The 144,179-nt window shown below is 38.4% G+C and overlaps 2 protein-coding genes across 2 annotated transcripts; one reads left to right on the forward strand and one right to left on the reverse strand.

Annotated features, from left to right (window-relative positions):
• Positions 1–439: 439 nt before the first annotated feature.
• On the forward strand, positions 440–45,074 carry mybbp1a (MYB binding protein (P160) 1a). Its single transcript, XM_039756890.1, has 27 exons — positions 440–689; positions 2,363–2,458; positions 2,702–2,785; positions 2,908–2,982; positions 3,185–3,292; positions 4,145–4,335; positions 9,352–9,519; positions 10,656–10,773; positions 11,955–12,244; positions 12,760–12,870; positions 15,126–15,251; positions 15,362–15,568; positions 15,862–15,970; positions 16,106–16,187; positions 16,280–16,437; positions 21,456–21,575; positions 21,660–21,800; positions 21,903–22,076; positions 24,149–24,306; positions 26,570–26,704; positions 30,871–30,994; positions 31,258–31,389; positions 32,006–32,074; positions 40,049–40,162; positions 40,281–40,382; positions 40,981–41,105; positions 42,824–45,074. The coding sequence occupies exons 1-27, from the start codon at positions 480–482 to the stop codon at positions 43,152–43,154; spliced, it is 3,858 nt and encodes a 1,285-aa protein (XP_039612824.1). The 5' UTR covers positions 440–479; the 3' UTR covers positions 43,155–45,074.
• A 6,999-nt stretch (positions 45,075–52,073) lies between these two features.
• Positions 52,074–116,364, reverse strand: LOC120531458 (protein spinster homolog 2-like). The gene is made up of 13 exons (XM_039756891.1): positions 115,913–116,364; positions 101,125–101,190; positions 79,329–79,465; positions 72,588–72,739; positions 69,246–69,312; positions 60,047–60,189; positions 59,685–59,837; positions 58,843–59,032; positions 57,843–57,908; positions 57,237–57,335; positions 56,644–56,807; positions 54,324–54,370; positions 52,074–53,356 (listed from the first exon to the last, which is right to left on the reverse strand). Exons 1-12 carry the CDS (start codon positions 116,142–116,144, stop codon positions 54,328–54,330), a joined length of 1,512 nt encoding a protein of 503 aa, XP_039612825.1. The 5' UTR covers positions 116,145–116,364; the 3' UTR covers positions 52,074–53,356; positions 54,324–54,327.
• Between the last annotated feature and the right edge of the window lie 27,815 nt (positions 116,365–144,179).

Genomic DNA, 144,179 nt, shown 5'->3' on the forward strand with positions numbered 1-144,179 from the left:
ACAAGTAACATTTATAGTCCTGCCTGTCAACATAAAAACTCCTGGAACCAAGCAACTGACCTTGTAGACGTTTTTGGTGGTTCTTGGTGTTAGTTGGAAAGTGGTATTAGTTTCTACTCTACTTTGTACTGAAAAAGTTAGGGTGCATAAAATGATTTGATCTTTGTTAAATGTGTTTATACATGGAGCGCTGACAATAAATTAATAAGTTACATGAAATTACCCTTAGATATCTTGGTATATACATCGTGTCACATTTAAAAACCGCTACTCTCCAACCAAAGGAGTTTCTTTTTTTCTTGACACTGGTAGGAAGCGCTGCATTCGCCCACGGACATCCCGAGAAGGATCTGTCACCTGAATCTCAGTAGTTGTCTAACCTGGGTTGCATGCTCCTAAAAACTTAATTTACGTATCGTTTCTCCGTGGCGCTATACGTCACACGTGACCCGGAAGAGGTGGGGTTTCGAGGGAGCAGCATGGTGCGTGCGAACAGCATGGCAAAAGTGAATTCTGATATGGGAGAGATGGAAACTAAACCGACTCGAAGAGAGCCGAGCGACACTAAGGGCATTCTGAAGCAGAACCGCGAATTCCTCGACTTCTTTTGGGATATTGCAAAACCAGATCAGGATACCAGAGTGACCGCAATCGAGAATCTTGTCCGTTACCTGCGGGAAAGCAAAAAGGTTTGTTGCTATTTGGAATCTCGAGTGTGCCCCTGATATTCAACGATCGGGAGGTTCTGAGTTATGTAGCAGTCGGCGAGCTTTTATTGCATCTGATTTTTTGGAAGTGCTAAGAGTCTGTTGCAGTTAATGCTTCTGTAGTTTATAAAAAGACAAACGGTGCTATCACTGTCACGCTTAATCTTTTATATAACACATTTTATGTCGACGGCTCCCCGTGTAGAAATATACAAGATAGTTAAATGTCACACGTCTTAATAAAGAAACATAGCTTTCCAAAAGTACGAGAGAGGATTTTTATCATGGAATGGGCTCAGCATCGTGACAAGGTGATCAGTATTGTTGGCACCTCAGATCCTGATCAGACTGTGTTAGGACCCCAGTTAAATTAAGTAAATTATTCTTATACCAACAAACTCAAACCCCCTTTATTAGTTTACATGAGTGGTTCTCAGGCGTGATCGTGTGCATCTTGAAAGTACATTACACCTGGCAAATAACCTGATTTTGCCCCATTGGACTCATTTTTGTTGTGATGGATGTACCTCCTTATGACTTCAGTTTTAGTTCATATTATTCTAAGTGGTCCTACAATTATTTTCTGATGAACAGTATATAATGATTTCGATTAACATGATGTTAAAAGGCAAGTGAGTTAATGATGCAATAAAACTGAGCTGAGTAAATGCTGTAATTTCAAAAACGTTAATCTGAATTGATATTTTTAAGAATGCAGGAATTCACCTTAACAGGGTCATTTCAATTTAAGAATAGTTACTCTTAGGTGAACTAGAAGTTCCATCACATGCTACAAGGTGCTACAACTTGGCAAACTGGCTGGACTTGCGTTTACATGTCTTGAACTTAAACTTTTGTTTTGTTAACTTTTCAATTTGGAAGTGTACATTGTTATATTTAGTCTGTGAAATTTACTGTTCATGGTCTTTTCCTTTCTAACTTGAATGTGCTGGCTCAGTGTTTATAACTGCTCGCCCCATTACTGTAGGTATTTGTGTGCTGCACTCAAATATCTTGTAATTTGTACACTGCATCTACTGTACATTTATTTGATAGGTATAAACTGTTATGACTGTCATTTAAGAATCTGTTAAAATACCAGGCATGGTACCTGTTGAAGACAGGTAATAGCAAATATTTGTTAATTATTCTATTGCTTGCCCTACATGTACCCTCTTGAATGTGTTTCTTTAAGGCCTGCTTCTCAGATTCTGTCATTATTTTCAAGGCACCTTTCTACCCTCCTGTCCGGTTTTATACTCGCTGTTTTTGAAGGTGACTCTGTCTGCATGCCTCATTTGCCTTTACACCTCATCGTGCATCTCAACCCAGCAGTTCCTCTTTCTTCATGTCACCAATGCCAAACTGACCAGTCAGATTGCTCAGAGGGACTGGACACACAGACCTTAGTGTTTTATTATATAGTGGGTAGATCATTCACATACAAATGCAGCTTACGGTGGTAAGTAAGATAGCAACAAGTAGTACAAAAGTTGTAGGTTTAAAGTAGAGAGATAACTAGTTGCAAATATTTAATGTCAATCTCAGAATTCTACTTGTCGTGAGGCTGTGTTAGATGGCTGGATGTCTATCTTCATTTAATTTCATTAAAAGGTTGATGAGCTTATGTTTTCTATCTGTATACTATTTTTCAGGATGATGAGCTGAAATATACTTTGAAACGACTGGTGGAAGGACTAGCTGCAACCCGAGAGGCTTCTCGTCCTGGATTCAGCCTAGCTTTGTCACAGGTTGGTCTTTATGTGTGCGGCTGAAAATGAACACTCCCTTCATATTTTGAACTTGTTTATTGGAGTTCAGGGTCATGTTGCAGGCTAATGGAATGGGGTTGGAGCAAAACCTCTACTGGCAACGTTTGGCACACAGTAGAATCATGTCTTAGATAGTGAATAAATATTTACTAATTTTAGAATCTTTTTTCTGTGTTTTAGCAAAAGCACAGAGGCTAACTATTTCCTGCTTATAATGTGCAGGTCCTGCAAACATTTGAAGAGATTCCGCTTCAGACAGTGCTAGACCAGATAAAGGAAAGGCACAATCTACAGAAAGCAAGTAAGGTAAGAGTTATAGTTGAGCAGTGTATCACCCCCATCCACTCCGATAATTCTTTCGTTTTGCTTTTCTATCATTGTTAGACTATTTTCTTGATTTTTACTGAATTTGATTTTCAATCAAATAGAAACAGAAAAGAAATGCTGCATTTGGAAATCTGTTTGGAGTGTTGGCGTTGTCTCAATCTGGACGTCTTTCAAAGGTACAAAAATCGCAGTGCAAATCATGTATGAATATTTTAAAGCCTTTAGGCATACTGTGCAAAAATTATAGTACTTCAGTTTGCAATGCTTTCTTGTGTATTTAAGCATAGCTTAAACACATTACTCTCCTTTGTTGGAAGTTTGTGATCCTGTTTGAAAGACATCAGATATTGTCCTTGACCTCTTTGTGTTTTGTTACAGGAGCCCAGGGTGATTTTGGAGGCAGTTCAGCTTCTGCAGGCTCTTACTGCTTTCAGGATGCATGTCAAAGATTTGCCCCAGAAAACAATAGTGGACATTTTAACAGAGGTTAGTGACTGATCTGGGGATGCCTAGGGACTGAAGATTTATATTAAAAAAAAAAAAAAACAAAACTACAAGGTCAGAAAGTCCACTGCTGTCATGAAGTTAAGGTCAAATTCCTGTGCAAAATGGTAATGCTGCTGTGTACTATTGAGGACATTATTTAGTATGATCTGTGTGTATAAACAAAACTGTATATTACATAATTTTTCCAGTAATTAAAATTCTCCGAGGGCTAGCATACAATTGACATAGTTTATGGCTATATTTTTCCATAGACTGTTGATTATGTAAATATTTTTTTTCCTGTCACATTTATTTATTTAGTGTAGGTTTGTCATTCATGTATTCATAGGTTTTATGGCTTCTGCTAAAGGCTGGTCTTTTCTGAGGATGCAAATGAGACCTCTTTTTAAGGCAGTCACCGGTATTTCAACTATCACACTTGCATTTAGGTTAGGTTTTGAGCGTATCAAAAAAGATAAGTAGATTTCATTCATTCTAAGTGTTCACTCTTGAGATACCAACATCTAATTTTGAATGGGACTGCGTTCTTGGGGGTACATCTGTACAACAGAGTTCAGGTAAAAAAAGAAAAACTAAAGAGAACTTTGCAATTGTTTGAAAAGGGATTCCAGTACACATCATGTATAAACAGATAACCTACCACGTTCCAAATGTAAAATTTAACAGTGCCCATGATTCTAGTGAGATGTTAGAATAGGGCCTGCAGTAAAGTTTCTAATGGGTGGATAGGATTGAGTGTTGACATGGTTCACTTGGTTAAAGAAGGTTTTCAGGGATGTTTTGGCTGTTTACTGTGGTAAGTAGATTTCACACTAGCATATTAACTTGCAGACTCCTGAAGCTGTTTTTGAAGAAGTGCTATTTGATGCTCTGCAAAATGACTTGACGTCTGCATTCAGCACCCCAGAACAGCTACACCTCCTCCTAGTGGCCATGCAGAAATTTCCTGCAGTCTTGAAGTCAAAGAAGGTGAAGAAACTGCTGGGATCCTCCAAAGTGGTTACCAAGGAAAATTTATCCAAGTAAGTCCTACAAAAATGGCATGTTTCTTAATATGTAGGATAGTATATATTAAGCACTCTGACCTTTTAAAGACATACTGCATGTTTGTAAAAATAGCATATTGTTAGAGGTGGCAAATAAAATATGTAAAATCTGTATGTGACAGATTTCCTCTTATTTCGGGTTTGGGGAGAGTAGTGATCTGATGCGCTCTCTGCCTTGGTTATTTTTTTTGGCCCGAGTGCTATGGTTTTTCTTTTTTTATCCCAAAGTGGTGAGTCTGGATGCACAAGATGAATTTGGATTTGTGCACGAGATGCCTGCAATGGATTCGTTCCAGTCCAAGAACAACTGTACCTTGCGGCCAATATTGACAATATAGGCATTGAGCCTTGTGAACCTATCCTGCCTGAAGTAATTAAATTGTTTCTGAAAAAGAATGAGAAAATGGGTGGACAGTTGAGATAAAAATAATTATCTCCATTGGTGAATATCACTCTATTTAGGTAGGAGGTTTTCTCAACAGCAATAGGCACAGGATAGGAACCACAACACAAGAGGACACCAGTGCATTCTAAACCCCAGTCTGTGTCTAATGGATGTTATAATAAAAAATTGAGTAGCCAGAGAAAAATGTATGCAGACACGTACAAGAATGTGTAAACTCAATGGTGACCATGTTTGAGTGGGGTTTGAGACAGCAGTGCTAACCACCATGCCACAGTGCCATCTTTCTTATATAAATGGGAGAGAGCATGCATAATTAAGGTGTAGGTAAAGGCTATTTGGCACAGTGTAATATGGCACTTCGATTTCGACTGATTCATAGAAAATTATCATTGAATTAAAGTCTTAATGTGTTGAGCTGCTACTTTCAGATACACTACTTGATTATTTGCTACATACATCCACATCTATCTATATTACCTTTTCTATAAGGAGAAATACTTCCCAACGTTTTGGAAAGTTCATCCTTTATTTGTGCCCTTGTACTCTTTAGACAAAGAGTTAATCTGTTCTGAAAGCTGATACGAGTTAACCCTTTTTGTTTGTATTCATTCTGTTAATAAACATAAGCACTATATTTCTCCATTTGGTTCAACTGAAAATATTATCATTTATCAGTCTTTCTTCTGTTAACACACTTAGCCCTGGAATAAGTTTGATACCTCTTCTTTCATCTTTCTTGAACACTGTATTGTTATTTGTTAAGTGTAGAAATCACAGTTGAACATAGTAGTCAAAAATGTCTCAAAAGTTACACAGCATAATTATGAAACCCCTTAAATTGTACTTCACACTTGGCTTTGTACAAGTTGACAGCCTGTTTGCATGTTTATATTAATTGTTTTTTAAATCCTTCCTGGTCACTATCTATTATTTTAAATCTGAAAAGACAATAATTAGACATCCTGAGCAGTCTCCTGATGGCAGTTCTAAAAAAAAAAAAAAAAGTACCACATTTTTAAAATGCTACTGTACCAGAATTATGCAAAATTTGGTAATCTGACTCCTTGAAAAGGTGACTCAAATTGCTTTACTCTGCCTTTATTGAAAAGTAAGTGATGCATCTTTAAAAAATAAGCACAGAGAACATAAAGAAGCCAGTCAGTGATATGGAAATACTTTGCTTATAAGGCAAATGAAAAAGTTGAACCTGAAGATATTATAGTGACTGCTTGCAATTGAAAGCAATTCTGCTGAAATTATGTATATAGAGTAAAGGAAGAAATCTGACAACCTCGTGTTTGACACCTTTATTAACTGTAAATCTTGGAGAGGTACCATGTGGTAAAGAAGCTTAAATGTTTGTGGTGTTACAATACTTGTCCTGCCAAATAAAGCAACACATTGAATTTTCCCTGAATGCATCCCTTGCTCATACCAATACCTTCCTGAAGCACCGAACTCAAAAGGCGTGAAATGGTATTTACACTAAAAAATAAGAAAAGTTAAGATTAATTTGTTTCAATTAGTTAACAAGTGCAGAATTTTCACAAGGAATAATTTTGCAAGCTTGTTTGATGAACAGAAACAACCACAATCTAGTTGAAGCCTAACTGCCGTGATTCTCTAGTGTGATGCAAAACATAGTGCTAAATAGCATTAATCCACAATGGTATCTGTGTATTGCACACACTTTTTTAATTAATATGTATTTCACTAATAATATTGTAGTGTCCCTGGGTCTGGACCAGAGATGGCACATTCACCAGGAAACTGTGAAATGCAGAGAAGGTTGCAGATCCAGTACTGTTAGAAGCACTTTATTACTCATCTCCCTGTTGCTGAGGCCTATGAGCTTAGGATGGATTCTGGCTTTGGGTCAGTTTGTGGAACTGAGAGATAGTATGGTAGCTGGGTTGGCCCTGATCCTGGGTGAATGGAGTGCGGCAGAGCCAGTTAGCATGCATGTGTACAGAGATGGGAGGATTAAAGCGGCTTAGAACCGTGTATTTGGGAAGGTGTTTGGCGAAAGTCATCGGTTATTTTTTGGCATCGTTTTGGTACCAGTCAAAATGCTCGTATCTCAAATCCATTTTCCCCATTGAAATTAATTGAAATGAGATGAATTTGTGCCTGCCCCGAAAAAACCACCCCAATTTTTTGTTAAATGTTTTCAACATAAGAAAAATGTATTTATAATGAACAAATATTGTATACAAACAAAATAAAACATAATACATAAAAGAGAATCTAAAGAAATAAACAGATGTTGGCGGAGACGATTAGCATATTGTAATGTTTTTTTCTTTCACTTCACTTTTGCTTAACTTAATTCTCTTCTTCACAAGTTTTTTTTTTTTTTTCTTTTTTGCCACGCTTTCGTCACTTTCATTCTCAGGGCGTTTCAATAGAAACCTGGCCAAGGAGCTTTGTTTAGTCCTCCACTTTAGAATGTTTCTGAAATGAGTTAGGCAAGTGTCATTAAATAGCGCCGCTGCACGACCAGTTGCAACTTTTTCAGGGTTTCTTTTCAGTAAAGTCAAGTTCTGGCAAGTGTCATTAAATCGCACTGCTGCATGATCAGTTGCAACTTTTTCCGGGTTTCATTTCAATACAGTCAAGTGTTAGGCAAGTGTCATTAAATAGCGCTGCTGCACGACCAGTTATAACTTTTTCAGGGTGTTTTCTTTTCTTTAAAGTTCAAAACTTTTTCCCACATTGCACTTCCCACTTCCTTTATCTCACTTGAAGAGATAACCTCCTCTGCGATACCGATCTCCTGCAGAATCTTTGTATGTTGCTGCGTCTTTAGTTCCGTCAACTCCTCCGTCGTCAGTTCCTTGGAATGTGCAGCGACAAGCTCTTTAATGGCTCATATTTCGAATTTTGGCTCGTAACTCAAGGCAAAAAATCGATTTAGTGACGGCTCGTATCTCAAAAAACTCGTATGTTGGGGCATTCTTATCTCCAGGTACCACTGTATTGGTATTGAAGTCAATATTTTAGTATTAATCCAAAATTTTATATATACATAATGAATATCCCTCTCCTGCTTGCTAAAAACTCTTGATTTGTGCTTTTGTTCACAGTTTTGTCTAGGAGAATGTCTCCTTTAGTACTTTGGTTTGAGTGCAAATGAATACATTTATCTTGTATCCTTTTTAAATATCTTAACAGTTTTCTGCTTGTATGTGCTGTTACTACTTTGAGCTTAAGTGACAATTACCAAAGATGAATTATGTTAAATTTTTACCAGCTCTTTACTTTCCCCCTCTTCTGTAAGAGCAACAACAACATTTCTATAACATGTTTTCAGACACAGGATGTACCTTTCAGAGAAGTTTATAAAATATTGAAGAAGCAGTTACAAGAAAAGAAAACTTAAATATGGTAAAAAATAATTAAGAAAGATTAACTGAAAATAAAGCAGCACTGGCTTAAGTAATATACCTTCCCCTCACAATTATTAGCACCCCTGGTAAAGATAAGTAAAAGAGTTTACAAAAAATCACCTTTTAGTGAATTACCTTAATCTTGCCCTGAAAAAATGAAAGAAATCCAACCTTTAATTCAATTTATTCTGTGAAAAAAATGATCTCTCATCAAGAAATAATTATTTTTAACAAAATCCCTAGAATGTCTTAAGAACAAAGTGTAACTTGAAGTATTTTTTCCATTTGTATTTGACTTTTGTAAGTTAATCAGAATATTTGGGAAGTTTCATACGGTAATCCATGACTTTCTTTCCCTTGGGGTGTCAATATGAGGTGACACAAAGGCCAAATTTCCTTATTCATTCATTGGCATGGGTAAGGTAAGAGATCACAGAATTCAAAATACAGATAAAGGAATTCACCTTCATAAGTAAGGGAATGGCTATACAAAAAATTGCTGCTTGCCTGAAAATGCACATATATACAGTTATGGCAATAATTAAGAGGTTCAGATCAACTAGAAGTGTTACTAACTTGCCTAGAAGAGGACCCAAGTTTATTTTGCCCCATGCACAATGAGCAGGATGGTAATAAAGGTAAAAAAACAGAGAATTAATTTTTCTCTGAATAAATTAATTGTTAAATGTCTCTCATTTTTTAGGTATGAGATTAAAGTAATTCATCAAAAGGTGATTTTTTTTTTTGTAACCTCTTTTACTCGTCTTTAGCAGTGGTACCAATAATTGTAAATATAAAATTAGTAGAAAAATAGAGTCCTTAAATATAATATTGCATTTTAAAGTCTGTAAAGATGATGATAAGGTCAGATGTCTACAGCACTCTCTTTCATTCATGCATTTGTCAAAATGATACCAGTATCAAAGTTGCTCAGAGAGCATGTCTGACTAATTCAATGTCCATGACTGCATGCTATATTTATATACTAAGTAGTAGCCACATGATTAGTTGTTTAATGGTGCAGTCTATTTGTATGAAATGGCCACTAATTGTGTGTGTGTTTATGTACAGTATATAAATAGGTTTGCTTGAAAATAATTACAGCGGAGTATACATTTGTTAGGAGTAACTTGGCAGCAAAAAAAAATACGTGAGTCTTATTTGCTTATCCCATGTTGTCACTGTTAATGTCTGTAGGCTGACTGAAATATTGAAGACTGCTGCAAAGTCTATGAAAAAGGACAATATGCTGCCTCCAGTGGCCCGTGATTTAATGCGGGTGGCTATCCAAGAAGAATCCTTTGAAATATTCTGGGATGAAGTGGTGATCAATAAACTTCTGAAGGATCAGGCAGCATCATGCAGGTAATGGTGGTTGAAGGAAGATAATTAAAATTTAAATAAAAAAAATCCATATTTGTTCTATTCTGTTTTGTTAAGTATAGTCTTTTATTATATTTTGCAGACTACATTATGTTTACATAAATATTTTTGGAGGGCAGTGAGGTGAAGATGAGGATTGAATGTCCAGCTCTGTACTTTAAAATCTTAACACTCTAAGTACTATAGAACACAACTTACATATACCATGGATTGTAAGCAGTGATATATTCAAGAGTCGGAGCTTCCTGCTTATTTATTAAGCAGATGGGCTTGAAATGTTGAAAGGAAATTCCCCAACCCTGCACCACTAGCACATTTTGTTTGTGATAGCAGTGTCATCTGTGTCCATTGTCTGTGAAAGATGTTATACAGGGAGGGCCAGCCCCACCATTAAGGTGAATTAGACTTACACCTAGGGGTCAGATGACAAGGGGTGGGGGTGTCACTCAGCCACATGAGTTAGTCCACTGAAGCATGGCGTATGGCACAAAATAACCTAACACTTGCACTGTGTACAGGAATACTCTTTCTAAGTGTCCTCACCAGACTGAAATTCTGATACCCTTAATGTAAGACTATGTTTATGTGGGGAACTCTACAGTAGTATACATGTTGCATGTTTGTTTAGCTTGTTCATATGTACAGTTTCAGTTGCTAAACTTTCTGGACTTTTTCACTATTAGGGACAGTAGGATAGCAGTGGTGGTGTTTGTGGTTATTATAATGTGTTATTTTTCTTCATATTATTTCTACCACCATTTTCTGCAGCTCATCTGTCTTGTTTATGAGATCCTTTATGCCTCATAATTTGATGTGATATGCCTTGAGAGAAGTGTATTCTAACAATTTATTGTAGTAGGTATACTTGATCACAGAACTACAAATTCTTGTTCACATTGCAGTTTCACTGTAGGAGGAAGTCACCTAGTCAGTTTATTCTTTGGTGTTCTATCAAAATGTATCCATAAAATAATTTTTAAGTTTTTAGGCAGGCAGTCACTATAAAAGACGATATGTACAGAAAAAATATTTTGTTGTCAGTTTTCTGGGACTTGCACTCCAGGTGATGGTTGTTATATTTTGACCCATGACTTATAATTGTTCTCTTCCCTCCTCAGTTTCCTGTGCTACCGTCTCCTTGGTAGTGCCCTGCCCCTCCTGTCACTCGGGCAGATAGGCTATGTTCTTAGAGGCGACGTCTTAAAGCACTATGGGGCACATGTTGTATCAGCACAGGTGAGAAAAAAACTGCTGGTTATATTTTTTGTTCTTGTCCAAGTCTAGTTATTTGTAAATTTTCTGAATTCTTAACTGTTAGATTTCATGTTTGCAGGCAAAACTTGTGTTCAAGATAATTGATAAATATACATAACACACTACAAATGATCAGCTTTCACTGACTATGCTAAGATCATTATGACCTGCATAGAAAAGATATTTGATTGTGAATTAAGAAAGACTGATGTGTATTAGTAGATTTTATTTAGATTAGTAATACTTGGAAACAGGGTTGCCAGACATCCCGATTTGAGCGGGACTGTTCTGAGTTCAATAGACAAATCCCGAGTCCTGCATTGCCTTTGAAAATCCAGATTGAACAAAAATTGTATGTAGAAGAAAAATCTTAATTCAATTTTTATATTAAATATCTGGTTAAAAATCCTCACTAAATTTTTGTAGACAGCCTGGCGTACCACCTTTTTTGAATAAAATATGTAACTGTCAGCTGAATCTGAGTGTTTGAATCATATGTGTTCGTGTATGTGGTGTGCTTGTGTTTCCCATCATGGCAACTCATTCTTGTGTGTAATTTATTTTGAAAGTGAAGTTATACTCATAAAGACTTTTCAACTCACAAGGTACGTCATATCTATATATCTGTATTCTGTTTACATATATCATGTCATATTATATGAGACATAAAACATGTTACAAGTTATATCAAGTATACCCATACTAAATTTTTGAATGAAAAGAAATAAGTAAGGTTATATACAAAACTGCACAAAATGTTTACTGCATATTCGTATTTATATTAGTTTAGCATGCATTGAAATATTGCATTACTACTCGTACTAAGTGCTTGTGCAGTTAAAATAAGCAAAAATCAAGATTTTATAATGTTATTATGATAAGCAATTTTTCATTTCATATAAAAGTTATCTAAAATTTGATTTTAAAAAATATAATATTTGTACATGTAAAAACATTTCATCCTTTCTGTGACCACTTTATATGTTCTATTCTATATATGTAGTTATTTACATATACTTATGTTTATGTATCTATAATTGCAGTTTAAAATGATCTTTTTGGTTGCTTGAAATGGTGGCAGTCCCAATTTGTGATTTTTTGGAAGTCTACCATCCCTGCTTGGAAATCTGTCATACATGATTTTAATGTGTTTATTCAATCAGGTCCCAGCTAGGTTCAAATTTGCTCCAGAGATGCAGCAATATGTTTCCTCTTTCCTTGAGACCTGCTGTGATCCAGACAAGCAGTTTGCAGTCATCACAGGCTTCACTTGCCTGACTAACCATGGAAATCCAGTAGTGCCAAGTATGTGGACTGTGGTTCAAAACCTACAACCATCAGTTGTATTACGCTATGTAGACTGGCTCAAGGATATGTTCTGCTGCCCCAAGATGGATCAGTGTCTAGATTTTAGTACTAAACGACAGCAGGAGAATTTTGATGGCAAGAACTGGTAAGTAACATATAAATGCAGTGATTCAGGAACCCTGTTGATGATCTCTGTGGCATAAATTAATGTGAGATTTATAGAATTCAGATAGAAACAGCCAAGGTGAAATTTACTATAATGGATGAATGTGCACATGCTATTTGTGTGGCTGCTTTTTGTTCCATGTTTACACTGAGGGCATAATTATGCAGGTGAACGTGTTTACATTTTTTTTGTTAATTTTCCTATCTACATGTAAGTAGGTTTAAATTTTTTTAATCTCTGGACTATTTCATTTTATTAAGGAAATATACTGGCTCTAGCTCTTCAACAGTTTATGGCACTTATTGCCTGAGTCAACTGAATTGAAATCTCATAATCTCTATCTAATTACTGCATTAGGTCTAGACTGCTGTCTCCATATTCAGTTTATTGGTAAAAAACAGCTGGTGGTCTCATGAGGACTTTTTTTTCAAGTTTATGAGTTACAAGCTGATGAGAACATTTTTTTTTTACCCTGACATGAATTTTATATGTAGGAGTAAGAATTGTGTTCAACGTCTGCGCCAGTGGATCATTGCACGCCTTGCATCTATAGCTGAAAATCCTCAGGTGAAGAAGGAGGAGGATCTAGTTATGGGCATTGCCAGGTAGGGTTCAGAAAGCAGAGTCAAATATTTGTCATTGTATTGAACTTTGATCATGATCAGGAGATCATTGAAAACTGTTTTACTTGAATTGAATAATTGCTCTGGGAAGAAGAAACACAATACTAACAAAATATACCATAATAGTTGCTAGTGTTTCCAATAACAGTACCTATATATATATATATATATATATATATATATATATATATATATATATATATATATATATATATATATATATATATATATATATATATATATATATATATATATATATATATATATATATACACAGTGGTGTGAAAAACTATTGGCCCATTCCTGATTTCTTATTCTTTTGCATGTTTGTCACACAAAATGTTTCTGATCATCAAACACATTTAACCATTAGTCAAATATAACACAAGTAAACACAAAATGCAGTTTTTAAATGATGGTTTTTATTATTTAGGGAGAAAAAAATCCAAACCTACATGGCCCTGTGTGAAAAGTAATTGCCCCTTGTTAAAAATAACCTAACTGTGGTGTATCACACCTGAGTTCAATTTCCGTAGCCACCCCAGGCCTGATTACTGCCACACCTGTTTCAATCAAGAAATCACTTAAATAGGAGCTGCCTGACACAGAGAAGTAGACCAGAAGCACCTCAAAAGCTAGACATCATGCCAAGATCCAAAGAAATTCAGGAACAAATGAGAACAGAAGTAATTGAGATCTATCAGTCTGGTAAATGTTATAAAGCCATTTCTAAAGCTTTGGGACTCCAGCGAACCACAGTGAGAGCCATTTTCCACAAATGGCAAAAACATGGAACAGTGGTGAACCTTCCCAAGAGTGGCGGCCGACCAAAATTACCCCAAGGCGCAGAGGCGACTCATCCGAGAGGTCACAAAGACCCCAGGACAACGTCTAAAGAACTGCAGGCCTCACTTGCCTCAATTAAGGTCAGTGTTCACGACTCCACCATAAGAAAGAGACTGGGCAAAACGGCCTGCATGGCAGATTTCCAAGATGCAAACCACTGTTAAGCAAAAAGAACATTAGGGCTCGTCTCAATTTTGCTAAGAAACATCTCAATGATTGCCAAGACTTTTGGGAAAATACCTTGTGGACTGATGAGACAAAAGTTGAACTTTTGGAAGGCAAATGTCCGTTACATCTGGTGTAAAAGGAACACAGCATTTCAGAAAAAGAACATCATACCAAGAGTAAAATATGGTGGTGGTAGTGTGATGGTCTGGGGTTGTTTTGCTGCTTCAGGACCTGGAAGGCTTGCTGTGATAGATGGAACCATGAATTCTACTGTCTACCAAAAAATCCTGAAGGAGAATGTCCGGCCATCTGTTCGTCAACTCAAGCTGAAGCGATCTTGGTTGCTGCAACAGGACAATGACCCAAAACACACCAGCAAATCCACCTCTGAATGGCTGAAGAAAAACAAAATGAAGTCTTTGGAGTGGCCTAGTCAAAGTCCTGACCTAAATCCAATTGAGATGCTATGGCATGACCTTAAAAAGGTGGTTCATGCTAGAAAACCCTCAAATAAAGCTGAATTACAACAATTCTGCAAAGATGAGTGGGCCAAAATTCCTCCAGAGCGCTGTAAAAGACTCATTGCAAAATCTCACAGCACGCTTGATTGCAGTTATTGCTGCTAAGGGTGGCCCAACCAGTTATTAGGTTCAGGGGCAATTACTTTTTCACACAGGGCCATGTAGGTTTGGATTTTTTCTCCCTAAATAATAAAAACCATCATTTAAAAACTGCATTTTGTGTTTACTTGTGTTATATTTGATTAATGGTTAAATGTGTTTGATGATCAGAAACATTTTGTGTGACAAACATGCAAAAGAATAAGAAATCAGGAAGGGGGCAAATAGTTTTTCACACCACTGTATATATACCTACACAGATTTTTTTTCTATAAAATAGATTCTTAGTGAATGCATTTGTCAATGCAAAACTTCTGAATATGGAATTACTATATGGAATTACTATTTACAGTGGAAGTGTACCCTGCTTTATTCTTCTTTTAAGCAGACCCAGGCCCCTTTTATAGCATTGTTTTCAATCCAGTACTTTTTTTAATACAATGTTAAATAGGCCAGTACAATACTATGTAGACACTCTATATAATATTGTGGCCCACTTATACAACAGCAATCATGCTAACAACATTGTGTTGCCTATGTACTGTATGCTTCCTATGTTTTCCTAAACATGTTCCCACTTTGAATCTTTTATTTCTTTTCAAGGTTTATTTTTTTTCATTCATTCTTTGATACCAAGAAACCTACCAGCAAGATTCCAGAGACACAGTCTCAACTGTCAGTGCCACTAGATGATTCCACGCGGAATGTGATTGGCAGCTCTTTCTTTGGGTGAGTGTTTTGTCTGGCTGTTTGCATAGACACCTGAAGTATGTAGTCTAAAATGACCTGGGAGTTTCTGTCGTGTGTATTTTCAGTTGTTCTTTTCTGCTCTCTGATAGACATCTACTGCAGCTCAGTCATCTACCTGTAATAGGTGAATCCCCTGAGGCAGCCAGCATGAATGAGAGACATATCCATGGTATCACCTCTAATGGCTCCTTGTGGATTTCTTGCCTTGTCCAGTATGCTAATAGTTTACTGAATGCAAGTGTGCAAGTCCATCAAGTCCGGCCTTTCACTGAGGAACAGAGAAGTGCTTGGAATAGGTGAGATAACAAGGATGGCTGTCCCAGCACTCCATACTGAATAGTGCTGGGTGGGAAGTTTTAAACAGAGTAACCAACATATGGGCAGTTTATCAAGTGTCACCATTTTCATGTCTGCTACAACATTTTCTGTGCAACCTTTCAGTAAATTGTGCGCGTCCTTCGTTGTTTCTTTTTCTTATATATATTTTTTTTGAAATGTTGTGTTTTTTATTTCTAGCATGATGTTCTTGCATTTTTTTCTGTCAAGAGTGTCCAACATTGATTTCAGACAGCTTGTGTATAATTAATAGGGTACTGGAATCTGTAGAAGATCTTCGTAAGAAGGGAAACAAGACTCACAGTGCAGAGACAATGGCATTCCAACAACTTTTCTTGCTATTAGGCATAAATTTGTTCAAGGTAATGATTATTTTCTTCCTCTTTTGTTACATTGTACAAATATGATGCTTGAGTTATGTGCTCTAGCAAGAAACTTGTGAGATGTCTTTTTCTGAGTTGAAATCTAGATAATGATGGAAGTGTTTCATTGCTTAGGCCCCAGAAGAGAGCCTGGACTTGTTGGAGGATCTCCACAACTGCCTGGCTAAGTCACAACAGAAAAAACAGAAGAAGTCAGGTAATAAGCAGATATAAATATTTGGCAGGTGAGATGGGAGGTTCTTACACTTGAGGAAACCATCACCCTTACTATTTTGACTTTGATTCTAGCGAAAGAGGACTCTGAGCCACAGTGGGTTGATGTTTTGGTGGATATCCTACTGTCTCTGTTGTCTCAGCCCAGTCGACTTATGAGAAATGTTGCCAATGTGGTCTTTAAGCATATTTGTCCACATGTTACGCAGAGGTCTTTGAACTCAATCCTACAAGTAAGTAAGAATGTTTAGGATACCTAGAACCAGAACTGTTTAAAGAGATTCTATTTTCATTGTTTGTTTTGTCCAGTGGTCCTTGACATCTTTGAAAAGAATCAGTTTTTGAATATAGATCTGACACTTGTGTATTAACCTATACCAGCTCCATTTAGAGTGAAGCTAATTTTTATGTAGTTAAAATGGGTAAGTCAGAGTTTGCTTGTAGAGGTTTGCATGCAAGTATTGTTGATATTTGTACTGCACAGAGATGCAGATTGCGACATTTAGTCATTTAGACATTTTTGGACATGGCTGTCACATGGCAATGTATTTATTCTTTTGGGTCAGGTGGCTTCAGTGCTGCATTCTGGCTGTGATACCTAAATATTACAGTTTCAAATAACTTTATTATATTGCTTTGGGATGTGTGGTTTATGGCAGCTATTTTGAATGGTTCTGAATGTTTAAGAATGCAAACCAAACTCCATCAATTTTACATTCTTAGCTTACATCTGCTTCCTCACATTAATATTCATTCTGAAACAATAACATGAATTCATCTAGCAGATAACAATGGGCTTTTCAAATATGTAATCAGATATTATAAATGATATTTAGAGGACATTTAAATGCTTCATGTATACAAAAAACAAGTATTATTTGGGACATTTACGCAGCCATAGACTTAGAGGTAGCTGTTGTTCCTCAGTTCCTAGGAGGCAAAGCGATCATGCATTGTGTAAGAAAGGAGACAAAAACATTAAAAAAGGTTTGGGGATCCACCCCATTTATTGAAACTGAGGTTTATCACAACAATGAACAGCACCAGAGTAGTCACATATGACTGAGTCCAAAATGGGACTAAAGGAAAGGTGAGGTGGTTGGACTTTTATAGGCAGTGGGCAGGAAGATGCGGGTCCATGAGAGAACTGACAGAAGTGAGGTCTGTAGGGGATGCAGAAGCTGATTGAGGTTTAGCTGGGTTTCCCTTCTGATGATCTGTAGAAAAAGGAGCAAAGACATTAGTGCACTTCATCAACCCCCGACTTGGTGTCTTACCCTCAGTTAAGCCCTTTAACTGTCTCCTATGCACATGTGTGTTACAGTTGTTTCTCAAAGGTTGTGTTTAAGGATAAATGTGTTAGGATTTTTGTTTACTGTACAGTTTTAGTTTTGTCATATTTCCAACCAAAGATTGAGAAATTGACAGATACATATGTGTCCTTTTATAATGTCATTTAAATCACGCATTATTCACAAACTTGGATAGAAACTGTTTTGAAATTGTCAGGTTCACCTGTATATTCTACTTTTGTTGCACAAATGATGGTATGCAGTCTATGTAGCTGGTGCTGTCGTGGCATATTTGCAGGGTACTGAAGAAAGTGCAGAGTTAGAATGAAAAAATCTCTGTGGGATCTGTAATCTAAAAGCCAAATACCACTGACTAACTCATCATGGCTTGGGACTTGAAATTTGAAATGTAGGTTACCCTTGGTCCATAGGTGCTCGCTAAGAGACGGTTTTAAAAATTTCGTGGTCCAAGTGTGTTCTGTCCGCTTTTCATGAGAGAATTACTTAACGGTTTTAAATCTGGTTGTTTTCTATAGTTTGCTTGAACTTTTAGGTTGATTTTGCAACTTCTGTCGTCGCGGTAAGTACCATAGTTTGCTTGTGGTACCAATGTATTTATGCAAATCCAAGAGAGTGGTGGTGGGTCAAGAGCAGGGGGGCAGGGCCTTCCTCATTCACTCGCCAACCTCTGTTCGAGTCAGTCTACCTCTCTCTCGCCACGTATTGCAGTGCACCTTGCCTCCACTTAGCTAACGATACCTGTTTGTTCAACAGACATTATCATCTACAGATTGTTAAGGAGTAACGTTTGACATTTTTGAGAGAGAGAGATCAGAGCTCCATGTGTTTTACAGGGTAGCTGCTGATTGCCAGAGATATCACAGCCATGTGCTTTTCTCCCCACACGGGGAACGCTCTCCAGTCAGAGCTGAACACGATCAGATATAGTGCCAACGTCTATTGATTTTTGAAGTTTTTTCTGTTTCATTACTATGTGGGCATAGCCACAGGTTACAGCTAGTTTTGTTTAAATACAGAATGGAAAAGATTGAAGATATTTGAAGACAGAACTAATATTTAATTTTTCAATAGCACATCTCCATAGGTGTAGCTTGTACCTCTTCATGAACATTCTAGTGAAAGTCCTACGGAGTGCTTTGTTATGGAAATACAACTAATCAAAAATGAAACCCACAAAGTTTTTGATTTTGTCTGTAATTTGATTTCAACAATGAAGTCATAGCATCTAGGAACAGTGCATTATCACTTTTAGAACTCCATTTGGTATAAAATGCAATGAAGATTAAAATTAAAAAACTGCAGCAATAAACAGAATAACAACACAGCTTTCACAGGCCAGACAGCCACGACTCATTTTCCCAAATCAATTGTTGAACATTCAGAATCAAACTAAATCTTTGCTTATAAATGAGACAAATTGTGGGATGTCACTGAAATAACATTAACATCAATCCAAAAATTCTTTTGCTGCTAAGCTAATGTCACATTAAGCTACTTCTTTTCGCTGGGTATGTCAGATGGTTGACTGTTGTCTTTGATCTTGTTGCCTACATGACTAAAATTTGTTGGACATGTCACCTGCCCGTTTTCCAGCACAGTCGTGCTCACCCTTTTTGCGACAGCCAATAATGTGCTGCCTAATGGACCTGGTGTTGTGTGAAAGAATAACAGCTATGCTGAGGTCATCTGCAGTCTCTTACTTTTTTTTCCTTTTTTTCATTCTCTCATGGCATGTAAAACATGAGATATCAGACAGACAAGATTCTGTTCTGTTAATTTAGGTACAAAACACCAAGTTCCTTATTCCTTGTTGCTGCATTATATGAACTGTACTTCTGGATGAGTATTCATTGGTTGTCAGCTCTTACGCACACAAGCCCAACCCTGCAACAAAAGATTAAATCATACCTGTTTGATTTTGTCTGAGCGAGTTGTGGACCAGTTGGAGTGAGTTAGTGGCCATGTCATATTATCTAACTGACATCATGGGAGCATGCTGCCGTCTGCCTGTGACTCGTTAAGATTATCTAAATAAAGATTATAACTGAAAATCGATGGAAAAATTGTCAAATTTGGCCTTTAACTGAAATGCTTTCATTTCCACTTCTGGAGAAGCAGGATTTTCAAAAACTAAAGTGTTTTTATTTTACTGCAGTGATCTTCCAACACAAAAGTTATAAGATTACATTTTTTCTTTATTGAAGACATTGCCTACATTTATTATTATAATAATTTCAAAGCTATTTTACTACTCTTTATTCGTAAAAGTGACTTATAATTGGAAAAGCAATTAAGACCTATGATAGTCCAATAATTGTCTGAAGACAAGCTTATTATTGTTTCATATATAATGTGCACTCTGTATCTAACTGCATGTCATCAGCTGTCAGCTCTACTGTCATTATTTATGTGTAAGAAACATGAAACAGTTCAACTGTAGCTGCTAATGGAGACAAAATTCGTAATTATAAAAATTCAGTTATGTTGTATTATTTACACAGTAAAATCTGATCCTGAAAAAGGAATAACCGTAACATAAACCATCACTAATTTTACATAACAATGAAAGTATTAATCAGCTAGTGAGCCTGAATATTAAACCAACACAATCTTTAACAAATCTGCTTGTAAAGTAACTTAAAAGTACAGTGGCAGGATCAAACCATAAGGTTAAATGTCTGAGTGATTTTATTATGCCAGTTTAATTAAGTGCTCACCTAAAATAGCAGAACAATTATAAAGCATTATTTTGGTGTAAAAAAAAAAAAAAGAAGGAGTTCAGCTTTATTGTCAGTAATGCCACTTTATCACCAACAGCCGGAACTGTGCTTTTTTTGTACTACAAAGAGCAGCCACAGCTCCATCACTACTGGAGTTATAGAGTGTGTTTTTCACTTTTCATGGCTGAACAAAGAGCTGGTAGCAGCCATTGTCTCCTTGCTTATGTTTTATATTTGCTTTACTAACAGATTAAGACAACCTTCCTGTCTGTTTGATTTGTTTAGTCAGGGGTTTTTCTTGTGCCACAAGAATATCAAAGTGCACATACTGTGAATGTTTTTCACTATATTCAGCTTCGTCCAGATGTGATGATAATAATTTTCAATAGAAGTATATCAAGCCATCAGATTCAGGATATTTTGAACATCTTAAAACATGTGTTATACAGAAGGAAAATTCTGTGTATATCTGATGTTGTGTTTTTAATTTGTTACTGCAATCACTGAATGCACTTCTCCATTACAAAGCTGGAATTCCAGTAAATTGATTTAGTGGTGGAAGTTAACTGTTACAAACTCAGGAACCAGAAATGTTAAACATGTAAGAATAAAACATTCTGGCAAACTCTAATAAACAGTACAAATCAAAATTCAAAGTGGGAAACCCACAGTTATTTGTTTTATTTATCGAGGAAAGTATTTTATTTGTCTTTGACAGTAACCAAGCAAATATAAAGCACTAATACCAGGAAAAGTGACATCATAAAATTTTAATGGAATGAACAAGAAAAATAAATATCAAAACAGAAAATAATCATTCTTAATAATTACAGAATATGGGGGCCATGGAAAATTTATAAAAACACACCAAACACCGGTAGAACCTGACTGTTATCAGCCAGTATCGGTGCTAAGGCTGATATATTATGGATCTTTATTGAAAATGTTCTGAAATGAATCCAGCTTGGGGAAAGAAATTGCATATAGTACTAGTTGCATGTGATAATTGCCAAGTTTGAAAGCAAATTCTTCAAATATAGTTTTCTGGCAATAGGATAAAAAAAACAAAAGCCACATAAAATAATGATATTTTCCACTTTTTTATTTGGTGCAAGCAGATTGGAAAAAATATTAAGGGAGGTATCCTTCCTGGAGATACCAGAGTGACAACAACAAATACGTTAATTGAAGCACTCAATCAAAATGTGTTGATTTCAGTTGCTGCAGCCTGAAAACATTAATGATGATGAGGAGGAGAGTGCTGTGGTTGTGGTGGATGAGAAACATTCAATAAAGAAGAAGTCTGCTAAGCATAAAGGGGAAGAAGAGGATGAGCATGTAAGTTACAAGGTTATTTTTATGTTTTTTTTTTAATTATTATTTTTATGTCTTTTTCCACTGACTGTTTCCTGTTTTTGACAGAGTGAAAATAAAAGCACCTCTTCAGAAGATGACTCTGACAGTGATGAGGATGAAGACGATGCTCTGTCTGAAGAGGAGGGTGAGGTGGACGAGAATTTGCGCTTGGAACTGATGAATGTCCTCATGGGTCAAAGTGCTCTGGTCAGTTTATGATCCCCACTGTTTCTTCATGTCGCACACAAGAGTTACCAGTTCCTTCTCACTGTTTGTTTAATATAATAATTACTGATTATTTTACTGTAGGCAACAGAAGAGGACAAGAGCGACGAGGAGGAGGTCAGTGATGAAGCTATGATGCAACTGGATGAAAGAATCTCAGCCTTGTTTTCTGAACAGAAGAAGCGTCTGCAGGCTAAAAAAGATGAGAAAGAAAGGATGCGCAAGGAAAACACTTTGGTCAGAGACTTCAAAATTAAGGTAATAGCAAAGATCAATGAACTGTTGGCACTAGATGTTTCAGTTTATCATTGTCTTTCTCTTTAGTGTATTGTATGCTCTTTATGTATGTTATTTAATATTTGATTTGTAACTAACCCTACTCAACCACTACAGACAGGCTTGTTTGTTGATGCACCATATTATCATGGGGGCTGTCAAAGTTAACACATGCAATTCATTTTCATTGGTATAACGTGTTATTTTTCCTTAATAGTGTTAATCAACACCCCTTGCTTTCTAAGCCAATGATTTTCACATTGGGGACTATGGTCCCAGGAGGGTTGGCACTATTTAAAAAAAAAAAAAATCAATTCCAATTTTTAAAAGTTGTGTTTTCATTGCCTATGTTTTAAATAAACATACAGGTAAACACTTGAAGCACAGATTACTTGTATATTAACCAGTAGTTGATGTATACATCCACTTTTCAACAAGCTTGCCTGCTTCAGTACAGGGTTCTCCAAGGTGGCCAAAATAACCCCAACCCCACTGGTCTCTGAAACATGCAATGATATACAGAAACTATTTCAAACATCCTAATGTCTTTCTCCACAGAAATTGTATGTAGTATACAAAGCATTGCATTATGTTTGTAGAGGGAGGATGAAGAAGCCAAGCCCTCGTCTCCACACTCGGCTGTGCCTCAGTCTCATGGTGCTTCTGCTGTAAGCCTGGCAGAGTTAGGCAGAATAGAATTAAGTGAAAAATAAGGATGACTTTTAACAATTATTAATAATAAAATACATGTGTCAAGAATTAAATTTTAAAATTATTAATAATAATGTTCCTTTCCAAATAAATACAGGAATAGGTTGAAGTTAGAAGCTGAATTGTGCTTAATGTTATCAGAACTGGAACCCTTCATTAACTGTAAGGACTGTATAAAACAAAGATACACAATCTTCATAACTGACTTTGAACGGTTTTCCTGTTTTTTTGGTCTGGATGTATATGTAATTGGAGTTATTTTTCTGTTGTAGTTATTGATTTTTTTAAAACTCTGAATTCATATGTAACTATATAATTTTTGTTAATTAAAAATACGGAACATTTAGCATTTCTGATTTTTATTACTTATCAAACTATGCTACTGTTCTTACATTAAAAACAACTACTGTAATTAAAAAAAATATTTGATGTGCATAAGAAAAACTAAGAGAAATATACAACCATATGAAACACTTTCTGTAACCTCATTAAAATCTCCAAATGCAATATTAGGGGTGGGTGGGAGTTAAGAATTCTCACTTTTAGTTAAGCCTAGTTAGCACTGCACCAAGAAAAAAGGTTGAAAATGCCTGGCCTGGAGATACTGTGTGACATTTATTCCCATATGTGTCAAAAGCCTGCATTTACTTTGTTAATACCGCTAATATTCCACAAAATCATTTAGTGTCACTACTGTTAGCAGTAACTGAGATCCAGGATCGCTCTCTACTTAGCCACCTTGGCATTATATTAGTGGGCACCCTGACTACATGGTATAACATTTTATGGGGCCTTGACCTAAAGTTTGGGAGTCCCTGATCTAATCTGTTCTTTTAGTAATGGCTGAGAATAATAATATTTTTAATGATTGCTTTTAATTTGTAAGTTTAAACAACAAAACTATCAATACCTGTAATCTTTGTGCAGACAAACTTACATATCACAGAAGTACAAAAGAAGAGCAAAACATGCATGATGCTGCTGTTTAAAAACTTAGGCAGCAAAATCTACAGCAGACTGCATTTCTTAAATGTACAACTTGACCTATGTCCATGAATGAAACTAAATATAAAACATTAAATACCACTATTTTTTTGGAAAACCGATTTCATCAAACTTCAGACCTCTAAACATAATTGAAGATGCAGAGCTTAGAGACATTATTCAGTGAGGTCTGACAATCTTACACACCGTCTTCACGTATCAATGATTTTTATATGAAAGACGATTAAGTGTGTGCCATTTTGCTATTCATCATACTTAAAAACCTTAATCGTTAGACAATCCTAATTATTATGAATGTTGGTTTCCTCTTCATAGTTCTTATTTGGTCTATCTGACAGGTGCTGGATCTCATTGAAATCTTTTTGATGAAGCAGCAGGAAAGTCCATTAGTGTTTGGTATTATTGAGCCTTTGCTGAGTGTTATTGAATACAGCATGAACTCAGAGTCAGGCAAGCAGGAACAGGATTTTCTCCGCAAGACTGCAGACATTTTCAGGTTTGTTTTTACTTTGTCTGTGTTGTTGGATTTTTCAGGGAAAAAGGGACGTGGATTATATGCAGTTTACAGTACAGAGGTCCCTTCTTTCTACAACCCCAATTTTGCAACCTTTCTCACTTACAAGCTCCAAAAAATAGGAACATTAAAATTCCAAAACTTTTGATTTATAAAACCTAGTGTACACACATTTCTATATACTTTACCTTTATAAATCACAATCATCTTGTAAATGTGTGTATGTGAATGTGCCTTGAACTTTGCCTGGTTGCCACCCTGAAGCAACCATTCATAACTTCATTGGCTAGCAGAGCAGCCTCCCTCAAGACTATGCAACCTACATTCAAGAGTACCTGGCTGCACTCCGCAACTGACCATGCATGGTCATGTGTGGTCTTGTATTTCCTCTCTTCTGCATTCTGGTTTCAAGGAAAGGTGTAAGGCACCAGCATCTACAGTAGGTGCGTAGCTGCTATTACCTGGCACATGTAATAACATGTTAGCTGTTACATTGAATAGTACAGGCCATATGCACTAAAAAGTGCCTCTAGGGGTCTTTTCTGCTCACTGCTATCAGGTATTTCGGTGCTTCCTCCTAGGGCACTCGTTAAGTTTATTTTGAAATATAATTTTGAAATATCTGAACAATATACATTTATTTATTTGTTAATTTTTACATATCAATTGATTGGCTATATTATTTGTCCTGAGTCTGTATCCTTGTTCTTATGTTTCTGCTGCTGTATGCTTGTGAACTGGGATTAATAAACGATTATCTAATCTTATCCAATATGAAAGACAAGCCGGCCATCACATACGGTACCATCATGGCAGCCAAAGCTGCTTTGCCACAAAATAAATGAATCACGGTTTGACCCATGCCACTGAGTCATGTTTTTTGTCAGTCACATTTTAGCATCACAGATGGCTTGTGTTTAATGGAATGTAACTGCTTACAGTTAACAAAAGCAGCTTCATTCTCACTATGGGTGTAGTAAAGTGCTCCGTTTATGTTAGGAGATCCATATACTCCTGATAATTGCCTTTGTAATGTTGGCAAAAATATGTTAGATGTTTACATATTATACATGTACACCAGCAACACTCAGAAATTGGATATAGTGCCTCACTGGTTGGTTAATTACTTCCAGCACGGCAAGCATAAGGAAGTGAAGCTTGTCTAAGATAATTCTGACCAGTTGACCAGTTCCCTGAGAAGTGACAACAGGTAGGCTATGTAATCTGATGGAAAACCAAAAATGTACTTCAGTCCAAATACGCAGCACTGACCCTTTTGAAAGGGAACCAAAATATAATCTGTACATCATAATTAGCACTTCTGAGGTGTAGTATGTTTGCCACGTCAACTCACATTATAATAATGGCTTGGTAACTTCCACTATAAAACACATAACTCATCATTTACCTGATTTGGGTGCATTTCCTTGTTTAATCATCAAGGGAGTTATTTCCCAGTTTCACTGAAATGCTGTATATGAATGGGTTAGAGTTGCCATAAATATACAGATGTTCTTCTGTCAAGTTTTCTTTTATAAACCATGATGTTTGTGTGGAAAGCTGCATATGCACATTTCAAGCCCCTTTTTGTGCTTATGCAAGTTTTATACATCTGACACCAGGGCTGAAAGAAGGCTTATCATGGATTTAAGTCCAGCAGATCGAGCTGGTCAATGCACTGAGATTTTTAAATATAAGATATTTTGTGTGTGGTTTATTGGGTGTCTTCCTACTTCAAGTAGCACATGGAGTAATGATCTACTGCAGATGCATTCCCAGTCTGTCAGTTTTGAATATTTCGGAATCTCTGTATAAAGAATTCTCTTTCCTCAGTTGTAGTAGAAAATGAAACACGTATCTGGGCTTGCACCTGGGTAAAAGAAGACAATTGGCACTATGGATGGAGTGAATTGTAATGAGAAGCAAGTCTCATGATATGACATTTATGCTGCTCCAAATCTCGGATGCTAGATGGCACTGTTATTCAAATTCAGTTGGGCTGAAATAGAATATACTAAATTATGGTCATTTTGAGTTATTGTGTGTACTGGTTTTCATTGAGGCTAAGCTCTTTGGCACATCTTCCATAATACTGGTAATCATTTGACATTTGATACATAGCGGCCATCCCTTAACTTACTTGTATATTAGTTTTGACTTATGTTTTCTGCAAAAAGAGCTCCTAAAGCAGTGAGTTTTAACTTTATACATACATCTATTTATTTCTCTTTCAATTTCTTCTCAGGAAAAAACTGTGTAGAGCCAAACGATATTGCAAAAATGTGTCTGCCATGAAAGAGGAGCTACATGGCCTCATGGAAAGGCTTCTGACCAGGGCTCAGAAGCTCAAGGAATCTTTTGTTGCTGCTTATTATTTCAGGTTTGAACTTGGTTCATGTTGTTATATTTGGGGTTGGTTTGATAGTGAAATTCAATCCTAGCTTATTTTGTCCTATTGGGTTGGTTTAAGTCTTACAATAACTATTCTCCAGAAGTTAATTTGGTACTTTTAGAATGTTATAAATAATTAGCCATTCTCTGTTTGGTCACAGTTCTACTTACCCCTTACCTATTAGCCAGAGAATTTCAACAAAAACTTAACTTGCATTCATACTGCTTGTTAAAACCGTGTATTTCTATAGTCTGTTTTTTTCCAATAGAAATTTGAGTTTGCACTGTCTACCAAGATGGGTTACAAAAATGACACTGCAGTATGGTGTTCTTCAGGATGATTTGTTTTATTTAAAAGGGTGTAATACCTTGAGATTGTTCAAGAGATATTTGGTTTTAATGAGTCAGTGACAATTTTTCTGTGTTATTATTTTCTGTTATTGTCTCACTATTTGTTTTTTAAACTTTATGTATATGCAATTAATTCTATGACCAGATTTATTAGAAGTAATTTAATAAAATGCATTATTTTCAAAATTTCTGTACTTTTCATATGCTGTACATAGTACATCTGAGTTTGTGTTATCAATAAATTGGTCAACAGCATCAGCTTCAAATTTGAATTCATGCTGATTAATATGATCAAATACAGCTTGAATATTGTGCCTGTGAAAATTTTTACCATATCACTTATTTCCAGGCACTTAGTGTGTTTTGAAATGTTTACAGCAAAATGTTGTCAAAGATATCAAGCCCATCGAAGGCCACTTTAGAATTTTTCCAATGTTTTGTTCCTAGCCATTCTTGGGTGCTTTAGCTTTGTGTTTTGAATCATTATCTTGTTGGAGGGTCCATGACCTGCAGCTGAAACAGAGCTTTCTGACATTGGGCATTATGTTTTGTTCCAGAATGTATTGATAGTCTTGTGATTTCATTGTTCCCTGCACAGACTCGAGGCATCTTGTGCCAGACGCAGCAAAAAAGGCTGGACAGACCCAGTCGCTAATTATATTCACTGCCATGGCTCAAAGACATGGTTTTAGGGGTGAGAGAGAAGATTATTTGGAAATGTTCAGGAAGAGCTTCAATGACTTGAGAGTAATAATCTTGCTTGTATTTCATAAGAAATAGTAGCTAAGTTTTGCTAAACTGGAAGTTCAAGGAAAAAGACATCTTCAGGCAGGAATAACTGAGTGAAAGAATAAAGTTCTTGATCGTGATATCTGTGCATTAACTGCAAGGAAAAGATGGCAAGAAACTATGGATAACTTGACTGCATGTCGCGCTATGTCTGGAGCAGGAACTTTAATCGTGAACAGTTCATTCAGGACTTCTTAGTGAAGGATATTATTGTCAGTACACAGTGCATACACCTAACGTTCTGCTTAAAATACACTTGCTGCTGAAATGATTCAAGGAACGCATTATTGTGCAAGGTCCATTTTACAGGTGTGATATAGATCCACCGATTCCCTCAGAGGACAAGACAAATACCAAAAATGGCAAAACAATTTTAGTGATAATGTTCATCCTGTGGTAAAGCATTACAAAACCATTCAGGATGACAGTGACCCTGTCTACTTTATATTGCATACATGGTCATTGAATCAATGGTTTGATAAGCATGATAACAAAATAAATATTTGGCCCTGATCTTAGTTGCTAGACCTCAACTCATTTGAGCACTGATGTAGGATTCTTCAATGTGCTAACATTTTCTACCAACATCATCTATAGTAGTAGGTGTTGTGCCGTGCTAGCCATTATGGATGTAATGAGAAGTCAAACAAAATGACACCTTTTATTGGCTAACTAATAAGATTACAATATGCAAGCTTTTGAGACAACTCAGTCCTGAAGAAGTGGCCCAAGTTGCCTTGGAAGCTTGCCTAATTGTAATCTTGTTACTTAGCCAATAAAAGGTGTCATTTAGCTTGACTTCTCATTATCACCATCATCAGAATAGTAATTGGGTGAATGTCCCAGTCAGCAAATGGGAATATCATATCCTAACCATACAACTTAAGACACTTATAGAATCTGTGTTATGAAATTTTGAAATTGTTATTTAATGGACCAATGCTGTTAAAAAAAAAATGATGTAGGTGTTTCTGGCATGGTAGGTTAATTGGTGATTGTAAGTTGTCTCAGGGTAATTGAATGTTTATGTGCTTTGTGCCTGGCTTTTAAAACCCTAAGTCTGGAATATGCAGATTCTAAAAATACATGTATGAATATTGTTCAGGTCTTTTACTTTTCTATTCTCACTTTTACTTATAATATTAAAAATTACATTAAGTACTCGGAACACAATGACACAAGACCGTAGTATACACATAAGACAGGTGAACATGTTCTGCCTACTTCTCATACATGTCCAGTAGAATTCCAAAACTCTTTTCTTGGAATTACCTGCTTCAGAACACATTGGTGAAGCCCAATGGAAAACACTGACATTTAATTGTTTCATGGATTTTCTTAAGCACCCTGAGTCTTTGATAGGACATCTCTGTATGCAACGTAAGATTAAGAGCCTGGCTTTATTTAAGTCTTTATAAGTCCTTACTGTCACTCCCGGATGTTTCTGTCACTCTTGTGGTGTGGCCAGAAATGCTTGAGAAAATGCTTGTGAGCCCTTTAGAGTGATCTACAAACCTGATAAAGCTATAAAGGCGCATAAACAATGTACTGTACTTTGTTATATCTTCATTTAACACATTGTTCCAACAGTCACTGACTTTGTTGCTGAAAATATGTATACCCTCAAGAGTCTGTTCATTAGGGATGTGACTTTAGCAAAATGTTTCTTAACCTGTGCCACACATTTGCTTGCTGATGTTTTAACTCATTACACTTTTCAAAGCCATTTGATATTTCTGGTTCGACTTTCATGAACTGTTTTTCAGCCATTGCAGAACTTTACATTGTGGTTAATGTCAGAATTTAGATTCCTTGATTCCAAAAGTCTGTGGTGGGTTGGCGTCCTGCCCGGGGTTTGTTTCCTGCCTTGCACCCTGTGTTGGCTGGGATTGGCACCAGCAGACCCCCGTGACCCTGTAGTTAGGATATAGCGGGTTAGATAATAAATGGATGGATGGATTACAAAAGTTAACTTCTTTTTTCTGCTTTGGCCTTTCTGATTTACCTGTGTGTTGTGACTTGTGACACACACTTAATTTAATCACCAGGTCACAAATGAAGACAATGTAGAAGTTTGTACAATGAAGAATTACTTTCAGGTCATGAGACTGCAAAATAACCACAAACCATTATGATTGCACTGCCATGTTTAATGGTTGTGTGAGGCATTTGTGTTGAAAATTAATTTTTTCCCCCAAATGGAATTTTTAAGTTTATGGCTGAATTTTCCAATTCAGCTTAATCAAGCAAAACAACATTTTTGCTGTTGATGTCTGAAACGCTTCTGGGCTGGCCAACCTGAAACAATCTCTTGTTGGATATACTTCTGTGCATTTGTGTTAAACTCATAAACACTGACAGAAGCCAATAAAAGTAAGGTCCCAAAAACCATAGCTGTTAGACTGGGGTTCTTTGTAACTGCAAGAAATGTTGTCCAGTCTTTCACAATGAGTGTTGTTGGATACATCCTCTATTGAACCATTGTAATGATGCAGATTTTTTTTTTCCTTCCATTTGTACATTGTCCTTGACTGTTGATTGCTGAGGCCCACAATTTCAAAAACTGGTTTCTTTAGCTTTTCTAACTGCATAAAATGATTAATAAATCATTTTAAGAAATTCTTCGAAATCTCTCTTGGTTCCCCAAACATCTTGTTAACAATAGTCTGATGGTGTCCACTACTTTTGTATTTTTTTTTCATTAATATATTTTGTCAAATTAATGTTGGAATTACAGATGATTTAGAAGAGTTTACCAGTATTTGTTCCTTATTTTATTATTCAACTAGAAAAACTGAATCAATTAGGTCACCACAATATACATAATGACTTACAGTGGGACATTTTGATCATAGATTTTCTTGAGACTCAGTTAAGCAGTGCCTTTTGAAGGGATATCTGCTTTTGTTTTTTTTTTCTTTCTTGTGTATTACTTTTTCAGTCAACTCTAAGTATAGGTGTCCAATTTTTAAGAAAATAGGATTATACCCTCTCCTCTTTCTCTCTCGGCCGCAGTGCTGTGCTATATCTGGTGCGTGTGCTAAAAGGAGGGCTTTGTGAAGATTCTGCCACGCCTGCTGTTGGGAAATGCAAGAAGAAGCATACAGAGGTTAAAGTGGAAGTAACACCATCAAAGCAGGTATTAAAAAGATTTCTTTCTGTTACCTTTACCCCATACAATTAACACCCTGATTTTAGGAATTTCCAGTGTAAGAAAGAAACTCCAGCTCTCTTCAGACTGTTCATTTGCATTGCCATAACAGCATACCTCCTCTCTTAGATCCAGAGCTCTATGACTGGTAATGTATTGATGGCATTGATTAGTCCATCTGATGCATGTAACAGAGACTATTGTGAATTGATGAAATGTCATTTTAAGTGTTTGTACTTTGTGTTTTTTAGGCCAAGGATCTTGGCTGCCTGGACCTCACGCGAGTTTTGACTTTGTTTAGTGATGCACTGAAACACTTCATGACTAAGAGGAAAAGCGTCTTCACTGGCAACATGTTCATGGACCTCTTTATCCGCTTTCCAGTGAGTGCTAGAGTATGGTACTTCTCTCTGGCTCCTGTTTCACATTAGCTCCATGTGACTGTTTATTTACAAGTGAGATAAAGGAATCTTTATGACCACATCTAAATGACTGATGTGCAGGTGCAAGGGAGACTACGGTCATTACGCTACTACAGTAAATAAATATAGCAACTCTAGAGGTTTTTCAGAATAGAATAATCAAGTGCATAACTAGACTATGGAGCATTTTCTGCTCTGACAAACATATCCTCTTTAGTATTGAGCAGTTAAATATGCATGGGTACCACACTCAGATCTTCAAAATTCAATAATGCATAAAAAACAGATTTCTCAGGTATTATTACTAATAAATATCTTTAATACACTTAAATAGAAATTCTTACACTTGGGGTGCATAACTGCACATAAGACTGAAGCTAGGAAGTAGTTCTTCCTGCAGAAGGTTGTGAGGATTTCCTATTAATTACAAAGTAATGCAATTGATGCAGAAATCTTGACTTATTTTGAAAAATACCTGATTGTAAAATTGGGACAACTAAGCAATTAACTAATCAGATGAGCTTTTTTTTGCAGTTTTGTATACTGAACCATAACCCATTTCTGCTAATTTGTACAGATTATCAGTGGTGCTCTACTAGATACAACTATGAAGTATATCACAGAAGGGGTACGGTCACACCAGCAGGTAAAGAACCTTTATACATCTGTTTTGGGTGATTTTTGGATAAGCACCTTATTGCAGCCTTTCATAAGCCTAAGGACAAATCTGCCATTTGAGTCACTATGTATTTTACAGACCGGTCCAATGGACTCCAAAGAGTTTTTATTTTCCCTTTTATTCCATTAAGTGTTTTTTTTGTCTTTATCACATCAGTAGTTGTCAAGCTTGTCTCATTTGGGCTTTGATTTTAAAAGCTATTTTTGTTCTGATTGTTTAAAGATAATGGTCATGCCGTTGCTTATGTTTCAAGTTCTTGGATGCTTGATGGCATCATTGCATCTTGGATTATAAGGAACTACATGTAAAAAATTATATTTAATTTATATTTATAAATTTTGCATGGTCCCATGTTAGTCTAATTTCTTTAATGTAATGTTACTTTTTTCACCTCCAATTCGAAAAGTGACTGGGGAATTTTAACAAAGCTATGTAATATTATTTAGCATACAAGACAAATTGTAGTACTCATGTAGTCTAAAGTACCACTGAGAACCTCTAGGAGTCAGTGTTTGCATAAGTAATGTCAGATGTTCTCTTTAAATGAAGGTCTCTCCCAAGAAATTTTTACAGATACACACTGTTCATTTTAAGATAGTGAAAATGAGTTTCTAATAGTGGTAACTTAAACTAGAATCATGCAAGCAATTTATACTGTGTGCAGACATTTATGATAGTCAGATATACACACAAACCACCTAGAATGCTCTTGAATCTAAACTGTAAAGTAAAATAAGTGAATTTTAGGATCAAAAAACAATCATGTGTGTTCCAACTAGTAATATATAACTTTTTACTAGTTATAAGTTATAGTATATTTAATTTAATTCAACCTAAAACAGAATTATTAAACGTTTGTGCTATATGTTTCACAGCTAACAGTTAAAAAAGAAAATATTATATCTGAAATTGTTTTTAAGACTCAATTCCAATGATTTATTAATTATTTTCTAAATGTAATGGTTAATGCTTTAATTTACTGGTCAGTCTAAACCTCATCCTCAACTAAGGTTACGAACACTAGACAGTGAGTGAAATCAGGAAATTACAGGGTTAGGATTAGTATAGTTGGGAAGGCATTGCCTCTCCAGATCAAGGGGGCCAGTTAGTTACCCATTGATATTTCTGTTGTTAGCAATGACATATAGCATGAAACGATTTGATATGAATACCAGACCTTATACTGTGGCACAGCTTTAATACTTAGTATGTGAGTGAAATTGTTTTAAATTCAAATGAAAATTAAAGCTAAATGCTCAAATATGTGAAAATATGACAAACACAATATCGAGCTCAATATGTAATTTATTGTACTTCTAAAATTCAGAGGTTAGAAGAAGAAAAGTAAAAGAAATGATGAATCACTAACACACAAAGGGAATGGGGCACCAGTACTTTCATTGCATGGGCTCCCAGTATACTGTATGGAAAAGAAATAGCTAGTTTGGAGAGTAAAATTGTCATCTGTCTTAATATTGTTAAACTTATTTATGAGTAACCCTAGCACAACAGGTAGCACTGTTTGCTCTGTAGCTCTTGGGTCCTGCTTTAATTAAAAACTGTAAATCTTTAGAGTTAGCATATGCTGGCGTGGGTTTCCTTCCAAAAGCAAATTGTTGGGAAGATTTAATTTTCTGACTTTATTGTAAACATGCTTTGCTACATTTGTGAGTACCCAAATTAGGAGCAGCACCTCATCGATAGCTGGGTCCTCTTTTGAGCCTGTTGGTGCTACAGTGGCAGACATCAGCTCTGTTTGACTCTGTATTGGCTTATTCGTGTGTAACAGCTAATAGGGTGGTTGGCTATAGATATTTAGCAAACCGTTTTTTTTTTCTCTTGACATGTTTTTTTTTTTAATTTTATTTTTTTATTTATTCCACTAAATGGGTAGGGCGACCCGGAGGCGCAGTGGTAGCACTGCTGCCTCGCAGTTAGAAGACCTGGGTTTGCATGTTCTTGTGCCTGTGTGGGTTTCCCCCGGGTGCTCTGGTTGCCTCCCACATTCCAAAGACATGCAGGTTAGGTGCATTGGCGATCCTAAATTGTCCCTAGTGTGTGCTTGGTGTGTGGGTGTGTGTGTCTGTGTGCCCTGCGGTGGGCTGGCGCCCTGCCTGGGTTTGTTCCTGCCTTGTGCCCTGTGTTGGCTGGGATTCACTCCAGCAGACCCCCCGTGACCCTGTGTTAGGATATAGCGGGTTGGACAATGACTGACTGACTGACTGACTAAATGGGTAAGCAATATGTTTGACAAGCATGTGTTGCATCCCTCAAACTTTGTGGTGATTAAAGAATACTCCACCAAAAAAGGATATTTTGTTTAAATGTTACTTACTCTATGTGGTTTATAGTGATGACTGAAAAAATGCTTAATCTTATGTTTTCATGCAGAACAAGAGAAAAATATTTATGACTTAATAGGACTGTAATAGTGACCGGTTCTGTTTAATGACAATGTGAAAAAGTCAGTGGAAAAAAATGATTCTCACTTAACTCATGTCACATAATCCACACCTCCTTTTTCCATTCATATGGTTAGAACATGCAAAATGTGTGCGTTTTTGGTCAACATATTAACAGTTAATTCTTGAAAACACTGCATTAAATGTCAACTAGAAGGATGTCTTTCCCACTATACAGTACGCTTGACTTGAAGATTCACCTCTCTTCATCACTCATTAGTCAAGAGCCCTGTCTTCAATTCAAATACAACTGTTAATAGTTAATGAAATTTTATCAAAAAAAGCGCACATTTTGCATATTGTGACCATACAAATGGTTAGCAAACATATGGATTATGTGACACAAGTTACATTAGAAATTCAAAAATGTTATCCTTGGCTGTTTATCACATTGTTTGTCGTTGGACAGAACTGGTCACCTTCACTGTCCCATTATGTCATAAACAATTTTCACTCATTTTGCATGAAGGCATGAAATTAAATTTTTTTCTCAGCCGTCATTACAATGCATGTGGAGTAAGTGACATTTAAACATTGCTTATTATTATAGGGTGGAGTATTTCTTTAATATTTTTGAGGACCATGAGAAGTGTGGATTGGCTTAGTTTAGCAATTCTGTGGGCAATGTGTAAAATCTGTAAAACGGCATTCATAGGAGACTATAGCTGAAGTCTGGGTAATCTGATATTAAACACATAGCTGTACATATGGCCACATGTACAGAGGGCTTACAAGTTGAAATCTTAATGGGTTTTGGAGTCATCTCTGTCATTCATTGTCTGAATGCTTCTTTGTCATTAGTGCAGATCATACATTTTAATTTGTATTTAAACATAGCCAAGCAAGCTGTCTATTAGAAAAACGTTTTGGCTTTAATACCACTTGTTTAACAGCACAATTCAAGTGGAGTGCTTAAATCAGACCAGAACAGGCATCCCCTAATTACAGACTGTATTATGTGAAAATCAGCTGGTAGACTAGAGGTCTGTTGTACTGCAAAATAATCGCTCTTGGGCACATTATGTTGTAAGAGAGTGCAGCTTGCGCCTATTAGAAGAACTGAGGTGATGTTAGTGTTAAGCAGAATAAAAGCCCCAAGAGTATCAGGCTTTTCCCCCTAATTGAGTGGACATGTTTCCCAGTTTGATCTGTTGTGACTTCATCACACCAAGAACAGTTTGTGATGGACATGGACTAAATATTGTTACATTTACACTCAAAACTGTTCCCAAAGGGAGATATTTCAAGGGTAAAATGTGTACCTTTTCTTCTTTTGAGCCTGTTATATAAAAAGTGACAATGCTGTCACCTCTACAGTGAATTGAATTGCAAAGACTGAGCAGGGTAAAGATAACCCTTTATCTAAGCAGAGTGTACAGCTTGCACTCCGGTGTGGTGTGGATTTGCTTAGGTCGATGGCTTGTGGAGGACCCTAGTAGTAAATAGCACATTACTGTTGTTTTAGCTGTAAAACTTGTGTTAAAAGCCTTTCAGTTGATTATCTGGGGAGATGGATTGTTGGAACGTTTAACCCTTTTATGAGACTGTTTTGCAATGATTTTGCAAAGGTTTCTTCTATTTTTTCCCTACTGGGTTTTTTTTTTTTTGGGGAGTTGTTCCTTGTCTTCTTAGAGAGTCGAGGCTGGGGGGTTGTCAAGAGGCAGGGCCTGTTAAAGCCCATTGCGGCACTGCTTGTGTGATTTTGGGCTATACAAAAATAAATTGTATTGTATTAATTTGCTTTATGTGGATTTTTTTTTTTTTGCTTAAATATTTCACTTTTACTCTCATATGCAGGTGAAGTTGTATTATTATCTTATACTTTCATTGAGTATCAGTACCTACTGCAAATCCTCAGTTCAGAAATGCTGAGGTGTGCAGTTTACTCTAAATAGCAGCATTTACAAAAGCTCCCAGATGTGCCTCTGTGTTAGGAAAAGGTTTGCCTGACTAAATTGCAAATTAAGCATATTTAGCTCTAAGAAAGTCTTCTGTGTTTTACATTTTTTTTTTTTATAAATTGTGATTCACCTTGAGATTATATTCATATTTAGATACGTTGTATGAATACAACCTATTGAAATTGTTATTAGGCAGCATGTTTGCAAAGTGTATACTGCTGCTGATTCACAGATCCAATATCACATTTCATGCCTGGTTGCTGTCTATGTGGAGTTTGCATGTTCTCTCTTTGTCTGCATAGGTTTTTCTTTCTTATCCCAAAGATGAGTGTGTTAGGTTAACTGGCAATTCTGTCAGTGTGTGTGTGAGCCCTGTAGTAGAGCAACACACCATCCAAGGTCCTTTCCTTGTGCCTGATGTTGCTGGGATAGATTGTAGCTTCTTGTGATTCTGAATTGGGTTACGCATATTTGAGAATGTTATGTAAATTTAATAAATAACACCTGGTCTCAAACATTTTGATGCTGGTTTTAATGATAATCTGAAATCCACAAATCCATTTTAAGTAGTTCTATGATTTGAACAGAAGTGTTTGTTGACAAGTGAAAGGATCAGAAGGGGCTTGTGATGGGAACTTGTTTTTTGCCTTACTTTTATCAGTAAAGAAATACAACAGCATTGTGTAGTGGCAGGGGTAATTTATTATTTGTGACCTGGAATATATTGTATCATTCTTCTTTACATAGCACAGCTTATAAGCACCTCACCCACTTATCCTTGCTCAAATATGGTGTTAATGGCATTAAGGAAAGCAGACAACAGTAAAATTATCTCAGTCCTTTTAACCTAAGGTCAATGCAGTCTCCCTCTTCTACTGGCCACTTTTGGATTGCCACTGGGACCTGCCACTGCTCCTGAGAATATTGTCCTCAAAGGAGGTGGTTGGTCTAGATTGGAAAACAGTCTTTACGGTAAAACTGAGGAAGGAAGTATGAAAGATCCAGAGAAATATGTGTGGAATGTAGCTGTTTGTTTAATGGAACTTTTTCCTTTTACCCTGCCATTGTGTGGCCGTTGAGATATTTCCTGGCTGGCCTCCTCTCCACTGCTGGCTAGTTTACCTCATTGGCGTGGCACTCCTTCCACATTCTGCCCAAACCCACATCCCTCTTCCCAACCGACCTTCAAACTGGGAACAAAAATTAAGCTGTTAGGATGCTGCTTGCGATAACCGATAATGAGTGGCTTTGAGAGAGTCCAGCAGGGTTTTTTAAACAAACATGCTGGATAATGGAAAATGAGTTGTGAAGCAGAAAAAAATATGTTGGATAGGCTCTTAATTTCAGAACCTTTTCTTTAACATGATTATTTTGTAGGCGTATGTGATCTCAGTGGAGGGAGTTGGTTTTCAATGAGTAGACACAATATTAATTTTCAAAATGTATGTTTATCTGAATATGACTGATTATTTCAGTATCATCAATGAGAGTGTCTGAATGAGGTTTATGGTAATAAGCAGATGTTGTATGCACTTTTCTAGTTGTTTTTCATACTGTGCAAATGCTGATGAAGATGTCAGGAAACAAACTGTGAAAACAGATAAGAGGACATGGCTCTTTTAAAGTGTAGAGTAAAATGTTAATTTTATGCACATAAAAGTGAACAGCACACTCACTGCATTAGTCACTGTGTCATTAAATGAACCTCCTTCTCAGAGCTGGCATTTAAGCAGCCTTATATTCAAAAGTAAAATTATAATAATGCAGAAAGCTTCTGGAGAAAATGCATCAGAATGTCAAGAGGCGAAATAGTTTTAAAACAGTGTGTGACATGTGTGGACCACTCTGGACCCTCTGAAAGTAACAGTAAAGGTAACATTAACTGCAAACGTTTACTTTGAATTTGTTTTGTGTGGCAGCACAGTTGTGCCTATGTAATGTCTGCATGTTCTTCTCTCAAACCCCAAAGATGTTTTTGTCCAGGTTTCAGTTCTGCCATGAACCCTGTCTGGCTGCTGTCAGGATTAACACCATTGTTTCTGGGGCATCAATTACATTGAGCAGATTTTTGAATGTTATGTTATGTAATTTTATAGGACTAAGTGGTATATTTTTTACTGGCAAATTGGCTTATAATATTTACCACTGTCTGTATTTTTGCAATTTACACATTCATGTTCCTAGCTATTCATCATAAATACAGGGTGAGCTAAAATGATGCACCACATTTCTCAAGGTCATTGCGCAAGGTAGAGGCAGCTAAGTGAGTTGGGGTGGGGGTCTTTGGACAAGCGATCCCTTATAATTTTCAGTTGCCAACATGCTTTGGACCAGTGCGCACCGTGCTTTCCCTGTCGAAGCGTTCTTCAAAAACAACAAATCCATCATCACTATGCAACGTGCCTTCTGAACGCAGTTTAACATTCCTCCTAACAGTGACGTCCCAAATCAGAAAACAGTTCTTCAGTGGGTGGCTACATTTAGACAGGCGGGTATAACATTGAACAGAAAATCTCCAGGCCCTCCTCGGACTGTACGAACGCCTGAAAACATCCAAGCTATAAGGGCATCAATTTTGCAGTCTTCTAGACGTTCAGTGCACAAACTTGCTTCCGCCTTAGGCATTTCTGACACGTCTTTGAGGAGGATTTTGCATGAAGACCTTAATTTCCATCCCTACAAAATGATGGTAGTGCAGAAACTCACTGAAACAAACTGGGAGAGCCATAGAGAGCTGTGCGTGAACATTCTGCAAGCTATTCATCAAAATCTCTTTGTCATGTGCAGTGACAAGGCATATTTACATTTGAATGGCTATGTAATTACACAAAACTTTTGCTATCGGGCTGAAGCCAATCCTAGTGAACTTTATCAGAGACCCCTGCACAGTAAGTGTGTTACAGTTTGGTGCACCATTGCAGAATTTGGAATTGTAGGCCCTTACTTTTTTGAGGGGTGGGGAAGCAATGGTTACCGTCACTTCAGAACGTTACATTGACTTTTTGCGGCTCTAACTGGAAGAAATGGATGCCTGGTTTCAAATGGATGGAACAACAGCTCAAACAATGCAGAGATCCATGCAAGTTTTGCGGGAGATGTTTCCGTGGAGGCTTATCTCCCTGCATAATATCACCTGATATAGCTCTGTGAAATTTCTTCTTGTGGGGCTCTCTTATGTTGAATGTATACACATACCAACCTCAAAATCTTGAAGCCTTCAGGGGTGCTATTTGCCACGAAATTGCCTCTATTCCCCTTCAAATGGCCAAATGAGTCACGTGAACATTCAGAAATCGTCTCGAATAATGTATCACTAATGATGGCCACCACCTTGAAGACATCATTTTTAAAACACTTTGAAAAAAATCTATTTTGCATACTCTTTCTTGTGTCATAACGAAATGTCTTTTGTCTTGTACCGTTAGTGTAGAATAAACATTTGAAATGTAGTACTTTTTTTTTGGCTCACCCTGTATCTTCAGCACACTTGGCCATGCTTATCATGAATGGGACCATCTAAAAATTAAATGAAAGGTGTTGAATTTTACTCATTACTCTCTCCCACTGTTGTCCTTTAGGGCCAGGCTTGTTCTCTGGTGCTCAAAGTTCTCCAAACACGGGAGGTCTGTCAGTCCTTGACAGAAGTTGCATGGAGTGATTTGATTGAACAGGTGTTGGCTCAAGTTATACAGGTCTGTATTGGTAACATGGTGAGAGAGACGTTTTACATGTGTGTGCACATACATAACTTTGAAAAACTGTAAAATTGTGCAAGTTCATAGTGTCTTATGTGCTTCCTCTGACTTTCAGTGCCTGAAATCTATATCTGTATTCAGAGTGAAAGTAGATCACGAGAAAGTGATTAAGTGTCTGGAGTTGACCCGATTTCTCATCACTACAATCCAAAAACAGGTCAGTCTATGTCTCACACTTGCAAACTAATTCATTTTCCACAAGACTCATTTTATAATCATTCTAAAATTATTCAGTCTGCTTGAAATGTTTAAAATTTTTAATTACCTCATTGGTGTTCTGTTTAAACCCAGAGGTGAGCATGTCTGTTCCCCGAAACAACATATTTAGTCCCCTTTTTTGACGGAAGTAGTAGAATGGCTGGCTTTGTAAGTAGGATAGGTTTTTGTTTGTGTTTATTAAATATAGTTTAGGGATCTAAAACTAAAGAAAGAAATATTCAATCACAGACTATTTGTTTTTAGTGGCTTGTTGACTAATAAATATAACTAGCCATGGAGCCAGCCGTGCTATTTTATTTGATAAAAGGTTCAATTGAAAAAAGGGTGGATAGAAATCATTAAGAGCCTGGCTTATTGGTGGAAAGATTGACCCAAGTAAAAATAAATGCTAGGGCCTTAAAGAACAAAGCTTCTGATTTAAAGTGTGCTCACCCTTCATTTAAAATTGGTATGTGCTATCAGCCCTGTGTCTCTATTCTGTATACAGTACTATTACTGTTTCATGCTGCTAATTCTATCATATTTTTTATCCCCAGAAACTATCAATCAGTCTGACGGACATCTTGCCTCTGTTACAGTCCCTGGACCAATTGCAGGACTTTCACCGGTCTTTGCAACAAAGTGATACATACTGGAGTGTAATGAAGCTATTTGGCATCTTGTAAGTAGTTTTTGATTGGAGAATCTTCCATGAAGAAAATCAGCCTAATGGCTATCACATTGGATTTAGAAGATATTAAGTTTACAAGTTATATACTATAATTAAAACTGAACTAAATTGGAACAATTATTAAAAAAAAAAAGAAAAAGTTGAAACACTTTTTCTTGGGGGCAGCACTGTGTTGCAATAGTTAAATCCATCCATCATCCAACCCTCTATATTCTAACTACAGGGTCACAGGGGTCTGCTGGAGCCAATCCCAGCCACACAGGGCGCAGGGCAGGAAACAAACCGTGGGCAGGGCGCCAGCCCACCACAACACACACAAACACACCCACACACCAAGCACACATTAGGGCCAATTTAGAATCTCCAATCCACCTAACCTGCATGTCTTTGGACTGTGGGAGGAAACCCACGCAGACACGGGCAGAACATGCAAACTCCACGCAGGGAGTACCCGGGAAGTGAACCCTGGTCTCCTTAATGCGAGGCAGCAGGACTACCACTGCGCCACTGTGCCGGCCAATAGTTAAATCGCAAATTCTTAATTATGATATATTTTTTAAAATGTTATGCTTTTCACTGAAGGAGTTGCATGGAAATATTGTTTAAGTGTATAACATAATATAATATTCCCATTTCTGTTTAATCCAATTCAGTGATGTGGGAGATGGGCACATCACTGCAATATTAGTCCTCACATCACTGCAGAGACATAAAATTTACTTATCTTTGTGAATAACATGTATAAACTAACATTTAGAAGCAAAGTAAATGTATATTTTTTTAATTTAATAATTTGTTAATGTAATACATGGTTTAATTACATTAATTATAGCTATACTGATTTAGCATTGCTTAGTTGATTTTTTTTAACAGAATTGTGCACCTTACTCAAGAACATGCTGCCAACTACTAGATAAATGTCCTTAGATTTAATGGTTCAGTTTTATAGATCATAGGTTCTTAAAGTATGAGTAACATGTTTTCTGAATTTGTTTTTCGCGCAGAGTTGTGATTCACAATTGTATTCAGTGGGAAAGGGTTGTATACATTTTGTGGAGTATCTTGTGATGGTTCTGCATGGACAGTTTAAGCAAATTACATTGCTTTGGTATGACCTGTGATGATTCTCCAGGGTGGAAGTAGATAACTGTCTCCGGCAATTCTGGGCCTTGTAGACACAAAAAAGGCAGACTTGGGTCTCTAGGAGAAAAAAAGTTTAAGAAACACTGTTTTAGATTTATGTAGTTGTGTAGATTATATAGTTAAATACTACACAAAATGTAATTTTCATCCATTCACCTGTTCAAAGCATCTTATCCAATACAGGCATTGTGTGGAGACAAAATTAAAGTGAAACATCAACCTTAGATGGCACCACTTAGGCATGTGATGTGACTACAACTAAAGACTCCGTACTAAAACAGAAACAACACTGGTGATAGTGCCACTCTTAACTTGTATGATTCTGAGAGAATCATCATCTGTTTGTTGTACCTGGACTGCAATTAAAGTAAATGTATATTTTTAAACCCTGTGCTATATAAAGTAGTGAATCATTGGTAAGAAAAGCACTTGGCAGAGGAACTGGCAATTCCTGTACCATAACAGAAGATTCATGCTTAATATCGTGGCAGAAATAATATGGTGTATAAAAGCATTTTCTCGTTTATAATCTAAATTTATCATTTTGGTTTCTCTTGTGTTTGCAGTAAACCAAAAAAGGAAAAAGTGAGGGTTGCTGAGGAAGAACAGTCTAAACAGAATTTGCAAAAGAAGAAAAAGAAAGGCTTTCTTCCAGATACGAAAAAACGCAAGAATCGGAAGAAGCAGACTGTGGAGGAGGTAAATATGTCTAAATTGAGCACAGAGGATGACAAAATAACAGAGGAAGATGGAAAGAAAAACATCAGAAAACAAAAGAAATCCAAGAGAAAAGCATTAGATGAACAAAGTGCTACTCCATCTAAGAAGATCAAAGGTGCCAATGATAAGAAACACAAACAAAAGAAAGCAAAGCAGAAGCCTGGAAATACCAAGTGAAATAAACTGCCTTCCAAGTAAATATGCCGAAACTAGTTTTATATGATACAGGTTCACTTTTACCATTTTTGTCTATTATTTAATAGAACTGAACTGTTCAATGTAATTTCTATATTTTATTGATAAATGATCGATGTGTACAAAACACAAGCCTGCTTTCTTGGGATTCCCTTCTAACACAACTTTACTTCCTAATTCACTCTCTTTGGCCACAATTTAATGTAGAGTGATGAATCAGGGTCTAATGATATTTCAGTGGGTTTTATACTTTTGCACAGATCACAAGGATACAAACAAAATATTTGGGTCAGTTAGAGACACGATATGTTGATCAACAAGTTGAAGATTAATTTTTTTATCATTCACTTTATACATTTTTAAGGATGGAAGTACTTAAAAGCAATAAATTAGTTGCATTTATGAAAAAGCAAGGATAAAAGTTACTAAAAGTGTGTAAGTTTCACAATTTTATGTTTTCCTTTTAAGTGTCCACTTTTTTGTTTAAGGTTGAGTTCATTTCCTAATTTGCCTAATGGAAAGAAGTAATAGTGGACTACTTTATTGAGAGGAATGCAGTGATTTGCACTTTGAATTTAGAAGTAAAAACTTTAGAAAAAATGAAAAATCAAGATATATTTTGTCATTTGGGCATAGATTACCATTTTTGATCAAGATCAACAGATCAGTATTTAAGGTAACGCCAATCGGTATGGTATAATAGTATAAAGTAAGAAAACAACATTTCTGGGGAATGACCACTGATTGCATACATACAAAAATGAATTCTTATATTCAGATTGTGTTTTTTTTATTTTTTATAATATGTAAATTGTTATCACTTAACTCATTTTTAACAGCAAAATAATGTGATATGAACAGACATGAGTCAATTTAAAACACCATCCGGTATGAATGCATGCACCTTGAGACAGATAGATTGGCATGCTTGTCTTGTTCCCAGTGTTACCATCATGAGCTTAGGCCACAACCCTGAATTGGATTATGAGTTAGAAACTGGGTGGATTGACTATTCAGATTAGAAAATATGACAGAACCAGCATAAAGACAACTGTACGTTTCAATTTAGCCAAATGATTTATTTTTAGTGTTGGGTGCTGAAACATTTTATTTGGTATTTGGTACACTGTATTAATGATGGAATGTATACTCTATTTTAACTGTCCTCTGAGACTGTCATTTTCATGTAGTTGAATATGGCAAGTTGCTGTTGGTTATACAATTGTTAGTAGTTACTAAGCCATTCCAATAGACGTTTCACTGAAGCCAGGATGTTATTTTTTTTTCTCAACAAACTTTACCAGATAACACCAGGGTTGCTTTTACTGGTTCAAACATTCTATTTTATGCATATTGTCCATACATATGCAAATGATAAATAAATATTCTAAATAATTTAGTACTCAAATAACCAGGATTGTTCAATACTCTCCCTCGTATATGTCTGTGGGTGCTGATTTTTGCAACAACCAGTCTTTAAATGAAAGCCAAATCCTACCTGTAATGCAGCAAGATGCTTAGGTGTGCATCTAATCATTGCTAGTCCAAGTTCAGAAATGCCAGAGAACACCGACTCACGTGTGCATGTCTGTGTGTGTATATGTGTGTTTGCATTCATGTATGCAAGGCTGGTTAGACACGAGTATTATTTATCTGTCTGTAGTCTCTGTAAGAGAAAATATCGACACAGTATTCATGAATCACAGTAGGATGTTTGTTCCACTTGTATCTGATTCTTTTTTGCTTTTTAAAATTTTGGATGAAACTGAAGATAATGTTTTTTTTTTTTTTTTAAATGATGTTCGTTTACTCTGTAAAGTCAGGGAGATGCTGCAATACTACTTCCCTAAGAAATGTACACAGATATACAGTATGTCTTAATAAACAAGAAGTTCTATTTAACAGTAGTCTGCCTCCATTTGATATGTTAGTTGAAAAGAAAAGCACTAGCCATGAGTCTCATTGAGGAGCTGGGCTGAAAACCTGATGGAAGATTGGCTAAAGATGCAAAAAAAATCCTTCCAAAGAAAAAAAATAGGGAAAATTCCTAAAGTCATTTAATACCCTTAACGACGTTAAGAATCAAATGGCGAAATTTTTAAATGTCTCAGGTAGATGGAGCACTTAATTTGTGTTTAACCTGCTGTGAAATGCAAGTCTAATTTCAGTGTCACAGTCGGGCAGGGAACTACTTCCATAGGTAAGAAAATCAAAAGTGCTATTTTTCACTTTGTTAGCAAAAGAATGACTAATGTGATAAAATTACCTAATACTTTTGAACTATATGGTTCTGTAAAAACATATTAATCATTACAGCTGTCATGTACACCTGAGAGGCGGTTTTGAAATATAGTACTTTTTATTTGTCACAATATATGGAGTGCGATTCCAGAATCCTGTTTCAAAACTGGTGAATTGTTGCCCTTCATATGCAACAAGGCAGAAAATAGGATAATAGAAATGTTTTGCACCAGCAGATCTTAGTGTATGGTGCGTGCTACCATGATCATTGGGGAGCTACTCTTCAGTGAAATGTCTGATGTGATTTTCACCGTTTTAAAACCTCTTTACTATTGAATGCCCTACTCTGCTCATTCCATTTCAGTTTTAATGTGATTCTGAAACTTTGACAGAGCTGGCTGATAAAACCTCATCAAAGAGGTGGTTCTGGTTTAAGAATGCATACACTGGCTTTTCTGAATGTGAATAGGTATTTTTCCTTTTCTATAGTATTAAAATGCAATTCAAAGTGCATTACGGTGAGCTTTGCGTAATGTTTTTGTAATAAATGGATGACCAATAAAAAGCTAATTAGTAGGGGTAGCCCTATCACAGTCTAGCCAACAAGTATGGATTAGCAGCTTTAAAAGATTGTATTTGTAAAGTTTTCAGCAAAGGAGTGTAGATACTTTAAATGTGGCCAAAGCACATGGCCATGCCTGCCAATCCATATTTTAGCCTGCTTATCCACTTAAGGAATCCAGGGAGCATGTGCCTGCCCTGGCAGTAGTAGGTTTAAAATGGGAACCAACGTTGCAAGGGATGCCAGTTCATCACAGGGCACAATTATGTACACCAATACATTTTCACATGGGGTCCGTTTAGAGTGACCAACTAACTGACCAGGGTTGTCTTTACCACACATGGTGCAGGGGATTAGGTTTGGTTGTCTAGTACTGGAATACCAGGAGCCCTCGCAGATAATGGGAAAAGCATACAAATTTCACAAAGACTATGACTGGGCTGAGACTATAGAGCTGTGAGGCAGAAGGTGCCCTAACCACTGTGTTAACTATGCTTCTCTCATAGTGATTTACAAACCAAAAAATATGTTTAAATCCTTAAAATAGGTGTATGGCCGCAGGAGAGCATAGAAAACAAGTTTAGTCAAACATAGTGCTTATCTGTAATCAGGCGTCTAGATGCCCCATTGATAAAAACTCAAGTTCAGGTTCATTGTCATGCACATAGTAAGATGAAATTGTTAGCTCAGCTATGGAATGACAAATGACTTTACTGATGGGTTGTCTCTCTTCCCCTGCCTTCTACATTTTGTCTTGTGCACTTCAATCACTGGGAATTAGGCATAGGTGATCTAGGTGAAAGGGATTTGTGTAGGCTTATATGTGAGGGTAAAATAAATATCAGAGACTCAGATTTCCTACTCCCAGTGAAGCTCTGGCATTAACTGCATTTAAGACAGAAATGATCAGGGCTTACAAAAAAATGTTTCTGAGTTTCATTGCCAAGGTTTTGGTACAAACAAACAAAGCTCTAAAATACTGTGTGTTAGCCACTGTGATAACTGAGACTACTGTTAATTCTTCACTGCTAATAAAGTCAAATGGGTGAAACAAAGCTACAGTATATCCCACATTAATTATATGTCAGATTTGAATATTGTTTTGACTTCTGCATGTAGTCCACATATTTTCAAAAGATTTAACATATGCTACCTGTTTGAAGGTGGAATATCAATATATAACTCTGTGTTATCCACTTAAGGTGTACAAAATAAGGTCAACATTATCTAGTACCTATTAGGACCCAGTTTTGCTTCCAGAACAGCCTGAATTCTATAAAGGTGTTGGAAATATCCTCAGGGATTTTTGGTTCATGTTTACATGAGAGCATCACACAATTCCTGTAAATGTTTTACTCCCACATTAGCAATGTAAATGAGTGTCATAGAAGTATGTAAGACTTGTACTGGATATGTATGAGGGAAGTGTGACAGTGGTTAGGTCTGCAGTAGGAGTGACTGATGCATTCAACGTGGAGGTGGGATTACGTCAGGGATCGGCTCTGAGTCCTTTCTTATTTGCAATGGTGATGGACACGTTGACAGATGAAATTAGACAGGAGTCCCTTGGACTGTGATGTTTGCTGATGACATTGTGATCTGTAGCAAGAGTAGGGAGCAGGTTGAGGAAACCCTGGAGAGGAGGAGATATGCTCTAAAGAGGAGAGGAGTGAAAGTCCGTAGTACCAAGACAGAATATGTTTGTGTAAATAAGAGGGAGGTCAGTGGAATGGTGAGGATGCAGGGAGTAGAGTTGACGAAGGTGGATGAGTTTAAATACTTGGGATCAACAGTACAGAGTAATGGGGATTGTGGAAGAGAGGTGAAAAAGAGAGTGCAGGCAGGGTGGAGAAGAGTGTCAGGAGTAATTTGTGACAGACTGGTATCAGCAAGAGTGAAATGGAAGGTCTACAGGACAGTAATGAGACCAGCTTTGTTATATGGGTTGGAGACAGAGCTGGAGGTGGCAGAATTAAAGATGCTAAGATTTGCATTGGGTCTGACGAGGATGGACAGGATTAGAAATGAGTACATTAGAGGGTCGGCTCAGATTGGATGGTTTGGAGACAAAGTCGGAGAGGTGAGATTGCATTGGTTTAGACATGTGTAGAGGAGTGATGTTGGGTATATTGGGAAAAGGATGTTAAATATAGAACTGCCAGGAAAGAGAAAAAGAGGAAGGCGTAAGAGAAGGTTTATGGATGTGGTGAGAGAGCAAGATGTAGAGGACAGGAGGATTTGGAACAAAATGATCTGCTGTGGCGAGCCCTAATGGGAGCAGCCAAAAGAAGAAGGTCAATGTAAAACAGCCATTCTACTTAATTGAAAAGGATTTGTATTGGATTGAGATGTGAGGACTGCACAGTCCCTTAAACTGAAGTCACTCTCGTGTTTGTGTAACCATTATGAGTAGATATGTTGTTTGTGATAAGGAACATTATCTTGCTGCAGTTGTCATTTTAAAAAAAGCGAAGATTGTGGCCATAAAGGGGCATAAAAGATTTAGCAACAGAGGTTAGGTATGCAGTGGCCTTTAAATGAAAAACATTTTAATATTAAGAAGCCTAATGTACACTAAGAAAACACCACACACCATTACACTATTGCTGCCAGCCTGTAATATAACACATGGCAGGAGAGAGCCATTAATTCATGCTGTTTACAAATCTGACTCTAGCATCTGCATGTCACAGAAAATCACAATTGAGAGCTGTCATTATTCTTCAAATTGACACATGTCTAGTTTTGGTCTTGTTAATAACCACTGTAGCCTCACTTTGTCTGACAGAAGTAAATCCAGCATATTCTGATGCTGTAAGTCATCTGCTTCAAGGTTTACTGTGTTGTGCCCTAAAGAGATGCCATTCTGCATGCACCTGCTTGTTCAAACTAACAGAAATCTTCAATTAACTGCTCTTTACAAGTCTGGCCATTCTCCTGGTGTTTTAACATACTGCATTATGGCTCACTAAATGAGTTTTGTTATTAACTGAATTTCTGTGTGAACTGTGGAGACTGTTGTGTGGAAGCATCCCAGGATGCCTGCTCTTTCTGAGAGTCATTCAAAGTCACTCAAATACAGAGCTGGTGCCACCATTAATGTGAATTAGGCATTTGCCTAGGGTGCAGGTTAGTTACCGAACAGTCAGTTGGCACACTAATAAGCATGGCCTAGGGCACACAATAACCTAGCACCAGCACTTTTTAGATATATACGTGTTTTTCTTATGCTAATGTATGGCCAAATAACAGCTAAACCTCCACAGTGTCTGCCTGCTATATATATATATATATATATATATATATATATATATATAAAGGTGCAGCCACATTATTGGCTGCTTGAAGGGGCAAGTCATTTGCATTAATGAGCAGGTGTATCTAATCAACAACTCACTTGTGTGTATATGCTCGAATGATAATATATGCAGTACTATTTGTACTTATTTTTTTTTCTCAAATGGTCGGCAGGGATATCCTTCGCTCTGAGTAACTTAACGATAACAATGCCGAATTTAATAAAGGTGAGTCTGAGAGAAACAGACAGAAGAGAATCATGTAGGAGCATGGGAGGAACAGAACACTACAAAAGAGTAGTCATTCTAAATTAAAGAGAGCCCTTATTCAAAGTGGATTATAAAGGAAACTGAGATGGTAACATTAATGCAGATTGTTGAGCTTCAGCAGCCCTGTTACCCACGAAAGTAAAGCCATCCCTACCAGAAGACTTCCAAACGGGAGGGGACTGTCGCAAATTTCACATGTATTCATTAATGCATATCTGAAATAAAAGCTGGCACAATAGCGTCTTCGTTTCTTTTTCTGTTTGGCAGAAGAAAGTGAGACTATGTTTAATGGTTTACCCTGTAAATATTGTAACGGCACAACACTAGTGCAGCAGCGGGAAAGCGGCAAAACCGCAGTGGCAACGCCAAGGCGGGAAGACACAGCGGCCTGAGCTGGCGTACCGGTATAACAATTAGCATGTTCAGAGCTTTCAGCGGGAGAAGGCTATAAAAAGACGATCTCACCACAGCCAGGCGGTCACCATCATTGCCTGGATGAGCCAGCTGTCCTTGTCAGGAAAGCGAGGTAAGAGTTTTTTTTTTTTTAAAGGTCTTTCATACGTGAGGCCCCCGCAGGCTGGAACGGCGCTGCACGACTATATTTTTTTGTTTTTCTCGTTGCAGTTTACTCCTATTTCAGTATTGTGGATTATTGTATATACAAAGATTCTTTAAAAAGTGTGCTTATCTTAAAGACACTTTAAAATGACCATTTCTCAATGTAGTCTCTCTGCGTTCCCACTACCCTCAGATTCACAAGCTTCTGAATACTTTTAAGAAAAACATGTTTGGCTCAACGGCGAAATCAGGTCAGCACTATTTCTTTCACCTCTTCATCACCGGCAAGTTATAATCCCTAGTTATAATGCGGCTCCTTCTATCGCTGCTGCTCTGTTGGTTTCGGAGGCCACATCTAGCATCTTTACTAGATGCTGGTGTATAGCAAGCAGTCCTGTGTGCTCACACATTTCCGACCAGTTTTGAACATCTCTAGCCACATATACACCTATACTGAAGGCACGAACGCCTCAAAATGGCCATTGTTTTTACACCTTCAACATACAAAAATGGTACAATTCACTGTTCTTCTACTTACGAACTGATGAACGCACAACAGTGCTGATCTCTCTACAGTTTACTGCAAGGTCAACATGAGCCCCATTCCCGAACCACCAGGTTAACTTTTTTGAAAGTGTGAAACTTTATGAAGAACCCTTCTGGATTGGTAGACAGATATTCAGGCTGGTTTACAATGTGTACGTTTCTGAACCTTTAATGGTTTTGCGGTGTGTTCATTTATTTATTATAAACAGTTGCCATTTTCTTATAACTTAACTTCTTACCCATTCCTTACCATTCAGTAATTGACAACTGATGGACCATTTTCCAATCATCCAGTTTTTCCCCAATGATTTGAGCGCCCCAGTGTTAGATGGAGGCGGTTTGTTACAAATACACTTGTGTGCCCCAGGGCCATGGATGTTGTGTCCTTTCACCAGAGGTGGCAAAAGTTCAAGTAAAAGTACAGATACTTGCGTAAAAAAAGACTCTGGTAAAAGTACAAGTACTCTTTCAACTTTTTTACTTAAATAAAAGTAAAAAAGTACAGGCTCTGAAATATATTCAAAATATAAAAGTAAAAAGTAGCCTCTCCAATAATGATTGTACAAGCAGTTTCTGTTCAATGCTGACTGAAAACTCACAGTGTATTAATACAGCTTGAAAAATATCAAATCACTGTAAATTACCAACAAAACAAAAACAGTATACTGATAATGAACACTCACATTGCTCCAGTGCTCACCTTTCAATATCAGCATGACAATTTTGTCAGAAATTCCTTTATTTTTACAAAACTACCATAGTCTTTTATTCAACTTCAGCAGAAGCTGGTTCTCAAAGTTCTCTGAATCAAGGCATGCCCTTTTGGGTGTAAAAATCAGTCCTACACTGCTAAAAAGCCTCTCAGAGGAAGCCGAGGCAGGTCATGGAGTGTTGAGCTTCAGAGACAATTTGCATATTGCTGGGAATAGGAATTACTTTCGATAGACACATGCCCGCCTTGTTTTCACAGTCGAGTCCCCGCTCCGTTCTTCTTTCTTGTTACGTCGTTTCCGTCTTGTTACGTTCGTCATGCGTGATTCGCGCCGATTGATACTCTATCGGGATCATCTTTCCTATATACCTCTGGCCCAATCATTTAGGTTGAAATCGGTCTTTATGCCGAGAGTGTGAAAAGATGAAAAATAGAAAAATACGTATTTCCCCACAAATGCATTAAAACTAAAGTAACGGGCTTGTTTTTAAAATGTAAGGAGTAAAAAGTACAAATATCTGTGTTAAAATGTAAGGCATAAAAGTAAAACGTCGTCTGAAAAATAAATACTCAATTAAAGTACAGATACTTCAAAATACTACTTAAGTACAGTAATGAAGTATTTGCAATTCATTACTCGCACATCTGTCTTTCACCTCTTGCACTTACCTCACCACCTCTCTGCTTCGTACCATGACAGAATAAGAACTCAAGGATGGATTAAATAAGTTTTATTTCATAATTTACATATCAAGCATCAGTTGCTCCTTCAGCTCCAAGTGGAGCAAAACAATTGCCTTCTATTTTATTCAAGGTAGTTCGGAAAAATAAAATTGTCTCTCTTTTCTGACTGCGCAGAAAAAAAAATACTTTTTACAGAATTCTTGTATGACAAGAAGCACAATGCAGCTTTGCTGACACGTTGAATGACAAGAAGCAGTTGTCTGATACAATGAGGCTCAGAGTGCTTGGCAGGCAAGGCAGGGAGGCTCCCAGGGTCTTCTGGACACCTGTCTGGATGCCCAGATTTCAGAATGCAGTACTCTTGAAACCAACCAACCTCTCCCCCACCCATTGAATTAAGCTTTTCTGAGTGAATTTTATGACAGCTCAATTTGGACAAATCCACTGCCTTGCCAGATCCCTCAGTTCAGCCGGTGGTCATTTTGTTCTTCTGGTCATTGAAACATTTAAGGTTTCTGCCTGAACAGTATTTGTTAAACACTTTCCTAATCTTATAGAACAGTACAGCTTGGATAGAGTGACCAGTCCAGTACGGTACAGCTGTGGGCAAAATAAGATGCAGGTGTGTGGCAGTCTTATCTAAACAAAAGGTGTCTCCAATGCTAAGGAAGGCAAACGTACAACTTCTAAGTACAAAGTAGATGCCTGCTTCGGAACCCCGGCCTGGTAAGGTTACTGGAATAGGTGAGGCTTCCTTTTGTGACAGTCTGCCTGAGGCCCACCAGTCTTTGACACGCAAGCATTGTAAATAACATGGGGGAGAACTGAGGAAAAGGTCTGATAGAAGCTACTAGCTGAGCGTGCAAAAACATAAGGTGCAAATTATCACTCTAAAAACAAAGAGGGCCTCATCTTCAGGTAGAAGCACAACAATGTACATCATGTAGCTTATTACATAAAGCGTTAGAAGAGAGGAAGTGCTTGGGATAGTGGCCCCATTTGGGCATGGGAGGTGGGCTCTTTGGCCAAGTATCTTCATGATGCCACAGAAGTGTTCATTGGGAAATGAGATCCTTGTCACCTTGAACACATGGTTTTCTCAGAGCAGGCCATGTCTCTGGCACTGTGCTTCCTTCAGTAGTATAAGGTAGTCAAGTTCACAATTGCGGCCATGCCGTAGTGGACTAGACTCTTTGGAATGGTCAGGAAGTACACTTTCCCAGTTGTTCAAGGCCAGTCACTGGAAAACACAGTTTAGCGTCCAGATGGTTGTCTTCCCTTGAGTCTTTCTGGCTTCATGTTGTAGTCAGTATACCTGAAAATGGAAGAAAGAAGGCATTTAGAAAATGACACTGGAGACTTGTGCTGCTTACATTGACCATTTCTTTGCAGAGGAAGGGAGTAAAAAGCACATAATTATTGTTAAATTAAGAACAAAATAGGCAACTGTACAGTTTGAACCCATGTAGACAGAACACAGCCAGGTGGGACTAGAGGCTTACTCTATAGCCTCCAGAAACAGATACTGCTGAATAAGTACAATACTATATATCATAAAGAGATGATAATCAAAGAGAGGGTAGCCTTATCATATAGAAGGGGGTGTTTGGACACATACAGTACAGGCCAAAAGTTTGGACACACCTCCTCATTCAATGTGTTTTCTTTATTTTCATGACCATTTACATTGGTAGATTCTCACTGAAGGCATCAAAACTATGAATGAACACATGTGGAGTTATGTACTTAACAAAAAAAGGTGAAATAACTGAAAACATGTTTTATATTCTAGTTTCTTCAAAATAGCCACCCTTTGCTCTGATTACTGCTTTGCACACTCTTGGCATTCTCTCGATGAGCTTCAACAGGTAGCCACCTGAAATGGTTTTCACTTCACAGGTGTGCCTTATCAGGGTTATTTAGTGGAATTTCTTGCTTTATCAATGGGGTTGGGACCAGCAGTTGTGTTGTGCAGAAGACAGGTTAGTTGGACGATCATTTATTTTTCAACAGGACAATGACCCCAAACACACCTCCAGGCTGTGTAAGGGCTATTTGACCAAGTAGTTTTGATGCCTTCAGTGAGAATCTACCAATGTAAATGGTCATGAAAATAAAGAAAACACATTGAATGAGGAGGTGTGTCCAAACTTTTGGCCTGTACTGTATAGGTTGGAAGTCAGCAAACAAAGCCTTTAAGATCAAAGATGGCTTGAGTAAACTATGTCACTTTTGCTGACACTTAGCATTTGGAAGTTATTATTTTTGGTAGAAGCATTTACCTTTTCAGACCTTCATGGAAGAGGGTGAGATGGAAAGATGATTCAGCCTGAAACAGAAGAAGAGATCATGTGAATAAGGCTGTACTCGCACAGAAACACAGTCATGCAAATATGGCTCAGTCTGTCTTAGTCAGCAGCGTGTCCACTGAAGACATCAATCATTGTGGTATCTCAGGATTCTCAAAGTGTAAATTACAAATATGTGAGTGGCAGCAGTCTTTTGTCAAGAAGAAAGTGTCCCTGGGACACGAGCATTAACTCCAGCTCGATAATAACATGAGACCTCCTGAACGGAGAAATAGCATGTGACATGTCTGTAATGATTGTTGTTATGTGCATGTTGTCCTGCTTGCCCCAGTGAGTGGCATAAATGTCTGTGTGCACTCATGTATGTTGTAGACACAAACTCTATTGGATATGTGGTTGTGGGAAAAGACCTTGTAATAAAATATAGTTGGTGTTCAGGCTCAGCCACATACAGCATGTTTTAACATGTACATGCTTTTCACGTGGCCTGAGCATATGTCTGTGTGACAAACTTGCTTTCACAGGTGGAGCAGGTCCAGTGAGTTAAGTGAGATGATATGTTTGTCTACAATATGTAGTGTATGCACATGTGGAGGCTTTGACATGTCTCTCATGTAAATGTGTAATGATTGTACTTCTGCAACATGATTGGTTTTATGCCACATTACGACAGACACATCTTCCTCTAATAGTAGGCAGCTTGGTGCTTTGTTTAAGGCTTCCCATTAGTGAGCCACTGTGTGACCCTGAGCAAGTTGCTTACCTACATGGGCTCTGTTTTTTTAAAAAGTGAAGTGAATAGCTAGATTGTGCCCAAATCATCTAAGCTTCCCTCAGATAAACGTGTCATCCAAATACACACTAATAATTAACGTGTATATCTCTCTTGAGGACATGTGACTCTGATTTTGCCTACTTATACAATTCACCAGTGGAACAGGTCTGTCATTAAGTGACTTGCATTCACTTGCATGTGTCGGTGACAGATGCACTCCTGAAATACATTAGTTGGTTCCACTGTCACTTCAGATTTCATTATGAGGGATTAAATAAGTATGTTTTCTCTATAATATGTCAGAACCTGTGTGCATATATGTATCTATTATATATTTATATCTTTGTAACACCAACAGGCATGCATATGCTCACACTGGGTGTTTAAAACAAACACATTTTAAGTGAGTACATCTGGTGTTACACCATCATTTGCGTGTCTGTACATTTTTTTTTCACCAGGGAATGTCAAAATAATTGCATTATATGACATTATTGGTGCTTATTCATTTTCTTTGTATTTGTGTTTGCATGGGCTTGCATTTATCATATTATGAGACAAAGAAGAATGCAACACACATGAATACTTGTAACACAATTATCTCTTTGTGCCTGCTGGTGTGATTTTCATCAATAAATGTAGTCACACAAATACTTCCATGTGCAATGGGTGTCGGCATGATGAGTCTTTGTACCTGTGGGTACATAGACTATACTGTGTGATGTGCATTTGTGTGGAAATCAAGGAGATTTAACCTGTATTGTATATCTAGGACACATGTTGATGTGTTTCTGCCATCATTACTGTATTTATTCACTAAGCCCCTTTGTGATTTCAGCTCAGCAAGCCACCTTCTTACTTAAATGGCACTCTGTGAATTAACAGTTGCTAACAGGACTGGGCTCTTACTTTTTTGCTTCACTGTGTGTATTAATGACTGGTCTTCCATTAGGGGACTCAATCTGTAAGAAGAAAGCAGGTAGCTTGCACTTGATAAGAACATTTTTTTCTGCCCATAGGGCAGCTAGGAATGCTGATTGCAGGATAGAGTACCTTATAAGGAGCGAGAGATGCTGGGGATCTCTTGCTTAACAGCGTCCCATCTGAAAACAGGAAAAAGTTGTTTTGAAAGGAACTGGAGGGTGGGGGTGTTGGTTGAGAGACAAACAGACTGAATGCCTTTTTATGTTTAAGGGTCACTGTTGCTTACAGAATTTTGGACAGTTACATACATGACACTGAATTCAGTAGTAAGACCCCTACACTTGCACGGTCATTACTGCTTTGTAGGAATGAAGACCAATAGACCAAGTTGACTGTCTTAGATTATTTAGTGCTTAGCTGCAGATGGCTCGAGAGTAGATAATTGTGAATGAGATGCCACAAAGTTTTGCAACCTTTACAGACTTGTATTTCTGATCCATATTTCTGACAAAATGGACACTCATTTAATACAACACTTAACAACAGTTAACCCAGTTCTCACAATAGGCCATCAATGTCTCAGTCCATACTCACTGTTTTTCTGCCTTGTCTCGGTCATCTAGGAAGAAAAGTGCTGTAGCTAGAAAGAACATTCCTCCTAATACAATGACGAAAGGGCACAGCATCAGGGCATAGCCTAGGCTGAGGAACTCCCACAATATGGAATCAGAGTTTCTTTTTCGAATGGCATCTGAGATCTGGAAAAAAAGCACATCAATCAAGTACTGACTACATATGTAGAGGGTCAGCAGCTCTTCCTGCACCCTGAGCTATGTAGGACAAGGCCAGGCCGTTTGCTTTCACAGTTTTACATTGTCTCTAGTGGTGTTGTTAGCCCTTGTTAGAGACAAATGGCCAGAACAACTAGTAATCAACCTCCACACTCCTATTGGGGCTGATTAGGTTTAACACATGACACAGACCTAGGCATCATCTTGAAAATGGCAAGGCCTTTTTGTCTTTTCTGTTCTACACTTCATTGATTTGCAAAGTGATCTGTGATAGTACTTATTGTAAAGTGTGTTATTTAGAGCAAATGCCGAATGAAGGGTAACAGTACACCTAAAATGACAAAGAGCATAGAAGGTTACATCACGAAGTTTACAAGAAGATGGTGGTGTACTTACCAGTCCGATCAGGTAGGGGCTGCCTGCATCTCCCAAGATATGTGACGTAAAGCTCTGAAGAGCCACAGCAGTGGCACGGCGAGTTGGTATCACCACATACTAGAGAAAGAGGAAAAATGTGGTTCAGAAAGTGGGGTACTGCCTGTGCAGTTAGAATTGTTTCATATGGAGTACTACTTTTAAGTACTATTGTGTAACATCCAGAATATGTCTAATGGTTATTCAGTATGTGCAAATATGCTTTGGCATGGCTTAACTACTAAGCATATGACAGAAATTCTCCAAGCTCACCAACTGGTGCCTAGGATATCGCAGAAAATAGAGTAGACTGGACCAGAGCCTCTATAAACTATTAAAAGCAGTATTGGTGGTTTGATTAGTCTTATATCTAAATTGATTGGTATTTTGCATTTGTTCTGGTAGACAAAATATCACACCATTTGTGCATTCAACTGCAGATATAATTTCCTTTAAATTTGTATTTTGGGAAAGATGAAACAATTCTAATGGTTGAACTAATGAATGCAGACATGTAGCATTGAGGAGTTAGCAAAGGCTGAACAGACTGAAACAAAGACGTCACAGAGGGCACATATGACAACTCACCATTAAAATATCTGCTGTGATTGCCCAGTTTAAAAAGAGTAGAGTCTCCCCAATAAAAATACAAATCTGTGGTAGAAACAAAGAGAGACAATAACATAAATCAGTGTAATAATGGTCATGTTATTACACCTTAAGGTAACAAAAGAGTGGGAAGTCACTGGTCTGTTACTCAGTGCTGGTACAACTACACAGAGTCATGTAAATCTCTAGGTTGATTGGGACAACATTGTGTGCACTACACTGGACAATACAAATATATATGTAAATGGCGCAGGCTAGTCAAAATTTAGGAAAATACTATCCCAGGTAGCATCTGAAACAAAATAACATTGTCATAATCTGACAGATGGACAAACATTAAAAAAATTTTTTGATTTGCTTAATCACAAAGATTTATCTTGTGCGTCACAGATAAGGAAAATGCATCAACTTATCCAGAATTTTGTTGTTAAACAAGCATTGGGATAAACTGATGGAACAAAGATAAGGAAAAGGTTTTTACAAAATAATCAGAATCATTAAAATGGACACATATGGCAAGTGAAATAACACAAATAGCACCATATGGTATGCTGTACAAAACAAAAAACATCTCTCAACCAAATTCTTCTTGGGACTCCTACTCAATACAGTGTTCCAGGTCCCTGATACTCACTAAAAATAAATAAAACAATAATAAATGTTTCTTATGTAAATCAATAGCATGGTTATCTTTATGAAAAACAAAAAATAAATAAAATAAAACTTGACAGAATTGTTTCAGTCAAAGTTCTGACACAGTGATGGTATTGTAATTAAAAAAAAATGTAATTAAAATAAACATGTTCTGCATATACAATGCCCATAGCAGTGCAGACTGTGCCACAGCAGCACATTAGCATGACTGATTAGAGAATGCAAATGACATAGACGTTCAAACTGGAGAGGATTCAGATTAGTTTGTGAGACTCACAAAATTAATCTCTGCCCATTTCACAACGATTGTCAATGAAATACTCACATAGGCACCCACAATGGAGTTTTTGGCAGCAACAAAGATGAGGCAGATAAAGATGGACGAACCCAGCATGCTTATAGCACAGACCAAAGGGTCCGCACGCTGTGTCTTGAGGCGGCATAATCGTGTAGCAGCTGCCCCAATGATCACACCGAGGAACCCAGTCACACAGGTAATGACTCCAAATATCAGACTATGAGATTGAAGAAGAGAAATATTATATTAGCCCCCTCATTAAGTGCAACCTTCTTTGACCATCCTACCTGCCAGAATAGGTTCAGAGGCAGATTTTCTATGGTGCAGCTGACGTGTAAGTGTACAATAAATATGACTTCACTTAGAAAGGTGGGATTTCTTTACAACTTTCTCAAATAATGGAGGAAAAGAAAAAATTTGAGGGTTCTGAACATTTGGAATTTCTATGCAATCCACACCCTCTTATCCTGAACGTGGCAGATGAAAAATCAGTGAAATGTGTATAAAACAAACATTATGAAACCTGTGAATTTACAACCAAGCAAGGCTGTCTCTCAGTTACATTATGTCCTATCAGCCCAATAGAAGCACTACAGATATTGTAATGGGCGAGTCTTTCTCAATCTGGTGCTCACCACTTGTCCTAAAGTGGCACTGGAGATGCTGCTATCACTTAAAGAACTGAAGGTATTAATAAGAAACTAATTTTTCAATTTAAGAAGGCTGCCTTCTATTTCTCATTTTGCCAGATTTCTACAGGAAGGTTTGGCTTGGTGTTTCCTTACTTTTTTCTAATGGATGCATTCAGATAATGCAGTGCCTTCTTACACTCCCTCAAACACACAAAATTTAGGAATAATCCCTCCTACCTGTCTTTGATGCTGCACAGCTCCTTATTGCAGGGCTTTTCTGTTTTCTGTACCACTTGGGCCCTGAAAAGATACAGAGGGATCCACATTCCAAAGGCACCGGTTGCAAATGATACTGCCGCAGATGCCAGAGATGAGAAGACATAACTGCGGCTGTGGAAGATAAAGAAATTGGTTAGTGATGGGGCGCTAGCTAGTCTTGGCTTGCAAATTAGGCATAACTTAATCTCAAAATCAATTGATTAACTGCCTATTCAGTAATTGACAGAATAGGGATCTATCATGTTTAAAGAAGTGCACGATAAAAAATCATTAACCTCACATTTAATTTCCCTGCTCCTGAGGCAAAGTCATCAACTTACTTTTTTGCAAGAGCCTTCATGTCACATGTCCAGGATGTTCTAGTCTTCAGCCTTCCACCTGGCTGGTCAGCATTACCTCTTTTTGGTTCAGGGACAAAGAGCAGAATGAGAATCCCAGCTGTCATGCCCAGCAGTGGAGAAACCTGAAAAGAAATTGAAAGTGTGACAGACTTAAATATATATAGGTAGAAGTTGCTATGAGACATCTGACTTGCCAAATGCACACATGCATACAAACATGTATGCACACACAAGTCAAAATTCTTTACTTTTACATCTCAAATTACAATGTACTAAATAAAAGTCTCAAAAAGTTTTCTTTGCAACCAGTTTACTTTACTGGTGGCCTTTATGTTGTATATTATTCAGAATTTTACTATATATTTATCGATAATGTGTTACATGAACTTGTTTAAAAAAGGGATTTGGCTAGCCATGTGGATTCTGTTTATGTTTGCACAAATGAATAATTCAGTGTTTTTGTGTGTTCACTGTTAGCTTCTCCACAATAGAATCAGAAGTTACTGCTATTTATTTTGCTGCATCACTTACTCTTTGGTTATCTTCCTGATTGTTTTAACAAGCTGAAAGTGCTGCTAGAGTCTGAGATATATTAAAAATCACAAGCATGTTGCTCTTGAGCTGGCTCTGCTGCACATGCTTTCTTCACAATTGAAAGTGTTTCTTTATGTGAAGAACGTCTGATGATTTAATATTTTTGAGTCCACTCTTGTCACTCTCCCTTAGACACAGAAATGACTTTCTATACATCTGCTACCACGTGCCTAGATTACCTCAACACTAACTCCTAAGTAATTTTCCCACACATTGCTGACACAAGCTAAACGAAATTTAATCTCTGTGCAGGCTCCACTAAGTTGTTTGATTTTTCTTCACTTCTTTTACATTATGACTATATGTAAACATGCTGAAAGATTGGTAATATGTCCACATTACATTATTTTACCCCTGAAATGGCTCCAAAGCACTGGCTTCCTGTCTATTCAGAAACTCATTTTACTAAACCACAATTTTAAAAATCCAAGGATAACTGAATGAATGAGTTGAACACCCAAGGTTCCCTGAATTTAGAGTCTAAACTGTCTCAAGCTACTCATGTTAATTGTCCATTCACCAGTAGACCTTATTTTACACTGAACATTTATCTCTATTCTTTAGCTTCAAGGTGATGATAATGTTATATAATTTCATGAATTTCCATTTTTTTCCTGCTCTGCTTGCATGTAATCATTTAATTTATTTCACTGAAAGTTTTTCTTGACAACCTGAGTTTTTTTCACCATGCCAGGAATTAAAACTTCTCTATAAGGCACCTTCCACTGAGTGATGCTGCTGCTCAACAAAAAAGAATTATCATGAATGAGCTAGCCAGTGCAGGAATACAGTGATGTTGGCTTACTATTATTAATTCAGTAAGTGAGACAAGATGTGGCGAAAAAGGTTTGTACTATGTACACGCAAAATAGAAACCAAGGAGTAGGTATGTATAGATCAAGTCAAATTGAGACGAGAAGTATAGCAGGAAATCTACCAAAAACTAAAGACCCAGAACTGAACCAAGGTTAAAAAAATTGTGAGGTTTTCAAACATTAAAAAAGCCAAGATGAATTCCTATGACTGATTGAGTTTTATACCCAGCAGGTATAAGAATTTAGAGGGCAACCAGAAGACAAGGAGTATAGTCAAAAAAAATGTATCGAGGGTCAGAACTAGGAGAACTATTAGTAATCCAAGCTAATAATCGTAAGACAAAGTCTGAAGGAGTGCAAAGAGTTTAAAAAACCCAAGATAAAACAAAGAATTCTTTTTCAAAAAGGTTTGAATGGTTTAGGAATGACACTTTATCCCGTCACGTCGTGATTTACAGTCCATGACTTCTGAGGACACGCCCACTCCAGGATTGTCCTAGAAACAATAGTGCTATCACAGTGGCAGCAATATAATGGCCCGATTCATAAATCAAAATTAAAACTATAACTATATTTCAAACATAAATTAACCCAATAAACACCCAAGGCTATAAAACCCTCCATTAGAAGCAAATGATATTCAAAACAGGAGTTCCTGACACTGAGTTACATCTTAGGAATGTTCTAGACCTTGTTATTGGCATCTGCATCTGCAAATCTGTGAATTATGTACTAGGGGTATAATATAATCTTGATGTTTACTAAATAAAGTTAAACTGAATCAGTGCAAAGAGTCTAGAATTGACTAATGCAGCTGGTTATAGCAAAATGTCAGCAAAAGCATTTGAGAGTTGTGGTGAAAAAACAAATATTAGTGAGTATGTGTGACCAAGGGCATGGACAAGAATGAAGAGTGACAATAACTCCATGATGTGCCCTGTATTACACAGTAGGACAGTGTTCACTATGAAAAGTATTTCATTTAAAAAAAGTTAACTTATTAATTCACTTAGTTGTAAGGATGCTCCTAAGTGCTTAGGTATTCTGACATTCTTTGTTGATATACTGTACTCAGTACTTTTTCTGCTTTGAATCATTTAGTGTGACTATGTAAGAATGGCTTTAGGCTGAGAGACAGCTATTTACACCTAAGCATTATTTATCATGTGTGAAAATTGTTCAGTGATGACACTACTCTGTGTCAGCACTCATTTGCAGTGGTGAGCCAGTCTGGAGGCGAGATATGTTGTCAGCACTGTTAGCTGCTTCTCTGATCATCCGCTGCAAGCTGCTGTATGCAGAGAGAACATGCTTTACATTTTTTTAAGTTAATGGAGAAGGAGAGAACAGTTGAACAGCTGAAAAGGTGTAGTTTTTTTGTAGGAGAGCATTAAGGTGTGTGATACTGTCCAACAACTACAGGTACCTGGGTTAATTTCCTGAGTCACTGTAAGCATTTTTTGTCTCAGTCTGTGTGGTGATTTTTCTTGTTGCTCTGACTTCCTCTCACATTCCAAAAATATATACATAAGGTGGGCGGCACGGTTCGCTTCCCGGGTCCTCCCTGCGTGGAGTTTGCATGTTCTCAACGTGTCTGCGTGGGTTTCCTCCGGGCTCCGGTTTCCTCCCACAATCCAAAGACATGCAGGTTAGGTGGATTGGTGATTCTAAATTGGCCCTAGTGTGTGCTTGGTGTGTGGGTGTGTTTGTGTGTGTCCTGCGGTGGGTTGGCACCCTGCCCAGGATTGGTTCCTGCCTTGTGCCCTGTGTTGGCTGGGATTGGCTCCAGCAGACCCCCGTGACCCTGTGTTCGGATTCAGCGGGTTAGACGATGGATGGATATACATAAGGTGGATTGATGACTAAAAACTCACAGTTATGAGTGTGCCCTGTGATTGACTGGAATTACATCTATTTATTACTAGCATAGGTTCCATAATTCTGTGAATCCATAAAAGTTAAATTGGGTTAGAAAAATGGACAAAACAGATAGGCAGACAGACTGACTGACTGACCAACCTATAGATAGATAGATAGTGTGGCGGACGGCCGGGGCCAATGCCTGGCCAGGACGCCTCTTCTGCATATGGTCCGGGGAACAGGCATGGGCTGCACAATACCTCCCCTGGGACACTAGATGGCAGCCCCCCTGGATGGTAGTGGTGCCTTGGATACCCGTAGGGCTCCATGGGAGATGGAGTTCTCTTTGGCACTGTTGGGGTCCAAGAGTGCCACAAGGGGGAGCTGCAGTGGCACCTGAACCTGTGTGGGCGGTTGTCTTATAAAAGGAGCCAGCAGCCACTACTGCGGGAGCCAGAGTTGGGAGGAGGGAGACGAAGTTTGACAGGAGGAGAGCTGGAGGAGAAAGAAGAAAAGAGAAAAGAATTGTGTTGTGGTGTTTGGGACTGTGTTGTTCTGCTTGTGGGAATCCCAACAAGGGGGTAAAAGAAAATAAAAGACCTGTGTGCTTTGAACCTGTGTCCTACGTTTGTGTGTGTCAGGGCTGGCCTTTACAATAGATTGATAGATCTTTATGTGCCTTCTGTGGAAGGGCAAAAATAATGGGCTATTACAGGGGAAACTAGACAGTCAAAAATGCTTATGGTATTACTAGTATGCCTCAAAATTATCAAATGGGTAATTGCTTGTGAGCTTTTGAACATCATAAAATATGATGCTGTTTCTCAGAAATTTAGATAGGACTGTGAGACAAGAGCCAAGGGAGGCACCACAGGAATGCCAAATTGTTGTGAGGAATTTAGATACTCTAATAGATTGTGAATCCACTGGGATGAGATAGGAATACTCAGTTATTATAGAGGAATTTCATATGCGTAAAGCACAACATGATGGTGCAGTCATTAGCTCCAATGTCCTGGCCCTATCACTGTGCATGTGCATTTTTTTTTTCTTTCAGATACTCTTTTTTTTCCTCCTACAAATTAAAGGCTTGTGTGTTCATTTAATTGGTGACACTCTGAACTGGCCCAGTGCACTCTACAGATAGCTTTGTCTTTTTTTGAAATACCGGATATATACACTACAGAGTTTCCTCCTGATGTGACAAAGAGAGGAAGCTTACAATGGGCCATATATATAAAAATAATACAGAATTTTGTATTATTATTGCTAGAATACTAAAAAAAAGCAATATGAATTCCATTAGGAATAATGTAAATAAGTAATAAGCATTATTGACTGGTGGCTTAATTCAAGACACAAGGTTCATTCATAGTGTTACTGTCACCAAGTGGTTCCATGATTCTTTAAAAAAATAGATTTATAAAGAATGCCATCTGTTGAATTTTTGAATGTACTCTCAGTGAAAGGTGCTACATAAGGTTAACATCAATTAAATGATAAATAAACTAAAGCAATAGACTGTAATATATTTTTCCTTCTTAATTATGAGACAATTTTTACTAATATGATTGACCAAATGACTTCACTGGAAATGCTCTCTATTTATGTTTCATGAAGCAAAGATGTTTAAATTTAATCAAATGCATTGATGTTTTGCTTTAGAAAAGTATGTTCAGTAATTTGACAAAATGCATAACTCACATATTCTGTAAAATAATAAAAAACGAGGAGTTATAACATGCTGAAAAGAAAAATCAGAGTAAAGAATAGACTCCAGGATTATTTTAATATATTAGTAACTAATGATTCATAAGTAATGCAACAAAATTTAGAAAATAAAAAAACAGTTACCTACAAAGTTAGGTATTGAAGAGTTTACTATAACTGATATTCTGTGCTTAACTTTACCTTTGGAATTGCTCACTATATTATTTATTACCAGAACACTTTGATCTAGATTTTTATTTTTGTGTTTTAACAAGTAATAGATCTGAATTCTATTTTGAAAAATCTATCAGATTTGGAAACAAGTATTGAGTGAAGCTGAAATCAAATGGATGCAAATTAATAATAATAATAATAATAATAATAATAATAATGGTGGTGTATCCATGCACTTATTTTCAACCAATTAATTCATTATATTTGTATCAATATCCATCTATAGTTCAAATTTGTTTAATTGAAGGGTGCAGGGTGCCAGAGCCTGTGATTAAAACAGTGGGTAAAAGGTTTGAACCAAACTAAACACTATTTTAAGTTCCCTTCAGAATAATATGACTCTCTTTGGAATATGGGAGGTTAGGAGTACCCAGAGAAAACACACGTGGACAAAGGATAACATGCAGGTTCTTATAGACAATGATTAGACTGGGAACCAGGACTTGAAATTCTAATTGTGAGGCAGCAGTGCTAAACATTGTATTATTGCATTATCATGGCTCCCATTAGTATTAAGTAGGCAAACAATATTGCATAGCATCTAAAGAACTTAATTCTAAGCCATAGAATTGCCAGAACAATCCCCACCTTCTACTTATTACAGTATGTTATCCTGAACAAGTCACATAGGCTGCTTGTGTGAAAAATGTAAAAAATACAAGAGAACATTTGTGGAAGAGATGTACACCTATAATATACACAGGTTTTTGTTTGCCATTGAATGGGTCTATATAAAATATGATTTTTGTTTGCATTATTATTATTATTATTATTATTATTATTATTATTATTATTATACATTTATCAATATACTGCTTTAAACAGAAACTGGTCTTACTATTAATAGTCATTTGTAAACTCATTGAATAGAGTCATTATGCATGGTACATATTTCATACACACCGATGAGCTGCAACTAAGTATCTGTCTACAAATAAATACAAGACAGTAACACGGGAGCAATGAAGAGCAGTAGAGTGGCATTCTTCAGAGTCCACATAAGTGTATGCGTGAATCAGAATGCGTGGGAATAAGAGCCACATACTTGATTTATAAGCCTCTGCAGTTTCTGGCACAAGGGTGTTGGCTGTTCAGCATTTTCAAGAGGAGAGCTGATTAAGGCATTTGAACTATGCCAGTTATCGTGCCAAGTTTTATTTTCTTAACTGGTGGGAGCAACTGCACCAGATACAGTTTATAATATTTTGGTAGTCAAAGCACAAGAAGTATCTATGTATTTCTAGATGGGTGGGTCAGAAACAGATTCAGAAACCTATTTATCAGTAAATATTAAGTAGAGGTTAAATAGACAGCAATCTACAAACAGCATGCATTAGTTTATATGATACAGTCTTAGATACAGTACATTGGTAGACTATTTGATTTCTGTATCTTTCTCTAACATGAGGTGAGTGGTGACTCTGGGGCTAAGAATCTATGCCAGCAATTCGAAGGTTGCTGGTTCGAATACTTTAAACACCAAAAGTGACTCTACTCCATTGGGCCCTTGAGCAAAGCCCTTAACCTGATATTGCTTTGTTCTGGGAATGATGTTAATCGGCACCCAGCCCTACAACTTAGTCCTCCAACTTGCTGGGAAAACGTGAGGGTTGGTGGCACTCTAGCCACTGGAAAAAAAACCTCACAGTGTGGTGTTAGGGTGTCACCTGCTGCAGTCGGGTCCCAATCCAGGTGGTTAATCGTGTGGTGGGTGCAGCAAAGTACTATCAGCTATCTAATATGCCCCTACATATTTCTGTATCTGTCCATCTATCTATTTAAGTGTCATGTTATAAATTAAGGACTAGTTTGAGTAATTTTTGTTTTATTTTCTGATTCAAAAATCTAATATTTGAGCTTTTTGGTTTTAGTTACTGAACTAAATAAGAATACAGTATAAAGATATAGCTACAGTGGATATAAAAGGTCTATTTACACCCCTGCCAATACCACAGATTTTGTGTAATAGAAAACTGAAACCAAGATAAATCCTATCAGAACTTCTCCAACCTTAACTGCAAAAGTGAAATCTATACAAAAATAAGGTGAAATCAAATCAAACGGTTCCGTGAAAAGAAGGAAAAAAATTCATACAAAAACCTGGTTGCTTTAGTGTGCACACCCCTGAAATTAACACTTAATTGAAGCCTGTTTTGATTTTATTACAGCACTCTTTTTGGGTAGGAGTCTATCAGTTTGGCACGTTTGGACTTGACGATCTATGCCCAATCTCCTTGCAAAAAATTTCTTGATCTATCAAATTATGAGGGCATCTGCTGTGCACAGCTCTCTTCAGGTCACTGCACAAATTTTCACTTGGATTAAGGTCTGGGCTCTGGCCGGGCCATTCCAGAACATTGATCCTCTTCCTTTAATGAAGCTATTGCTTTGTTGATTTTGATGGGATGCTTTGTATCATTGTCTTGTTTAAATTTGAAGTTTCTCTTCATCTTCAGCTTTCTGGCAGATGCTTGAAGGTTTTATGCAAAAATAGACTAATACTTGGAGCCATTCATGGTTCTGTTCACCTTTACTAAAGCCCCAGTTCCAGCTGAAGAAAAGCAGTCCCAAAGCATGATGCTGCCTCCAGCATGCTTCCCTGTGGGTAAGGTGTTCTTTTGTCAATGTTTTTTGGAATTATTGCCATATAGGTCAATCAGACCATAATACATTTTTCCATCTGGTTGTGGGAGACTGTGCATACCTTTTTGCTAAGTTTAGGCGGGCTTGGTTGTTTTTATTCTGAGAAAAGGCTTTCATCTTGCTATCTTACCCCACAACCTAGACATATGAAGAATACAACCGATTGTTGCCACATATTGGAAACAACCAGCACTTGCCAGGACATCCTACAGCTCCTGTAATGTTGCTGTAGGCTTCTTGGTGCCCTCCCTGACCAGTTTTCTCCTTGTTTTCTCATCAATCAGGGAAATCCTGATCTTTGTAGAGTCACTGTTGAGCCATATTTTCTCCACTTGCTGATGACTGTCTTCGCCATGTACCATGGGATGTTTAATGCTTTGGAAACTTTTTTGCACTTCTATCCTGATTGATGCCTGTCAATGATGAGATCCCATTCATGTTTTAAAAGCTTTTTGTAGACCATAGCTTTTGGAATATGTTGTAATCAAGAGGCTGTCAGAATAATCCTTCAGCAACACTCAAACTTTATTTGAGTCCAATAAGACCTACTTTATTTGATGTCAGGTGTATACTAACTACATTATGAAATGAGACTTGCTGTGTTTGGTTGATTCTGAATGCAGCCACATCCTTGATTATTAAAGGCTATTCATATTAGTGCAACCAGGTTTTTGTAGGATTTGTTTTTCCTTTTTTCGTTAAATTGTTTCTGATTTGTTTTTTGATTTTTTTTGTTTGTTTTTGGAATAAATTCTGAGAGGATTTACCTAGGTTTTATTCTTTTATTACACAAAATCTGTGATTTTTTTGGTTATAAAGGAAGCATTTTCTATATTTTGTATAGCTGTCAAAGACAGACACTCTGTATGAATGGGGTCCTTAGGGGATAGTGCCTGCTAGTCTAATTACACAATTAGAGCTTCTGCTGGCTAGTGAAGAGTTTACAGACACTGTGTGTGTCATCAGCCCCTGAGGATACCATGAAAAAGCAGAGATGGACTAAACAAAATAAGGAAAGAAAAGGGAAACCAATGCCAGAAGGGTCCTATCATATTTGTTCTACTCACATGCCTTGCTTGTTCTGATTTTGATGTGGTGAGGTTATGGCTTTCATTTGGAATTGACAGACCTTTGAAAAATACCTTAATTTCTGATAGAATCCTCCAAGATAATAATTGATGGTATTTGTGAGGAGTGCTGGAAGTTCAACATGACGAAATATATTGCTCAGGAACCTGCTCATTTTGTGCATAATGCAACTTAAGCCCCTACATCACCCCATCCAATGTAATTTAAATACTCCACTGATATATAAAACTCACCCTTAGAGCCCAATGCCAGTCTCCAGCTGCCTGTTTAGCACTTGAACCCAGGATATAGCCAAGACCGCTGGACATCATACAAAGAAACATAAAAACAGACAGAGAAAAGTAAAAAGAAATATATTAGTCAAGAAAATTTGAAAATACTCCAGTCTTTCATTTAATGGTTAAGCCATATACTTGAAAAAACAATAAATTTAAAGAAATTAGTCAGTGTTATTTACACAGGCAAGTAACTGTTGCATTTAAGCCAATGGCTTTGTGACTTCAATTCCATCTACTGTTTCACTTAGCTATAATGCCCCAGATGGACTTCTCTGAAGGGCCCATTGGTGGATAGTGACACTTTGGTGATAACCCACATGTTTCTTAGTGCTGACGCACCTTCCCTTCAACCAACACTGCAAAGCATTTCCTATCCATGAATTAGAGGGTTATGTGGATAGACATTTTGACTATTCTATTGGGACTGCTCACACAAAGTCCGACTACTCCCTGGGGAGTGCCCACTGCAACAAGTTAATGGAGTAATTAAGTGACAAGTAAATACTTAGTGCAAGCACTAAGTAGCCAAACTGGGGCCTACAAATTACTTTGATCGTTGTGAGAGAAGGGAGTCTAGTGTTCAATATTGGATCCACTGAAGTCAAATCAGAGTGAAACAGCATTTGCAGTAGTATAACTGGTGGACTGAGGCAGTACTCATGAGGGTAACATACGATACACTGGTATCAAATAATCTTTGTGGAGTGAAACAGGATACACTGCTATAAACGGAGAACAATTATGGTGGACTTAAAACAGGGCCCTTTGGAGTTAAACGGCCATGTGGGACTCAAGAAACCCTACCTAGCAGAAAAACCAAGGGGAATAAAATGGGTCCTGCAGTAAAATAATGCACTGGTAAAGTTGGATAGCCCAACTATACTGAAAGAGCCCATTGAAGAAAAGTTAAACCTAATAGAGTTGAACAAAGCTGGTAATGGGCTAGGCACAGCATAGAGCATTGCCATCTCACAACAGTTGGATATGTAGCTGTTCTCTTCAAGTATGTGTACTTTTCTCCCTGGGACTCCACCTTTTTCCAGGTATGACTGGCACCTCTATATTGACTCAATTTATGTATAATTGAATGTACTGTGGGCCTCAGCCCTGATGTTGCTAGGGTAATCTTCTTCTCTGTCTGACCTTATAGTGGATAAAATAAGTTCAGAAAGGATGATGGTTGGATGGATAGTTGGGTGTGAGTAAAATATAACTGAATGGAGTGAAAGACAACCACATGATGGCATTACCAGCATGATCCCCAAATGGGGTGCATTTCATGTAGAATCTACATGTTGATTTGGCTTTTCCCCAGCAGTCCAAAGAATTTGTATTATGGATGGTAATTTTTCCTGGTATGAGTGAGTGTGTGTATGAGTATTTATGATTATGTATTGTTCCAGTGCCCATTAAGCTCCAACTCCTAATTACCCTATACTGGATTAAGTGGTTTCAGAAAATAAAATGGGTGCATGAAACACAATATACTGGAATGATTAATCCATCTTTTTTTCAACCCATTTAATACACATTTAAAGCAGTAGAAACTGGGGCCTACCTGGCAGAACTGGGTCTAAACCCAGTATGAAACATCAGCTTGCAATGATAGTTTACAGTAACCATTTGACAGGTAAGAGGAAACATACTGACACATACAGATTGTGAAACAAATAGTGTCTACCCTGGGTGGTGAACCATGTCTCCTGTGGAATCATGAGATAGCAGTGCTAATCTGTTAACTAAATAGCCATCAAGCCTTTCTGGAATAAAACAGTACTCCCATTGCAAGTTTCATTTTAAAACTACTAGGAAAGTGTGACTAGCAGACTGGAAGTGACTGGCTTTTCTCAGTGTGGACTGATGTTGGTTGAAAAGCTTACTGTTACAGTATGTCTTTGAGGACTCATTCATCCAAATTTCTTCTAGGGTTACTATCTACACTTACTGTCATATAGAGTTGGATTAATATTCTCTACCATACTAAGGAGACTTGCATCAAATCTGAGACTGTTCGAAGAATCAGCACAGAGTTGTAGCCAGACTAGCAAAGTTTATTATTTTATTAGATAGGTTAGGTTTGTAAAGGATAATTTAAAAGTCCAACACTTAAAACAAATTTACAGTCTGAATGTGAAGAAAACAGATTGTCAAAGAATGAACTCACACTCAAAAATGACACCCCTGTCAATGCACTTCCATTTATATTATTTGCTCTCTGCATGTGACAGTTATAGGGCAGGTGGCAGCAGCCTGTTTACAAAAGCATTACAAAATCTCTGTAGCAAAGAAAAGCAACCAGTTGAAAACAAGGAAATCAAGGTACATCTTTAAACATGGGGCAGTAAATGTCCTGCAGAAACAACAAAACTCCCCCCGAACACCATACCCCATTACATTGCTAGGTGATTGACCCCAACTGGTCAGTCTCCAGACACCCAGCGCACAATTGTGCCGCATTTCCTGAGCAGATTGTCTCTCTCTGAGATCACTTCCTGGTTACAGGTCATACTAACCCTAAAAAAACAAACAGAAGTGCTGTTGTGATGGTGGGAGTGTGCAGGGGGGTTCCTGTGCAGGCATGATTGACCCCTCCTTATTGTTCTGGACTTTTTCTTTTAAGCAAACAAGTCCTAAATTGGGAAGCAGGAAAATGAAGCCTTAGATCCATAGATCAGCAGATAGAAGAGTTTAGGGATGATGGTCCCTTGCTCCTCTGTTTCTTGTTTTTTTAGGAGGGCAAGGACCCTTCCATGAGACTAATGTTCCATAAGTAAGCAGGTTCATATCTGAAAAATGTAAAGATTGTCAGCCTCAGAAAGAAGCAGTGAGCTGAGGAAAATAAAGAAGATGGCACCCTGACTAGAAGAACAGTGACAAACCAGTAACTGGAGTTTTTATTTCAGTATATACAGCATTTATGCATAAAGATTGACAGAAAAAAATGAAATTAGCAAAGGAAAAGAAAGAGGATGGGGGAAAAGATAAGAGGAGATAAAGGTTTAGGCATAGTGGCCTAGGAATGAATAAGAGGGGGTAAAGGTGGGGTGCCAAAGGAGAAGTGAGGGAAGAAATAAATAAGGCTAAAGAAAGATGGAGACATATCAGGTTAGTATAGAAGAAATTAGTAATAAAACAGAGAGATTGGGTGGGTGGATAAGAGTCCACGAAACCAAGCAGCAGATGTGACCTAAGAAAGGGTAGGAGACAAAACTGTGAAAGGTCAGAGAACATCAGATGAGGCAGAACAGGTCACAGAGTCAGAAAAGAAGTAATAGAGCAACATGCTACAGTACTCACCTGCCCAGGGGGATGGCAAAGTAAAAGATGGACAGCATCATTGTCCTGGTATTGTTGGTGAATAGGTCTCCAATGATAGTCGGGGCAATAGATGAGTAGCTGGACTCTCCAATACCAACCAGGCCTCTTGACAGAACAAATGCCCAATAGTACTGCAGAGGAAGAAAAAATAGTCACTTTCTGTGTGATTTTAAAACAGTAAGTTTTAGCAGTTTGATTCCCTCGAAATCCAAACCCCACCCCCCTCTCTGTCTTCAAAATGCCACAACCTTAACCACTTCATATGGAGACTCAGCTCCAGACCTCTGCAGACTGGAGAGAAAGCCAATTTTCCAGTCAAACAGCCACTCTGTTAAAAGAAATGAGCCCACATGAGCTACTTCTTGTTTTGTCATTTTAAAAATTCCCAACAGCCTCTAGTAACTCTTTTTTTATTTATGTATGCTGAGTGGTCACCAAGAGTAATTCTTCCCCACTCCAGTCATTTTATTTTTCTCAATAAAATGTCCCCATTATTTACAGATCGATGAGCTGGAAACATGACTAAAAACATTACTGCCCCACGTAACACATGGCTATATCTCCAGGGAGCCTCTCCCCCTTCCTCTACAGCTCACAGTTAGCCGCTTCATGGCAGATACCATCATGTCACTGGGGGTTCAGGGATGTGTGTCTGTGCATGTGTGTAGTTGGTGTGATAAGTATGTTTGAATTGTGAGGCACAGCGGTTTGAAATGTGTACACTTACATGCTTATAAGTGCATGTGAGAAGTCCGAACACTTGTGATGAATTACTTGTTTTTTTACAAACAGTCTGAGATGTCTGCATCTCTTGTGTGGTATGCGTAAGAGGTACATGCACAGTCTGGTCCATGTTGACACGTGAGCATACAAGCATGTCTAAATACGTAAGATGTCTGAACATTTATGTTTTTGTATAGCACTTGCATTTCTGACATACCTATACATGTTTGTTTTTCCATGCATGTGACGTGTGTTTATATGCATATAAGATATCTTTACACCTTTCCAGGTGTACGGATTGGCCCCACATTTGTCAGTTTGCATATTCATGTGAAATGTACTGTATGCACACATGAGCAAGAGAATAGATGTGAGATGTGCTTATGATTGTTGGTATGTTATGTTGGATATGTGAACATTAATGTTTCTGGATACTTGTGTGTGTATGAAAATGAGATATTTGCTGCTTGTATTTGGATAGCCCTGTAAGATACCTGCATATCTATGCATTCTACATAAATGAATAAAAACTGAGGTTGGTATACATTTGAGATGTCTAAAAGATGTCTGTGTACAGTATGCTTATGAGATAGATGCATGCGTAACATTGCATAATGTTTTCAGATCCGTTTAATCAAGTTCAAGGTCACTCGGAGTTGAAGCCAATCCTGACAACACTGGGTAAAAGACTGACATCCCATTGCATGGCCCAATTGTAGACGTGTCCAAACCCAAATAATTTGGAATCACTAGATAACCTAACCTACTTATCTTTGCAAATGTGAGAGGAAATTGGGAGTATTCAGAAGAAAAGACAAAAGCAGAACTTTCAGACTCCTCATGGAGAATGTCCAGACATAGGACTTGTACCCAAGAAACTGAATCTATGAAATTACATGGGGGCAGGGGTAGGGAGTATATCAGGTAATCCGAGTTGTATTTTCTGTTACTTACAATGAAACCCTTTATTTTTGTTTATTATTTGAGAGTTCCAGCATGTTGCATGTTAGATGAACATGCAAATAAAAATTTCACCAAGCTCTGTACACACAACTACTACTACTACTACTACTAGTACTAATCACAGTGCCACTATGTTGCCTTGATTTGCAAGCAGTTGCAGGTATTTCATGTGTGCCTATGGTATAAATACTGTATATTTGTATGTAACAGCTTTCCTATACATGTGAATGTTTGCACAGTTTTATTTAAGTATACGTGTGAAAGTATGATTATGACAACTATGTTCATGTGATCTGATTTGTGTGCAGGTGTGCTTTTCTAACTGAGAAATGTATTAGGTCCTCACGTACTTATGTAAAAGACGTATACATGTGAGACAGAATACATGTACATTTGCGTATAGGCCTGACGTATGTTTGCGTATCCACTCGTGAGCTGTGACCCTTCAGAACTACTGTTCGCTACCCCAGTCACAGATGCCGCTTGTCTTGAGCAAATCAGCTCTGCATGCTGCGCGTTTCATCTGGGCACGTCAGTTCAGAAAGCGCCGTGCCACCGATTGGAACTGACAGCACCGTATAAACTCTAGTGCGTCTGCCGAACCTCCTCGGGGAGCTCAGCGTAAAGCTGGGGAGCACATTCTATAAGACAGGCCGACTATAAATAGCAAATAGAGCGGCATCAGCGAGCTTGCTGGAGGGAGGAAGGGAGGCCATTCTTAGAGCGGCTCATTTCTAGGAAGTTATTACTCAGAGTGTTATATAATCCCAACGGGACTGCGAGGACTCCCCCCGCTGCTCACTCTTCTCTCTCTCAGCAGCTCTTCACGCGGTCGTCCCCACAAACTAGACCGCGTCTCCGCCTTAGAGCAACCCACTCACCAACAGGCTAATCGGCCTCAGCCGCCCACATCACTCGCTTTCCGCGTAACGCTCCGTTTTCAGGGCCACTCGCCTTCTCCCAAGGGATTCGACGGCAGATGGAAGTTTAACTTTAGAATAATCCCACTCGCTTCCGATTTAAATTAGATTTTTTATAGAAATATTATTTTTATCAATGGGCCACGCTGAAGATAATAGAGTTCTTTTAAGGAAAAGCAAACGCACAAAAGAGATGATGTCTTCCTCCGCTGTTTATTCTGGCCTAGATTCCTCTAGTTCGCGACTGAGTCTCGCACTAGGGCAGAATCTCAGAAGAAACAGACAGAAACACCGAAACAACAAAAGAGAACAAACTACATAGAACACAGTGTCATTAAAATAAAAAAATGAAATAAATAAGGCTACAATAAAAATGGAATGTGCCTAACCAAACCAGAAAAGCAAATGCCTACAAAATACAGCTTGGCCATCAAAAGTGGCTGCCACAACCAGGGAGCAGAGGCTCTGTGGTCACTTTGAGCTGTGAGAGGAGACAGAAATGCATTTTATTTGGGCCGAGATGCCAAGAGAAGTATTAAAAGAAAAGGATCTATCTGCCCAAATAAGAGTGGGCGTTGATGTGGCACAGTTTTTTTAGCCTTGCTGACTTGGCTTGTAACAGCATGGTATCTCTAAGTGTGGAGTCTGCATGTTGTCATGTTCTTGCTTTGCTGTGGACATGTGTTGACTCCAACACTTTTGCACCTTTGGTGTAAATGGTGTCCCTTTCAGGGTTGGTTCCTTGGTTGGTCCTGATGTGGCCTTTGGCCTGTCCCCACATGCCTGTATTGAAATACAGTAAACATGTTCAGAAAAGGCATGGACAAATAACTGATGGAATTTGCGACTAGGATTTTTGACACAACCAAGAACTTAAATAGTAGGTTCTATGACTCTGAATGGAAAAATAGGAATTTGTATATTACTAACTAAACAATGCAGAATAAGCATGAATAAATGAAACAACAGTGTCTGTCACACATGAGGGATAGTGGGAGGTAGAGAAATGCCTACTGCCAACAAGAGGGATCATATTGTTTTTGTATTGTTTATTTTTTCTGTTAATAAATAATCATTATTGTGGTACATTGGTTAATACTATTTCCTCACAGCTCCAGGGACCTGGATCTAGTTATTGGTCTGGTCACAGGCTTTTTGCAGTTTGCATGGTCTCTTAGTATTCTAGTTTTCTCTAGGTACTTTAGTTTCCTGACAGCATGGCTAAGCATAGGAGTTTGAATGAGGATGTCCTCTGATGAACTGCTGTTCTGTCTGTGCCCCTCATTGTATGTGATCCTATGATGTAAATAAGCAGGTACACAAAATTGATGAACAGATTATTGCATAAACAAAACATTCAAAAAATCAGTTCTTTGAGATGTTGGAGGAAAATCGGAGTACCTGTGGGAGAATTGTAATAGACATGCAGAGGGATATGCAGACTCCACACAGATAGCAATTAGTTGTTACCCTCTGCACCACCTTGTCTTCCTAGATTATTGCACTGTTATATCTTGGTTTTTTTTTTTTGGTAATGTAGCGACGTTGTACTTTTTTTGTTAATCCGAAAAAGTCAACACATGAAACAAATTATGCTGCATCTGACATAGTCCTGGCCATGCAAAACATGAAGAGTGGAATAGGAATATGCAAAAAAAAAACCATGCATACAGCAATGAGCACATCACTCTAAATGGGTGTAAACAAAGGTTGCATAAAACAATAATGTGACAGCAAGTATTCAGACAGGCATGTTCATGTTACACAGTGAGCAAAAGTGACTGTCCCGCAATCTGTTCTCTAAAAGTGTGTTTGCTAAAGTTTAGATTGGCAATTTGGACTCCAAAACAGGAATACCAAGTTTACGAGGAATGCCAGTTTAAAATCACTAATTAACCTAAGATAACGTACACGTCTTTGGGATTTTGGATAGAAGGAAAATCATTGCAAGAAGTCTAGAAGCTTCAAGAATTTTACTTAAATTTGGAGAATGATTGATCACATTATATGCAGCATGAACCACAGGAAAGATGAGCAGAGTGTTATAGTGTATGTCTGAAGATTCAACTTGCTTTATCTCCACTTTCACCAAGTGCTTTTGCTTGTAGCAGCTGGGTGGTCGAAGTACACTAGGTCTAGAGAGAGTGAGGGTCTTGCGGAATGATGTTTGGAATGTTAGCCTCCTGACACTGTATGAAATGGCTGCCAGGCAGACATGAGGACAAAGGGCATGTGGTGCTGTCTCTCCACATGTGTGATGGCAGGAAAAAGAGCAATGAAAGATCAGAAAGTGACAACATGAGCTGCTGGGTGGCAAACTGAATAATCCCCCACCCCCTCAGTCTCTGCAAGCTTCATGCTATGCCGAGCTCTGCAGCTTAATACTATTCTGTGCTGTATCTGACAAGCAGAGAGCTGTTTAAAGTTAAAAGGTAAGCAGATTTGAGGAAAAAATTAAAGTCATCAAAAAATGTGTGTGTGTGTGCGCGCGTGCACATGCATATGTGTTCAACGAGCAGCACGTGTCAGCAGCGCCTGCATGCATCTTGACAACCTATTACCTGCTGCAAATGATGGCCTCATTACTGGCCTCAAGGAGGTTAGACCACATAGCTCAGAAATAACTGGAAGAGATTAGTTTCCATTGAGCTACTCCACCACTTTACAGAACTAAAATGTATCATGGAGACACTGAGAACTGAATTTGTTAATTGGAGTCTTAAATAGACATCTCAGCATCTGGGATATTTGCAGGTCATGCAAGTAAAGGTCACTATCTGGACTGCGATTAGAAATGGACAGGACCTTATTGAAATGTATTTGCCTATTGCTGGATAACTGAGAATACTATACCACTTTGGTCAGCTAAGCCTGACTGCCCATTTCTACATACCTTCCAGACTGTATGCACTGCAGAGTGCTAAAAGTTAGCTTTGTTTCATTACCTTCTACTGTATAGTGTTCTGTCTGTCCAAAATGCTGTGCCCATTGGCTGGCCTTGCTACATTCCGCTTTACTGCATGTCTTTCTACTCACCAGTGCAGCTTTACCCATAACTGTATGTACATATATCCACATTGCAGTATCCCATTAACTGTTGATGCATGTTGTTCTGTCAGTCAAGATCACTGTGTCCTATTAATCACTTTGCCCTGTTGCTCGTGCTTGCAGGTTCTTCTTGCCTGTCTGATTACAGTGTCCTACTGGCCACTTTTCACCTGTTGCAAATTTTTTTATTTACTTCTGACACTTCACAAAGTTGTGTCCCATTGAACAGCCCTCACACATTATGCACTGCTTTATGCCCTTCTTCCTTTCTAGAATGTCATGTCTAGTTCCTCAAGTTTACCCCATTCTTTATTAAGGTATGTCCGTCTCCTGGCATAACTACCATGTCCGATTGGCCAGCCTTTTGCCAGTTTTCATTACTGAATGTTTGCCTCAATGGACAGCAGTATTCTATTGCCCATTGCTGCATTTCCTTCTGATACTCCAAACTGCTGTTTCCTACTGAGCATCCTTTTAAATTATTCATTGCTTCTGCCTTCTAAACTTGCTGTGTCCTATTGGTCATCTTGCCCAAATACCTTTAACTGCTGGTCAGTCTGCCTCTACTTCAGGTCCTCTCATTTCTTATTGCTGCATGTACAGTGTCTGTTCAGATTTCTACTTTCTATTGGTCCCCTTGTATGGAGTAAGATCACTGTAGTGTCCAATTGTCTTTTGCTGCATGCCCAACTACATGTCCATCTTACTGTGGCTCATTGTCCACATCAGCTCCCTACCTTCTAAAATCTGTTTGCACATTTCCAGATTAATGTTTCCCCAGAGATATTCTGCCAGCTGTAAATGGCCATGTCTAAAAAATCTGAGATAATCCTCAAGAGACATGCAGGTGCCAGCTTTATTGTTTTCTTCAGTATGGTGGGCAAAACTTTGCCTTCAGAACCCTGTTGTACACACCCGTACTTCTGCAGTAGTCTTGTGCTTGTGGTTTGGCAGTATACATTTACCAAAAATTTTAATAGGCCGCAAAGATATCTCCCCTACTTGGGCATCTCCACAATTTTGAGCAGAAGCGAGCATTTCAGAATTCTGCGCTGTCTCATCTTACCTCTTTTGTGATGAAGGAGCTGGATAAAGTGACAGTGGCCCAAAAGAAAATTCCACAACTCAGGATGATCTTCCTGTTAAAGCGGTCACCTAGGTAGCCAAAGATGGGAGCTGCCACCATGAAACTGCAGATAAAGACTGAAAGGAAGAGCAGAACAAGGAGAACAAATAAGCAACGGTAAACAGGGGTAGTGATCATAATATTGGTAGCTGCCTTTTTTTAAATGAGTAAAAAACCACAGCATACTATCCAGTAATAAAGAATAATTTACAGAATGTAATATTGAAAAATAATGAGAGGTCCTCAACCTGCCATACACTGCAGAATTTGAACATAGTACATAGACATAAGGGGTAGTAAAAGACGGAGAGGAACCCTCCTATCCCCCATTCATGTAGTGTTAGCCATGCATAGTATCAACAGCATAATATAAACACTGCATTCATCCATCTATTTACTCATGATATGAACCTACTTTTTGTTTCTTGTACAGGGGAGTCTAATTAGTGAAGGGCAATAACGAATCATGGATTGATGCTAGTCAATAGCAGGGCACACTTGCTCGCTCACTAATTTAGTGTTTCCACTCAGACTAACATTGATATGAACATGGAATCTCTACAAAAAAAGGTACCCTAGGAACCAAGAATCAGTTTTGAGTACAAAGTGCTGTGAGACCACAATGACGCTTGCTGTGCTTAGTTCATATAATCTGAAAATGTTTTCTACAAGACTCTCCACCCCTTTTACAGTCCAATTTAATTTCACTGATTGAATACAAAAACTAATATTTAAGTTAAATGATTATTTCAGTAGCTAAGGTGGCACAGTAATGGTGAGTATAGCTGCCTCTCAACTCCAGGTCTAGGCCATAGCCTGGGATTGCCGATATAGTGATGGCAAGCTTTCTTTATGGCCATGTACACCCTCCAATAGACTGGTATTCTTCCAAGGGTTGGCATCTGCCAGAACAGGATGCGGATTTCAGGGACATTCTTGTATAATAAACCATTGTACTGGTGGATACTTAGAATGGAAAAACTTGAAGGAGAGTATGTTCAGTACAGTATGTAATTTCTAAATGCATTTGGACATAAAAAATTTGACAAATGAGAGGAGACCATTCAGTCCATCAAGCTAATTTGTTTAACTAATAGCTAAGCATTCCCAATATCTCATCCAGATACTTCTTAAAGGTTGTCAAAGTTTCTGCTTCAACTACATGTCTTAATAGCTTGTTCCAGATTCACACAACTCTTTGAGTAAAGAAGCACTTTCTTGCTTTAGTTCTAAATGTGCTTCCACTAATTTTGGAAATTATGCCAAAAAAGAGGATTGTGTAGAAGATATTTTAAACACATAAGTTAATTATACAAAATTGTGAGGTGTAACTCTTGGTACAACCTGCAGTATGACTCACTGTGGCATATCGTCTCAGCAACTATAAGGTATTAGATCTCTTTGTTGGGGGGATATTGTCCCAAACCATTTGACTTAGCTTTGACTTTAAAAAGAAACCAAATAGTCACCGGGTAGGTATCCTTAAACTGATTTTTGATTTTGTATGAATAGCCTCTCTTTACTATTATTAGAATTTAGATTAGAACTCTGTTAAAAAAAACAGTCATGTGGTTCATTATTCCATAATTAATGCTTTTATTTGAGTGTCTGCTCATCATGTGCTTCAGATGTGTCATGTAAGGACATCATGGCTGCTATATATTATCATCTCATGGCAGTGTTTATGACAAATCTTCACCAATTGCACCCAAAACAAACATAACAATACTCCTATGGGAAATTTACAGTATGAGAACAAAAGCTTGAGTATAATTATGTAGCCTTGGAAACCTTAGGAATAAACTAGTGAGGCAAATACCACCAGGTGTCCAAGGGTCCATTATGTGGGCAGCGCACTACTTACGTGGCTAAATGCGTCACCGTCAAGGGATATTAATAACCAGATATGTCAGAATTTGACGCACCGCTTGTTTTGTCCTTTTTTTGCTGAAAAGTCTATCATTGCAGGATTTTTTCTATGTCTCTGTCCCCTAGGGTCAGACAAGGGAGTGTTTTTCCTGCCCAAACTGACAACAGGCCAGCTTCCAGTACAGAAAAGACACAGTCATATGAAAAAGAGAGAAATTCCAGTTACAATGCCCTCTCAGGGAATTGGTTGCAGAAATGAGGAGAAGTAACCCGAAGCAAGCAACCATAACCATTTACTGTATATCTCAACCTGAATCAGAATATAATATCATCTGAGCCAGTGAAAGTAAAAGAGCATAGACCTGCCAGCCTAAGCTTATTAATGACAACAGGCCTGACAACCATATACTATACTATCATAAATTTGAGAAAGAGAACTAGCTAACATGGAGCTGTCAAGTTTAGTCTGAAATTGAGAAATGGTCATCATGTATCTGATAAACCTGGTACTCTAAGGAAACGTCAAATTGGTAAGGGGATTTACCAACCAGGTCTTGCTGATAAGTCTTGCAAAACCTGATAAAGAGAAGCTAGGGCTGCTAATAATTAGGAGTTGTCTGAAACTGGCCTGCCATCCAAAACTTTCTAGATGTGTGTGTCTTTGGACCCTAAGGATGTCAGCATGTGAGTTCACTTGCATCCAGGCATTCTGTTGTGAACTCCAGTCCAGCACATAGAACATTCCAAATAGTTGACTCTACTTATTCTAAGCACTCCCTCATAAGAGATATAAAATACTGTATAGTCCTGGACCACCTCTCCTTCAGTCTATTCTTCCAAGGGGTTCCTTGAGATAGGCCATCACACTTGGTTAATTCTGCCTTTCCCTACACCAAAACTGTTCCATCCCTGATACAGTGCCCACCACTCAAACAGGAGTACATGTAAATATTGAAGGTGGGGTAGATGAAATAAAAAGGGAGAGACTTGGTCTGGCTACTTTTTACCAGTGTTACTGCACCAGTTTTTTTATAGCCCTGTTGATTTTGTGCCCTGTTTCCTACAGGCTAATTAATGTTCTAGATAGCCACATTGGGTCAGGAACACAGCTCCTGAAGCAGACTCCCTAAAAGATTTAAGGAGAATTTAATGGCTGAGATTGGATAACTGCTTCAACAAAAGTTGACTGACATCTCAATCAATAAAGCTGCCAGTGAACAAGCTTTCTTCAAAAATCATACAAAATGGCCTGGAGCTGTGTCTGGCCTCTTAAGAAGTCTGTCTTTATTGTGGGTTAATAGTAGGAGAAATGGGGTAGTGGCATACTGGCCTCAGGCACAGGAAACTGGTATTAAGCACATTAACAGCACCCACTGGCTGAAGTCATAGATTGTAGTTTTTAGTTCTAATACCTGCCCCCTCAAGGTGCTGCTCAAACCCATGGATGCTCCACACGCAGGTGCAGAGTCACCGCTATACTTTTAGCACCCATATTGGCAAGCCTATTGTGAAAAGGTTTTGAGGCTTCAGCAGACTCAAAGCAAGGACCCATATTAGCCTAAAGTGCTGAAAGGGCCAGAGGAGCTGAAAAAGAGTAGTAAGAGGTTACTCTGCTGTGGTGTGCATGAGGGCCCCTGAGTGATAGCCCCTCCTTCAAACCACACACACCATAATAAAGAAACCACTTGCTGGCCTGGAGTGAACAAAGGTGGACAGGGTCATGACCAGGCTAAGACTGCAATGAAAGGGCAACAGGGAGCTGACCTTAGATGAAATGTACTGAATGTTGTCTTGCAGACTGGGTATTGTTAGACAAGGGTGAGTTGGCCAACAAGAAATGGCACACTGGCCTGAGCTGATCTTGACCAGGCTTTTCAAGATTATAAATTTAAAGAACACTGCCCTATCATGTCTAATTTCCTTGAATAATACATTAGAAATACTGTACATGCATACCCCAGTGGACTTGTCAAATGATTATTGAGCTATGGTTATGTATTTAGAGAAGCAGAGCTTTATTTTTTTGGTTGGGGAAAGAGATGGGGGAGTGAATGCTGTGGGCCTCCACCTTGGTCACCGGATGAAAATGACATGAACATCCTCTTCAAGCTCATATACTAATTTTCTTTATAGATTGACATAATAGAGTTGTACCAAGAGGTGGGACTACATGCAATAAGACCAATGATGGAAGAAGAAGTGGCCTTAAACATGATACTGAGGCCTTCTACTTGCATTTTTGCTCATACCAAACAACAGACATGCAGAATTGTGTTTAATTGACTCAAATAACAGCTGTGGACAAGAAGGAGGGCTTACCATTACTGATTGCAAAGATAGTGAAAGTGAAGTACCCTGTGATATAATACTAAAGTCTTCACCATGCACACGGTGATACAGTTTGTGCAGAACTTTGCTCTGTTACATTTAGATTGATGCCACAAACCAAGATAAGGGCCTACCTTGATGACAAATATGGAATAAGTGGTTCCCTATAATATGATTGAAACACTCAGTTGGCTTGCTCATGAAGGAACCTGATGTGGACCTCTGTAAAGATTTTTTGTCCTAATCGACAGTCAGTGAAGTTAACTAAATGTCTGGCTCATTCAGGACTCTTGGATTATATATCTCTGGTGACCTAGTCAGCCATGATGTTAGTTCTGTTGAAAAATTGTAGCATTGTTCATAATCTCATTTACCGTTTTTCTTTTTTTCTTTTTGTATATGTTGTAAATGAATTTAAACAAGACTTAATTGATCCAAATTATTGTGCTGCACTTGTGTTGATTATAATGGAACTGAAATATCTAACCCATTTTGTTAATTTGTGGAATACAAATAAACTAATTTGGGGAGACTAAAATGAGTAGTATGGCGGGATTTAGGATGTGCAGAAATAACAAGATGGCTCTCAAAATGGTTCATGTAGCCTGATGATTGTGCTAACAGACGGAGTACATGAATGGGACACTTTCAGCCCTCTTAAGAAGAGCAGGATTCCTTACTACAGCTACATTTTGTGATATTCATTAACTGAGGGTCCTTGGAGCACCCAAATGCTGCTGATCTAACTTTTCCAACTGGATAAGTGCCAACTCATTTGCATTAGTGATGACTATCTTGGACTTCTTATGCAGTTGTCATAGATAAAACCAATTTGATTTCAGGCAGATTTTTCTGAACAGATGCTGGGTCTTGGTATTTCAGCACCCAGTTTGTTTAGCAACAGTCTTCGCCACTGGGCTAATCAAATGCAGTACAAATTATGTTTAAGGAGCTTCCTAATTTCTTAATTTAGTTTGCAAAAAGTGGAAAGTCAAGGTAGACCCAGATGGACAGTGGGTGGTTCGTAGTTCGGCAACGGAGAGGCCTCTACCAGCACTCTGGAAATGGAGTTCCTTAAAATACTGAATCAGCCAAGCTAGTAGGATAATCTGATTGAGAAGCTCCATTACTATGAAGAAACTTGCCACCCATGCAGCACAATCTCCTATTTTAGTGTGACTACTGGCTTGTGTACTGTGCTGCTGCTTTAATAATTACTCAGACACTTCCGTCCCTTTACAGCACCAGCCCATCTAATCGGACATACAATTACCGGGAAAGAAACAATCAGGTTTCTTAAATTAGAACTCAATTAAGTCAAAAGTATGACGATCATCACACGAATGGGTGCATTCTCAAGGAAATGTGCTTAGCCAGTCTCCCGGCAAACCAGGTGACTTTGCCCTCTAAGAATTAGGGCCTAAGGCATGCAGGGAGAATTCTGAGATGGACTTAGCGATCATTTCTCTGGAGGTGTGAGCTGACACAGCCCACAATGAGGAGGTGTAGTGTGCAGGGGTAATTGTTATCTTGTTGGTAAAACTGAGTCCCGAAGCATAGCACAGCTCTGTCAGATAGTTCTGCATTAGTTTATTACCCCTGAGGCTATGAAAGCACAAGACAAATCAGACTTCTAAATCAAATAATTTCAGCATGAATTAATTCATAACATGCATTAAAAATGACCATGACTATGGGCCTACAAACATCAGCACAAATTAACGCAGATTAATAAATAGTAAAAATAATAAAGGAAGCAGGAGTCAACACACAATATTGTATAATTGCATTATCAAACCTACTTAATCCACAGTATTACAGAGTCACACAAAAAAACATAGGTCAACGTACTACATCTTAACATAAGGCAAAGCATCCATTATTCCATTATTAAGCCCATTTTATCTAGTTCAGCATTGTGGGGATTGGAATAGCATTCACTAATATCCAGTCGACTACAGTGTAGAGCATCACAGAATACTTCCCAGCAGCAAATAGAGTGTACATTTATATTTATTTATTCAAATGAGACTTCATCCTATGTGACTTGTAACTTACAAGCCCAAAGCACAGCAGTGTGTGTGTCTGTGTGCACCTAAAACTGACAGATAAAATGACTTGTTGAGGGTCACACAGCAAGTCAGTGATAGGGATTGAAATTGTGACCTTGAGTTTTACAATCAAGTGTCTCAGGCTCAATACCAAGGTGCCTAGAGTGCAGCAAGTCATAGAGAGCACCATGGGTGAATGCATAACAGGAGATTTTAATTAAAAACTCAAATAAACATACCAGCTAAAACAGGATATATACTACACACACCTGTCACGTAAGGAGATGGAGCCTAAATATGTACTTAGGTTTTTAACCAATCATGAATGGGACACCTATCCATCATAGTGCACCCTGACGCAAAATCTGTGTATAAGTATATACACATTAAACAGAGTTATTGAATGTCTATCCAAGGTGTAAATGTAAAATGTAAAAATGGTAAGTAATATTGCCATGCTGAAAAGAAAAGAAAGTAAGAAACACATTTTGTCAGCATAGCATTCTGCACACACCTGATGAAGGCTACTCAGCCAAAAGTTGCATATATTGTGTTCTTTTCTTTTCAGCTTGGGAATAATATTTACAATGTGTACCATTACATATTGTATTAAATATATACATATTGGGCAGTTAGTGTGATGATTAAGACACTGGACTGACACACTGTACGAGCCTGCAATTATAGATTATGTGTACTTTATGTAAATAGTCATTTTATGTACCTGTACTTGTAAAGTGCCTTGGGATGGTGCTCACTATGAAATTCAGGATAAGTGTATATATTTTAATAAACTGTATACTGTTTAGACTGTTACATATCAGTATGTACTAATATAGAGAACATGCATTGAGATTATTTTACATTACAGATTAGTATAAAGCATCAGTCCATTCATTTCTCAAATTCATTATCCTAACAACATTTGGTACATGTTGGAATCAACCCTCTATGAAGTGCCACTCCATCACATGTATATAAATCCACAATCAGTTTACAGTGGCCAGTGAACCAAGTTTTCGGAACATGGGGGAAAAAACAATGCAAATGGAGAACATGAAGAATCCACATATATCTTATAGAGTGTTATAGATAATATACAGCATCCGCAGGTGAAAACAAGCCATTGTAGTCCAGCTAAAAACAGCAGTATGAGCTAATTCATAATAACCCATCTATGTTGATTAGTTTAAATAATAAAAGACAACTGAAGAGATAGAAACAATAGGAAGGGTGTGGCCAATACTGTCCAGCATCCTGTACAGCTTTTGTTAAGGTGGCCTTTGCCCATCTGCCTTATTGAAGTGGAGGCAGTGCAGAGGGATCAGTGTCGTGGACTAAAACAAAAGTACAAAAATATGACAGGCATTTCCAATTAATAGGGAGAACAATGTTCAAGACAGGTAAATATAGATCAGTGTTTATTAATACATAGACAAATGAATAAATGCAAAGAGGTGTTGACTAAAATAAAACAACATTTTTCAATTATTGTATTAATAATCTGCACATACTAAGATGAGCTATTAGACAGGAGTACAGAATAAATGAAAATGGATCAATACAGACCCATCATGCAGAAGTAGCTCATACTAATAACCTACTACTTTCTTCACACTATGGATCCAAAATGACACAAGATAACTCAAAACAATACACTAGGGTAGATTACATGGAAATGTAATCAGATATACATTTACTTTATTTATTTACTTTATTATTGTTTTGCTTGCTTGCTTGACATACATATTGATTTGAAATGAAATGTATCTTTCATTACTACTTAAAGTGGAAATGCTAATCTTGCTGTTATTTGCATCCTTGGTGTGCATTGGGTAAAATAAGCAATATCGCTCCTCTTCATGTCTTAAGGAAATGTTGTAAATCACCAAAAAAATAGGTCAATGAAGTTTGTTTCAGGTTATGAAATTGTGCTACACCACTGGACTTTAACAGAACAGTGAAGAATGAGGAAACAGTCTTTCATTTTAAATACAGCCTGCAAGTATTAACCTAGAACAGAATTGTTGACATTGAGTAATGCTATACTGTGAGTGAGATACTGCAATTGAACCTTGTGCTTTCGCTGCTAGAACCCATTTTTCAAAATTGAAGAACCATGACTGACACAACTAATTTTACAGTTACTGTTTTGTACGATTGCAATCAAAGCAGAACACAAGAGTCTCATACAAGTAAGCAAAGAGGAGTGCAATTTGCAACCTTTACAGTTTCCATGGAAACCACTCTGAGATGCGAAATGGAAGGTATGGCATGTCTCTATGGCCCACCTGCGTCAGCTGGCACCTGCAAGAGCTCTAAAAAAATCCCCTATTAGCCTTAAAATGAGCCTGGCAGAGAAAAACCTGGGGTCAGGAGAGCATTTCCTCTGAAGTCCTAGGTCCAGGAAATTCCAGTCTTGTCAAAGGCGAACACAACAAGGGGATGGAGTGTGGAGAGAAATGGGGCTGTGAACAAACAATGGAGTTTAAAAATGTTAGAAAAACAAGGAGACGCCCCAGCGCCACATACCCTCGCCGAGGAAGAGCCTGCCGTGCTCCTTTCTTGTTTTTCACAGGAAGCCGGGACTGCATAGAAAGGAACAATAGGAAATGTGTGGCCAGCACTGTCCAGCGTCCTGTGCTGCTTTTGTTAAGGGAGCCTATGCTATCTGCCTTATCGGGGTGGAAGCAGAGCTTAGGACCGGCATCCTTGTGTGCCTGGCTATCTTAGCAAGAGTTATGGCTTTCTGATTAGCAGGGAGTGCTGACATGTATGCCAGCTTACTTGTTGTAGGACTGAGTACCATTTGGTAAATAAGGGCACTGTGCCGGGCATCACCTAGATAAAGTAATTTAACTCTCTGTACCATATATCTTGATTGGGCTCATACTGTGTTATCTCCTGAAGATCGCATTCCTGATATCCTAGTGTAGATGTAATGGTTAGCTAATGCTATGCCAGAAAGAATGATTGCCGCTGTAGGTGCAAGGAGCCTCCACATCATGAACTTGCTCTATATAGCATCTGTTTATTTCCTTATGTGCTCAATCCATATCATGTCTCAGAGCCTAACCTAGAAGCATCTGACACAAAGCAACCCTGAATAGGACTCCAGTCCATCTCCAACTGCCCTCTAAAAGTAATTTTTCTTGATGACAGGTTAGCTCCTTTAGGCATGAAGGCTAGTGTGTGACCTTGAACGACTAGGTCCTGCATAATGTACTTGCGCAATTTATCTATCATCTGGTGAATGGGAACCATATTGTCCATGGTGCTGGCTGTACACAGTGTAGAAGGTTTGATTTTTTCTGTTTACAGAATCTCTGGGTATTCAGGCAGCCACCTTCCTTCCTCTCTTCTGCCTTCCTTCCTTTCCTTCATTCTCCTTTAAAAGTTTAATTTTCAATTTGACATCTAGTTGATGGCTACATTTTCCTTTCGTTTTTCTGCCTCAAAAGGGGAACTGTCATACTATCCTTTGATCCTCATGTCACTAGGTCAGGAAGCCTTGATGAGTGAGAGCTAAGACCAGGTGATCTACAGCAGCCCTCTGGATGTGAAAAAACAGTTACTTATAGGGAAAAATTACTGGGAATTAGAGGAAATATTCTGAGAGGCACAGGGATGGTCACAGGCCTTCAGAAAGGCAGGCAGTAGGTCCAAAGAGCTTTTAGATGAACCCAAACTACAGCACAATTGGAGGTTCCCAAAACCTCTCCTCAAAGGACACCACCAACACTATCAGCAACAAGGCTTTGTAGCAGTGGTGATGAAACTGGTCGTCAAGTGTGCTGAAGCCTAGAAAACACTTCATGCCAGCTGTTTAAGGGGTCTTCATTGAGGTAAGTGGCAATAGTTGAGAAGGTCTAAGATAAACAAGCATGCTGCATCAACTTGGAGTAGCCAAGGACCACATATTATTGATATCGGGTCACACGGAATGGGGCAGGTTATACTCCCCAAACTCCACCAGAACCTAGGAAGAGAAGCCCATAAATTTAAGCTAAGCAGGAATGTGGAGAAAATGCCAGTGGGCTCCATGCCTGACCTCACAACCTTCTCTGTTCTCACGTTTCTCTCTTGGCTCACACTCAGACGCCTGAATGACACACGAGCCAGGATGATTGGCGGGCAGCTGGCTACACCAGCACAGTGGCTCAAGTCTGATGAGCCTGGAGGAGAGAAACACAATCACTACTGTCGGCTTGTCGGATCACACCTCTCCTAGCTTCTGACTTGACAGCCGACAAAATAAAAGCATTCACTGAGTTGAAGGCTCTCTGGGGAAATTAAGTCAGCCGAAATCCTACCTGAGTCCCTGCTGCACCCCACAATGTTCTGCTTACACTTATGTGGGAGGGCGGCACAGCCTGGGACAGTGAGGCTTTATCCTGTCCTGTTGCTATTATGTGGGGCTGGGATTGTCTGTTGCTGAACGTGACACCAGTAAATCGGAAGGTGACATCATCATGCCTGTGGCATCAACGTCAACCTGCCTTTGTCCCACTGAGGTGACTAAAGGAATTGCAGAAACAGAATCGCAGTTTTGGAGTCATTCCAGAGCAGGGAGTGGCACACAAGATTTTTATTACATATAACCTAAAAGAATGCCTGCCTCTCTCAGTGAAACTGACACATCATTGGGTGGGCAGCATCATGACCTTACAATCTGAATTGCTTTACACCCATTATAGCAAGAATATGTACAAGCACCCACTGCTAGAACAAGCAGTTCTGCATCTGCCAGTCCCAAGGCCACCCACATCATTGCCAGCTTGTGCACAAGTGGACACACACAGAGCAAAGTGACCACCTCTACTGACCCCAGCAGATAAGACAAGACAAGAAGTGTCAGGGTCACAGTTATCATCCCCTACTAGAATGACCACTGTGTCCATTATCAAAGCCTCCATGTGCACTGTTTTGTTAAATAGTGCAGAATAGTGTGCAAGTGACAAGATTTATATTTTTCAAGAAAATGATCTCATCTGTCCTCCTCTAAATGGTAATCTTCACACACGCACATGCACACTCGCTTTAGGTGTGAACCCTCTGTCGCAGACGTCAGAAGCTAAAAACAAATGCTGTTCTGCCAGGCTCTTGCTTTCTTTATACAGTAGACTTTCAAAGTTCCTGTGTTTTCAAATGTAGCGACAGGAAGCCATGCACCTCCACCCCCCATGCTGAACACCAGGTACAAAGTAAACTTCTTTTATTAGCACACTCATACATAGCCCCTCCTCCCCATATGTTTTTCATGCCACAGTCCTTTAATCCTGCACCATCTCCAGGTCTAGCATTACCAATGGTCATCTTTGAAACTCTTCTAGCTGAGTGAATGGGTGTGGGTGTCCAGAGTACATACATATTTATATGCCCTCATATCTGTAAGACCTTTAAACAATGTCCCTCTTCTTCCTGTTTCTCTTTTTTTCATTCTGTGGTGCAACAAAAACTGCCCATGTTTGCAGTCTGAGGATACCCAAACCCTCATTGTACCCTCGGTGCTGACACATCTGTCAGCCTCTAGCAGTATGCAGAGTTTGCTCAAAGACCTTTAAAGCAAATACAGACTAGTTCATACAGAGACTATGGGCACCAGCAAGTTCATTACCCTGTTTACCCATTTTTGCTTAAAAGAATGGCAGAGCATTAAATCTTCCTGTCTATCTCACTACAGCAAGCATGCAAAGGAGCATTGCAGCACAACATCAAGGTCGAAGATGTAGGAGGTGGGAGGATGTTGGGTGAATGGACAAATGAAGTGAAGCCATTTGACTGGTCTGTAACTCCTGGTGTACTATAACCCTCATGTCCCCTGGGCCTGTTCTGCGAATGTTAGACTGTGACCTTCGTGCAACAGCATCATCAGCAAACTCCTCACCAAACGTGTACATGCAATTCTATGCTTTATTTGAGCACAGCAAAATTGTCAGTGTTAAATTAACACTTAAAGGGTATATATATGGAAACATGATCACCATAAATACAAACATACACATAGAATTACTTTTTCACTATAAGAGTCGATTTAACACTGGCAATTTTGTCATGAGAATGCTGCTATGTTATGCTTTAATCTTGGCATGGCTTGGCAGTGCAGTGATTAGTGCTGTTAATCAAGGCACCAGTAGACTAACAGCTGTGTTGACTTTACATGTCCTCACCATGTCTCTGGTTTATCTGTTTTTTTCAGCCACATTCAAAAGACATGCATGTTAAGATAACCGGTGACACTAAACTGGCCCTCTATGTGTGAGTATTGCACTCTGGTCAGGGTTCATTCTTGCCATGCTCTTGGTGGTACAGGAATAGGCTTTATCTCCCATGACAACAAAACTGGTCAATTGCAGTAAACACGTGGACAGATGTTATGGCATACCTGAGTAGCACAGCCGCTCAGTAGGTATCAATGCCAGCTCCCAACTTTGTTAATTCCAGTATGGGTTGCCTTCTGTGTGGAGTCATTGGCCCAGTGCCTATCGTCTTTTTTCAAAGTCTTGAAACATGGAGTGGTTTCAGGTATCGGTGTTGTCACATCTTTATAGAATACTTAACACTTTAAATGGATGGGCTTCTGTCATGAGAGATTACACATTTAATCATAAACTCTAACTAATCTGCGGCGTTTTGCGAATCACATTATCGATTTCGACCATATAATTCCTGACCCTCCCAATACGTTTGGAACCGCTGCCAGCAGTGGCAACAATAGCGCAAGGGCAAGAAGACAGTATTGACGAGCCGTGCTTAGTCAATGATGCGACATTCTCACCAGGAACCGGGCGATAAATCCCAAGCCACTCGCTTTTCCTATTTTTAACAACCACTAGCTTTATGAATACCTTCAATAAGTTACAAAATAAACACGCGGTTGATTTTTAATGATTTTAAGCAACATAATTAAGTTTTAAAATTCGCACAACCCAATGTATTGTAAAAATCAAACAAATAAAATTTTACCCTGTTTTTTTGATAAGGCTAGTTTTGTTACATTTGCCAGTGTTTCTAGGGGTAAGGACACTTCCAGTCTTGCGCGGGTGCTGGAGCGCCTTTCCGGGATTTGACCACGTATCGTTTTTTTAAAACTTGTTGTATCTGCAGTATAGAAACACAATCAATATGTAATGCCTTGCAGTGTGAAAAATGGAGAGCAATGTTATCATCAATCGCTTCAGTTTTAAATAGATTATGTGATTTGTGCAAAAATCGTTAGCGCATATTGACATCAGGGACAGCAGTATGTATTATGCATCCGTTCAAGGCAAAGTTCCAGAAAGTTAGCCAATCAGCGAAATAGCAAAACACGATGTCGTGATGCTGCTTCCCACAATGATTTTCGCAGCATTGTCTATCTAACGCAATGCAAGACTATATATTGACAAAACACATGTGCATTGTTTTTAAAGAACACTATAGTGCCTATGTGTTTTTAGGTTCCTGCCAGTAAGCATGGGCTCACACTTCGGCCTCTCGTCTCCTACTGAGCTATAAACTTTTGCGATCACGGTTACTGCCGGATCTAGAATCGTCCTGGCACAAGAGGCCTTTTGAGAACTCACCCTCCGGTGAACTGGCGTCACGCCTGAAAGAAACACCTCCAGATTCCAAACCGATAAATCTTCAAAGAAAAAGATGCACTGAAATGCAAAACACCCAAACACTTCACCGACCAGTAGTTTGCGTGCGTTAGTTTTATTTGGCAGTTGAACCTCAATGGCGAGACAAAAGGAAAAAGAAAAGTACATCACAGGCTGTGAAATAAGCAAGTGGACAAAAGATAAGTTGAATAAAACGATCACATTTTCAAAAGTCAAAATATTTAGGTGTTACAAAGGAGCACCTGCAGCTGCACATTAAAAAAAATTGCAAACAATCGCAGCCTGCTACAGCAATAACTGTCACGTATTATAGACCAGACATATAGCCTATGTTATTGTATGTTGAAAGAGTCGTTTTAAAATTAGAAACTCGTTGGTTTTTCAAGTGTTATCTATTCATATTTATTTATGGAGTCTGTTACAGATCTAAATAAAAAGTTCTTTCTGGAACTTTCATATGGATGGCTCTATTGGAAACCAAAAATGGTTCCCCTATGGCTTCGCTCTGAAGAACCACTTTGGCGTGTTTATTTATATGCATGTTGATTGGGAAGCTTACAGGGGATAACAAAGCCATAAGAACAATCAGTCAATAATTAATAGAGCTTGTCACACACTTCTGGGGGACCCTTCAAAGCTCTACATAGGTATAATGTTCAACTATGTGGACGAGAGGGGTGCATTACTGTTAACCTTATCCTCCCCTTTGTCTACAGCTCTAAAGGGCAAAATTCAGATAACCTGTGATGGTGCCCCAGGCTCTGTAAGTCCTGTACCACTATACATTTAGTTCCAGTATTGAGGAGGGGGTCATTCCCACAGACCCGTTAATGGGGGAAGGACTGAGACCCAAAGTTAAGAGAGAGAAGTAATCAAAAGAAGCAATGAAGGTAATTATACCTTCCTTTTGTTTTGCCTTTTGTAATCTAAGTAATAAAATTAACAGGAGACTGTTGGGGTTGTACTGAAATCCTTGCACCCAAGTCCGAGTTATATGTTACCAAGTTGACCTCCAGGAAATCAATAGCTTATTTTTTCTAATCAACAGTCAACGAATTTGCCATCAAGCCATCAAACCCCAAAACCTGTGACTTAACCATCCATGCACCTGAATTACACAAAATTGCATTTTGCATTGTATCATTGGAGGCCAGATTCATTTCTGGCAGTAAGCATTTAAGGTCTGTGGTGTGTCCCAGAGTGGGTCAGCATCACATCCTGAGAGAGTTCCTAACTTGCACCTGATGCTTCTGGTAAAAGGTCACAACCCAGCTTTGGCACTAAACAGTTTGCAAAACTGGATATACAGACATAATGAAGGAGGGTTACATGTCAGCTTAGAAAGACTTCATCCTAACTCATATACTGTACACTTACAAAAGATGTCAGAAATCTTTTGCATCAGGCTTGATTATTTTTACCCTTTCTACTGTTAAATCAGAACACCACATTTATTTTAAAGCTTACCATTTGTGACTTGCAATAAGTGTGGCTGTTTAAGGCACATTAGGGATAGGCGATTTTCAAATCAATTAATTAATCTTTATTTTATCTAGCTTCATTATCAGCAAACATTTCACAAAGCAAACATGATTTCAGTATACTATAGAATGAGAAATCTTCAGATACTGTGACAGTGAGATTTGAAGCTTGAACCATAGTCGACGAGACTGTAAGGATGTTTTCCTTGTTTCCATGCATCCTTTTCAGTTCTTCTCTTTATTAGGAAATGGAAGTATTTCTCCCAGCTTTCAGAAATGGTGGGCTGTGCTACTAGGACTCAGCATAATAAGTGTTTTTACATTTTTCCACTTGAGGTCTGTGTCGTTGAAACTGCAGTGGGCAAAGCACTTAAATACTTTACAGTTCTGTATAGTGTAGCCGTGTACCATCAGTTCAGTTTATTATTTGTGGCAGTGCTTGAAGTGGGTTGGCACGTGCCAGTCATTTTTTCACAACTGTGTACTAGAAGTGCTTTTTAGTGTACTGGCTTGCATAGGAGCACCAAGACATGCACTCCATTCTAATGGCAGTGCATCTAGAAGCTTAAACCTCCAAGGGGGAACTGCAGGTACTGGCACGTATGTGTCTCCATTGCAGTCACCAATTTATGGTGCTTAAAATTAGCTGCATGATGGCATAAGCCGTAACAGCAGCATTTTAGTGAGTGGTATGTCATTTTACCTTGATACTGTATGCTTTAACTGTTTAACAAAGACAAGGAAGCTCCCTAAAGCCAATAAGAAAATAACAATTGGACATTATAAAGGATAAATCAGACAACAAGTTATCCAGTACAGGTGTATCAGCATAGCAGACAGGCAAACATGGATTTAGGTGGGTGGGATAGTGTTTCACTATTATGCCAGAGTTTAATGAAGAGGCAACAAAAGTGTTTGATTATAGTGTTGCATGCAATGCTATTTACCTTAACTTTCAGAAAGCCTTTGATCAGGTACACCATAACAGGCGTATAATGAAACTGTGTCATATACCTACTTTTTTAGCTATATAATCAAGAAGCATGATCACTAAAATGCTCAGATTTACATAATTATATGTATATATTTAAAAATTATTATATATAAAGGTCATGTGAAAAGACAGTTTCCCCTCAGGGATTAATAGAGTGTACCAGATACCAGATTTAAGGAAAATTTTGGTCTTTTTCCAGCCTCTCATAGTTAATCTTTTAATGTTTACCTAATACATTGTACAGTCAAGATTCTAAGGTTACTTTCAGCTACATCACTTGGTAACTTGTTCAATATTTCTACTGTCTGTCTTATCTTGTATTTGCCCAACATTTCAACCATTGAAATATTCTGCATTTCTATTAATGCAACTTTTGTGAAACTAAAAGGCACATATCAAAACCTGTTTATGGACACCATTTGTTGTATAAAACTAATCTGTTTCTGAATTTAATTCCTTGATCTGTTAATAAGTTCTTTACCTTGAAATCAAAATTTTGATTTCATACTGAAACATTTAGGGAAATGCTAACCATGGTTAAAAAAAAATAACTATTAAAAATAAACATGGTCAGGAGTCCTCCTTTTGGATTATTATCATTGCTCATACTACACTAACATTAAACTCTATTCATTTAAACTAGAAAGACATTACAGTGTCAATGTGATTTAATTTTATTAGGGGCAAAAACAAATAACACTAGTTTGCTTTCTGCGGGCCCTGTTAAAATTTCATCAAATATTGCTTAAGGATTCACAGTTTGCCTGGTTCAATCAAGGAGGTTTTGCTTCATGTTTCATAGATGCATAAATCTTTGGAATTTAAATTTTAAAAAGGGATAGAGACATTCCACATTCAGACTATTAATGAAATCCACTAAACAATTAGTATTGTTCCAGGGCCTTTTTTCAATATCATCAATATTTTATAGGAGATTCTTCCTTTTTAAGTCTATTTGATAGATCTTTGCTAATGCATTGCATATCTTCATTTTTTAACTGAAAAATATTGCTAGATTCATCTAATAAAACACTGCATATAAATGTGGTATCTGTGATTCAGCTTTTCTCTGCCAAATCATTAGGGATTCAGACTGCTTTGACATTGACTCAATTTTCTATGCTGGGCAAAGTAGCCATTCATAAAATTAAAATTATTTGAAACCGCTGCTGTATCGATACAATCTGTAGCACTAAAATAAATTGACCTGAATTTGATAAGTTTTACCTGCATTTTTATCACTCTTTAATTTAATATTGTTTTTTATCAGTATGCTGCTGCTGGAGTATGTGAATTTCCTCTTGGGATTATATCTGTCTATCTATCTATCTATCTATCTATCTATCTATCTATCTATCTATCTATCTATCTAAACACATTTTTATGCATGAGGCTAAGCACTCAAGTGCAATAAGTGAGGAATTACTTTCTTTAACTAAGCATACAGACCTCTGAAGGGTTTGTATGCTGTAAACCAGACTTCAGTCTGTATGCAAAATGGCTAGGTTTCTGTCTACTTCTCTAAATGAACACATACTCAGGGTGAAATTTTGATGATTTTGACCAATATTTACTTATAATGTACAGAGGATGCATTTCCCAGAGAGTGCAGTATGGAGCTCACTTGTCTTATAAAATATTTCAGGGACATTGATGGGCAGTATTGTGTGGTGATTATGGCATGGGACTGTTAACCACAAGGTTGGCAGTTCATTTTCTATCACTGCCTCAATCCACAACCCTGAACAAGTCATTTAATCTGTCGGTTTAGTCATTCAATCTGTAAAAAATATACACATTAACAGTTGCAATTTGCCCAGATTTTATATGTTACCTTAGGCAAAGGTTGTAGCCAAGTATAGAATAATAATAAAATGTGATACTTACACATCTTAACACTGGCATTTTACATGGCTTGAGATGTGATAAACATGCATATGCTAATTTCAACGCGTTAAACATTTAACATTATGCAAACACTTTGGACAGTCACACCTCTCGAATGTATTAAAATCTGACAGACTTGCTAGTTTATTAGGTTATTATAAAACCTCATATAAAAATCACATTATTGTGGTGAGGTCTCCTGTAGGTATGCCTGTAGTTGCCATTATTTTATCATGCAGAGTCTATTATTTTCATCAAGTATTTATTTATTTGGTAATGATTTTATATTTTTCATATGTGAATAAACTTACACTTTTAAATTGTTAAAATATCAATAATGTTTAAAATATAACATGTAAAAAAGTAAATTTTAATCCATCAAAACTTGAAATTTTAACACATTTCCCTTAAGGTGTTTGCAACCTAAATGGTATTTCTTAAGATTCATACATATAAGGCACTTAGTATAATCACATTATCAAATTACTGTTATACATTCAAATTTTTATTATTTAACCTGACTAATGTTATTTAGGGTCATGTGATAAACCAAATCCTGTAGCAATGCGCTCAATGCTTAACCTAACCCTGAATGGGGAGTTGATCAATATCAAATAATCAAAATACTAATATTAATATTACTATAGTCAATCATAATAATAGTAATAACAAGAACACGAATAGCAATACTACTACTACTACTACTACTAATAATAATAATAATATTCAATGATTCTGAAACAGTCCTCAGACCTTGTGACCCAGAAATGGATAAAACTGGGCTTACAAAGGATGGCTGGACAAACAATACTAATACTACTACTAATACTAATACTAATGATATTACCTGCTTAGATTCTTCACATGCACGTACGTTTCAACTTGAGTAGATGCTCAAATGACAGCCCTTGCACTGTCCATATTGTCTGTGTGAATATCTTAAAGTTGTCACACACTCTGACCTGGGTTCTGCCCATAAACTTAAATTTTTGATGTTTTCTCATTCTCTCCTTCTGTTTGTGCAGGAGACTTCAAAATTCTGCTCATTTTTTTGTCAGAAGCCAAGTCTAAATGGGAGCCTAGTTTAGTGTTGTGCCCTCTCATTACCTTTCCATTTTCATGTCTACTTATTAACAGGAACTTCGGCTCATTTTAATAAAGGGTGGGGTGCTTTTTGTTTTTTCTTTTTTAATAATGCTGGTATATCCTGCTGTCATTATCTTAGCATTTGTTGTTATGGTAAGTTGTATTGTTCTTGCTGTTTGGCTTATTTTCTGTTAGCAAAAAGGTGATTTTGGTACTGTAGGTCTAGTAGTTTGCTCTATTTAGCACATATTCCATTTAATAATCTATTAGTTAATTCTTGGTAAAGATAAGTTACTTGAGTTAAAATAATTGATTATTGGAACTCTTTTTTTAATTCTTAAATATTGTTTATAAGAAATGTTTAATTCTGTTAATTAAAATTAAGAACTTATTTCTAGAGAGATGTATGTTTTCATGGTACTAAATGAAGAATACTTCAATTAATTGATAATTGGGGTCTCCTTTATGGAATGTAATGCTTCTGCTCATTTAATTACTTTGGATAATCCTGAATTTCTCAGTAGTTAGGTTTTAGAATTGGCAAATGCAGTTCTAAACTTCTTTGTGTTTTCTAGGTTTATTTAACTTGCTTACACTGCCTTTAGCCTGTTTATTACTAAAGAACCTTTAAAATGTGAACTGGTCTAATTTGTTCTGCTCATTAACCTACTGTTAATTAAGTCAATGTATTACAAGATTATGTTATCACTAAGGTTAAATAGTCAGGGTCAGGATTCTGGTTAAAGGCTTCCTTTTCTGTGATTTAGGGACCATTGCCACTGACACCTATAATCTTTGGTAAACCAAACCTTTATACGCTGGGGAGTTTCCATATCAATATCTTATGTATAATTATATGTAAAATGTAATTTAAATGAGTGGTCATTATGTTTAATTTATGCTATTTAAAATGCACCACTTATTCAAGGTGTTGTTTTCAGATCTTATTAATTCTAACACTAGGTTGTGGAGACATAGCATTTCCTTGAGTCAAGACCTAAATTCTGAATTGGATGTCTTATAGTGGACCGGTGTAGAGCTGCCAATCAACCTAAAGGCTATGTCACATTACACAACGTCTTCAGCAATTTTTAGTTGTAGCCTTTATTTACATAATCAGTGAAGCAGAGGCAGTTGGCAGCATCTGGTTCTTGCTCCAATAAAATCAAATAAGTTTGATTTTATCTTTAGTTGTAGGGGCAGACTCTGTGTGTATGAAATCTGACAAACATTGAATATTCATCCAGACATACAATGCATAAAATGTGGCAACAGATGAATAAGGAACATGGGTGTTTTGGATCTTGCAAGCATAAGAAAAACGTATCTGTCTGACGTATCTTGTTTTACGCACCATGACAGAACGGAGAGGGAAGAAAAAGACCAAAATTGCAGCTTAATACATTGTACTTGTTAACCCTTTGTACAGCACGGGCTCTAATGGGTAGAGCGCTATTGGGTTCCACAAAAAGGGGCGAGTATGACTATATTGAATGTTTGCCATGTGGTTGGTAAAGTAAACATGTCCAGTGATTTTCAGTCATTTAAATTCACATGGTGTGGAGGTCAGATAAGCAACTGTGTTTAGCAAATCTGAAATTCCCCACACATAGAAGCTGTGTAATTTGACATTGACATTACATGTATGACATGATTACCAAAATTTAAGACAACTAAGAAATATGTGTTATAATTAGTATATGTCTAACAGACATCACCAAGTATGTATTTAAACACCAGTGAACAGATATCATGCTCTTCTGTGATGTGCTAAGGAACCAAAAAATCACTTAACAGGAGAAGGTGCACTTCTGCAGCTGACATCCACAAGTGAGCAAACTAGAGAGTGGGGTGGAGAGCTACTCAGATGTTTAACCAATACACAACAAAGCCAACTAAAAACTCGCTTAATTCAGAACGGGAATCATTCAAAAGTACTACTATTACCTTTCTTAACCCTTATGTTTTCATTAGTGCCTCAGTCAAAGTATGATTTTTTTAACCTGACCTCTGAACCACAGATTAACAATTGCCATGGAGTAAAAACAAGCAGTTCATTGTTCACTTGTGTTTTAAAAAACCCTCTCATAATGCTCTCCTTACAAAAGTCAGAACTATGCAGATTTTGAATAACAGCTCTTAAATAATACACAAAGAAGGGTGGGGTCTCTGGTAGGTGGGGACACATTCAGGATTACAAATGTTAGAGCGGGGCTTCATACACCCCACCCTTCACTGTAGTTGCTGCATATGGCATCAGCGTAAGCTCAATGTGGCTTTCACCGTGAAAGACCATATAGTAATGTCATACACATTACAGTACGTTAAGGTAGGAGAGCCTTGCCTGTCCAGGTTTGGGATGCCCTTTTAAATTGCTCTAAGGCATCAGGTATGACCTAATTTACATTCATCATTTAAAATCACTGGTGGCATTACCTGTCTGCAGCAAGCCGGCATCACTGTCATTCACTTCGAAATGCTGTTGGATGTCAAGCAGAACACCTGAGAAATAAAAAAGAAAAAGCTGAGTTGAAAAAAGTACTCCCATAAACAGTATATCCATCCATTCATAGTCTATCCAATTTATATAATTCAGAGTTGCAGGGAGCTGGTGTCTATTCTGGAATCACTGGGCACAAGACATAAACCACCAGGCCATCACAGGGTTCATTCACACAAATAGGTAAAATTTAGAGCTGAGAATTAATTTAACTGGTAAATCTTTGGAATGACAACTAAGGACCTAGGCAAAACACACACATACACTCTGAACAGACAGAGCTCAGCTAAAGCTGGGATTTGAACCCTCAGCTCCGGATCTTTGCCACACCAGCTCTGTCTGCTAGTAAACTAAGCAGACTTCGGCTCCATGCCAGTTTCTTGCAAAGCACTTAAGAAGACGTGGGAGTTCATTTAACTCCTAATATCAAACCAACACAGTGACACGGAAGCTCTGAACTGTGAAGTAAAAATAATTACAGCAGAATTTTGTCATAGAGAAATTATCTTTCACAGAACATTAGGCAGTTTCACGTACTCTGCTATAATTATTTTCATAGTGCAGAGCATCTGTATGATGCATTAAGACCCTGGATAGCGCAACTGGTTTGTGTGATTGACATAAGATTATTTAACGGAAGTTTAATTTAAAAGTTCCAAGAGAGAAAAAAAATCTAAGCTCAGAGTGTTGGTTTACAACAGAGGATCAGTTGAACTTGACAGGAGAGCTTAGCAAAAAAAAAAAAAAAAAGAAAGACTCAAATCAAGCTTCATGCATGAGTTTTAGCAAGACATAAAGCTGATCCCAGTGTGGGAGATTAAAAGAGAAAAGCCAAGCTCAATGTCAGATTAATAAAGCAGCAGAGATGAGCCACTGTGACAGATTAAACCTGAAATAAAGAAGAACTTCATGTGTGAGAGAGGGACAGAGGAAAGACTAGTGTCAATGTTATGGTCACCTTCTGTTAGTCACCTTCTTCTTTTAAGTATGATGAAAAACTCAAAGACTGGAATAATAATGTCTTTCAAGGAGCTGGATAGATCCATCAGTACTTTATCAGGGGCACCCAAATGATTTGGAAAACTAGTTAAAACAAAATAAAGGCAGTGGGTAGAAACAGATCTTCAGGCACTGGGCCTCTAGGAGAAGAATTGTCAGAACACAGGCTCTGTCAAGTATCTCTAATTAAAAATTTCCACCCAGCACTTCAAAGTCAGCAGAAGTGGTTGTTCTGCCTCACTGTCCAGAAATGCACATATAATTACAGTGGACTGCTGGGCCACAAACGGCTCCCACTGGGCAGAGAGCTTAATGCAGCGGCACTTTTCTGTACTCGTTCCTCAGCGGTGCTTATTACAGAGTTGCCTCTCGTAATCATTCCATAGCAGGACTAGTTGTAGGATGTGTTGTCAGTGTCCATTTTGATGTAGTTAAATATTTCTTCCATACGAGGGTGTGCTCAGGTTTTGAAAGGGTGTGGGTCATTACAGGTTGTTCATTATCTACTGGGTCAAGGTATTACATTAGGCTAACTGTTGTTGGAAGTGCACAGTTTGGCAAAGCAACCAAAACAAGGGTGCACGCTATGTTACAAGTGGTGCCAATTATTTATGCAATTGACTAAAAACCGATGGCATATTTGAGTAAAAAGTCATGTTACAGATCAACTGGGTTTTCCTGCTGAGAAGAGATGTCTATGCCAGATGGTGAAATGCCTCACTTCTGACAGATCTTATCTATACCAGGTGGACATGAAGATTCAAAAAGGCAATTAAGCTCCCCACCCCCACTACAAAGCAATTAATAATTTATATCACTGAACCTAGTGGAAACCTTAATCATAACGTGACGTCAAACAAGGTGGAGCATGCGTCAGTTCTACCAATAATCATAATGGCCACTGTGTTTTAGGAATTAGCTAAAGGAATGACATCCAAATGATAGTTTTTCACAGGTGGCATCTGACAATAACCAAAATGCTTCTTATATTTTTCTCTGTTTTAGAACAAACAGATTCAGAACTTGTGTGTAAAACAAGTTCTCCATCTGTGCAACTGAAATTTTAAAATTGTAAGAATATCAGACCTCAGGCCGATTTTAAAGAACAATGTTCATATTATATAGCACCTATCAATAGTGAACACAATACCACTGCACAAGGTTATAGTACAGATATGTTCTACATTTAGAATATAGGTAGGTAGGTAAAATGATTCACTCAGTGTTGCAAGATGAGGCAGGGCTAGCAATTGAACTGGAATCCTTGTGATCACTAGTCAATTTTCTTATCAACCCAGCCACACCAAAGAAGTCAACTGAAAGTACATTTCACAAAGTGTTCTATAAAAATCCATCCATCCATTATCCAACCTGCTATATCCTAACTACAGTGTCACGGGGGTCTGCTGAAGCCAATCCCAGCCAACACAGGGAGCAAGGCAGGAAACAAACCCCGGGCAGGGCGCAAGCTCACTGCAGGGCACACACACACACACACACAAACCAAACACTAGGGACAATTTAGAATCTCCAATGCACCAAACCAGCATGGGAGGAAACCGGAGTACCCAGAGGAAACCCACACAGACACGGGGAGAACATGCAAACTCCATGCAGAGAAGGCCCGGGAAGCGAACCTGGGTCTCCTAACTGCGAGGCAGCAGCGCTACCCACAACGCCCCCGTACCGCCCTTTTTAAAAATCAAATGGATTACAATAAATTATGATATCATTTAGTATGATTGCGTTTGTTTATAATACAATATTTGGTATCGAGCAAAATGCCAGATTAAAATTGAGAATAGGCTGTATTATATGAATCCCACAAGGCCACCAGGAGATTACAAATATTTAACAAAAATTCCCCAGGTACCAGCTTTTCTAGAAAGATAGTAAGGGTTCCAAGGAGTAGCTAAAAACTAAAATCAGTAGACTTTTCATACTGGTATTCTACATCAGGGCTAAATAAACCAGTCAGTGACATCAGTGGAGAAATGGACTTCACAAAATGGCAGGATTTTGCTTTGTCCACCCCTCAGTTATTTTTGTTTAGTTTATTTTGGTTCTGCTTTTGGATGTCCATTTAAGGTCACATATATGTTCTGTACAGAATATAGTTTCTTGTTTCATTACTGAAATACTTATATTTCAGATAAACCTTGGTTTACTTGAGATATTATGATAGTGTAACTCTTTCATGGCCTAATAGGTAGCAGTTTTGTCACTCTGAAGGCTTCATGTCTTTGAATGATGAATCCTGGGTGTGCCAAATAGATAATTATATGGTCATGGATGTGCGCTACACATCAAAGCTGGTCTTATTTACACATAAACATCAGGTTTTTATTGCAGAATGGGAAAAGGGTCCCAATGGGCTGAGCTTTTCGAGCTGTCGCCAGATTATTAGACTGGTAAGCCTTCTCTAAAGAGACTATAATAACAGTAACTATGTCAAAATGACTGTGAAGTGCCACACCTCTAACTTACCTCAAAACAGGACAATCATGGAGATAAACGTGACATATTTAGTTACTAAAACCTAAGAGAATGTGAAAGCTTGACTCTGGATATAAGAATTTCAGGACAAATTTACAAGAAAAAGACTCATATGCAGTACACAGAACATGAAAAGTTTCATCTATTCATTTCAGCTACGTTCCTGTACGGACATCTAGGATTTTCTCTAGTCGTCAAACCATTTCAATTGGGCACGTCTTGAGAAAGTATATTTCATATAAGCAGGACTTTATTATCAGAAGCAGCCACCTCTCTGGAACCCCATCTATGAAAGCCTCCTTTATCACAAAAATGTGGACTTTCCTTATATATACCTTAGGTTTACCTGTCATAATATACTTGACTTCTCATGTATTTATCTATAATTCCTTTGTGGATTCAAAGTGCAATTCTCTTCTCTGAGTTGGAAACCATAATCAAAATATATTAGATTTCTCTTGTATTTAGTTAAGATTCCATTATCATAATACGCTGGTTTACTGTCACAGTTAACTACAATCACTTTATAATGATATAGTAGGATTCTCTTCTATTAAGCCAAAGTTACTACATTAAGAACATATTGTTTTGTATTTAGTTAGAATTGCATTAGTAGCAAATATTTCTTGTATTTTCTTGAAGTTTCTTTATCATGATATAGTGGTTTTCTATTTTATTTAACTGGAATAACTTTGTCAGCATATACCTGACCTGTGTTATGTTGGTCCAGACATCCTTTACCATAGTATAGTGGACTTTTCTTTTGTTTATTCACAGTTACTATATAAAGATATAATGATTGCCTTTTGACTTTAATTGGATTTCCTTTTTCACATTATAGTTTGAAATTGTTTCAATAAAATATATTGTGCTTCTTCTGTATTAAGCTGTATTTTTTTATCACAATATAATAACACTTTTATTTTAGTGGCATTCCATTATTGTTTTTTTAGTGGACTAGTTTTTCATTTATCTGGGATCACTTAATTATGATTTAATAGCTAGAGACCCCTTAGGAAAATGTTTTGAGCTGCAGAGCTCCTGTCCCTGACTTTTGCACTTTAAACACTAGAGTCGTCTACCGACTGTGTCTCCCTTCAGTTATATTTGGTACACGGGAGCCGCCTAATTGTAGAGTAACTTTTTCAGATACAAGCCTTTGTGAAGTTAAAGCTAGCCAGCTCATCCAAACTCCTCATTAAGTGTGGTAAGTGCTCATGCTACACATATCTGCTTGCTAGGTAAATGGTCTATACAGGGATGACTTGAGGATGGCAAAAATTCACCTACAGTATCTGCCTGCACACCTTCATGAAGAGAGGTGAGAAAAAAACTAAAGCAATGGGGAAGGGCTGCACAGAGTGGCTTCTGTTGGGTGCCTTTTTTGTGAACGCCATATACCAATCTCCTTTAGCTTGGTGGAGTTAGAATTGTGGTTGAGGCCCGGGAAGGAGACACCACATGAATGCCTTCTTGTGGTTTTAAAAGGGCTGTGTGGGTTTCCTGTTGCCTCCCTACTCCCTGTTAACAAGTAGGCTGCTGCTTCTAAATGCTCTTCTCTCAGGGTTGGAATTGCCTAGGCAGCTTAGTGTTGCCATTATGAGATGACAAATTCCTAGTGGATCAGTCCAAGAACCACTGTGGGAGAGAATGGGTAAATGACAAGGCATGGTTAAGCAACAACTGGAATAGTAGATACAGTGTGTGACGCTCTTCACAAGCAACTGGCACATACTCCCAGAAGCCACATGACTTTGTGGCAAGGAATTCTCTGTGTGATACTGTATGTTTGCAGGAAAGTTAAAATATTTGATATGAAAGAGAACTAGTATGTGGGAAGTTAGTTCTGCTGTCTTTGGCTCAATCCTGGAATGCAAGTTCATGTGTTCTCTCAAGGTCCATGTTGGCTTTAGGAAGAAGCTTTAATTTCCTCCCATCATCCCCTTGTGTAGGTTGACTGAAGGCTCTTTCTTACTCACATGGTAGTTGCATGTGTACATATTAAACTAATGATAAACATTCCTCTACTAAGAATGAGTCATGTTTATAGACTGAATGGTCATGTCAAGACGTCCACATTTTTTGTTTAATCATCTATAAGTTCATTTCATGTGGAAAGTGCACCCCACTGAATTGTTTGAAACACTTTACAGTATGTAAAGGATGGTTATGTACACATATTACAGGCTAAAGACAAAAGCCCATTGCTCTGCCTCATAGAACTGAAAGTCACTGGACAGATGCTCAACAGCAGAATTACCAGATAGCTAGAAGTCAATGCCATTGCTAGCCATTTCCGAAAAGATTCCCAATAAATACTGCAAACTCTTTCCACCACTGTCACCAAATATTCAGGATGCACTTTTTCAGGATCTTAGTGAAGTCCCTTTTTACCTTGAAACCATTGTACTTACATTTTCAGACTAAAATTAAGAGATAAATCTAAGCTGTATTACAACAGGTTATAGGGTAAGTTACTGAAAAGGCAGCCAGATGCCTAATTTGACCCTCATCACTCTGATCCTATACTGTTCAGTTATCATTGGATAACAATTAGAGCACACAACACCTGCAGTTCGATATTACTGGAAACACACTATCCATAAATGAGGAAATCCCAAGGGTGCCCACAGATCTAACAGAAACAAGTTAACCCTGGGGCGTGGCTATCCTGGCTTCTGCAACCCTAATGGACAGACGGAAGAGTAGGGATTTCCAGCTCCATACACTCCTGGGATTAACGTGCAAAAAGGGCAGCCAGGGTCTCCTCCTAACACAGGCAAGCTGTTCATGCAATTTTGTCCAAATTAGCAGGAATGCAGCCAAGACTAATCTGAGATTTGGCCATGATGTCTAATTACTGCTCATCTTAGCCACGCTGTTATTAACAAGCAGCTGATCCTGCAGCCCTGCATTGTATTTATATAGCTGACCATTCTCTGGATAATTAGTCGAAGTATCCAAATGTTAGCTGCACAACCTGACTTACTTGGAAGTTCAGGTAGTATCACACATATGCCCATTATCCCTACAAATTAACCTTAGTATGACCTAGAAGACTTCTGAGGATTTTAATAAGATCACTGAACAGCACACAGAACACCGCTGCACAGCACTGACAAGAAAGCCCCACATCACCTGAAAGACTAAGGCACAGCATCCAGAGGGCTGCTGCACATCACCGGGCCTGGCACCATAGGTGAAGCAGTGGAGCAAAAGGAAGTGTCACCCTCAAGTGAATTTTCCCAATCAGTATTGGAAGAAAAGATTTCTGAATACTTTTACTTGCATTTGTCCTAAAATAGTTGTATTTTATCAGTAATTCATAATAGAAGACGTTAGATACAACTACTGTATATTACATTTTGTTTGAGCAAAAGTTATTAATAGCATAATAAAATATCAATTAAACAAAAAAAATCTGATTGATTTTATAATACCAAATTTTAGTGGTGAGTGTTTCACTTGGGTAGTTGCAAAGAATCCATTTTAACCTAAAAATTATGGCCCTGGCAATAAGGCTGTATAATACACACTGTATATACATGTGAACTTCTGACACCCACACAACAGATTTTTTCTTGGTTCCAACTTCCAACCCTGCACATCACCAAGAACACCATTGTGTAGCTTGTAGAAGATCTTTTAATGACATACAGAGCATCACTGGATAGCACTTAGAGGAACGCTCCACCTCAGATTGAAGGCTGATGTATAGCACCCAAACATCATCCACAAGATCACTGCACATCACCTGAAAAACTACTGTGAAGCCCCCAAAAGACATCACAGAGTAAAAGTGTATTATATTGTGGTAAAAACAAAAACCCAGGACATTGAATAATAGCACCCAAAAGACTGGTCTGTTGCACATGGGGTCTGATGTACAACCTTTACAGCTTGCAATGCAACAGCCAGGCCACAGCTACAAAGCACATGAAAAGACTACTGCACAGCATTTAAGAGACTACTCTATAGCACCCAAAAGACTGCATCTAGAATGTTAGCTGCACAGGACTTGAAAGACAGCTCTACTATACTCAGAAGACCATAGAACAACAATGAAAAGATTTACAACACAGTATTTAAATAACTATTGCACAGCAGAAAGGCAACAGATCCACAGCTCTCAGAAAACCACTCCATTGCACTCATAAGACCTACAAACTGCTATCCAACATCTAGAACATTCTTGCACATCGCTCAAACTATTCCATACCACACAGAAGTGTCCCAAAAAAGCACCAAGAAGACCACATAGGATAGTACTCAGAAAACAGCTCCACAGCATAAACAAGATTGCTGCATAGCATAAGAATGGTCACTGCCCTGCATGTGGAAGATTGCTTAATAGCCAGATACTGCATCCTGAATTCCTACTAGCATTATGATGCCAGCCACTTTGCCCACACTTTGACATTTTTCTGCAACAAAACCTTTGCCTCCCCCATACATTTCTAGGTGGCACTTGATTTCCCGCTTACATCTAGGACATATCACAATGATGATGTGGTCATGGGCTCCCTTTTGGCCAAGTCAAAGCTTCCTCTTCCTGGCTACCGCTTGCACCACATGCTGCAGAACTGCACTACTCGATTGTCAGTATAGCTGACTATGATTGTTGTCAAGTAAGCCTCTGGGAGGTGGAGAAACTACACAATGAACCTTGAGTTGTCCTGCATACTGCTGTGGTTTAGGAAGCACATGGTTGGATGTGGAGGACGCGCCTCACATGGGACGGGTTGGCTAAAAACAGATCCCACAGACTATTTTGAGGGCAGTGATTATAGTGAGGCTGCGCACTAACTGCATGTTTAAGTCCGCTTGCAATTCAACAAATTGGAAACACATTTTTTGGGGGTTTCTGCTCACTGCTGTAGGACATGGGGGGCCTTGCATTTTAAATGCCTTTATTTGTGAGTTGGCGGTCCTAGTCAAGTAGGGGCTGCTGTTACTGGCAATGACCCTTTCATCTCACAGTGAACGATGGCAGCCAAGACAGGCTGAGTGAAGTGATTCTGCATTGATGGCTAGCTGTTTCAGACTGTGCACTACACTTAAGTGATTATTATTTTATTTTAGCACCTTTTGTAAAATTCATCCACACTACTTTTGTTTTAATAGCTAATCCGTTTCATGGTCAAAGGAAGCCAGTACCCATTCCGGCATCATCAGTAGTAGCAAGGGGAACCATATCTGGATAAGGTGGCAATCTATCACAGAGTCTTCTGTCAGAATTGTTTATAGGAGCAAACAATAATACAACATAATAAAACAGTTATGACAGTCATATTCCTATTAATATTTTTGGCTTGTGAGCACATCAGGACGGTTATGGTCCTGCTGCAGGCTGTCAACTAATATTGTATTTTTTTTAAACTCTTCTGGTTATATTTTGAACTTTGTAGGTGGAGTTTGTTGGTAAAGGAACTTCTATAGTATCATATTTTAATGCCCCCATATGAAAATAAAAAGTCAGAGAAACACTTTTCAAAAGAGGTTAAACACCAGATGAAGTGTGCAACACCATATAGGCAGCCCTCAGCAGCCGGTGAACACAAAAGCTAATGGCCAACAGTTCTGCTGTTGGTCTATGCAAGATGATTGCTAGCCCATGGCCCTTTGACCTTACAATTCATCACTGAAGAGGGCTGCAGAATAATGCGTATCCAGCAAGCAGGAGGCCCCTGCCATTTTCAGCTCAGTAGCTATTACAAAAACGAAGGTGTGAATATAACTCTCAAAGATAAAAAAAAAGGTTTGGTGGTAAATAGATAGCAAAATCTCTCAAAACAGGCACTCTCTACCAAGAAGTAGATACTGATACCCCTCTGAATTCAGGGGTTCTTAAGGTTCTTCCTATGATGAAGTAGTGACTATCCTTCCATTTGTGATACCTTTAGGCTCCTTGTAAAAGTTTATTAGTAGATCTATTGGTCCTGGGGGCAAATGACACATCCCTATGGCAACTTGGGGTGAAATTTAAAAACAGCCCTCCATCTCCACAATCCAAAAATCCCAAACACAAATAACTGCATTACTCCTGACTGACACCAGGAGGTACAAGCATTCTATGAAGTATGTAGATCACATCCTATCTCATTGAAGACATACCTATAAGTGCAGTTAGGCTGATAACCTGTGCCTGCTTTACACCTCTGCAAGCTACTGAATGGTATGCCAAAAACATCTGAATAGTAAACTTTAACTATATCATGTGTGCCCTTTCTAAACTTTTAATTGTCATCGTAAATTTGCAGAACTGCCAGTGCCATGACAAAATGCAAAAAGGTCCAACATGGTCCAAGAGGTGTACAGAAGCTGGTGGCCATCAAATCTGGTCAATGTACAAACTCCTTGAGTCTCAGTGTGGAAACAGACAAATAAACTGAGAAGAAGCACTTGTTCACTACACATTGTGTCTGCTATGTGTTCTGTACTTTTGCTTGTTTCACAGTACTCACTACCGTACTTACTAAAGCTCTTTGAGGCTGGAGAGCAAAATCCTAGCTGACATGAGTTGGAGGAATAAGCAACTCTAGAAACACATCAGACTGACCCTTAGGGAGACCTCAGACTACACCATCCTATTTGAACATTTGCTATCTTATGTAAGGAAAAATAAATAAGAGTTGGCATCTGTGTATGTTAGGGAGATCTTTGAGGGGCTGATGTACATATCTTCTGCAGGGTGATGTTTTTTTTTGCTTGGAAAATAATGTGTAGGTTGCGTTTGCTTCTAAATTCAAATGTGCGCAACACACACCCCCGCCTACAAAAGGAAGGTTGCTGAGTGATAACTGCCTAGACAGAGCCATACACGCACCACATGTGCTTTTTCAGATGATAGCTAAAAGCTCAGCATTCTCAGCTCACACATTCTGCCACATACAGAAGGACTTAATTTGCTTTCGGTGACTTATTTCCCTTGGATTAAACCACTACTCCTGGGAAAGAAAAAGAAAAGCTTTTGAAGTGCAGATGCCAAGAAAACACATCTCTGCTCAGAAACACACAGCACTTTGACCGAAATCTGACCTGAGACCCTGTACTAACACACGACCAGCACCATGTCTCATGTCACCAACCCACTATGGGCCACATCCCCTACTTAAGTTTACTTTGGTTCACCCTGTGAACTCCACTTCATTTTCAATGTATAGTGTTTCAATATTATGAGCTTAGTACCCTGACCCGACTCTGCTCTGAAAATCAAGTCTACTCATTAATAATGGTTACAGTCATACCCTGAATTGCCCTAACACTGGTGTGAACTTATTCCAAACTGATAATGCTGAAAATTTCAATCACTATGATCAAAACCTCTGGATCAGAGGCACAACACTAATTACTCCCAAAAAAACTCCTTCTACTGAATATTTACTGTATTAGTAACAGGTGTTCACAAATATTTTGGGTAAAAAAAATTATGTGCGGACTTCACATTTTTTGGTTTATATTCATCCTTATGGTCCTAGATAATTGCTATATTTTACCCACTGAAAAGGATTCTTTTCAGGACAAACTAGAGAAAATTAAAGGAATTTATAATTAGTAATGTCAATTTGGTAATTATTACAAAATGGTGAGAATGTGCCCTCTTTACCCCAGAAGAAATAGCATCTATTATCTAAATCCTAATCTTTATAATGAATTAACCACATTTATACTGTAATAAGACTAAATAGTTTTAAAGCACAGACCTATTCGGTATGACCTTTTCCTCTACCAACACCATGGTACCCTAACTCAGACCTAGGCCTGGAGTGACCCCAATACTTAGACTCTTGTGCCTTGAATAGCAAAGTGGGTTCTGAAAAGAAAGTCAAGTGCCTAATGGTAGACTTCCCTGTCTAATATTATTGTTGTGTTTGTCACACAATCACAGTGACATGTCTTGTGTACATATCACTTAAAACTCCAGGAGAGCACCTGTGGGCTCTTCACAAAAGGTGGTTTCAACTTTTAGGTGACATTCCTTGACTCATTCTGTTCTTACTCAAATAAACCAATCGAAAGAGAAAGCATTGGGAATGTAGTCAGACCAGGTCCTCAAGAATGCATTCAGTAGGGAAGGGCAGATCTGAGAAAACTGGTGGGTAGGTAGATAGATAGATAGTTAGATAAGAAAGACATATAAGAAAGACACTGTACATTAGATGTTATATTTTCTGTGTGCCTCAATAATCTTACACTATTCAAGCAGCATTAGACACAAAGCAAAATCATCAGTAGATGGGATGTCAGTCCATCACCCTCACACACAGACCCACGTGCACTCACACCGGACCTAATAGGAGTCTCCCACACTCTTAAAACTAAAGATACCAAAATGGTTCTTTCGACCCATAGGTGAATCATTTTTGGCTCCAAAAAGACCCACCTACTGAAGGTTCCAGAAACAACCTTTTTTTATTTATATCAGTAACAGACTTCATAAAGTAAATTATCCATGAACTGATATAGGAACAGATTTGTGAAACACCAATAGGTTATAAATATAAAAGGACTCTCTTTGCATACATATAGTAAAACTGGCCACGTTTAGGTTTTGCTGTGGTGGGCTGGCCCCTGCCCAGGGTTTGTTTCCTTCCTTGCGCCCTGTGTTGGCTGGGATTGGCTCCGGCAGACCCCTGTGACCCTGTAGTTAGGATATAGCGGGATGGATAATGGATGGATGGATGGTTTAGGTTTTGTTAACCTGTTGGTTTCCTGCTGGATAGCCTACCATACATGAAAGATTTCTGATTTCTTCTTCATATTAGGACGTTTTTTAAAGCACAAAGAATCAATTTAATGTGCAAAGATCCCTTCTCAGAATAAAGTGATGCTTTGTCAAGGAATAGTTCAACGAGGAAGTACACAATCCAGTAAAATACCATAAAATGCCATTAAAGAACCACTATTTTTAAGAGTGCACTATTCATTGTCAATACGGGTAGTGACAAGATTGCATCAAAAGCAGAATGCTGTCCACAGAATATGGGCACTATAATATTTACAGCTTTTATTGTCCACATAACTTTACCGGGAGACTGGGCTGTCTTTCCCGAATCCTTGCTGGTTCCTCATCTGACTTTATTTAGCCTTAGTTCTGTTCGTAAACGAAGCAGTGTAAGGTAAAGACTGTCGGTTTTGCCGCGCGCTAGCGCACGCGCATTCTTGACTCATCCTCTAGCGCTAATGCCGACTAAGACGAAATGACAATCGGTAAAACAACAAAAACTGCAAAATAATTTGGCTGCCGCAGACACTCTCGCGAGAAGCACACTTTTCCTGAAGTCGTGGTTTTGTCTTCCTTCAAAAATAAAGGAAGAGCCATTGGTGAGGGAAGAGGTGCAGAGAATGGGGAGGGAGTAATTGCGTCTTTATAGACCCTCAGACGCATATTACGGAGAACTGTCTGGATCAAGGGGTCGCCCAAAAAGAGGTCTGTGTGTCCGAGTGTGTAGTTGTTTCTGTATCCATGGTCGTTGCCACCGTAAAAATAATGATAAACATGAGAGAGGCAGGGTGACCCGGAATGAGCTAAGGTGAAGAGTAGTAGTTACACTAGCAAATAAGACAAATGCACACAGACGCACTGACAATCGTTTATCTGCTATATTAATTTGATCAATTCCAATAGCAGCGCTCTGCAATCTCCAGATGAATAACCCGAACCCCCGCTTATGCAATACAGTGTTGGTGACCACGGCGATTCGAGTATGCAGAAGTCTCCGGCTTTTGATTTATTGTGGTTTGGCACTCACGTTTAAAAACACATAAGATCTTACTGAACCTTGTCAGTTTAGCTGGAGCCACGAGGTTGCCGAATTCTTCGTTGCTGTCAGTCATATGGTGTGTTGCACGTGCCACAGGACTACCACTGAAGACATGCCATTCGTTGCTATGGCAGAAATCGCAAGTTTATATGATGCTAATAAAAAAAGTAAATGATTAGCCGCAATTTGTTTCTATGGAAACTAACGCCGTATGATCCTAGGAGCAAAAAAGCAGTTCCTGGCACAATGGATGCTCAGATCTTTCGTAGATTTGGTCAGAAGAAAAATTTCATGGTTTCCGTTTCGTTCAGTTCTCTTTTGAAAAAAAAAAAAACAGAAGCAGTTCCTGTCGGGGATGCGTGGAGAGACACGCCGTGGTGGGGGAGGAGGCGTTGCGGCTTACAGTGCGTACACCTCAACATGCGGCAGTTCTATGGATGCGACCGCTTCGTCCTACGAAACACAATTTGTTTGTCAATTACTAGGCTGATACATTTCACTTGCGTAAAAACGGATGCAACTAACAAATTCGCAAGGCACCTAGTAACGAACACCCCAAGAAGCGTAGAGTACCTGTATTCTTTGCCTCGGTGTGCACACCCCTGCCCACTTATTGCATCGGTTTCCCCTCTAGAAATAACGGACTCTTTCCTTCTCTAGGATAAGCTGGAATCCTCCATTTAAGGGTGCAGTTGCGGTGCAGAGTGGTAATCATTGCTTGGCGTCACTATTCCCACAGTTCAGTTGCGGTCCCATAATATATGATCGAATAAGACATCTCTAGGGTCCGGGCGCAGCTCTGATGGAAATATGCTGTGCCTCGATTGTTCTCTAATAACAAATATATATATATATATATATATATATCACAGACACACTATGCTTTACAGTACGTCATATTGGGTTGATGATGAATTTAACGTGTTATAAAAAGTCAACAAATAATACTGCGTTCGTTTTCATTATTGAACCTAAAGTATTTCCGAAGAGCTTCCTTTTTGGGGCATCGTGCATTATTGTCAATGTACAGGTGTCAGTCTCACGTTACTTTTTTATTCATCTGAATGCCCGTCTTTCTGTATTATCCAGTCTCTGAATATGAAAGAATGCGGGTATTTGCACTTAGCTGTCGTACTAGATTACTGAATATAAGTAGCCCACTGCACCGGTGTTTCTTTTTCGGAATGCACTGCAGATCTCACCCTGCAGGTGTCTGCACGTCAGATGTCAAGGAGGAAAAAGAAGTCATCGTGTCCATCGTGCTTTTATTTTTAACTTGGGAAGTCGATCCTTCCTCTTTTAGCCTCCGCAGCACAGCACTGATTCTCTCTGTATTGATCTCTTGAAGCCTGTCCCCAGTCGAGGTACAGAGTCGCCGGAGTCCGGCCCTCTTGTAGGCACGGCAGTGCGTTGCTCTTCCCCTACCTGCCAGAGCCCACCCCCATCTCAACTGGCCGTCTCTTACCTGCCACGGTGTATCTGTCCATGTAGTTGAGGACGTTGCCAAAACTGAGTATTCCCGCCGCCGCCGCCGGAGTCCTGCAGCCCAGAAGAGCTGCCCTGAACTTATGTCCCGGTTTGCAAGGATGCAGGTCCGGACTCGATTTCATTCCTGGGCTCATTGTCCCAGACAGCGTGTGTACCTCGTCCGAGCTGCTGCAGCCCTCAATCTCACAGCCATCGCTATCCACGCACATGCTGCACACCGGCTAGACCAGAAGACAGTTGCCAAGGAACAGAAGGAACAATGAACCGAGAATCGAGTTGCGCGCAGGAACAATTCAGATTTTAGGAGGGCGCGCCAAGGAATCTCCAGGCTAATCTCATGGCTGTTGGTCTTCGTTCGTTCGCTCGGTTTGTGCCTTTCCTCAAGCTTCACTCAATGCTGTCAGCTCGAAGGAGGCGTGGTCTAAGTACAGAATGCCTCTCCTCTCTTTCTCTATCCCTGCGGCGTCTACTGGAATGAGGGGCGGGGTGTATTTTTTGTGCTGGGGGGCTAAACGGAGGGTACAAAACAAACTCAACGCACGCAATAACATATAATTGGAGGTTGTCTGCTTACTGAAGGTGAGAAGATGAAATATGGGGACGATGTCTTCACCTGCCCACGGAGAATGAAATGGGAGCCAATCAGCAGAAAGAGGCTTTAATCGCGGCAATTATTTTAGCCTAAAATTGTTGTACATTGTAAATATTAAGGAGGCCAGTAACCCATGTAAAATGTCAATATTTTATAAAGAAATATGGAATATTTTATGTTGGAACAATGCAGAGCGACACTGTGATACAGAGATTACCATTGCTGTCTAATAGCTGCAGGGAATTACCTTCGATTCTGAACCCAATCACGTCATGCTCTGTGTTTCCAACTTCTCCATGTTCTAATGAGAATTTAGTGGGCACTCGCCCTAACTGAAGTTTCCAAATACTGTATATGCATATTAAATTAATGGTTAACAATAGATTTGGTTTGCGTATCTTTTGATGGACTAGCATCCAGTCCATGGTTGGTTCCTGGATTGTGCCCATAGCTTTGGCTTTCTCCATGTTCTCTAGTTTCCTTCCATGTTTTAAAGATACTGTATAGATGTCAGATTAATGGGTGACTCTAAACTGGCATCCCATCCAAGACTGGTTTCATCCTTGCAATAAATGTCAGTTCTCCACAACCTTTTGTTTTGGATACAGCAAGCTCAGAAAATGGCTTGGAGAATAAATTGGTGCAACAGCAACTGCTATATTGCCTATTTTTGTATCATGAGATACAACCCCAATTCCAAAAAAGTTGGGATGCTGTGTAAAATGTACATAAAAACGCAATGCAATGATTTTCAAAACTCATAAACCCATAGTTTATTCACAGTAGAACATAGGAAACAAATTAAATGTTAAAAGTGAGACATTTTACTATTTCATGACAAATATTAGCTCATTTTGAATTTGATGGCACCAACACATCTCAGAAAAGTTGGGATGAGGGCTACAAATGGCTGTAAGTGGTGCTTCAAAGATACAGCTAGAGGAACATTTTGCAACTAATTAGGTTAATTGGCCAATGGTCAGTAACATGATTGAGTATAAAAAGAGCATCAGAGAGAGGCAGTCTGTCAAAAGTAAAGATGACCAAAAACTGTGTCTGCAAAATGAGGAAAACTTTCAGAATAATGTTCCTCAATGTAAAATTGCAAAGACCTTGAATATTTCATAATCTACTGTACATAATATAATGTAAAGATTCTGAGAATCTGGCATGGGCTCAGGAACATTTCCAGAAATCATTGTCTGTAAACACAGTTTGCTGTGCCATTCACAAATGCAGGTTAAAGCTCTATTATGCAAAGAAGAAGCCATATGTGAACATGATCCAGAAATGCCACCATCTTTTCTGGGCCAAAGCTCATTTAAAATGGACAGAAAACAGTTCTGTGGTCAGAAAAATCTAAATTTGAAATTCTTTTTGAAAAACATGGATGCCGCGTCCTCTGGACTAAAGAGGAAAGGGACCATCTGGTTTGTTACCAGCACTCAGTTCAACAGTCTGCATCTTTGATGGTATGGGGTGCATTAGTGCCTATGTAATTGGTAGCTTGCACATCTGGAAAGGCACCATCAATGATGAAAGGTACATACAGGTTTTAGAGCAACATATGCTCCCATCCAGACAACATCTTTTTCAGGAAAAAGCCTTTAATATTTCAATGCTAAACCGCATACTCCATCTATTACAACAGCGTGGCTTCATAATAGAAGAGTGTGGGTGCTAATCTCGCCTGCTTGCAGTCCAGACCTTTCATCAATTGAAAACATTTGGTGCATCATGAAAAGAAAAATAAGACTAAGAAGACCCAAATTTGTTGTTTAGTTAGAATCATATATAAGACACTAATGGGACAACATTCCTCTCCCAAAAGTCCAGCAACTGGTCTCCTAAGGTGCCAGATGTTTACGGATTGTTGTTAAAAGAAGAGGGGATGCTATACAGTTTACAGTAAATATGGCCCTGTCCCAAATATTTTGAGATGTGTTGCTGCCATCAAATTCAAAATGACTTTATTCTTTTCTTAAAATGGTACATTTCCTCAGTTTAAACATTTGATATGTTTTCTATGTTCTATTGTGAATAAAATATGGGTTTATGAGATTTGCAAATCATTGCATTGCAGTTTATTTAACATAAAACTAGCTGTGCCCCAGATGATACAACCGCGTACTGGTCAGTGTTTCTGCTTTATGGCACCTGATATGTAAATTCAGTCTCTGGCACAGTCACTGTCTATGCAGAGTTTATTCTCAGAATTTCTCTGAGGGCACCTGTGTTGTTACACATGCCACATACATATCTAGCAAGTGTTATCTTTGGTAACTGACATTCTTTTCAAAATTGGTTCCCTTTTAATGCTCACCTTTCATGACACCATGATGGATAAAGTGGTTAACTAAGTGGATATGCACTGCATGCATTGTCCTTGTCATGATAAATTTGTGGCAGATCACTACTACAGTGCAAAATAACCCTTATTTACCCACTTATTCTTTCATATGTTGTTTTCAGCAAAATACTCAGATATATCTCAAAGAGTCCAAAGTTCAGACTCTTGGAAAGTAGAAGAATAGTTTGGGAAATAAGTACCATGTGAAGGGGTACTCAGCAGCAAAGAGATTGAAGAGCAAGAACACCATTAAGTATTACAGTGGAACAAGGAATTTCTACAGAACACCTTAAGAAAAGAGAACGAGAGAGAACCAAACTGACCATGAAAGAGTCCATTATATGCTTAGGTGGAAAGGCAGAGGGCACTTAAGGGTGGTACACAGTAAAATAGGCAGGGTCACCATTAATAGTTAGAAAGAGATGCAACCCAGATGGAAGTATGCCATATTTCCCCAGAACACAAGAGTGTTGGTTATTCAGCAGTGGACAGGGATCCCTGCCCTTCTGTTCGTAGAGAACAAGCAGGACACTGCAAATTCAAACCCCCAGTCAACAAGGGAAGCATGTGGCTACTAGCTGAGGAAACTGGGGCCAGATTGAACATTTTAGTAATAATCTGGGGACAAGTAACAGGAGGCCAGTATTCTCCCACCCATCCACCTACTTTTGTCCCTTTACGGAAAAGAGAAGCAGATGGGTTGCTTTAGAGACCTGGCCCTGTAATGCTGATGGTGTACTGGAAATCCTCAGTGTTTGTGTGTCATTGAGTTTGTTGATTCTCTTGAAGTGGTTGTACCAGCCTAGCACACCGCAAAATAGAAAATCACACTGGCCATTACAGAGTTATAGAAGAGGTGAAAGATGTCACTTCCAAATTAAAGGAACATAGTCCTCTTATATAGTTCCTCTGTGTTCCAAGACCAGTCCAATTTGTCATTAATATGGACCCCAAATCTTATAGGAATGGACTACCTCTACATCCACTCCTTGAACAATGACCAAAAATAGAGGCTATTTGGTGTTGCGCAAGTCAATGACCAGTTCCTTGGTTTCGCTAATGTTAAGATGCAGACAATGCTTCTTGCACAACAAAACAAACTTTTACACATGCCTCCTATACTCTTCCATCTTCCCTTTATCAATACACCCCATAAGTGCAGAATCATCTGAAAAATTCTGCAAATCACATGACTTTGTGTTATATGTATAGTCTGAGGTGTACTAGAGAAAAGGAGACAGTACTGCCTCTTGTGGTGCTCCAGTGTTGCTTATATCCATATAGGAAAACACAGTCCTTGAGTCTCACAAACTGCGGTCTGCCCGACAAATAGTCCATTATCCGGGACACCATAGTCTCATCCACCTGCATATATATCTGAGCTTACCCCTTAATAGGGATGGTTGGATGGTATTGAAGGTTCTAGAGAAATCAAAAAACAAAACCCTCACCGTACTGCCTGATTTGGCCATGTTAGAATAAACCTTGTGGAGCAGATAGATAATTGCATTCTCCATTCCAGTCTTTGTCCTATAGGCAAACTACAGTGGATCCAAGTGGTCTACCATGTGAGGTCACATATAGTCCAGTAAGTACCACTGATCTTTAGTCATTAGGCAAAGAGGCGCCTGCTGTCTTTGGAACAGGAACAATGTATAATGTTTTCCACAGCAGTGGGACTTTATAAAGCCTTAAGGACAGACTAAATAGGTGACAGAAGACACCAACTACCTGGTTACACTATGTTTAAGATTAGGATTATGTGAGGAGTGATCTGACTCAATTTAAGTAAATCAAGCAATATAAATGTGCAATCCAATTGGCTGTTCAGAATACACCCTACCAGACTACCAGGAATGTAAAAGTCTGTTTTACTCTAAGTTATCATTTTTATATATCATTCCTTTTGTATAGGTATTCAATGTATCATTTTCACAATACATTTCTGTTCTTGAAATTATTTTGTTTGTGCAGAGTCAAAACAAATTTGTAAATCTAATAAATACATTTCTGAATGGTATAATCACATTTAGTTAGTTGTTTGTCCCTGTGATATGTTGTTGACGTGAGTGTTGGTGTGTGTATGAGTAGGCCGTTTGATGGAATAGCACCCCATCTAGGGATTGCCACTGCCTTGTGTTCAATGCTGTTGTGATAGGCACAAGAATCTCCAGACCCTGACTTGGATTATAAAGGGCTTGACAATGTTATGTTATCTTATAATTACATCAGGAGTAACAAGAACAATATGGTCATCCATCCATCCATCCATCCATCCATCCATGTCCAAGTCTGCCTGATCCAGTTTAGAGTTACAGGCAGCTAACTAGTATGGTGCTTCATTAATTTAATCAATGTTTCTCTGATAATCATACAGGATGTCTTAGTTGTTTTAATTGTGTAATATACATTTTACATCATTCTCAAGTTCTATTTCATCCTTCTTCTCCTGGAGGCATAAAAGCACCTACATGTTTTAAAAAATGTCTCTCAAAGAGGGAAACTACTTTGAACTATTTAGCCTCATAAATACTGAACTTGAACTTAATCTTGAAACAACATTGCTTTAATAAAAATTGAAGAGGAAATACTAGTAAATAAGTCTCCTTGAAAGCACCATCCATATTATGGTGGATATCAGAGCAATGTTTTGTTTCTTTCTTTTGAGTCTAATCTGGTGTGCTGGTAACTACAATGCCTCTCTTCATTGATGGTTCAAATCCCAGTCTCTTTTGGCTATGTATATGCTGTTTGTCACATATTGCTATAAGAATGACACTGGAAGTGTTAGATGTGGACTTCTGGCAATTACTGCAGGGTAACATCCCAAACATAGCCTCTATAACAGTTTGGTGACATATGTGCATGCATATTTGACAGATACATCTAGTAAGGTATAGACAAAATTAAAGTTTCATCAACACTTTAATGCAAAATCTCATTCAGTATTTATTGATGTTTAACATGGGACAACAGGGTGTTGCAGTGGTTAGTGCTGCTTACTCACAGCACCAGGCATTTGAGTTTCAACCTAGCATCCAGGCAATGTCTGTATGAAGTCTGTACATTCTTCTTGTGTCTGCATCATTTTTTCTCCTACATGCCAAAGATGTGCAGGTAAGGATATTTGGGGATTCCAATTGTGTCCTGTGATGAACTGATGCTTGATCTTGGGCCTATTCTTGCCTTATTCCTCATGTGGCTGGAACAGGTTTGAGTTCCCCATGACTGTGTATTTAATTTAGGCACTTGGATTATGGATAGATAAACTCTAACTTTTTATGGTCGTATAGAGAATAAATTACCCTGAATAAGAATTTCATATTCAAAGGTTTCTGACTGTTTTTTAATATATTTTTAAAACAGTTAAGAGTAGTGAATCTGTGTAACTTTAAGTTATTGAACATAACTGGAAAACCTGAACTCTTCTCATTCTGATAGCACTTAAATATGTTCTGTCCTATCCTTTAGGAATTCAATAGATTTAATGTAAAAGAGATGTTCATAAAGATGAACAAGATAATACATATACAAACCACATTACCATCACAAAAAGATATCTATGTAATCAGACCCTGTTCCCCTTAGCATGTCTTACTGATCACTTTCATTGACCCAGTGTCTGTAATTTGTGTAGAGTGCCTTTTTTCATTAAGGAACCAGATGGGTTTTTTGTTTCATATCCATTGCTGAATGGGAGAGAAGAGCACAGCACGTCTAATGAAAAAGCTGGCAGAGTCTGTACTTTGCAGAAGAGAAACTTGGGGGCATTGGGGGTAGAGTCTCTCCATAATTTTTTATTCTTTGTTTTTAGCTGCCTACTTTTCAGATGTCCAGTTGAATCACTGCCTGTGACATACTTAGTGACATGCTTACACCACACCTTCCACTTTCAGTTAAACATCAGTCATCTGAAACTGATAGAAGCTCATCTATGACATTATTCAAACAGGCTGCTCAACATACTTGTTTATTAAGGATTAGTTTCACTACATTTTTTTTAATCACAGAATGTGTGCTTCTATGTATTTTCAAACCTTTTTTATTGGTCTGTATATTGTGAAGAAAGCATAAACAGTGTTTGAGAAAATCTAGAGAGGAGCAACTAATCTGATAGCAGATCTGCACAATATGAACAATTAGGAAATATTAATGGAGTTAAACTTTTTCAGTTTAAGTCAACAAAAATTGCCATGATTGAAGTTCTGAAAATAATGCAAGTAATTAACACACAAATCCCACTTAATTGCTTCTTCAACAAGTACAGTACATGGGTCACAGATGGAAACTTGTTAAGGGTAGATTTTGCACAATATTAGGATGCTTTTCTTTATGCAGAGAGCCATAGACACATAGAACAAATTACCATTTAATATGGTAGACAGTAGGACACGAGGGATGTTTAAAACCCTACTCAATATTAAATTAGAAAAATGGCATGAATATGATTGGCAGACTTTTTTGGGCTAAATAGCCTGTTCTCATAAAAGCTATTCTAATATCCAATGCTTTTGTTTAGATGTAGCTTATTTACAATACAACTTTGATGTCTCTGTTTTTGATTATGTCTTCTTCTGTTATTCTTTTTGCCCCAATCAGCTTAGTCACCTTTAGATCATGTCTCCTGAAATTCTGGGTGTATGACCCACACTAGACATTTTCATCATTCCATGTTATACAAAGGCCTCATAGCTCTTAAAGGGGGGTGGATTAGCTGCTAATGAGGTGAAGGCAATGAGTTGAACATTGTCACTTGCATGGGCATTAAGCATCATTTTTGGGGACTGATTTGAAGAGTGCATGGGAGAAATATTTAGATGTAACAAGGCACTTTTACTCTTCTACCATCAGAGCAGCAGAAAATGGCTCTGATGATGACCACACCACTTTCTGTCCAATGCCTTTAATATTCTTTGCTACAGGAATTTCTTTTTAGTTGTGATCAAGACACAGGAAGGAACACTTCTGTCTCTACACTATGGTTTGCTTTTTTTTATCTCAGCCTAACTTTTCAGGGCTATTCATTGGGATTGCCTGTGGTTCCCCAACCTTCTTACATTGTTTGTTCATTCTAATTGTTTGAAATGGAAGTAATTAACAAGTTTTTCCCCACTTGCTCCTAAATTTAAAAGTATTAAATATGACCAGTTGATGACCACCAGAAAAGCATAACCCTTTAAATCTTCTGAGGCTTCAAGATATCTTCTAGAATTCTGTCTTTTCCCTCTAGGATTCTTTAATTTTCTACCCACACTGCCTTTTTCTGTGACTTGCTGGTCCATCTCTCTGCATCGATGCATTGTCTCGTGTAACAACTGATATGAGCTCTGGAATGTCTCTATAATATCCTGTTCCATTCTTTTTGAAGCTGCTTCCTCACTCCCTAGTCTCAAATTTTTAGTCAGTTCATTTAGCGTTGCACTCCTGTTAACTTTGCATGTTGAACTAATGTACAGAGATTATGATTAAAGACTATGCACCTCTGATCACAGTTAACCTTCACTGATGAGTTACTTGTCATCATTATCTCAGGAACCCAATGAGACACTGGGAAATTCACACTTCACAATCAAAGTTATTCCTGAAACAATCAACTATTTTTGAAAATGTTTTAGGTCTCTCAAACTCTCTAGATTAGCCATAAAAAATTGCAAATAGGTCTGTTGTGCAGATTTATACGCCACAATGTTAAAACTGGAATGTTTACTGTTTCATTAACACAAGGATCATACATACTGCGCAAGCACTTTCTTGTAATACTGTATAATGTAGTTTTTTGATCACTTCCAGCATCTATTACTATTATCCATTAAGTATATTTGAATGTTTTTTCATGTGTTCTACAAGACATATTTGCATCCATCTATCTATCTATTCTCCCATCCACCCATTAAAGGAGCCCAATCAATCCTAATTTTGAACCCAGAACCCATCTGCCATTTATTTAATCTTCATATCTCAGCTTTATTATCTTGTTACTAATCAGATTTTTTGTCTTTGCAATTTTGTATTTCCTGAAGATATTTTGCACAGTGGTGAACAGCTGATCAGCATATTCCTGGTGAAACAAAAAGATTAATTTCCATGTTTTCATAAACATACTTGCAGGATGGTGTTTGCTTCCTTGACTACCAGCAACTTTCAGTTTGAGGTCCAACAGCAGAATCAAACACAACAATAAAAGTTAAACAACACAAAGCAACACTGAACTCAAAAAAATAAACGCATTGTCTTTGAGGCGTTCAAGTAAACTTCATATTAAGTGCTTATTAGGCTAATTGGGAATGTTTGTGAATGAGTGTGTGTTATCTGAGGTTGTGGTTTGAGAGTGTGACCTATGATAGACTGTCACTCCATGTGGAATTGACTCTTACCTTGTAGCCATTGCTCCAGATGAGCTCTGGCTCTCACAACCTTAAACTGGATTATGAGAATCTTCTTAACAAATAAATTGTATATTTTAAAGCACAATCAATAAAAGAGAAGATCTAATAATCAAAAATGAATAAGATTGAGAGTTTTATAGTGAAAATGTTAAGAAAGCACCTGAAAAGTGAGTGGTGAGGCTTTGATACTGAGAGAAGCCCTCCCATCTCTCACAAGTTAATTAGGTGGCTACTAGAGTTCTTGTAGATGAATGAGACCTACTCATGGTACAGATCTTTAGTGTCTTTCCTAATAAGCACTGAGCAGAATGCTTTGCTGGACAGAGAAACAGGAATTAATTTTCCGTCACATTTTATTACAGGACATCACTACAGATGACCTATGTGTTGCTGCAAAAGCACTGAAGGATTTGGAGACCCGATAACATCTGACTCAGGGGCTCATCCATCTCCAGACTTGCATACTACATGTACATGTATTGCAAATTGAACCTCCAGTTATTTGTTCCTTCTTCATCTTACTGGAAAAACAATTGATATTTTGCCTGGTAAGCCATTAACCTTTTTAAGATATGATAAAAGAGTTTCTTTGGTTATCAACATACTGTATAATTCTTTGTAACATTTTCAAGCATCCAATTATGGCCCAGCCTCTCACATCTCCTGCTTTGTGACAAAATAACTCCAGCATACCTCTTTCATTTCCAAGTGCGACACAAATATGCTAAATAAGTTAAAGGTCATATGAGCTACATGAATGGCACCTTAATGTTACCCATCCCCAAAGCAGGGTGTGTGAAGCATTCAGGAGGTGCAATTTCCCAGCCACGTCAGACAGCAGTTTTGTGACATCATTGGAAGTACTATGCATGCCACCTGTTTCAGTCTACACTTAACAGCATCTTAGAATTGTAGTCTTGCGTTGTGCAGGTCAGTCTTTATCAGCATAATGGACAGTGACTTACAAACCTGTCCAGTATTTGTTAATGTGTATGAGCAAGTACTCCTCCCTTCTTGGTAAGTGAAGTGTGACAGAAACATGCATTCTTTCCCATAGCTACAGATCAACAGAAAATGTACGACACCTAATGCATCTGTGAGACAACTCATTTGAGGGTCTTATCTTTCTTCTCCTTGTCTTGTGTGCATGTGATTGGGCAGCTGCAGGAACTACCAGTCCTACACAAATTTAAAGTGTTTGGGATTTGTTTCAAATACAAAGAATGTTTACTCTTTGGAAGTGTGCAATCTTTTATCTGTTCACAGCTGTCACTTTTGTAAGTTTCCTTTCAGTTAAGATAAGCTTTTCTAGAAGGCACAAGCCTCTAACATTTCCCTTTAAATGCAAAACCTGGAGCAGCTGAAAGAGTAGTGATCAGGGTTCTGTAACTGACTGAGCAAATGGGCAGACTAGTCCAGTACATTCTGAATGTCAGTTCCAGTGAGACTCAAAAAATTGTTGTGTGGCTTGAGGGCGAGAATTTGAACTGAAAATATTCAGGACTGAGCCCTGAGATAATTGAGATAGAGAAGGGGAAAGGTCATGACTAACCTCTTCTTGGTTCAGGTTTCAAATGGTTGAATTGACATGTTAGGGGGTTAATCAAATTCCTAAAGTAATTCATATGAAAGTCCAAAGTGTCTAACAATATGTTGCTAATGGAAAGGGATCACAAGGGCTGTTAATTGGCCTGTGCTCTTCACAGATGTTTACAGAAGTGAGTCTGTGTCCAGCTAGGCAATAACCCCAAAAGAATGATGCAGACAGATCTAGGTGCCAAAGATTGCCTGCAGGGAAATGAAAGTGAGCCCCACCAGTAGTAGAAGAGAACCTGTATACACTAGTGTTTGAATGCAGAAAGTACTGGGGGTGGGGGAGTAGGGACAATAAAATCTGATTATGTGCTTAGGGACCCAGAAGGGAAACAGACATTGCCACTTTCATGTGTAGAAGGTAGAGAGATGTAACACCTCCCGACTACTGAAGGCCACATGTTTGTTCCAGAATTTAATGTAAGGGACCATGCTGTTGAGGTGCCTTAGAAAGCTTTAAGGCCATCAAAACTAACATACATATTAGGATATAACCTGATATCTGTGGAGAAAATGGAAATCACCCCAGAAATGAATCCAGGAGTTTTTACAAGGTGTTGATCTTTTCTCCAGTTCAGGTTACACTGGTGGCTCAGTGATGTTTTTCAAAGACTCAGCCTCTTCACAGTTCAACTCAGTTCAAAGTACTAGAAGACTCCCCAGAAATTATTGTTTTTCGCTAGAGGCTTTAATAGTTGGAGCATTCCACTTTTAGAACTTCAGGGTTCTGGGTAAAAATCCTATCCCAGTTATTTTTTGCTGTAAATTTGTACTTTCTCAATGTTCCTACACTGCTTGAGCTTTGTGCTACACTCCATATATGTGTGCTTTAGGTTAATTTGTGACTCTAAATTGGCTTGGTGATAACAAGTGAGGGTGTGCACTCATAAGTGCCCTACAAGGACCTGGCACCCTTTCCAGGGATGGTGTTTGCTTTGTGTCTGCGCTGTAACTCAGTGTTTCTCAACCTTTCTGGTGTCACAACCCACTTTTTTCCCATGTAAATGTCTTCAAAATCCCTGCATGATTGTCAGGGGGCAGGGAGAATATTTTTCCCATGAATCAAGTGAGATCTTTAGAGGGTGAGGGGTCAGGTTGTCTCGCTTGGTGAATTGAGCGTGATCATAAATTAGGGGTGGGGGGAATTCCCTATTGAAGGCGCTATCATTATAAATAATAGCAACTCACAACCCAACCCAGTAGTTGAGAAAGATAGCTCTCACTGACTCTCTGTGTGGGTTAAATATTTTAGAAAATGGATGATTGAATGCATGCTGCCATTTTTTGTGCTAGGTAACATGGTGTCTCTTTGGTTTAGATTTCTTGAAACTAATATAGGCATTAATCCAGGGCAACTCTGTTTTTTTGTAAGTCCTTCAACTCTGCTCACTGCATCAGCTTGTTCAAGTGATTATGGCGGCAGGCCATGACACTCTGATTAATGGCATATTGATTCCGTTGCTTCTTACAGCGGGGATGCTAGAATATATCCTTGGAACAATAATAAAACCTGGAAGGAGAAGTGATGCAGCAAGTGTGGTTTGTAACCGTCTAGTCTTATTACTCAGAAAAATGATTGCTAGTAATCCTTTAGTTGTAGAGGTGGGGGAGGCAAATGCTTCCCTCAGGTGGATTCTTCTCATTGCCGGTCTGTTTTCATTTTCTCAGTTTTACACAACAACCCTGGCAGTGGCATTTTGCCCGCAAGAGGAATTCAACTGATGAAGAATAAGGGATGGGTTCTGATTAATGAGGTGTCAGGGTAAGGCTTTTATTCTTACTGAACATAGCTAGTGGTCTGGTTGGCTGAGTGTTTTTTTTCTGATTAAACTTTGGTGGGTCTTCAGAAGGTGAGATTCTAGAAGGGGTTCACTACTGCCATAGTGACAATGTAGGGTCACCTGGTGGAAGGTCACATGCCATAAGGTCTGCTTTTCACCATTTCCACCAGCTCACCATCACAAGCAGCGTGTGTTTCATTCACCTCTTACCTTGGTAGCATCTCAGGAGGAATCTATTTGTATATCTGTTGTGGACTTGTGGCATACAAATTTTGATGATTTCACAGGACTCTTGGCATGTTCCTTTGACTAAGCCAAGTATACCCGTGGAAGAGAGGTGGTGTAGTGGACTAAAGCTTGTTTGCTGAAAGCTAGTGTTTCCTGAACACAAAGCCTGAATAGTTGGGGAAGGCACTGGAAAGAGTGAGTCCCCCTTATGCTTCATGTGTGCACTCGGCTGCCAGGAAAAGGCATATTGTTCAGCCTGAAAGGAGGCTTTAAAAGAAAAAACAAAAAACAGAAACTGGTTTGTTGTTTCAACTGGGTGACTTTCCCTCAGTGACTCTTTGTGGTATCTTTTCTTTTTTGACGTTGAATGTACAAATAGTACAAACATCAATCTTTCCTTTTCTTTTAGACCCCTCCCTGCCTCAGCCTTTTAAAATGGTGACAATGTAGTTTTTTTCTTCTGTGAAATGAGTTGAATGGACTTCTGTGGAAGTGCCGTTTGCCTCAAGGCATGGACTATGATCTTAGACTGCTTTTATATCTCTTATATACTTCATATGTAGTATCTCATGTTTATGCTGAAATACTTCTGGAATTTTTTGCCATTTATTATGTCATTCAGGGTGTTGATAATGATATCAGTTCTTTACATTTATATAGCGCTTTTCTTACTACTCAGAAAGCTTTTTCATAGTGAGTAGGGAGTCACGTCAACCTCCAATAATGTGTAGCATTCACCTGGATGATGCAACAACAGCCATTTTTGTAACAGTATGCTCACCACACATTAGCTGTTAAGTGGTGAAAGGGTGAGATAAATAGGCAATTAAAGACATGGGATGATTAAAGGGCCAGAATGACCAGGCTGAGGTGGACAATTTAGCCTGGACATCGGGATACACCTTGCTCTTTACGAAGGATACCCAGGGATCTTTAATGACCACAGATAGTAGGGCCTCAGTTTTACATCTCAACCAAAGAACATTGCCATTTTTACAGCACAGTCCCCATCACTGTACTAGTGCATTGGGATCCATGTTCAGACCACAGAATAATCACTCCCTACTGGCCTTACTAACACCACTTCCAGCAGCAAACCAAGCTTTTCCTAGATGGTCTCCCATCCATGTACTGCCTAGGCCCAAACACACTTAGTTTCATGACCTCTTCTAAAGGGCATGTGGTATGGCTGTTGAGGCAGCTGCAAAGGTAAAATATCATTAATGTGCAATATAAAACCTAGACGTGTCATGATTTCTCTGAAACAATCCACCTAGGCTATGAAAACCTGTAGCCATAAAAAGACCATCCCCACAAATAATTTCCCAATTGACAACTAAAAGATAATGATTTAATTCATTGATAAATCTTTATTTGGAGAAAAGTTAAAAGCAAAATACTCAGGAAATATTAATACTTCAACATGAAACCAAAGAAATACCAATTACTTCAAATAGACAAAACTGAAATACATAAAAACACCAAAATACAACTACAAGCTATAATACCAAACAATACTAAACAATACAAGGAACTAGAACCTAAATATAGCAATATGCAAACAACTCTTATAGAACAAATTACAAGGGACTGCCAAAACCAAAAACTAGAGGAGAAAATTAGAAAAATAAGAGAACAAGGCTTAGGAGGGAGGTTGCTACAAAGGTAAGTTCTGAGTGGCATTTTTATAAGACCTCAGGTGGTTGTCATAAATGATAACACACCTGATGAATTAGTGATAATCTGAGGCCCCGCCTCTTTAGGACAGCTTCTTAGAACTAGAGATGATAATTAACAAATATAAGAAGGGAAAACATTCAGAAAAGAGAGAAAAAATAGGTTTAGAGTCAAAACTGCGGCTAAACCAAAATAATATTGACTAAAATAATATTGAGTCATGTGGTGTAGCCGCCATCCTTGTTATCATAACATATAAAATTGAGATTACTCTAAGTCAGTTCTGGTGCTGCTAAACTGACAAATGAGAATCCCCTCAATTTTATATCCTTTACCCACAAGGGACTCACAGGTAACCAAAACAGTAAACTAAGTACCATTGTAAATTTTCTTAATAGGTTTCTGTGTTAGCATGAGCTATTACACTCTTAAAAATCTTCTTCTTCTTTCGGCTGCTCCCGTTAGGGGTTGTCACAGCGGATCATCCAAAAATGTTGTCCGCATATACTGGTTCTTTAATGTCACTTTATGGTTTTTTACTGGATTGTGTGGTTCTGTATAGAACTATTTCTTGACTAAGCATCATTTCATTCTGGGAAGGGTTCTCCACATATACAGTAGTACGTTGTGCATTAAAAAAAAGTCCTAATGTGTAGAAAAAAAATATATATTTAATGTTCTGTAGGCTACCTGGCAGGACACGAACAGATAAGCAAATCTAGAATTTTATAATATGCAGCAAGAGTCCTTTTAAAATCATGAGCAATTGATATTCACATATCTGTTACCATCTGTTCATGGTTATTTACTGTATCGAGCCTGTTACAGATCTAAATAAATAAAAGCTTCTTTCTGTAACTTCACGTAGATGGATCCCTTGGAAACCAAAGATGGTTCCCCTATGGCATTGCTTTGAAGAAGCACTGTGACACCTATATTTTTACGAATGTAGAAGAGTTTCAGTGTACCTTGGTGTACAGTGTAAAAGTGTCTGGAAGTATAATACAGTATGTCTGAGAGATCCCATTTGGTATTTTATTGGTGGTGTTAGGGAATCAACATAGCAAGAAGCTGCTTTGTAGCTCTCATTAGTGTTCAGCGGGGTTGAGATCTAGAGAATGATGTAGCCAACGTTTATGATTACATCATTGTGATGCTCATCAAACATTTACTGATGCTGTAGTGGTGGGGAATTGGCATCCTGGAAGATGCTACATCAGAAGATGGACAGTATGTGGTCCTTTGGAATTGTTTTTAATTTATTGGCAGTTAAATTTGCTTTTATATGAGTCACTGGACCTAAACATCAGGTAAATGGATTGCATCCCATTAAAGGACCACTAGAGCCTTTTACTATGGAAAATTACCACTTGGGCTTATATAATATTTTTCTTTTGGTGTGCACTACACATGTCCTCATCTGCTTGTTGAGAACAAGGAAAAGGATGACCTAGATGACAGTGTCACTATTCTATGTTTCACTATCCTGTAAATGTGAGTTTTAAAAGTAATGGTGTTGGGTGGGGGCGCTGGGTTTATGCACAATTTTTCTTTCCTTGAAGTTCTTAATGTTCTGCTGGTGATGAAAGTTCCTTCTGTCATCTAACTTTGACATTTGCTGTTAAACGTGTCTCATTTTTTAAAATTATTTATAATAAATGTGTGGACAATTTAAGCAAGGCTTTTGCACATTTTCCCTCAACTGTCCTTAGCAAATGTTTATCCCTCAGATGTCAATGCCAAAATCACCTGCTCTTTGTGAAACATCAACAAGTTGAAACATGTTTGTTACCGTAGCTTCTGCCAACATTGTCTCAGCAATTGTCAAGCCCTTTCTCAAAGTCTCATGGTAGCCAACATAATCAGTATCTGGCTTTCCCCTCAATTTTTTTATACCTGACCTTATGTATGATAGACTATAATAAAATATCCATAACATCATCAAGAATGGCACCATAAGATGAAAGGAAGGAACCAAGCCTGGACAGGGTGACTGTATGTCATGTGGCCCACTCACCCACAGTAACCTAACATGCATGTCTTTGGGATGTAAGAGTAAAACCAAAACATGCATAAGAAGACTGTGCAAACTACATAAGAACAACAGCTGGGTACATAATTTGAACCCAGGTTGTCTAATCTGTTAGGTATCTGTGCTAGTCATATCTTCACTGTGAAATCCGTGACTGGATATAAATTTCTTAATCATCTCAATTACAGAATCTGTTACACCCATGACTAACTGAATCTGCCATTCAAGCACATTGACCTTGACGATACTTAGTTTCAGTGGAATTTATGTTCCTCGTTTTTGTATTTGTTCAACTTCATTTTTTCACTTATCAATGGACTCCAATGAAAGACACAAAAAGGTGAAGCATCATTGGTCTGACACAAAGTATCTGGATTTTAAACTAGCAGCTTCCTCTTCACAGTTGTTGTTGAAGATCATAAGAGGTGAGGTATTTCAGTTCAGTGACTAACAGGGAGAAAGCAGTCAAGCTGTATGTATGGGAATCTCATATCCCTTAACTTTATTATTCAGAGAGTCTTCTCTGACAAGTGCAGTGCAATATACTGAATTGACTTACTGTGACTGTTCCTTAAGTTCTGATTTAATAAATATGAGTAAATACAGGAGGTGTTAAGTTGACCAAGTGTAAACAATTTACAGAGATGAACAGAACAGACCTATTCATTCTTATAGTGGTTAGTAGCATGTCATTTTAGTTTTGGATTTGAATTCATATCTTTATGCTTACTGCCCTTCTAGTACAGAAGGTAAGGGCCATTAAATCGCGTAAGTGTTCTTGTTACATTTAGAACAGGTACAGTACCACGCGTATTGTCTTTTATTGTTCTTTTTGCTTGTGTTAAATTCATTTGCAGTTTGCAGATTGCTTTTTAGTGTTCCTGGAAGTGAAAAAAATTCTTACTAAAGAAATAGTGAAAGAAGTAAAAATTTGTACCATTTGAAGAATTAAATTTAAAGAGATGCATTCAGATTTAGTTCTTTAAATTATTTTACCTCCTTGAATATGCTGAGAACCCTTAATTGTGTAACAATTGATTAGTCTTGGCTGCAGCATGTAGGAAGAGTGGTTAGCCTCACAAAGTCAGGGCCTTCACAGTGTGCAACAGTCAATCAACTGGTCATGTCACAATCAATCTGTGACTTGCCAATCTTTAAGCCGTGGCATCTGAGGACAATATAGTGGTGTTGTGTGCTCTATTCCACATGAAAAAAAAACAAAGAAAACAAAAAGCAGGTTTGAACGAAACACTATGGGTTAGTATGGACTGTTGTCTAATTCTTCTATAGCTGTCATTAATTATTATGTTTATAGTAATTTTATTGCCAAAGAAGAGCCTAAATAAAAATTTTAGCATAACCTAACCTAATCTAACCTAACCTAACATAACATAACATAAAATAACATATAACATAACATAACTACCTACAACTGAATACCAGCAAAACCAAGAAGCTGGTGGTGGATCTTAGGAGGCCCAGGCCCCTCATGGACCCCATGATCATCAGAGGTGACTGTGTGCAGAGGGTGCAGACCTATAAATACCTGGCAGTGCAGCTGGATGATAAATTGGACTGGACTGCCAATACTGATGCTCTGTGCAAGAGAGGACAGAGCCGACAATACTTCCTTAGAAGGCTGGCATCCTTCAACATCTGCAATAAGATGCTGCAAATGTTCTATCAGATGGTTGTGGCGAGTACCCTCTTTTACGCGGTGGTGTGCTGGGGAGGCAGCATAAAGAAGAGGGATGCCTCACGCCTGGACAAACTGGTTGAGGAACGCAAGATCTATTGTAGGCACAAATCTGGACAGTTTGACATCTGTGGCAGAGTGACGTGCACTGAGCAGGCTCCTGTCAATCATGGAGAATCCACTGCATCCACTAAACAGTATCATCTCCAGACAGAGGAGCAGCTTCAGTGACAGACTGCTGTCACTGTCCTGCTCCACTGACTGACTTTAGGAGTTTGTTCCTTCCCCACACTATGCGACTCTTCAATTCCACCCGGTTGTAAATGTTAACACTATACAAGATTATAGAATGTTATAACTGCCTCGCACTCTCCACCTTGCATTTTTTTTTTTACTTGCACTGCTTTTTTATTGCTCTTTAATTAATATTGTTTTTATCAGTATGCTGCTGCTGGAGTATGTGAATTTCCCCTTGGGGAATAATAAAGTATATATCTATCTATCTATAACATAACATAACATAACATAGCGTAGCGTAACGTAATGTAATGCAACGTAACGTAATGTAATATCACATCACATAATATAGCATAACATAACATAACATTCTCAAATATGCTTAATTCAAAGTAAGTTCACAGGGGCCTGGAGCCTTGTGGCATCACCGGACATAAGGCAGGAAAGAGCACTAGGCATGATGCCAGTCCATAGTAAAGCCCACTTATGCATTATTATAACCTGCATGTCTTTGGTTATGTGTGAGGAAAAGTCATGTGGACATGGGGAGAACATGCAGACACCATGTAGATAAAGACCAGGTGTGGGATTTGATTCCAGGACACTGGATCCATAATGTAAAACACTAATCACTGCACCACCCTGCCTTCATAATATCAAATATTATTTTATTTTGCCAGAATTCATTATTTTGAGACTTTTTCCAAACAATTCTGGGGAGCTGAAGCCTATGCCAGCAGCTCTGGGCAACAGATAGATGCCAACAATGGATAGGGTCCAAGCTCATGATGCTTACTGTACCCCTATATAGTAAATATCATCATAATATGCATTACAAGTACAAACTATAATGTAATAGATCACCTAAACAGATTAAACACAAACTTAGTCATTATAGCACCTTTCCATAGTAAATATCCCAAATTGTATTATAAATACAAAACTACAGTATAATAGCTTACATACACATGTTAACAAACTTAATTTTATATAATACTTTTCTGTTACAAACACTATTCCATGTACAAGTATAGTTCTACAGTATAGTATAATAATATACCCCACATACTGTATATATAAACTAGTTGGAGCACAGGCAATCAAAGAGACTTGCTCAGGAATATGCAGTGAGCACTAGAGTCAGTTGTAGTGGCTGAATACAAATCTTTGTACCTTATAGTCCAGTACCTTAATCACTAAGTCACATTGCATGTCTAACGATAAGCATATCTAATTAGTAGAATCATAAAGTAAAAGCAACAAGCTCATAATTACTAAGTTTACACTGCTGGCTTTTCTTGTCTGTCAGGTTAGATCAGCTCCATATTTAACATGTTTCTTTAAATTTATTTTTTTATTTATTTTTTCTTTTTTCAAGGCATGCTTATTAGACATACCAGCATTTTGTATCCGTGTAACAAGCATTCCCAATCAGCTTCCATATAGTGCTGCTGTGGCCAATGGAGAATTAAACTCCCATTTGATCTGCCTCTTTCCTATGAAATAACTGGTAAGGTTTGATGTAATTTAAGAATTCAATCTTTGCCCTTGACTAACACATGTGTTATCATCAGTTTTGTAATATTGTATGCATTTTCTATGGACAAGCCACCAATCCCCCACTGCACCTAACAGAGATTGTGCTGTCTCCATATACCCAGAATAATGAGTGGCATAAATACCAAAAATGGGACATTAAAAAGGAACATCATGTAGAAAAGGATGACAAAGTAAGAAATCTAGTTTCCCATCTGGAATTTCCTAAACTTGTCTAAATCCTTGTCTTACTGGTGGGTTTACCTGCCAGCCTCTTAGGTCCTGCCCCAAGTCCTCTTCTCCCTTCCTGGGCCTGTTTCACCAGCGTGGCCTTTCATTCCTCCAGCTATTGAATCTTTTCTCCAGCTAACTCTTATTTCAGCCAGGGTCTCAGTCCAGGTGTGTTTAATTTTTACTTTGATATTTTTTGTAGTTTTCTAAACAGTATTTTACAAATACTATATTTCTATTGATTATATTTTTATTTCTTTACATATCTTATTTATTGAATATTGTTTTGTTTGTTTTTTTGCGTCTGTATTATTTGTTACATCTCATCCAGGGTTCAAGTTCTTGTTTTTTGTTGTCTTTGTTCATTTTTGATTTGGTTGTAATTATATTTGTGTGTTTTTGCCATTGCTTGTGTTTCAATATCTCGACTATTGTCCATGCATTTTGTGAGTGTTACCTCAAACAGTGTGGCCACCTGCTAATCACCACCCTATAAATCCGGAGAGTCTTCCACAATTCCTGGCGGTTATTGTGAATGCGCTCTGGAGTTGGTGAGTTCTTGTGTTTCTCTGTGCTTTGTACCTTTTTAATTTAGAATTTCTCAACCTTCTGCTCTGTTTTTTCAACTATTTTCTGAATTTTGTTTTGGGACAGTGTGTGCTTTGGATTGGCGTATTGTTTGGGCAGCCTTCCTTTGCCTTTGTGCTCCACTGAGCTTTATTCTTGCTGCAGAAGGATTTTGGACAACAAATATTTCATTTTTAAAGATTCTGTATTGACCTATTACTAGCTGGGTTCTTACCAGTTGTACCCCTCTAGTGGGCATTATTTGAAGTGCTTTTTGGGACTTAAGAGATTTGCAACTCCAAGTTCACAACATTATGTTAATAATCCCTGTGACCCTGTCCGGGATAATTGGGCTAGAAAATGGATGGCTGATGTTATTCATTTATTTTTGTGGCATGTCTTGTTTCCTGCGGTGGGCTGGCTTCCTGCCCGGGGTTTGTTTCCTGCCTTGCACCTTGTGTTGGCTGGGATTGGCTCCAGCAGACCCCCGTGACCCTGTAGTTAGGATTAGGATATAGCAGGTTGGATAATGGATGGATGAATGGATGTCTTGTTTCCCCTTTATATTGAACCTCTGGAGGTAAATCCCCTGATGCAGTAGCTGAGGGACCACCCTCAGACCTTATGTTAGGCTGCGTTTCTAATTTATTTCTAATTTAAATTTTCTGGTTTTTGACCTTTTTGCGTCTGTTTTTGGTTTTTGATTTCTGAATTGTGGACTGATTTTGTATTGGAGAATTGACTTTTAGCCACTCCTTTGTGCCTCTTTGATATGTTCTTTTTATAATATTTTTGAAAATAAATCTTTTAATATTTTAAGGAACATTGTTTGTATACTGTGTGTCAGAGGTTTTTTTGTTTTCTTTGGTTGTTCTCAGTTTTTTTTTTTTATGATTAAAGCATCTTGAGTCAGGAGTTAATCTGCTTTTCATTATAGACCTCATTGGAGCATTTAGGGCCTACTCCTGGAGGTAAGCCTTAGTCTTGAGTTTTGCAATCCTGAGATTCAGAACATCTCTTGACTCAGTGCTTTAAAACCAATCTCAGGAGACTTTCAGGGTCAGGATGCCATTTTTGATAACTACATCGACAGCAGATGAAGAGCTTTTTCTAGAATTTCCAGTATAAATGCATCTTTATAGTTGTTTGCATTAAAAAAAGTTAACAATTCTTCTATTTAAAGCTGAAATACTCCTAATTAAAGGAGGAAGAGCTAACGACTGGGCCTCTGACAATCCTCCTAGGCCTTACTTAATGCAGTCACCTGTTAAAAAGTTGATATTATATTCCTTTACCAGCTGTCTATAGCCACCTTAACTCCATCTTAACAGAAGGTCAGGCATACCTTGCATTTAGTGGGTTGTCTGCTGTTCAGCATTCTAGGAGCATTGTTCAGACATCTTCTCAGATTTTACTGTCTTATTTTTTTTTTTGTAGTAATTCCCCTGTGAGCTTTACTTCTGCCCCATACTAGCATGCAGTGTTGCCCCTCAATGTGTGCATATTTCTCTTTTTTGACAAATTAATGAGGGACCATCCTTTTCCCGTTGTTACATTGGGGATGCTCTTTTCTTGAGCAAACTCTTGTGAGCTAGGCACCTCTTAATGTTTTTTATTGAACATTATGATACTGGAACCTAAACGCTGTGATTCACTAGTGCGATTTGAACCTGCAAACCATGTGTTTCCTATCTAGATCCTTAAATCCTAGTCCATGTTGTCCATTCCAGGCCTCTTTGCTGTTCTGTGTTCTTGCTAGTATGTGTGAGATATGGTTTGCCCTTCTTGATCAATTAGGGACAGACATTTTAGACATACTGGCATCAATCAACAACTACAGCCCAGGTCGCTCACCATTTATAGTGCCACAACATGAGTGCATTTTTGAAATCACGTTTTAGAAAAAAAGCTGCCCTTACATGCCACGGGATGAGGTATGCAACTCCTGGAAGTACCTAATGGTGGCATTCTGAGAAGCTGTCCTTAACTCAGTGGCAGCGTGAAGGGGTAAAGAGATGAAAGAACTCAGATGTAAAGGAAGGAATGGGAGCTGCTTCCTGCCGGTGTGAGTCATTGTGTTCCAGGACTTGGAAGCCAGAAATCGAGAGTGGGGAATTTGCAGAGTGAGCGTGCAAGACGGCCTGTCCTGTTGAGGGACCTTTGTATGAGGTGAAGTGTCCGGTTAAAACCTCCCATTTATGGGAAATTGATCCGAAATTCAGCTGGAAAGCCGCCACCATAACATTCTGGGTTGTTGTCGTGATTTACTGTTTCATTATTGGTTTGCCTTCCTCAGCATCTTGGTGTTAAATTATTTAACTAGCAAGACTGTGCCCCCTCCACTGGCTGAGCTGCAGTCCTGTTATATCTGGGTCTTCACTGAGTCTCTTGTCATTGTAAACCAAAGGGTTAGGACTGAGTGAGGGAAAGAGGGTGCATCCTCCATTGTCCATAAATTTAGTCTTTAGAGATCTACTCAGTCTGAATCTACTCAGTTCCAAGGACAATATTTATAACACTTAAGAGAAGAGCCATCAAATGAAAAAGAAGCAGTAAACAAGTTTATGTGAGGGATGACAGTTTCAATTGTTTGGCCCATTAAAGATGATCAGCTTAAATTGCATTAGAGGCGTGGAAGAGCTCTCTAGAGATCTGCAAGTCTTGTACCACTGACATTTAGACTTGAACATCTGTACAATTTAATATTTAGGAGTGTTTATTTTGGGAAAATTCCTTAGAGCTTTAAAAAGTAGGCAGTGTGTCATAAAGTGAGTTGCTCTTTAGAGTCTTCAGGGCCAGAGGTGATGCACTGCATTGACATAGATGTTTGGAGAGAGGCCATTGCTCAATCATCAGAGCTTTTGACATATTTTGACTTAAAAAAACTCACTGTGCAGTATTTCATTCACGTTTGAAATGGGCAAAATGCACTGACAACCTTGGCAGCAGTGTACTGACAACCCTGGAAGGAGTACTTTGCCACAGGGCAAAGAGTTTACTATATTTTAATGCCCTTGAGAGAGCATCTTTGATATGGAGAACATTGGAATCAATTGATTGGAAGGTTATATTGTCGGTATAGACAGCCCAGCATAGACTCTACTATAGAATGCCCAGGAGGGGATAGGCAGCCATCTGGCCTAGGTGTCAAAGTCTGTGACTGTATGAATGACACTGTCTTTGACTTTGTCTGTTATAATGGGCCATGGCCCCCTCCAGAGGTTTATTTTGTCCAGGAATTCTGCTGTCTGGAGTTTTTGTTTTCCTCACCTCTCTTGTCAACAGTTTAACAACTTAAGTAATGGACAGATATTGTTAGATTCAGTTTATGTAAGTCAGTTTCAAACTGCTTTGTTTTTCTGTCTGTTTAAACAAATCTGCGTCTTTATGGGTATTCATTATTAATTAGTATTTTGTAAATTTCGTAATTGTGTTTATTTGTGAACTTATTACAGCACTCTATGCCTGCACTTAGTCAAGAGCGTTATACAAAAATAAAGTGAACTAAATTGAATTGGCTCCTCGGACAAGAGACACTTTAACTTCACGCGGGGCAGTGAGACAACATTTAAAACAAGTTCACGAACATCTAACCTAGCAGTTGTTGGAATGCCTTTGGCAGACAGACATCATGTGCTCCCAGCTCTTAAAACAATAAGTGGCAAGCAGAACATGCAGCTCACCAGCAGCGGCAAGCCAGCAGATGATCCTACCGCTTCTCCTTAGCCCGCATTCAGCCCGTAACCCCCACTTCACAATGCGAGCGCCAGAGACATGAAGTTGCAAAAGGACAGCTGTTATACAGGCTTTTAAATGATCGACGTGCAGCTTGACAAGCAGAAAATGCAGCGAGCCAGCAGCAGCAACAAGCCAGCAGATGATCCAACCGCTTCTCCTTAGTGTGCATTCAGCCGTCCTCCTTCACAACGTGAGCAGCATTATACGTCCTGCGAGAAAGAGATTTAACCATGCCCGGGGCTAGAAATAAAGGACAAGTATTGTTTTTACAAAAGTTTTAAAGTAAAAGTGAAAATAATGCATATCTAACAATTCCCATGAAAATAACAATCTCTTTAAATTGTATATCTGGTAAACCAAACAAGGGGTGGGCTAGCAAAGCGAGCCGGGGGCGGAGCCCCCTAGTCATTTCACAAGAAAATGATCCACAACACCAATGAAATAGAATAAATATCTGTCACCAAGCCTCCAAGGAGTGTGTGACAGATAAAGGGCGCTATCATCCTCTTGAACCCTCAGATCAAACGCCAGACACCAGGTAAAAGTCCAAATATATGACTTTTTATTAATACACAGTGCACAAAGCACCCTCCTCTCCAAAATACTCATTAAATAAACACGATACTATAATCAATAATCAATCCTTCTACTCCCAGACACGTTGCCACCCTTCCACCCAGCTCAGCTCGACGTCTGGGATTTCCCATCGTCCTTTTATGTTCCCTGGCCCGGAAGTGTTTCCAACCCTTCAGTCCATGTGACTTCCTATCACTTCCGGGTCAGATAAAAAATCCTCTTCTGCATCCCGGAAGTATGTCTTTTCCCCTGTCGCTTTGCCTAAAATGTACTTCCGGGTTATAGGGCACATACGACTTTCTGGGCCTCCCTGTAGCATCCTCTGTTGGCCCCTTTGGCATGCAGCAGGGCTGTAAAGGGAAACTCCTTCGTCCATGATTCCCTGCTGGTATTTCGGCACCTCCATGCTGAAGGGAGAGCTCCAACTGGCGGCCTGGGGGTATTGGCCAGGATAACAAGCCGGCCATAGACCACAAGTGACAAATCTATATCAGAGGATAGAAGTGATACCTCTGTACCAAAAGAAAAGAGCAACAATGCCAGACACACACTTGCAGAATAAAGCATTGTTATTTGAATGGATAGCTGGGGTTGAGGTGATGGAGCCAAGGCCAGCAGTTTGACTTAGTGGTTTCACTGCTGGGCTGTGAATCACAAGGCTGCCAATTCAATCCCTTCCACAGATCCATTGTGTCATTCTAAACAAGGCACTTAACATTTCTTTGCTTCAGGTGGTTTGATACCTAAGAAACACTTTAAGATTGTGTTAACATGAGGAAGAAGCTACTTAACACTTTGTAATTAAACTGTCTATTTTTATAGCACCTTTTTAGGGTGAACATTCCCAAGATGTAGAATGATTGCATACTTACATCCATTAGTTCACTGGATATGGACTTTAACTAGGCAGCTATGTGATTCAAAGTATTTTTGTATATGCAGTATAAAAGTGATTTCTGTTAATTGTTAGTGTCCAGTGGTGTTAGGATAAGTAATGGCTTCCCACCAGTCTGAACTGGATACACAGTTTGAAAAACAGACACATAGATGAAAACAGGAGATCCATTAGAAGAGAATGGCACTATCTCCTTGTGATTGCAATTGTAGTCCAGGAAGCTTAAGTGATTTTCTCAGGGGTATGGGAAGGTATTCTAAAGAAGGGAGTGAAATAACAGCCTTGTGATTTACAGTCCAACACCCTAGCCGTTAAGCCACCCTGCCCATAATATAGTTCATTTCAACAGCCTGATGTGCTCTCTGCCTAAAGATCGCCAGGTCATGTGGGTTTTGAAGCTTTGACATCTACCTTGTGGTGATTCCTTCAGCTCACTCAAGCTCTTCCAAGTGCCCTTCACCCTTTACCATATTTGAAGTAATTACATGTAGCTTCTGATGAACATTTATTTGATTTGTGTACAAAAATGATTCTGTGTTACACGTTACATTTGTGTCCCCATGACTGGTTAATGTCCAAGTAAAATGGTAACGTTGTACTTAGTGTTGCTACTGCACAGATCTAGAACCCTGGATTCCAATGTAGCGTCCAGCCTTTGTCTGCATTGAGTTTGTATCTTTTTGTATGTTTCGGCACTTAAGTTTCCCTCCCATATCCAAAACAAATGTATCAACTAATGATACTAACTTGGCTCCATATTTGCGTTTGCATGAATCCTGTGATATACTGGCAGCACCTCCAGGGTTGTACCCAATGTTGTCCACAACCCTAAATTGGATTAAGCAGGTCTGAGAATATTATGTCCTCATAGTGATACATTCATGAGTGGTGTAACTGACTACACTCCTGACTCACACCTCAAGGAAGTCAGATTTTAATGCTAGCCTGTGTGGAGCTTTCCTGTTCTCCGTGTACCTGTGAAAGTTACTTCCTTACACATCTCAACTGTGTGCAGAGTACTTGGTGACTCTGAATGGGCTCCATCCCACTTCCTCCATGTTGGATTCTAGGTGACCTTGAATTAGATAAAAACATGGATGTATTGCTTAGTAATGGATATACTAGAAAATATGAGGATGAATACAATACAAGCAGAACAATTAATACATCCTCACCTACTACTCAGGAGGTGCCCACATACCCTGTTCTGAGAAGATCTTTTTCTTGCCCTCTGCCAGTGTTTTTGAACCTAGCATTTGACTTCCTGATACCCTGAAGGTCATCTATTACTTTCGTGGCTTTGACTCCTGACCGTTTGAGGCACACTTTGCTATATTGACTATTTTTCTCAGGTTCTTTCTGGACTTCCTCCGCTTTTAAGACCATCACAGCCATTCCGTCGTGATTCCCTAGGGTCTTTTGTAAAAACTGGGCCTCAGTCCTTACAATCGCATTGCCAACCATGGCTCTGTGTATTCATTTCATTCCCTTGCCTTTATCACCAATTGCTTCCTGATGTCAAGGCTCTTATCAAGCAGAACATGACTCCCAGTTCTGTCTGTCCAGTTTGATTAAATGTGCCATTTTGGAACATTTATCATTAAGGGAGCTGCACATCATTTTCTGTCTCACTTCCTACAATAATTCTCTATATTTAGAATGTAGGGCGCCTCCCACGTGTGGTAGGACAAAGCCACGGCTGCGGCTGCCTGATAAAATGCTCCTTCATAGGCACAGAAATGCAGTGCCTGCCGGGTGGGGGTCTGAGGAGGAATGAGTATGCAGTCATGCCATTCAACACCTGTGTGGCACTCCATTTTTTATACTAGTGTACCATTATCATACAGTTTCTACTCATTAAAGTTGTAACACCAGATCTTTGTGGTAACTTTCTCCTGCTTATCATTCCTACTCTCGTCACTCACCAGGTCCAGACAATCCAAATACACCCCACATTAAGCTTTTTCTGGCTGAAGTCCAATTGCTCAGTTGTCCACTTGTATTGTACCACGCCAGCTTTCCTCATCTGATCAGCATATCCCACTTTCATTGCACCCAGTGCAGTGTTAGTTCAGGCCTCCCAGTTTATGCATCACACATCAACCCAAACTGATCTGCCTTTACTTCTT

Source organism: Polypterus senegalus, chromosome 6, assembly GCF_016835505.1.
Source record: "Polypterus senegalus isolate Bchr_013 chromosome 6, ASM1683550v1, whole genome shotgun sequence".
Taxonomy (NCBI): Eukaryota; Metazoa; Chordata; class Cladistia; order Polypteriformes; family Polypteridae; genus Polypterus; species Polypterus senegalus.

What these genes read in the sequence shown, in the direction of transcription:
- mybbp1a (XM_039756890.1), top strand. Translation starts at nt 480, where the DNA reads ATGGTGCGTGCGAACAGCATGGCAAAAGTGAATTCTGATATGGGAGAG. An exon ending in CAGAGAAGTGCTTGGAATAG is followed by an intron (nt 15,569 to 15,861) that starts GTGAGATAACAA and finishes TATAATTAATAG; the next exon opens with GGTACTGGAATCTGTAGAAG. An exon ending in ACCTCTTTATCCGCTTTCCA is followed by an intron (nt 31,390 to 32,005) that starts GTGAGTGCTAGA and finishes TAATTTGTACAG; the next exon opens with ATTATCAGTGGTGCTCTACT.
- LOC120531458 (XM_039756891.1), bottom strand. Translation starts at nt 116,144, where the DNA reads ATGTGCGTGGATAGCGATGGCTGTGAGATTGAGGGCTGCAGCAGCTCG. An exon ending in GCTCCTTCATCACAAAAGAG is followed by an intron (nt 72,740 to 79,328) that starts GTAAGATGAGAC and finishes CTTCCTCTGCAG; the next exon opens with TACTATTGGGCATTTGTTCT. An exon ending in ACTCCATTGTGGGTGCCTAT is followed by an intron (nt 57,909 to 58,842) that starts GTGAGTATTTCA and finishes TTTCTACCACAG; the next exon opens with ATTTGTATTTTTATTGGGGA.